Source organism: Morchella importuna (genome assembly GCF_003444635.1).
Source record: "Morchella importuna strain M04M26 chromosome Unknown Morimp01GS001, whole genome shotgun sequence".
NCBI lineage: Eukaryota > Fungi > Ascomycota > Pezizomycetes > Pezizales > Morchellaceae > Morchella > Morchella importuna.
Genome location: NW_025763398.1, coordinates 2,837,433 through 2,974,980, shown reverse-complemented (window position 1 = coordinate 2,974,980; position 137,548 = coordinate 2,837,433). Strand labels below are relative to the sequence as shown.

At 47.1% G+C, this 137,548-nt stretch overlaps 38 protein-coding genes across 38 annotated transcripts; 19 read left to right on the top strand and 19 right to left on the bottom strand.

Moving 5' to 3' along the window:
- Positions 1-743: 743 nt before the first annotated feature.
- On the bottom strand, positions 744-3,098 carry LAJ45_00758 (uncharacterized protein; the record flags this gene model as incomplete). Its single annotated transcript, XM_046110359.1, has 10 exons — positions 744-766; positions 842-1,107; positions 1,176-1,380; positions 1,441-1,598; positions 1,808-1,823; positions 1,890-2,162; positions 2,215-2,234; positions 2,448-2,527; positions 2,856-3,015; positions 3,079-3,098. The coding sequence occupies 10 exons, from the start codon at positions 3,096-3,098 to the stop codon at positions 744-746; spliced, it is 1,221 nt and encodes a 406-aa protein (XP_045977052.1).
- Positions 3,099-7,216: 4,118 nt separating this feature from the next.
- On the bottom strand, positions 7,217-10,982 carry LAJ45_00757 (uncharacterized protein; the record flags this gene model as incomplete). The annotated part of the gene is made up of 6 exons (XM_046110358.1): positions 7,217-8,896; positions 8,953-9,421; positions 9,477-9,683; positions 9,754-10,084; positions 10,161-10,252; positions 10,942-10,982. The coding sequence occupies 6 exons, from the start codon at positions 10,980-10,982 to the stop codon at positions 7,217-7,219; spliced, it is 2,820 nt and encodes a 939-aa protein (XP_045977051.1).
- Positions 10,983-17,331: 6,349 nt separating this feature from the next.
- Positions 17,332-18,681, bottom strand: LAJ45_00756 (uncharacterized protein; the record flags this gene model as incomplete). Its single annotated transcript, XM_046110357.1, has 3 exons — positions 17,332-17,893; positions 17,960-18,411; positions 18,478-18,681. The coding sequence occupies 3 exons, from the start codon at positions 18,679-18,681 to the stop codon at positions 17,332-17,334; spliced, it is 1,218 nt and encodes a 405-aa protein (XP_045977050.1).
- Positions 18,682-23,440: 4,759 nt separating this feature from the next.
- LAJ45_00755 (uncharacterized protein) lies at positions 23,441-25,752 on the bottom strand (the record flags this gene model as incomplete). The annotated part of the gene is made up of 3 exons (XM_046110356.1): positions 23,441-23,640; positions 23,704-25,284; positions 25,464-25,752. The coding sequence occupies 3 exons, from the start codon at positions 25,750-25,752 to the stop codon at positions 23,441-23,443; spliced, it is 2,070 nt and encodes a 689-aa protein (XP_045977049.1).
- A 3,854-nt stretch (positions 25,753-29,606) lies between these two features.
- LAJ45_00754 (uncharacterized protein) lies at positions 29,607-30,131 on the bottom strand (the record flags this gene model as incomplete). The annotated part of the gene is made up of 3 exons (XM_046110355.1): positions 29,607-29,728; positions 29,792-29,828; positions 29,949-30,131. 3 exons carry the CDS (start codon positions 30,129-30,131, stop codon positions 29,607-29,609), a joined length of 342 nt encoding a protein of 113 aa, XP_045977048.1.
- Positions 30,132-32,039: 1,908 nt separating this feature from the next.
- Positions 32,040-32,784, bottom strand: LAJ45_00753 (uncharacterized protein; the record flags this gene model as incomplete). Its single annotated transcript, XM_046110354.1, has 4 exons — positions 32,040-32,167; positions 32,236-32,297; positions 32,588-32,625; positions 32,686-32,784. The coding sequence occupies 4 exons, from the start codon at positions 32,782-32,784 to the stop codon at positions 32,040-32,042; spliced, it is 327 nt and encodes a 108-aa protein (XP_045977047.1).
- Positions 32,785-45,601: 12,817 nt separating this feature from the next.
- Positions 45,602-49,329, bottom strand: LAJ45_00752 (uncharacterized protein; the record flags this gene model as incomplete). Its single annotated transcript, XM_046110353.1, has 4 exons — positions 45,602-46,328; positions 46,401-48,127; positions 48,211-49,104; positions 49,177-49,329. The coding sequence occupies 4 exons, from the start codon at positions 49,327-49,329 to the stop codon at positions 45,602-45,604; spliced, it is 3,501 nt and encodes a 1,166-aa protein (XP_045977046.1).
- A 330-nt stretch (positions 49,330-49,659) lies between these two features.
- Positions 49,660-51,079, top strand: LAJ45_00751 (uncharacterized protein; the record flags this gene model as incomplete). The annotated part of the gene is made up of 4 exons (XM_046110352.1): positions 49,660-49,679; positions 49,781-49,995; positions 50,090-51,006; positions 51,077-51,079. 4 exons carry the CDS (start codon positions 49,660-49,662, stop codon positions 51,077-51,079), a joined length of 1,155 nt encoding a protein of 384 aa, XP_045977045.1.
- A 1,251-nt stretch (positions 51,080-52,330) lies between these two features.
- Positions 52,331-53,136, top strand: LAJ45_00750 (uncharacterized protein; the record flags this gene model as incomplete). Its single annotated transcript, XM_046110351.1, has 3 exons — positions 52,331-52,578; positions 52,657-52,963; positions 53,017-53,136. 3 exons carry the CDS (start codon positions 52,331-52,333, stop codon positions 53,134-53,136), a joined length of 675 nt encoding a protein of 224 aa, XP_045977044.1.
- Positions 53,137-54,291: 1,155 nt separating this feature from the next.
- Positions 54,292-55,303, top strand: LAJ45_00749 (uncharacterized protein; the record flags this gene model as incomplete). The annotated part of the gene is made up of 2 exons (XM_046110350.1): positions 54,292-54,471; positions 54,578-55,303. 2 exons carry the CDS (start codon positions 54,292-54,294, stop codon positions 55,301-55,303), a joined length of 906 nt encoding a protein of 301 aa, XP_045977043.1.
- Positions 55,304-57,213: 1,910 nt separating this feature from the next.
- Positions 57,214-58,660, bottom strand: LAJ45_00748 (uncharacterized protein; the record flags this gene model as incomplete). Its single annotated transcript, XM_046110349.1, has 2 exons — positions 57,214-57,816; positions 58,085-58,660. 2 exons carry the CDS (start codon positions 58,658-58,660, stop codon positions 57,214-57,216), a joined length of 1,179 nt encoding a protein of 392 aa, XP_045977042.1.
- A 35-nt stretch (positions 58,661-58,695) lies between these two features.
- On the top strand, positions 58,696-59,346 carry LAJ45_00747 (uncharacterized protein; the record flags this gene model as incomplete). Its single annotated transcript, XM_046110348.1, has 2 exons — positions 58,696-58,800; positions 58,972-59,346. 2 exons carry the CDS (start codon positions 58,696-58,698, stop codon positions 59,344-59,346), a joined length of 480 nt encoding a protein of 159 aa, XP_045977041.1.
- A 1,610-nt stretch (positions 59,347-60,956) lies between these two features.
- Positions 60,957-61,933, bottom strand: LAJ45_00746 (uncharacterized protein; the record flags this gene model as incomplete). The annotated part of the gene is made up of 5 exons (XM_046110347.1): positions 60,957-61,071; positions 61,124-61,169; positions 61,539-61,686; positions 61,765-61,820; positions 61,894-61,933. 5 exons carry the CDS (start codon positions 61,931-61,933, stop codon positions 60,957-60,959), a joined length of 405 nt encoding a protein of 134 aa, XP_045977040.1.
- A 165-nt stretch (positions 61,934-62,098) lies between these two features.
- Positions 62,099-63,082, bottom strand: LAJ45_00745 (uncharacterized protein; the record flags this gene model as incomplete). Its single annotated transcript, XM_046110346.1, has 6 exons — positions 62,099-62,172; positions 62,227-62,237; positions 62,310-62,414; positions 62,494-62,564; positions 62,894-62,899; positions 63,077-63,082. 6 exons carry the CDS (start codon positions 63,080-63,082, stop codon positions 62,099-62,101), a joined length of 273 nt encoding a protein of 90 aa, XP_045977039.1.
- A 25-nt stretch (positions 63,083-63,107) lies between these two features.
- LAJ45_00744 (uncharacterized protein) lies at positions 63,108-63,904 on the bottom strand (the record flags this gene model as incomplete). Its single annotated transcript, XM_046110345.1, has 3 exons — positions 63,108-63,304; positions 63,367-63,481; positions 63,743-63,904. The coding sequence occupies 3 exons, from the start codon at positions 63,902-63,904 to the stop codon at positions 63,108-63,110; spliced, it is 474 nt and encodes a 157-aa protein (XP_045977038.1).
- Positions 63,905-64,401: 497 nt separating this feature from the next.
- On the top strand, positions 64,402-65,716 carry LAJ45_00743 (uncharacterized protein; the record flags this gene model as incomplete). The annotated part of the gene is made up of 3 exons (XM_046110344.1): positions 64,402-64,815; positions 64,873-64,959; positions 65,021-65,716. 3 exons carry the CDS (start codon positions 64,402-64,404, stop codon positions 65,714-65,716), a joined length of 1,197 nt encoding a protein of 398 aa, XP_045977037.1.
- Positions 65,717-67,472: 1,756 nt separating this feature from the next.
- LAJ45_00742 (uncharacterized protein) lies at positions 67,473-68,113 on the top strand (the record flags this gene model as incomplete). Its single annotated transcript, XM_046110343.1, has 2 exons — positions 67,473-67,703; positions 67,844-68,113. 2 exons carry the CDS (start codon positions 67,473-67,475, stop codon positions 68,111-68,113), a joined length of 501 nt encoding a protein of 166 aa, XP_045977036.1.
- Positions 68,114-72,836: 4,723 nt separating this feature from the next.
- Positions 72,837-77,354, top strand: LAJ45_00741 (uncharacterized protein; the record flags this gene model as incomplete). The annotated part of the gene is made up of 3 exons (XM_046110342.1): positions 72,837-72,905; positions 72,960-73,151; positions 73,212-77,354. 3 exons carry the CDS (start codon positions 72,837-72,839, stop codon positions 77,352-77,354), a joined length of 4,404 nt encoding a protein of 1,467 aa, XP_045977035.1.
- Positions 77,355-78,568: 1,214 nt separating this feature from the next.
- On the top strand, positions 78,569-79,513 carry LAJ45_00740 (uncharacterized protein; the record flags this gene model as incomplete). Its single annotated transcript, XM_046110341.1, has 1 exon — positions 78,569-79,513. The coding sequence occupies one exon, from the start codon at positions 78,569-78,571 to the stop codon at positions 79,511-79,513; it is 945 nt and encodes a 314-aa protein (XP_045977034.1).
- Positions 79,514-80,183: 670 nt separating this feature from the next.
- Positions 80,184-80,725, bottom strand: LAJ45_00739 (uncharacterized protein; the record flags this gene model as incomplete). Its single annotated transcript, XM_046110340.1, has 3 exons — positions 80,184-80,198; positions 80,271-80,369; positions 80,558-80,725. 3 exons carry the CDS (start codon positions 80,723-80,725, stop codon positions 80,184-80,186), a joined length of 282 nt encoding a protein of 93 aa, XP_045977033.1.
- Positions 80,726-81,464: 739 nt separating this feature from the next.
- On the top strand, positions 81,465-82,553 carry LAJ45_00738 (uncharacterized protein; the record flags this gene model as incomplete). Its single annotated transcript, XM_046110339.1, has 3 exons — positions 81,465-81,837; positions 81,906-82,420; positions 82,506-82,553. 3 exons carry the CDS (start codon positions 81,465-81,467, stop codon positions 82,551-82,553), a joined length of 936 nt encoding a protein of 311 aa, XP_045977032.1.
- Positions 82,554-82,969: 416 nt separating this feature from the next.
- LAJ45_00737 (uncharacterized protein) lies at positions 82,970-85,105 on the bottom strand (the record flags this gene model as incomplete). The annotated part of the gene is made up of 3 exons (XM_046110338.1): positions 82,970-83,891; positions 83,980-84,601; positions 84,709-85,105. The coding sequence occupies 3 exons, from the start codon at positions 85,103-85,105 to the stop codon at positions 82,970-82,972; spliced, it is 1,941 nt and encodes a 646-aa protein (XP_045977031.1).
- A 534-nt stretch (positions 85,106-85,639) lies between these two features.
- Positions 85,640-87,853, top strand: LAJ45_00736 (uncharacterized protein; the record flags this gene model as incomplete). The annotated part of the gene is made up of 8 exons (XM_046110337.1): positions 85,640-85,764; positions 85,818-85,838; positions 85,951-85,999; positions 86,062-86,710; positions 86,797-86,882; positions 86,941-87,067; positions 87,152-87,482; positions 87,682-87,853. The coding sequence occupies 8 exons, from the start codon at positions 85,640-85,642 to the stop codon at positions 87,851-87,853; spliced, it is 1,560 nt and encodes a 519-aa protein (XP_045977030.1).
- A 926-nt stretch (positions 87,854-88,779) lies between these two features.
- LAJ45_00735 (uncharacterized protein) lies at positions 88,780-89,937 on the top strand (the record flags this gene model as incomplete). The annotated part of the gene is made up of 5 exons (XM_046110336.1): positions 89,076-89,182; positions 89,261-89,335; positions 89,620-89,643; positions 89,712-89,800; positions 89,858-89,937. 5 exons carry the CDS (start codon positions 89,076-89,078, stop codon positions 89,935-89,937), a joined length of 375 nt encoding a protein of 124 aa, XP_045977029.1.
- A 20-nt stretch (positions 89,938-89,957) lies between these two features.
- Positions 89,958-91,222, bottom strand: LAJ45_00734 (uncharacterized protein; the record flags this gene model as incomplete). The annotated part of the gene is made up of 4 exons (XM_046110335.1): positions 89,958-90,565; positions 90,651-90,750; positions 91,037-91,111; positions 91,199-91,222. 4 exons carry the CDS (start codon positions 91,220-91,222, stop codon positions 89,958-89,960), a joined length of 807 nt encoding a protein of 268 aa, XP_045977028.1.
- Positions 91,223-91,377: 155 nt separating this feature from the next.
- On the top strand, positions 91,378-92,182 carry LAJ45_00733 (uncharacterized protein; the record flags this gene model as incomplete). The annotated part of the gene is made up of 2 exons (XM_046110334.1): positions 91,378-91,468; positions 91,530-92,182. The coding sequence occupies 2 exons, from the start codon at positions 91,378-91,380 to the stop codon at positions 92,180-92,182; spliced, it is 744 nt and encodes a 247-aa protein (XP_045977027.1).
- Positions 92,183-93,183: 1,001 nt separating this feature from the next.
- On the top strand, positions 93,184-94,392 carry LAJ45_00732 (uncharacterized protein; the record flags this gene model as incomplete). The annotated part of the gene is made up of 6 exons (XM_046110333.1): positions 93,184-93,255; positions 93,317-93,371; positions 93,432-93,877; positions 93,932-94,066; positions 94,141-94,234; positions 94,295-94,392. The coding sequence occupies 6 exons, from the start codon at positions 93,184-93,186 to the stop codon at positions 94,390-94,392; spliced, it is 900 nt and encodes a 299-aa protein (XP_045977026.1).
- A 689-nt stretch (positions 94,393-95,081) lies between these two features.
- LAJ45_00731 (uncharacterized protein) lies at positions 95,082-97,907 on the bottom strand (the record flags this gene model as incomplete). The annotated part of the gene is made up of 2 exons (XM_046110332.1): positions 95,082-96,136; positions 96,191-97,907. The coding sequence occupies 2 exons, from the start codon at positions 97,905-97,907 to the stop codon at positions 95,082-95,084; spliced, it is 2,772 nt and encodes a 923-aa protein (XP_045977025.1).
- Positions 97,908-102,400: 4,493 nt separating this feature from the next.
- Positions 102,401-104,269, bottom strand: LAJ45_00730 (uncharacterized protein; the record flags this gene model as incomplete). The annotated part of the gene is made up of 5 exons (XM_046110331.1): positions 102,401-103,056; positions 103,105-103,207; positions 103,269-103,801; positions 103,863-103,990; positions 104,076-104,269. 5 exons carry the CDS (start codon positions 104,267-104,269, stop codon positions 102,401-102,403), a joined length of 1,614 nt encoding a protein of 537 aa, XP_045977024.1.
- Positions 104,270-105,586: 1,317 nt separating this feature from the next.
- Positions 105,587-107,448, top strand: LAJ45_00729 (uncharacterized protein; the record flags this gene model as incomplete). The annotated part of the gene is made up of 8 exons (XM_046110330.1): positions 105,587-105,650; positions 105,710-105,771; positions 105,829-105,930; positions 105,993-106,116; positions 106,195-106,212; positions 106,296-107,036; positions 107,106-107,265; positions 107,349-107,448. 8 exons carry the CDS (start codon positions 105,587-105,589, stop codon positions 107,446-107,448), a joined length of 1,371 nt encoding a protein of 456 aa, XP_045977023.1.
- A 199-nt stretch (positions 107,449-107,647) lies between these two features.
- Positions 107,648-108,431, top strand: LAJ45_00728 (uncharacterized protein; the record flags this gene model as incomplete). Its single annotated transcript, XM_046110329.1, has 6 exons — positions 107,648-107,670; positions 107,731-107,775; positions 107,856-107,966; positions 108,026-108,028; positions 108,282-108,284; positions 108,350-108,431. 6 exons carry the CDS (start codon positions 107,648-107,650, stop codon positions 108,429-108,431), a joined length of 267 nt encoding a protein of 88 aa, XP_045977022.1.
- A 409-nt stretch (positions 108,432-108,840) lies between these two features.
- LAJ45_00727 (uncharacterized protein) lies at positions 108,841-112,308 on the bottom strand (the record flags this gene model as incomplete). The annotated part of the gene is made up of 7 exons (XM_046110328.1): positions 108,841-108,870; positions 108,928-109,406; positions 109,470-109,653; positions 109,705-110,537; positions 110,609-112,094; positions 112,171-112,230; positions 112,297-112,308. 7 exons carry the CDS (start codon positions 112,306-112,308, stop codon positions 108,841-108,843), a joined length of 3,084 nt encoding a protein of 1,027 aa, XP_045977021.1.
- A 1,001-nt stretch (positions 112,309-113,309) lies between these two features.
- Positions 113,310-115,872, bottom strand: LAJ45_00726 (uncharacterized protein; the record flags this gene model as incomplete). The annotated part of the gene is made up of 8 exons (XM_046110327.1): positions 113,310-113,459; positions 113,536-113,639; positions 113,779-113,814; positions 113,862-114,636; positions 114,696-115,133; positions 115,194-115,254; positions 115,313-115,489; positions 115,658-115,872. 8 exons carry the CDS (start codon positions 115,870-115,872, stop codon positions 113,310-113,312), a joined length of 1,956 nt encoding a protein of 651 aa, XP_045977020.1.
- A 780-nt stretch (positions 115,873-116,652) lies between these two features.
- Positions 116,653-123,337, top strand: LAJ45_00725 (uncharacterized protein; the record flags this gene model as incomplete). Its single annotated transcript, XM_046110326.1, has 8 exons — positions 116,653-117,516; positions 117,595-119,722; positions 119,782-120,128; positions 120,194-120,813; positions 120,868-121,259; positions 121,316-121,606; positions 121,656-122,443; positions 122,498-123,337. The coding sequence occupies 8 exons, from the start codon at positions 116,653-116,655 to the stop codon at positions 123,335-123,337; spliced, it is 6,270 nt and encodes a 2,089-aa protein (XP_045977019.1).
- Positions 123,338-125,655: 2,318 nt separating this feature from the next.
- Positions 125,656-127,573, top strand: LAJ45_00724 (uncharacterized protein; the record flags this gene model as incomplete). Its single annotated transcript, XM_046110325.1, has 5 exons — positions 125,656-126,023; positions 126,083-126,437; positions 126,495-126,715; positions 126,778-127,311; positions 127,369-127,573. The coding sequence occupies 5 exons, from the start codon at positions 125,656-125,658 to the stop codon at positions 127,571-127,573; spliced, it is 1,683 nt and encodes a 560-aa protein (XP_045977018.1).
- An 834-nt stretch (positions 127,574-128,407) lies between these two features.
- LAJ45_00723 (uncharacterized protein) lies at positions 128,408-129,628 on the bottom strand (the record flags this gene model as incomplete). Its single annotated transcript, XM_046110324.1, has 5 exons — positions 128,408-128,899; positions 128,951-129,117; positions 129,182-129,358; positions 129,422-129,503; positions 129,575-129,628. The coding sequence occupies 5 exons, from the start codon at positions 129,626-129,628 to the stop codon at positions 128,408-128,410; spliced, it is 972 nt and encodes a 323-aa protein (XP_045977017.1).
- Positions 129,629-133,792: 4,164 nt separating this feature from the next.
- On the top strand, positions 133,793-135,118 carry LAJ45_00722 (uncharacterized protein; the record flags this gene model as incomplete). Its single annotated transcript, XM_046110323.1, has 6 exons — positions 133,793-133,809; positions 133,873-133,907; positions 133,997-134,536; positions 134,612-134,752; positions 134,808-134,979; positions 135,034-135,118. The coding sequence occupies 6 exons, from the start codon at positions 133,793-133,795 to the stop codon at positions 135,116-135,118; spliced, it is 990 nt and encodes a 329-aa protein (XP_045977016.1).
- Positions 135,119-135,933: 815 nt separating this feature from the next.
- On the top strand, positions 135,934-136,515 carry LAJ45_00721 (uncharacterized protein; the record flags this gene model as incomplete). The annotated part of the gene is made up of 3 exons (XM_046110322.1): positions 135,934-136,002; positions 136,087-136,300; positions 136,397-136,515. 3 exons carry the CDS (start codon positions 135,934-135,936, stop codon positions 136,513-136,515), a joined length of 402 nt encoding a protein of 133 aa, XP_045977015.1.
- Between the last annotated feature and the right edge of the window lie 1,033 nt (positions 136,516-137,548).

Here is a 137,548-nt window from a genome sequence, read left to right as displayed (position 1 = left end):
CATCTGGGTAAAAGGAAGGATTTAGAGACTCAAAAGCAGCCGAAATGCAAAAACCCGGGAAGCTGCGTAATCGTAATTCCATCAGGCTGGATTTGATATTACTCCTCTGTCGCACCAGATGATTACAGACCCAACATGTAGGTACATACATATTAAAGCTCCGAGTGGACGATGTTTGTAGATAGCAAGCTCGTATATTGAAAACAGCTCAGTACCCTCATGATAAACATGTGTATCACAGACTATGACCAGATTCCGAGTTAGTCTGAATGAGCTCTCCTCAACGTTCGCTCGGACAGCAGATTCGGATAAACACTAACATCAGACGAACGCCACATTCGGTATAATACCACCGAGACCCCACAAAATATCCCGGGTATGTACAGAGCTTAGCAAAAATTAGAGGTAACCGACCAGGGGCTGTAGATTGCCGACAAAAGCAGGGATGTGGATATATGCGGGGTGTGTGGGGAATGAGGGAAGGAAATAAATCTGGGGTAAGTCAGTAGCTAGTAGCTAGTAGTAGTAGGAGGCCTAGGTAGTAGCCATTCCACATTCGTTCATTCAACTACAACGCCATCCGTGTGTGTATATATATTTCAACCAGGAAGAAAAGGTAATCCGGGATATGGCAGTGATTATAAAGTACCCCACACATAGAAGCCATAAAATAAACAGGTACATACTCGCCATATTATGCCAAGTACTGCACATGTGGTCATGTGTGAAAACTCGTGGCGTATTCAGGTACTGCTTCTGATTCTTGCTGAAATAAATAAATCAGGCATCTCGGTATCAATAGGCCGGCAAAGTACTCTAGATTGAAATCCGGGGTCCTTACAGCTAGCAGCTACATGCGACGAAAAGGTGGGTATCGATTCAGAGTTAACGGCCATCTCCATCCATCCAAACGTCATTTTTCCGGGGTGGGGGGCATATGCTGTACGCGAATACAATGCAATTGCAATATAAACCCTAGAGGCTTGGAAAGATTGGTTTTTGATTGCTGTGAGTTTTTCCTTCCAGGGATTATGGATGTGGTTCTTTCTCCAGACCTTGCAATGCTGATGTTCGGAGTTATGGAGAAATCGCAGTATATAAATGATGCTGGAATTCCCCCCGCTGGTGTCAATTGCTACTTCTCTGTTTGTCCAGTAGAGAAAACAGGAACAGACCAGCCAATCCAATTGAGCATCTTTAAATATCTCAATCCAAATCGTACCGCAGAAACGTTAGTTCGTAGCTGTTCTATATCACGATCACGATGCATATCCTCAACCTCCTGCTCCTGCTCCCAGTAACACTGGCTGTCGCAACCGGCATCACAAAGCCCCCCAAGGGCTCTGTTGTAGTCGACATCAATAGCAGTTCCCCCAATGTCTTCAAATCCGTAAGCCTGCATACTCAAGGAATATGTTTCTCCACCCCACTAACACTCACATAGGTGCAAGACGCCGTCTGGGCCCTCCCGAATGACACCTCCTCGCAGACAATCTTCATTTACCCCGGAACCTACAAGGGGCAAGTGGTACTCTGGCGTCCAGGCCCAACCGTCTTCCAGGGCTACACCAAGAACATCAAGTCGCAGAAAGGCAACACTGTGTTGCTCACAAACTCGCTGGTAGCCTCAGTGGCCGGCTCGAACGCAAAGAGCGCTACCTTGCAGATCTATTCAAATGATACGACGGTGTACAACATCGATATCGAGAACTCGTATGGTACCGGCGGGGCAGAGGGGTCCCAGTCTCAGGCATTGGCGCTGTGCCAGGCGGGTGCTAGAAATGGATACTATTCGTCTGGCTTCTACTCCTTCCAAGTATGCCCTGAATCAAAATGTTAGCCGCAATCGAAGCAATAACTAAAGGTATCAACTAGGACACTGTCTATACCCAAAACGGCACCGCCTTCTTTGGCAACGTCTACATCAAGGGCGCCGTAGACTACATCTTCGGCATGCGCGGTCTCGCATACTTCCAAGACGCTATCCTGGCCTCCTCGCGCGCTGGCTATATCACAGCCCAAGGCCGTGAGAACTCTTCTTACTTTGGTGCCTACGTATTTGACAATGCCAAGCTCATCACCGTCGAGAATGCCACGGACAACAGCATGTTCCTCGGACGCCCATGGCGCAACCATTCCACTGTCGTGTTCAAGAACTCTGACTTTGGCAATGTTGTAGACCTGCGTGGATGGTCAATTTGGGGCTCCACCGACCCAAGGACTGATGCGGTGTACTATGCCGAGTATAATAATAAGGGTGCATCAGCGTGGAACTCGCAGAGAGCGAACTTCTCAAAGTTGATCGGTAAAGAGGAGGCGGAGAAGACTTGGAGCGTTGAGAACACGATAGGAAGCAAGAAGTGGGTTGACAAGAGATTTCTTTAGAGGGAGTTGTTTATATATATATATATAGTGCGGTAATGTGATATGTGTAAATATGTACTTACGGGTCACGTTGTATCACTCGGAGAATCCAAGCTAGAACAAATGCCGGGTTTCTATAATCAGTTAATAAAAACGTGCATGACTACAATGGCCATAAAAACACCAAGATAACTTTGATCTAGTTAATATTTCCGCTCCATTTTCTTCGTGAGCAACTTGGCGGTGTCCTCGTAGGTAAGACTCGAAGTGCTTAAGCCGGGTGCAACCTCTCTCAGACCCAAAACGAAGGTCTCCAACTGTCAACTCACTCTCTCCAGCCAGCGCGGCCCTCAGTGAATGCCCGCCCGGGTCCAAGGGGGGTGGGCAATGCCCGCAGAGACCGTACTCGCCAAGGGCGGGAGCGGAGGATGAGATCGGGCCGTTGTCATCAATTTATCGCGGCTCGAACAGAACACCAAGCGTCTACATACGTGCACAACCGCCATGTCCAGTCTGGGTGTCGTGTCGTGTCGTTTAAGAAGCCACCACTCAAGACACAATCCGCGCGTGTCGTCGTTAGCAAACATATGATCATATGAGCTATCACGGTTACCCATTCGCATAACCTCCTCCAGAAGACAATTACACTGCCTGTCATCCTAAGTCAGCATAACCCACTCGCTATCCACCAAGCCTTGGTCAAAGGCCCCAGACCTCCCCGATGGAGAAGCCATCCGTTCCGCCACCTCACTGAAGTCTTGACCGTTCTTCTGTAAGGTTACTCCACCCCGAACACCTCATCCGAAGATCCCAAGATGCTCTAGGCACCCTGCTCTCGCCACTCCACCTCCCTTCCTCCCCCGCAAAAGCTTACTCGCTTCTCTACACAGCACCTTAACCCCCACCGCCCGCCTGCCATCACGCGGCATTCTCCGGCCAAGGCACCAACCCCCCCTTCTGGGGCCCTGGTCTCGGTCTTCTCTTCTCGAATGCCCCGAACGGCCCGCTCGGGAAAAGCTGGAGGTCTATGGCAATAGCTGATGTGGGTAGAGTTGTAGAGTACATGTACCTTAGTAGAGTATCTCACTCACTATACCGAGCTCCCCTTTAATTTCAGGCCTCATCAAACTCTACAGTAGAGCGCATACGTGTAGGTACACACGTACTTCTGTGCCTTGCCATGCTTGCCATGAGAGTGCACTCTAATGTGCGTGCATGCATGCACATACCTACACTCAGTAAAGTAAGAGTACAACAAGCATTTTAATTTACCTATTCAGCTGAAATCCTCTGCTCGCTTACAGACCCATCACTTAATTCTCCCCCCAGGCCCCACCCTCAATATAACACCTGCAGGGGTAAAAAAGTGCAGCCAGGTGGGGGTTCATTAATCAAATTATCGAACCCATGCGACATGTGAAATGTCAAGCTTTGCAATAAAGTGAAGTGATGTGCTTGAGCCCCCCGACAACCCGTTGCCAAGTCTCGAGTGATAGACCGTGCGTGAGCGAGGCGTAGTACATGCAAGACAGGAGGAAGGTTTTCACGAGGCAGGAATGGGGAGATCGGGGGATGGCGATGGCGTAAACAGAGACGTCCTGTTGTGTCGGGGCGCTAGACGAAAAACTACAATTGTATCCGGCCCGTACTTACGCGCGGGCGGGATATTCCAGACCGGATTTGCTAATATCAGATATACGCGGTCGTGATGTGCAATACGCATTACTTCATTAATTGGTAATACGCACATCATATCATACATGTATGTATAAACCATTACCGTGCGCCGCAGGAGCTGGATCAACCAGTGGTGTAGCGTTCTTTTTCTTTTTTTCTTTTTTCTAGATTATGCCGTGGAATGCTATGCTCTAAGTTGGCTGGCCGTTATCGCGGCTTTGTCAAATTGCATCTCACCGTGAGATGTTGTATGACTGGTACGGTATTCATCTACGAATATTATAATAATTAGAGAGGTTTTGCAGACGGAGTGCGTACTACATATATCTACCGCGATGTGAATCATGGCATGCGCGCAGAATCCGAAATTTTGAAGCCTTTGCAAGATGGTTTAATTTGTACTCCCACTTTACTTTCTCGCACGAGCACGCACATTACGCCTGTATTTGGTGGTTTTTTCCAGTTATTTTGCTTTTTTACTTGGCCAGTACGTGCGCGAGCTTGTAGGTCCAGACTATATAAACTTCTTCGCTATATATGAAACATCGTGCAACTTTTGATACGTACAGATTTCATGTCTCGCATTACTTAAGTTTGGAGTCCGAACACCTGCTGTTGTTACGTACACTGCTTGTAAAATCTGTCTAATGGATGGTACTACTGACGTGTACTTACATATAAATAACCATATGTTTATCAAATTGAGTATATATCGGGACAATCACAATGCGAGTATGAAGCTCAGACATCCACGAAGTCCCCGTATCTCCCCACCGCAATGACATCCGGATCAAGACCCACCGGTCTACGTATATGACGATCAATCAACTGTATACTACTCATTTTAACAAGCTAACTCAATTGTATCCCTGCTTGTTTGTAAGCTAGCGCTCATATATGGCAGTACAATGGAGAGTTTAAGCTCACCTCTTTTTTTTTTGTTAAGAAAAAATACCAAGAAAAAAATACCAAGAAAATATGCAGCCAAGCGACTTGTAAAGGAAACGCCGAAGCTAGATCCTGTTGATCCTATAACCTCGCCGGCTTAAGTACGCATATCTTCTTCGTATTTTTTCTTGGTATTTTTTCTTAACAAAAAAAAAGAGGTGAGCTTAAACGCTCTAGTACGATAATGTATCCATCAATCTATCTGACTAGCTGGTATATGCGCAAGTCTACATATATTTTAGAAAATGTTAGAAGTCACAGTCACAAGGAGAGAGATCAGTAGAACCTTTAGGGCCCGTTTGGCTGCCTGTCGAAACGGAGTTATAGGAGACAGAGTTGTGTGGCAACCACATACTTGTAACTCCATTTCATTTTCTTCGAAGCTCCATTTTGTAAAAACAGTTTGTGTTCGGACAGCCAATTTTGTAACTCCGTTAGGGTGTTCAAGTAGTGATGATGGGCACAAGACAAAAAGTCTCGAGACTTTTTCGAAACTTACGAGTGATCGTCTATGATCTCATATTGGCTTTAAAATCTAGTTTTCCCCAAAAAACATTCCGTGTAAAAAAAGTGTCTTTGTGAGGTAAGGGCCCGTCTGGCTGCTTTGGCGTTTCAAAACTCCGAGCATAAACAGAGATTTTTCAAAACGGAGTTTAGGTTTGCCAAACAGCAGTAATGATGTTAGTTGTCAGCATGAATTTGGTGAAAAGTAGGATCTACTTTTCAGTTTCGGCCTTACAACAGCCAAAATTCCACTACAAAATGGCACCCCCGAACATAAAAGATTTCGTGAAAATGGAGTTATTCCAAAAAAATCCGTTCAACGCAAATTTTCCCACCAAAACTCCGTTCTAACCAAACGGGCCCTAAACTGGTGCGGAGGCTCGGCCGGGTGACCCTAACCCTAAGTCTCGAGACCTTGCACGATACATCCATAGCTTAAGCTTAAGTATTGCCAATTCCGAGGCCACCTCCTATAATCCACGAGAAAAGACGAAACGTACTCGTGCCCATCACTAAGGTGTTGGAACAGGTTTTTGAAAAGTAGGGGGTACCTTATGTGCTTTTCAGCTCCGTTTCGCTGTTGCAGCCATTGCAACTGCAACCCAAAAAATCAACGTTAACAACCAGGTGTTTGGCAGCCCAAAGATACCCAAACTCCGTTTTGAAAAGCTCTGTTTACTCTCGCCTAACGGAGCAGTTATTAAATGGAGTTTCAATATCTCCAGAACAGCCAAACGGACCCTTAGTAGTTAGTTAGAGAAAGTACATTACTATAGGACACTGGAGGCAGATGGGGTCGGAGGTTTGGATCTTGAGGTATATATATATATAGCCGGTAGGCCCCTAGGTGGTGGTGGTGGTGATTGAGAAAGCATGCAGTAATTATAAAAATACCTTTAGCAGGACACTAGGACTTGGGCGTTTAATTATCGCTATTATGAAGTTGGGGGTCTCTATCTAAGAGTACATGTAACTCCCCTCTTCCACAATGATAACCACGTCTCTCACATGCCACTAAGGCGAGCTTTAACGTTTTGTCTAGTACGCATGCGCAGCTAGCTAGGTATTGTGATAACACTCAACACACCTCACCACCACCACCGAGCGATATCCGATGATCCATCGAGCACAATCTCTCAACGACTCCCCCCATTGCAGCCAAGGCCAGCCTTAACTTCGAGCAAGTGTAGGTACAAATCACAGGACCGGCCAATGCAACACCAAGTCTCACTCGACGCCAGAAAGCTCTTCATCAGTCATTACTATTCACACCACCACCACCACAAACACCACCGCCACTATCAACCGCCGGACTAGCCACAGATAATACATAGAACAAGTGATGGTATCAAGCTATTGACAAACTATGATTATATACTAAGCATGAAAGAAAAAAATAACTCCTACAGGAGCCCGCCTCCCTTGTTTGCTGACGGTTACACCTCATCTCTCCCCCATCCTCCTCTCCTCTTCGCACGCTGCTATGTTTTTCCAGTGGTACGGATACGCAGCCTGCATAGCTTGTTGTTTTGTTTTTTGATAATGAGGTTGTTGGCTGGCAAGACAGCATTACTAACGCGCCAGGTACATTGATAAGGAAAAGATAAACGATAGAGTAGCTGGGTATTAAGGAAAAAGCAATAGACCCAAATTAGGAAGGTAAAAAAAAACAGACGCTTGATACAACGAGAAAAGGTGGGAAATAGAAACAGAACCAGCCCGATTAATAAACCGGTCCTGGGTGCCAGTCCGGTGGCATCTCGCCCTCGATCCATACGACCTTGCTCTTCTCATCAATAATCGCACCTTCGTCAGAGATATCGACAACACTTCCTGTGTGTGCCGCCTCCTGCCGTGAAACACCACCCTCGTCTCTGGGGATCCAAATGGCTTGTGGCCTTGCCACGATAGCTGGGTTCATGTATGCTTCCTGCTCCTCATTGGCGGTGTAAGAAGCCTCAGGGAAATCTTGAGGGATGAGCTTGCGCATTACAGCGTAGTTCTCGTATGTCTCGGGGTGAAAGAATTTGGCAATCATGCCACCGCTCGCAGCTGGCGCAACACCCTCAAGAGGAGGGTGAACAGTCTTCTTGACGTTGTCACCATCCGCCTTAGATGCAACCGGAGTCACATCCTCTTCTTCGACTCCGATATTATCGCCGTTCTCAATGGAAAGGAGAGACTCCTCCTCACGTTCGAGGTTCTTAGGGAGGAAGCGGAGGAGAGGCTCCATGGCTGATGAAAGAGACAACTGGAAGAGAATTGTGAAAATGAGGAAGGCTACCTGGAGGACTGCAGGACCGGGGGATTCGCTAACACCAAAGAGACCAATCAAACAAATCTGCGCAAGATAGACACCAGTAAGAGTCTGGTACAGCGCACGTGGATACACAAGGCCCTTGGTGTCAATATTGACATTGTACACAAAGAGCAAGTTGTACCTGTATGCGTAGTGTAGAAGACCAAGACCAACCACAGCGAACCCAAGGACGAGGGGCGCAATCATGGAATACGTGATGGCAATGACAGCGATATTGGTGTAAATTGGGAAAACAGTGCCCCACCCAAGACCCGACAGAGAAGACCAACGGTTCCATTGCTTGCGCGGGGTGCCGTCGAGGAGCATACCAAGAACCTTATACAAGACCAAACCAGCAATCTGGAGCAGAGCACCCGAAGATATGGCAAGACCCTGAAGAATCATGAATGAGATATAAAAGTTGGAAGCCTTGGGAAGATTAGAGGCAAGAAGGTCTGTGGCCGACATCGGGTTTTTGTAAATAGAACTAGCAGCAGAAGAGGCTCCGGATGTCAATGTGGTGACAAGGAAGACCTGGATGACCTGGAAAGCAAAGTACATGTTCTGCACTTTAAGCTCGATGAACGAGACTGAGGGCTCTCCAGAGATTTTTGCAAGGATTCTAAGAACGATGGGCAAGAGAGCCATCAATACGGCCAAGAGCACAACGGGGAGAAGACCAGTGATGAGACCCAAGACTGGCTTAGGAAGGTCGGTGAGCCAGGCCAGGAATGGGACTGTATCGGCCAAATAGGTAACGTTGGAAATAAGACCCACAAAGGCAACAGGGATGGACCAGAAGAGAACGAGGGCAGAGACCGCAGCGGTAACAGTGGCGCCCTTTACCAAGCGCTCCCACCAGAGAAGACGGAGGTTAGTCCAGATAACTTCTTCAGGGGTGATTCCGATGTAGCGGGGCGCCATGTGGAGGGGCTTGTTGTGTGCAAGGGTCTGGAGAGCGATCTGAGCAGCTGATTGAGAAGTAAACTCAATAAATGCAGAGTTCATCTTCTTGCCATCACCGTTCTTTTGTACTGCCTGTAATTCCTCAATTTTAGGGTTCAACTCGGCGAGACGGCCACGACACCAGTCAATGGTATCGACCTAAAGCACACGAGTAAGCAATTATATTTCAAGAATTAATTAGACTCCGGAATTACCTTCTCTCCGAACAAGGGTGTCAATCTGTGACTAGGCCTGTCCTTCCTGTCTAGCCATCTCGCAGCAATGCTACCGCTCTCGCCCTCAACTTCACCATCTTCCTGTGGAGAGTCGTGTCCAAGAGCGCCTCGTCGTCTAGCAGCATCTGCAAGCCGGATCAATTTGACTTCAGCTGCCTCAAGTTTGAGGATAGTCTTATCACGCTCCTCGACCAAATCCTCGAGCTCTTTGGTATCGGTGTTAATCCAGATACGTTTGACATTGTCAAAGACGCGCTTCAAAGCGGTCTCAGTAAGATACTTCTTGGGAATTGTGGTTATGAGTACAGTTCTAGCAGAGATACGGGTGGCGTATTGAGGCGAGAGCATGTACGCCTGGCGCAGAGTAGTATAGAAGACCAATTCACGGTAAACAGTGAATAGAACGAAACCGAAAAAGATGTATCCAACAAACACATGAGCGTAAAGACTGCGGTCCAATTAGCGGCTGCCTTCAACGCGAGGCTCAATTGATAAGCTCTTACCGATTGCGGATACTAGCGTCTTTAGTGTCAATATTGCTGAAAGACAAAATATCCAATCCGGTCTGTCCACCACCTCCAGTTCCGTTCAAGGGCAAAAGAATGGGAAATGTCAAACAACAACCGACAAAGCAAATTGTCTGTGCCTTTTTCAGATAACGTAGGAAGAAGTAACCATCAAGACCATTAGTACGGAGAACAGTTTCGTCCCTATAACGATCGTCAGCACATCAGATCAGATCTACGCGGGTACCCGCATTGATTCGCAAGTGCCACTGACTTAATCTTCCAAGCGCTCAGTATCCAGCCCAACAAACCGGCAAAGCCCTTGACATCCTCCACCTCATCGACGAAGCCATCGCCATCATCATCAGTAGTTTTGAGCCTTCTCCAAGGCTCTACAGTACTGATATAGGTCCTAGGCGCATAGATCCGCCTGTTGTAGCGACGTAAGACCGTAAAAATTGTCGTTAAGATAGCGAAAATTACTAAATTGACTACTAGAGTTGACAAGAAGGCTGCTGTGGACACACCACGCGCAGAGGCAATATTCTGGTCGTCACTTTCGTCGACCATCTTGACGATAGGGGTGTTTGTTTCTAAACACGAATCTGTGATGTCGGGTTGATCAGTGGGGGCAGGCCTTTGCGACTCGCAATGTGGGAAGAGGTCCCAAGATATACAGACCCTCAAAACTGAAACCAGGTACCGGTTGTAGGGTGATCAACACACAGGAGTGTCCGTTAACCTGTTTGATTCGATTTGGAAAAGTTGGATCTCTGGGCAGAAAAAGTAGACCCCTTGGGTGACGACAGGTTTTATTTACTTAGATTATTGTAGCTAGCAGGGGGGTTGTCTCTTTCGCTAGTAACCGAGAAGTCGGGTTGTGGTAACGAATCAGGCAAAAAAAAAAGGGTCACTCTGCAAGGGAGACTAAGTGGAAGATAGGCACAGCCCTGACTGGAAGAGATCCAGATGATGATGGATGATGCACAACAACGCGGCGATACAGCTGGATGTGACAACGAGACGCGTGGTGACGACTGGCAGGTAAAGCCAGGGTTCAAGGGCCTGGAGGGGTGAGGTGGAGGAGGAGGAGGAAGGAACAAGAGGAGGTTGGTTTGGTGGCGGGGTAGTAAATCAATGAACGAGTGAGCGAAAGGGTAAAGGAGTGGATGCTACACAGCCAGTGAGAGCGAAGTGCGCTTGAGATGAGTGAGTGTGGGTGAGGATGAAAAGGAAGAGAAAGAAGGAGATCACTGGATCCTATCAAAATACCAAGAACTAAGCAGTCACTCCATCCCAAGAACCTGGAATTTTTAACCCCCTTCTTTAGATTCCAACCAAGCAAGGCAAGGCAAGGAATTGATGAAGGGACAACTATGGAAGAGTGGAATCATATTGATCGTTTGGGGCGTTTGGTAATATACTTTACATGTATCTCCTTTCCACATCGACATGGCTCTACCCAAGCAAGTCTTTTGATGGCCGCTCTTCCGCATTGACCATCCCTGCGTTGGATCCACTGAAAATATATTCCGCATATCCAATGAGGAATTTCCAGAGTTATGGTGCTCTAACACCAATCTGGTCCAAGCAAGAGTTGGGGCCCTCAAGCGGTACGCAACTTTCTTGTCTATCCTTCCTTGTTGAAACTTAGGTTTGTGTGTACTCTAGTAACTAGAGTACTGTAGGTACATACTCCTCGCGAAAAGCAGAAAACGAGTGATATCACCAGGATATGATGTATGTATGTACATACTCGTATTTTCCTGACGTTTGTAAAAGGAACCGCTATTGCATACCATACAAATACGCGCCAAGTCCAAATTTTAGTATGGTATGCAATAGTGGTCCCTTTTACAAACGTTAGGAAAGTACGAGTACATGTATCTCTACGCCATTGCACAGGAGCCAATCTTCAAGTACGCAAAAAGCAAAAAGAAAACATTTATCTAAACGCCACCACCACTGGTCCTATCGAACTGCAGCCGTCTAAAAAAAAAAAGAGCAGTTCCAAAGTTGTTTGAAGGGGTTGCTGTCACAGCCTCAGTGGCGACTATGTACATCTTCGCAAAAAACGTATCTCCACAGCATCGTGCAGCTTATTAGAGATCTTCAAGATCCCTGCCTAACAAGGTCTAGAGGGTATGTTAAAGATCTTGTGCGACGGAGAGTTCCGTCCCTTAAACACAACACCCTTTTTCCTTGGTCGATCTTAGTTGGTCATAACTTCCTTAAGCGATCGCACCAGTCCTTAAAGCCACTACGAGTCTATATGGAGTTCGGGGCGCAGGTGACCAGTTAGTAGTTGGGTTGATCTGAAGCTTCTCTTCTCAGTGGTATTTGAAATTTTCTCGTCACGTTTTCCCTTTGCTAACTTCTAGCTGCAAGTCCAGCCGTGACAATATTTGGAATCGAGGGCATCTCAATCTAATTAGCGAGAGCGCGGGTGGAAACCTGCGCCCTACTGAGATTGAACTATTAAGCAGCTTTCTGAATTTGATTGCAGTACCTACTGCGCGGCAGGTGCCCGTGTTCAAGAGCATAGCAACCATCTCACTACCAACGACATCCACCACCACCAATACTAGTTAATAATATCGATGTTTGTAGCGGGGGTCGAGTGTCTAAGACCTCAGTGATGTGATCTGATACTCCAGACAGAAACAAAGAAGAATCTCAGCGCGTTTTGACCCCACTGGACCTGGGATGGCACTGAGGCCGCTTCACTGGTTGGAAATCTAGATGCATGTGCGTAGTCCTACACACAATGTTTACCTACAAGTAAACCAATGTTCCATCAAAGGCACGATAAGATATCAACGATGACAACAGACGTGCATTTCCCACGAGGATGAGTTGCACAAGGTGGCAAAGCTTCACCTTGATCGAATGCTTGTCCTGCCTTAACCTGCCTATCGGCTATCCCATATCATCCCTACATGCAATTAATATGCTTAAATTCACGTGGCTCTATCCGATGGCGAAATACACATTTATTAATAGGTAGATTCCATTCAGCTTTGGCTCTACCACCTCCAATAAATCTATCAAACTTCAATTCTACAGCGGCAGGAGTGAGTGCGTAGCCTCCTTTCACCGTTCCTTATACGCTCCATGTACCTACTCTATGTCCGCGCGGTTTTCAATTGCTCCGTCAACTATTGGAAGCGATATCTTAATCCAAATAATCCGCGGCAAACATTTCGGTACTTTGTTTAGACAATTTATGCGCTGGTGTAACATTAGAAATTTCACTTGAACGCCTTCACCGCCCGTCATTGAACTGTGCATTTATACGCCAGTAATATCGCGGGTTCCAATGTGATGGTTTCATGCGTACGTACAGTGCTTTATTGATACCATCATGCATCATCGCCTAGGATTCAAGAAGTCGGAACTCTTATTACTATCTTTTACGCTTAATTCCAGACAATGGATCGCGACACAGAAAATGGCTCAAAAGGACAACCATTGAGACCTCGCTAGAGTGGAATGAGTTGCAACAAGCATGTTGCTAACCGCGATATGGCTGCAGTCCGCCGCGCGAAGCGGGGTGCAGAAATGTCGACAGCTTTGAGCATCGGACTCTGAACCCTAATAGGTAGGCAAGGCTCCAATCATCACAGAGAAGCGAAAGGGCCGTCCCCTCCTCGGGAAAGAGATGCTTGGATCATACGATGTCACCTTAGGTCGAGTATTTCCAAGCCCTAAACAAGGCAGGTTCTCAAATCGAAGCTAGCACGTCAAGTTCCGAGATCGGGTGCCAGAAAATCTTGGTTTCGTATCCCTTCGGGTATGCAGACATCAACGGATTGTCCGGACGTCCGGCCGGTTGGATAGTTGCATGTGTAGAAGTGCACTTCCAGCTCAGTTATCCATATGTAATCTACAAACCTTATTATAACGATCACGCAAAGTGTAGGGCCTCTACAGTACCATAGGAAGCTCCCTCGCTTTTTTGCTAGCAATCCAGAAATAAGCAACCAGCAGTATGGTCGGGCGGCCTGACTGCTGTCACGACGTCACGCATCCATAGGCTGGCATATCCAAGCGTTATTCTGGGCTAACCTGGTACTGTTCTAATCTCCAGTAGTTCCGGTCCCCGCATGAGGTATCAAGAATAGTTGTATTGCGCAATTGCTGCCGTTCTGCCGGGTTTATCGATCTTGTATGTTTCTGTGACTGTCCCTTTTGTAGAGGGCTTTTGTAGGCGCGGCATGAGATACTAAATTTAAAGTCGAGCATGATCAGTTGTGTACAGTTAAATTCTAAGCGGTAATTTGCGGTACACTAATTGAGACGGATATAGGCCTTGGGGTTGCATAAAGTTTCGATTTATGTAGTATAGGATCTGATGCCGCCGGATCCCCCCCCCCGTGGCTCGGTAAAAGTTTTCGACGTATATGTGTGCCAGAGCCGAAACTTTGGTTATTGTGCGCAATGCGCTACCCAGCCTTATTGACGGATACCAGACAAAAATTAGAGCGGATAGGGTGATATTCGCAAAACAGTATTGAAGCTAGGATGAATTGACTTTTAAATCTAGCTCACCCGCTCTTTATATACTGAAATATGCTCTCATGCCGGCTCCTTGTGTTGGTGGGATTTAGGGCCTAGAGTCATTGTCATATGTTTTTTATTAATATTCATCCGGTTCTATTAATATTCATCAGGTTCTATTATCAACTTAAGGTCAATGATTATATCTCGATAATAGCCAACTAACCAATAGATGGTAAAATGTTTCTTATAAACAACTACAGGTACATATGTACTTAACGGCTGAGGAAATTATTTCCCCGTAAAAATAAAGAGTAAGGGGAGAAAAGGGGTACTGCATATAACGGCTTTTTCGGAAGGCCATAGGGGGAAAGAAAGTCAGTAATTCCCATCTTAACATTTAAGTATCCCATGAATCATCATCAAGACAATACAGGTCCTTTTTTTCGTGGGGACAAAATTCAGGATGGCTAGGTCTGTGTGTAGACAGCTATATGCATGGTGAAAGAAATATGGTAATTACCTAAATACAGTAGCTTTTGGTCACCATTGAAAGGTCAGCACCAACTAGTTTAAAAGATAAAATGATTCGACGGGTTAGGCATTTTGCTATTTCTCTAACCCCCAAGGCACATTTGTTTTAGTTGCTGGCCTCTCATTTATTCATTGAGTAGCAACACCCGAGCGGTTCATTCCGCTGCCAGCATTTACTTAATTTGATACGAACGCCATGTAGCCACAAGTATATAGCTATTAACGACGTTATTCCCACCATCAACTACTCCGTGACCATAAACCCCATTAACAATTTCCCAACTATGCAGCTAGTTATCTGCTAGATGAGCAACAGCCAGTAGTACTGCAGTCTGCATGGATCACGTCACAATGTTGACGATTGATTTGATTGATTATATATACTTCATTAAACAATGTGACGGCTAACGTTAGTTTTATTGAGTTGGTTACTTTTCCAGTCATACCATGATTCTTTAGATCATATATATGAATAAATAAAATTGTCTCGTTCAATAAACTAGGAAAAGGCTTAAATTAAACGAATTATCAATCAATCGGTTAATTAATCAATTAGAAAGGTTTGGTTCATGAATTATCACTCGATATTAATCACTCTTGCCGATTGATGATTGATTGATTGATTTATTAACGAAGAAACTTTAATGTCTACAAGGTAAGAAATTCTCACATTATACGAACTGTAATCAAATATTCCTAATCATCATGATCGGGTGATACGATCTTTAGTTGAAAGTTGTAGAGTATGTGCCTCGATATATCAGTTAAACCCGCTCCATGCTAACGTCGAATCTAAGTGACATTAGCCCCGGAGACAAAATCGGGACCTCGCCTTCTATATGTTTTGTGTGCCATCTTCTACGAACACATCTAAAAACTCCCTTTTTAGATGGTCGGACCGTACAGGCACTGTAGAATAGTTAGAATCCCGATTCTATATAGGGCTTCTGTCCTGTGAATTCCTGACCAATGGCCAATGATATTTGAGTACATATAAATATTAAATAGCTATGATTAAGCCTGTAAGACCTTTACCTGCGTTATTGTTTATATATATATTATTGTATAAGGTTGTTTCTTTGTAACTGGGTAATGCGTGATCTGACTAGTGAGCTCCTAGGCTTGAAAATTTTCTCTTTGGTGTTGCTGGAACTGACTTTTTTGATAATTGTTAGGAGAAATGGTGATTGGGTGCACGTGTTTTTAGTGAAAGGTTTCGCACAGTGTATACGTATACTTTAATTTCATCATTCTATTAGATAAAATTTGACTATCCTTTGGCATATGCATTAGAGGCTTATTTTCAGCATGTGTACTAGCCCAATGACGGACCCTCTCAGTTACGAAAATCAACGACTGGGAAATCTCATCGCGAAGCCTCCAGAATTCATTCCAAAGACATAGATGGCTGGCCAGGGCAGCCCATGCCATCGATAAACAAGTTTTTCTCTAAAATTATCCCTGTAGGATCAACAGAATATATTGTTCTTATGAGATCATGATATATGCGTACATGTACTTGCACACTCATGAAAACTCCGTAAATTAAAACGTTGTATATATCGAGGATCAAATGTTGATATTTGTAACTTGGATATGTGAAGATGGTTTAGAAGGTTAATCCTGGTACGTCATGTCAGTTAATGAGGTTAATGCTAAGATTACCGATGATATATATATATCGCATGGGCCCGGATCATGATCACAGGTAGAAAATCTTGAAACAACTTTTTCACAATACTTTTATTAGATTTAAGCAAGTCACGGTCTCAGACCAGCAAACACTTGCGCACCACACCCCCACTGAAAAGTAATTATAAGTCTAATATGATGCTCATAATTATAACACAAATATTGTTCTCCTTATTCTTATTTATTCTTAAGCATGATCATGATCATGACATATAGGTAGAGTTAATGTGTTGAAAACTCAACACATTCGCTGTTTTACTCATAGGTTTGAGGTAAAGGTCCGAGCCGTCAAGAATAGATCTAGATACTACATATCTATATTAACCCTGCGTGTAGATCTACTTTAATGGCAGATGCTATAATCCCCCTCCTTTTAGATCTAGACACCCTCTTTACCCTCTAAAATGCATATTCCTTTTACTATCATATCACCCTAGCTCATTCCATCAAATATAGGTTGCACCATGTACCAAGTCAAGTAGTACCATCCTTTTCAAAAGCGTTTACATATGCCAACAGGCCGAATACATGAAGACTATATGTGATCAATATCAGCCACAGTTAAGTTTCACCAAACACTAAGCTACTCCACGGACCCAAAGTCCTCGGTATAGAGATTGCAGTACACGGTTACGTCAGGTAAAAAAGCATATTGGACCTAAAGTCAATTATGATAAGGCATAGGAGTAAGATAAGTGTGTGTTTTGCCAGTACTCTACGGTACAAGCCAATCCAATTAATAGGCTCTTGTAATCACACAATAAAATCTTACGACGACCAGATTCCCACTTGACACAAGCCTTTTTCCTCAAAGTTGCTTAATGTATGATATATGTGATCTAGACTTATATTGCCGAAGATTTTGGATTTTGGGTGCACGTTCCCATGCATGCATGAGCGATAAGCGGGCCCCCACACTTGGTAGCGATCATTTATGATCAGGCTATAGGTACGTACGTGTCGGGATATTCTGTGCCTAATATTTATTGCTAATTAAAGAAAGTGTCCAACTCTGTGACAATCTACCTCTGCACCATGTCACAATTATTAAGTAATTATGAATTTAGCATTTACTACTCACCACTAGTATTGTGGCCCTCGGTCCAACAGAATTTTGAACCCCCCCCTAAATCCCGCATTTCTCGCGCACATAAGCCCCACTGTCCCCTACTAAATCACGTAGATACCCCATAAACTCTTCCACGGGAATCATATTAACCTCTCCCATCGCCGATGAGTGCATGACCTTCCCACCCCACAAAACTCTCACGTACCACTTCTTGTTGAGGCCGGCATCTAGAATCGAGCTCGAATAGAGCTCGAATATAACCTCGGACCCCATTCCGGGCCAGACCATCTCACTAATCTGTAATGCTCCCAATAGCAGCGATATAGAACCGTCATGACCTATGTTATGTCTATATTTAACCTTTGAGCCTTGGATGCCATCGACGTGCTGCTGCAGACGGGCCGAAAGCTCGTGGAGGTAGAGACCGTACTTGGTTCTTGCATATTCAAGCGATCGGGGGGTGTCGCGGAAGATGTAGGAGTATTCATATTGGGCGATACGAAAGACGCTATTTGCCATTTCACGGCTTATGCATTTGCTCGGGGAAGTGGCTGAGCATGGGAGAGGTTTTGAGTGGCAGAGACGGGAGGAAAGATTGTCGAAATAATGATCATACCAACTTGAAAGTGCATACATCAGTGAGTAGATAGCAGATAAGTATCTGATATGGGAAGGTAGAGCTTACGAGTGCCATTCACTATCAGTAGAATTAACACCCGATACTGCATCAAGCTCACCGAAAAGCCACTGACTCAGCTTTAAGTGTTCAGTCCAATTTGTATTACTTCCCTGATAACCACCACGGATACTCTCCGCGTAAGGACAAGAGTAACCAGGACGAAGAGAGTCTATGGTATCATATTGCTGAAGCACAGGAACTTTATCAGACGAGCCGAACATTCCCTTGATTAAAGCTCCCGCAACCTGTGATGTGATCACATTACTGGTCGCTCGAAAAACTGTTGTTTCATCATATTTTGCAGGAAGGAATTTGTGTATTTTATGATAGACGTCGTAGAGGTCCTTTCCGTGGGTATAGGAATCATCGAGACCGTCTTTAGTAATCTGTGGGAATTGGCATGAACCCTGGTAGCCCCGTTTTCGTAGAGGGTTTAAAGGGTCTTCGTAGTTATCCCACTAGTACGTAGCATTCCAGTCAGCAGGAAACCTTTCAGCTATCAAAACCGGCTAGCTATGACTCACATAAACCTTCGCGGCCTCAAATCCATCCATAGGCTCGCCATAATAAAACTGTCTTGTGTCTCCACAATTCCACTCAATATCTTCCACCGGAAATGTATTACTCTGGTACGGAGTTCTCTTGTGGTGCCTTTGAATGACCTCCACATACTCCAGTCTGTATTGGCTATCCGGGACCAGGTATTCCCTTGCCCGAACATGCGGCATGTTGCAATAATTATATACTCCATATTCTCCATCAGATGTATAAGAAGAGTTGTATATAAACCCGTTTGTACCATTGCCAGACACAGCGAAGGTCACGTTGTTTACTCGTGTTGAGTTGGGCGCAGACCAGTCGGAGCTGATAGAAGCTCCTTGCGATATAAACAGGGGTAGGAGGAGTACGTGCATCAGACCTAGGGACCGTGTGATTGTGAGCTGACCCAGTTGGAGTGAATTTCTGCTTGAGACGCGTTCGGTGTGGGCCATTGAAACGATGAAGTGGGATCACGTTAAAACGCAAGAACTTTTTTGTGACTGTATATTGTAAACAATTGAGGACGTGTCACGAGTCAAAGTCTTCTTAACATCTAATGCCTAGTGTCTATCTATGAATGGTTAGTTTCCTCCAAGTGGCTAAACGTGCGCACTTCCGGAGCTTATGATTGGTGGGGTGTCCATCGGGATCTAATAAGATGGTAACCCTGCCAATAAATTGTGAGACGTTCGCCGAAAAAAGATGGACCTCGCGGTGATCCATCATGCCCGGAGGTTGCCGATTTTATTATTATACTGTGAGACCGGTGGACCGAGAAATGCGTAATGATATTCCGAGTGATCTTCTATGACACATATTCAGGTAGACGGTAGCTCGTATGAATTGCAATGCTCGTAAAACAACTTTACATGGTAATTAACTGGGTTATAAATCACCTAAATCTACCTCTATCCCTTTGATTACTTGAACTACATACATGTGCAGTACACATAAGCTTATATTCTCTCTTCTTGGTCACTCTTCACACCGCTCGCAAAACTGCACTTCGCCACTACGAGTTCTAGACTATTTCCATTTATACTAGCGTCGAGTCTTATATATCTGATACCTGTCATTAGCACACGTGTCGGAAGCTTGGTCTCACGTGGAATCCCTAGCTAGTGAGAGCTTGTTTAGGATAGATGTACAGCCACTCAGCAAAAGTGTTCGTGATATAGTTTTAATGTCGGTGCACAGTGTGGCGCACCCGTAATACTGATGTTATTAAAGTTGAGATCCAAAACAACGAGAAATATATAATATAGTTCGTGACTATATATAAAAGGAGGATAGGTCATTGATCTTATTTTTCATTAACTTGGGCGCCATTGGTCACTGGGAAGGTCTTCTCTTGGGGGTTCTTGATGGCCCACCGCGGTTACATATGGGGAGGTGTCTCACTCTGAAATCGGAATCACGAACACTTTTGCAGAGTGGCTGTATGTAGCTCATCTTCCGGGTGGACTTCCCCTGAAACATATTCCCATTTGATCGACACTGAAGGTGTTCAATGTTCTAGAGTTTCCAGGTTCAATAACTACACAGGTTCCAATGCCAATGCAGCTATACGATGGCCTCCCTAAAGACCTACTACCCCAATAGGCTCGAGCTTCTACAGAGTTCAGCTCAAGCTGGAAACAAAACAACCTCGGGCCACCGGAGAAATGGTTCGGCATAATCGGCGCCACGGTTGAGTGAATCTCCTAGAGTATGTACGGTGCTTTTCTCTTTTCATACCCCTTTTTGTCCTTTGAAACCAGTGCGACATTTCGCCCTCATAAATCTGAGTGTAGTACAATTTCCAAGGTTTAATCATGTCAATAGGCTCCTGTTTAATCCGAGTCGAAGTCCGAGTACATACTATAGCCTCTGTGCGGCAGCATGGCATCAGCATGGCAGCATGGCAGCATGGCACTGGCAACGTCCCCACAACGGCCTTTGCCGTCAGCTCCCCACTCGAGTATCCGCGGGATTTCTTGGTTACGGGGAGTGCATGTCAATCTACTTAGAACCATGTTGATCCTAGTATACGTATACACCCAAACTATTACTATCCATTGGAGCTTTCACACATCTCCAGCTCCGGTACTAAGAAGTAAAGATCACCCCACAGTATATTCCCCACTTATGTAAGTCTCTCAATATATTTACCCTTTACATATAGCAATTCCTACTCCGTCAAGATTTGATTGGCTTCTTACCACTAGCTCTATGATACCCATTCGGATTACGATACAAGAACCGGCAAATAGAATCCCGGGAACAGGCATTTTTAACACAAATGGGGCCTCTGTTATAGTATAGAGTTGTATTAATATTCCTGAAAGATTAGCCTTCAATCTCGGCGTTCCAATGCAACGTACCGTTACCATAGACTTCGGAGAGGCCGAGAAATCGGTATGTAAGTACACAGGCTTATTGGCACTGATCTACATAATTGGGTTAACTGAAGAAGCAATAGGTGTCAAGTGCACCACTTAAATTACTACCAATTGTAGCATTTACTCGTTTCCCGGGATGAGAAACAAGAATGGGTCTCGGCGCACAGGCGCTAGGCAATAACATTATCCTGGCATAAAAACCGCCATTTTAAGAAGTCTTCACTATATGTACCAAAACGGTCATGTTCTTCAGTGCACCGATACCTGCATTTTCAGGTCCTTACCCTGAGGAATAAGTATGTATGTACAATTCAATAGCGTCCCAAAGTAATAAGCACCGGAATGGCGTGTGGGGGTGCGCACATACATGTGCACTTACTCTAGACATCAATTGGGGTGCACCATGATCATCAGAGGAAGAAAATATCAGGTTCGTACAGCCAGGAATCCTTTCTCGGGTAACCAGAACAGATCCGAGAAGCTTTGAAGCCTTCTTCAGGAAGGTACTTCTTCAAGGGATACCAACTTTCCAAATTGTCTGTATCGCGCAATTATTCCCACTCAAAGCGGTTATCCTTAACCGGTTCTCCTGTAAGCGAGTGATGATTGATGAGGCTCAAAAATAAAATAAAAATAAATCTTAGGGCATTTAAAGAGAGCTAGGTAGTGTGTATAACGGGATTCTTTCCTATAAGCGTTAACCCTTCCCATATTTACTGATTTCAAATCTAGAGACATTTAGCTAATCATATGTCGTGACCTTTAGCCTGAGAGAGGCAATTCCAAGATTTTTCAGTACGGTTGGATAGCTCGGACGGGTTAGTCCCATAGCTGAGTTGTCGGTTGAGACATTGGACGAATGTAATGACTTCACGATGTCGACGTCGTTTTGTAAGATCTTATAACATCTACTTTCTATCGGCATCCGTATACGAACGCGCCCCGGTCCGCTATCGGTATGAGAAACGGCGATACTATTAGTGCCGTAGTGACCCAGCATTCTTAAGAATGCCGAATTGAGCCGATTCTACTATCTGTGTGAATATCACGGTACGCAATTACCTCAGTCTCACGGCATCCTGCCAGATGCGGTAGCAAGCTCATTCGATTTTTTCGTATCTGTAGCTATAGCCCCCAAAATGCCCCTGAGCGGTTTCAGTGACATCCCCGGTTTTCTTTTCGATCCCGTCTGCAGTACATACATATCTAGGAATGTCAAATCTCTGTGGTCATGAACCCAGGTAGCGAAAAAGATCACCGACGAGATCGGTGTCGACAGTGCTACCAATGGGATTTTCAACCCGTGTTTCAATTCTTCCAGAGGATTACCGTTATCTATTAATGCGTGTCCATTCTTGTCACCTATCAAGATAGGCGTGGGGGAAGTGATATATGTATATGTATGGTACGATTGACCGTAATGTATAAACGTCTGAAAAGGATGATACAGAAACCAAAGCAGAAGATTGGAGGAAAGATGTTAGTGAAATCACATGTGTACGCAAACATGTCAGAGGTCTTGGTTGTGCGTGCTAGGTGGTACGTGGGTTGGACTTTAACATGGCTTGACGGTAAGGCAGAAATATAGGGCGAGCTTTGGCTCTGGTTATAAACAGCCGTGTCAAAATAACTCCCTGAAGCCCAGCCAGATACAAAGTGGCTGGGACTGCCTATTGGACCTACCTTCATTGCTCACCACGTCCAACGGCAACAAGGACTGGCTGGGATGGCCTATCCTAAGAATTTATTGGCCCCACTAGAGTTCCCTTCCATGGATCCAATTAGGTGAATATTCACATGTTTTCTTCATCACTGTTAATGCAATTGGGGCTTGGCTATTACCACTGCCATGCAAGCCCGGGCTGGGTTTGGTTCAAGATAAATGGATTCCGCAAATGATTTAAGCATGTCTGTATTATGCCAACAATTAAATCTTTTTTTTCTTTCGATATTCAGACCATGCATACTATAATTACACCTTTATGAACCTTGAAACGTAACCCAAGCCCCCCACAAAAAAAGGAAAGAAAAAACGATCCCCTATGCAAAAACGAAAGAAAGTAGGTCTTCAATGCTCATATCTTCACGCTTGACGAGCGTAGCGCGAATGAAACGAATGTACGAATAGGAAAAAAACGGTGGTATGAAGATGAGTGAGACAAAGTGCAGGTATAATAAAACAATCAAAAGAATTTAACAAAAAACGAGCCCGTAGTGCGCCAGATCATCATTCAATCCCCAATTTCAGTCAAAAAAAAAAAAAATGAAGCATAAAACAAAATTAAGAAGGAAAGAGGTATGTAAACGAGAGTATAAAACGAGGGTAAAAACAAAAGGAAGAAGCCATCCAGAACACGATCAACAAGAAGTGAAGTACTAAACACCAAAATAACAACAAGTACAATGGGATATGATAGAACAACCTTGAAACCTGGGACATAGTGGATTCGTATCTTTGGCTTCTCGTTTGGAGGCCTGGGCCTATATATAATGGAGGATTCTAGAATTATGGACAGTTGGGCTTTTCTGAGTTATAATCTACATCCTATTTTAAAGGATTTGAAGATCAATCTCTCATTTCCACATCTGCCGATGGGTCGGTCTCTGACTTTGCTGCTGCGTTGGGTGCTGTTTTGAGCTCGGGGGAATTGGGGTGAGATTCATGTCTCGGGTTCGGGTCGGTCTCCCGTTCTCCGAGCGGAGGTGGCGAAGCCGATGTCTCGTCGGTGACGCAGTGGGTAGAGGCTGGAGGTGTCATTTGTTTTTCTGGAAGAACGTTAGAACTGTGATCGGGGTGCCGTAGTGGCCCAAAAGGCTATTCTATCCTACCTCCGTCGGTCTTTGCAGCCGGGGCTGTGCCGTTTAAGAAAATACCAGATGACCATTGGTCTTGTCGTCTTTGCCTTTCTGCTCCCATCTCCTTCACGATGTCCAACAACTTTTGAACGCCTCCCTCGAGCTCCTTCCAACTGGCCTGAGCCAAACTCTCAGCAAGACGCTTGAGTTCTCCCTCATTTTCTGCGTCCTTAGAGAATTTTGATACGAGCCACGCATCCATCTCAGCCTTCATGGCGGGTTCCTGTCTGGTGGGAGTAGCGGACCGGCTACGACGTGCTTCCTGAGCACCCACCCTCTCACGCATTGCCTCTAATTTTGCGCTCAGTGCCTGTATTTCAGCAGCCATGGCATGATTGTCCTCCTGGAGCCTGCCGTTGTCGGCCTCAAGTTGATTCTTGATTGTCTGCAACTGGAGATTTCCACGAGAAATCTCTGAATTCCACGCCTTTAAGTCTTCGTACTCGGCTTGCAACCTATTGATTTCTGCCCTAAAACTAACTTCGACCTCTTGGAACCTACGAACCTCCATATCGTATTGTCTCATATGGATCGTCTTCTCGTTGTTGGTAATCTCCTGCTCCAAGGCCCTCATTTCGTCCTGAAGCTGGGCCTTGCGGTTGACCACGTCTGTGAGACGTGTCCTGAGCTGTTCTAGATTCATTTCATCCTCTCCCTGATGCCGCTGGATGGGATGACGGAATTCGGATGGTTCCGCTGGGGGCGGAATGTTGCCATTCATCGCAGAGATAATTTGTTGTGGAGGGGGAGGAGGGGGTGGGGGTGGTGGTGGAGGAGGAGGATGCTGTTGTGGTGGTGGTGCCGAGCCTTTGGTTAAGCTGTTGCTGCGCAGGACCCTTGGAGGCGGGTTGTTGGGTCTGGCTGGTGAGATTTGTGGCTGAGATTCCTTGCCGTTGCTACTGTTACTGTGCGAGCCTTGTGGTGCAACAACAGTGCTCGGATGCTCGGACTTCGCCGCGATCTTCCCCCCCTTGGCAGCGAAATTGGACGGCGGCGGATTTACGGGATTCCACATGGGTGTTTGCGGGTGTGCAGCGGCCTGTGGAAGTGGAGTAGACTCTTGCGGAATTGCCGGACGTATCCTAGTGGGATATACCGCCGGTTGGGAGTTTTGTGGCTTGTGCTCCATCTTGAGCTGTCCACCACCATCATGGTGATGCTGCTGCTGCTGCTGCTGCTGCTGCTGATGTTGCTGCTGCTGGTGAAGATGCTGCTGATGCTGCTGTTGTTGTTGCTGTTGTTGCTGCTGTTGCTGCTGTTGCTGGAGTACCATCCTGTCAGGAAACGGAGCAATTTCGGTAGGGATTTGCGGGGTCTCAGGTCGGGATTTCGGGGTGTGTCCTTCGCTCTCCGCATGTGGTCTGTTGGATATATCAACGGAAAACGTGGGCATTGACGATTGCGGCGGCCCGCCGGCAGATGATGCACTCGCGTTGGCGGAACCATACGAACGGCGCCCTCTCTTTGCCGGTGGGGGTCCTCCTCCGGGGCCTGTGTCTGGGGGGCTATCGGCGCCATTAGCATCAGCCGAATTTCGATTTCGTTTCAAGGCACCTATAACAAGAAAAGAAAAGAAAAAGTTAGCCCAGCCTATACCCCCCAAAAAGAAAATTGTCGCCGACTCGATTCTTGGGAATTTGGGGGAACATGATTATTACTCGCACACATACGAGAAATTGCAGTTATGTCAATTTCCTTGCCGAACTGTTTTTGAAACCAAGCGGCGAGCTCACGGTATGTTTTCTTCGGATTGGCCTCATAGTACGCCAAAAGTTTTTCGCTTTCCAACCCGATCCGCTCACGGTACTTGGATCGTTTCTTGATTACCATATATTCGAGATCGGACGGTTGGTCAGAGCGGCGGCGTCGAAGCTCGATTTCCTTCCCAAATTTGTTCTCAAACCATGTTAGATATTCCGACTTGTCCTTTCCAGGGTTGTCGCGCTGATATGCGTAGAATTCGTCCGTCTCTTGGGTGGTTGGGCCAAGAAAGACTTCCCGAGTATCGCGGTCGGCGGACATTGGCGTAGAATTCGTCGACCAATCCGTAGGAGGATGTATCCGGGGGGGTGTTGTCGACATGCCCGGCGAGCGGGTCGACGGAGGAAGTGATGACGGAATGGTGCTGACTTGCAAATTAAAATTATAACTTTTGTAGGGTAACGTGGTGAAGCTGAGAAAATTTTGGATATTAATTAAACAGCTTTTATATTTATATCCCTAATTGACAGAAACGTTGGATTGTCCACGCAAGACGAGTTATTGTTGAGCTTTGGATAACAATAGTATTAGGTGGCGGTATTAGAATAGTAGACTACTGTGGAATAGTAGGCGTTGGCGCGGCCGGAGTTAGTTATTTTCGGTACGTAGTTGTTAAGTAGTAGTTAGATGTGTTGCCTCTTGGTGTAGGCTTCCACTTGTGACGACAGTTGGTTGACGTTCACGGTAGATGGCAGAAGAACAAGAACAGAGGGGGAGGAGCGAAAGAAGTAGAGGAGGAGGGATGGGATGAGTTTGAAATAGTCGTGAGGGGGCTGTTGTAGTGGGAGGTGGTTGCAGATGAATGTTAATTAACTAGCAGTATTGGTAAGTGGCGGCGAACAGTAATGTACTCACTAGTACAAGAAGAGTAGTAAGGGAAAAATTGATGTTTGTCTCTGTTAAGTAAGTCAAATGTCGGTCAAGGTATCAAGGTATTCCTAGTTGCGTCGTGACACTCCCTCTTTTGTCTTTATCTGGCGGACTCCAGTGGTACCCAGGTAGAGCAGCGAGCAGCAACAGCAGTGTCGCAATCGAGCGGGCGATTGCAGCTGGGCGAGGCAGGGAGGGCTCTACTAAGTAGTAACTAACATGAGCCACCACATAAACACCGGAGATTAGTATATGATTAATCTAGCAGGAATGAGAGATATAATTGGAATTTGAGTAAAGTGACAGACAGGGGTGTGGGGGTAGCTACACACTGGACTGGCCGTTATGTGTTGCGAGAGAGAGAGAAAGAGAGAGATTGAGTGAGTGAGGCGATCCAAAGTGAGGAGTATCTCACTGGTACACTCACGTTCAAGCGACGGATGGATAGTTAGAAAGGGGTTCCCCTTCACTCTCTTCACCCTCCTCCGTACGTACCAGACACGGTGGCCGGGTATGTATGTATGTCCAACAGGAATAACAACACAAGAATAGGTATTTTACGACACAGGCCTAGACAAGTAAGGGCTCCACTCATGAGGAACAACGGAAGGGAAAGGTTTTAAGGGAAGGGTGCAATAAATGTTTGCTCCCTCGGCAGGAATGATCGTGAAGGATGATCATGACCATACCCTCACCATCAAAAATTATTTGATTACAACAATAACGGTTACAGGCCACATCCATAGATATGGTAATAATAACATTGGTAATAAAATGATTGTACTACATTAAATGATAGTAAAGTGGACCAACAGCAACAACAACACTACATCTAATTACTTACGAGATACCGTGCGGGAAAAAAATGGAGTCTCAGGAAGGAAGGATCAACTATTCTTTCTATCCTTCACTGGATATGTGCACATATTATGTGTGGTGTGTGTGTGTGATGTGTGTGTGTGTGTGTGTGGACTCGAAACTAATTCGGATAGATGGACTATGAGTAACTAAACTTACATGAAAAGGGATGGATGACGACTCGGACGAACGATTCAGAAGTAAACCACCACCACCGGGAATACGGATGAGGTGTAAAACGAGGTACATACAGACAGTAATCGACTATATACGGATAATATAAGGCAGGCAGCTGGAGAACGAATTACGAATTACAAAAGGAAAGAATGGGTAGAGTCGTCGGCCATCATGATAGACGACTGACATTGCTTAATATGACGAAGTACCCACTTACCTGCTCTACTTAGACTAACAAAAGCTAATTATTCTTTACCAGAAATCTGTACTAATCCCTGCTGTACTTGAAACCTCGTACAGTACAACCGATCAGAGCCGTATTCCCGGGTTGGGAACAGCGGATAGTGGGCCACCACGGTCATTCCGCCACCTTAGTTCTCCTCTATACCTACATACCAAGTCATTCATGTAGAGTTAAGGTACATACCTGGGTAGGTACCTAACACACATACCTGGACCGTACCGTAGACCCATAGACCCAAAGACACCCCCCCTCCCCCAACCAATCGACCAATCAACGCTAACAGTAGGCATTAGAGTTGATATTTGCCAGTTTTGGCTGGGAAGATGTCTCTTACACTACTGTACTAGTAGTGCCAACCCTCCAAATCAACCAATCAAATGCCTCAGGAAAAAGCCCCGCGTTCGATTATGGTCTGTGTTGCTCTTATATAGATCGTCGACCTCCCCACTGCTGCTGGGCACAAGCTAAATACTTCCCGGGTGCCTTGAACCGAGCTTGATGGCGCACACTTCACAGATATGTATCCACAGTCCGGATCTCTCTGAGCTTTGACCGTAGGGATTTTACCAAAATGCCAGAGACAAACAGGAAGAGGAGAGAGGGTAGAAAATGAAATAGAAGATAAAATGGACAAATCACGGCGTGCGTGTGACCGCTTTCGGTGGGGGGTAGGACAATATTGCTTTTTATGACAGAGCAAATCAAGCAACCGGAAACGCAAAGGGAGAAACCAGCTGGACAATCGCAAGCTTATCAATAATATCGTTCCCATTTCAAAGCTACATACTTTATGCCCTATCTCCCCTAGCCCCATCGTACCTACATACTCTATTGTGTGCCCAGGCACTTACTATTCTCGAAGGTGCTACAAATGGGTTATGTAGAAGAATTTTGTACCTTGATACATACAATTGGTGTACGTGTGCGTCGGCACCCGTTCTCGGCGGCCGGCCACATATATTGAAACATATCCCTTTATCTATTAATTACCGGACCGAAATTCGTTTCAACAGTGGGTATATAAAGCAGAGAAGTAACTCTTTGTTTGCAACATCTGCTCTTCAAATTGTATCAGCTGATTTAAATTTGTTATGATTAACGCAACCGCAAGTAGGAGAACGAATGAACTAAAGTAAAACATGTTTCGAGGGGGAAGATTCATCAGGATCTAGGCCTGGTCACAGACTGGATCATGGAGCATACGCACACAACCCAATTACAATTATATTACACACTTCCAAATTCATCACCTACCCACATAGAAAGAGAAGTATTTAATATTTTCGGCCTATTGTTTGTTGTAAGTACTACAATAATAGCAGCCAAGCGCTAAAGCACTCGTGTCTTGGCATTGAACACCAATACCGCCAAAACTCGAAAAATTGGCTATCTCTGTCCAGGGACTTTGATTGGTTGGATGGCATTGATTTCCCATACAAGTAATTCTGATCTAGTCAATTTGAGTTATGGCGGTACTCTGATTTAAGTGAGACTTGGCTTGCAATACCAGTACTGTACGTCGTAAGCCGTGCAAGTCAACCTATAAGAAAGCTTTAATGATAACCTCTGGGACCGGTGCCGCGCAAGCTGCTGAGAATGAGTAAAAAAAAATAAACAGTCTGGTTGAATTCTGTATACTTTACATATGACGAATACTGGCATCATTTGTTAAACTAGTGTGATATACTCGCCTACCAGCATAAGAACCAGAAAATGCGAGTGACAAAGTCAAGGATTATTTGTATGGAGTGGCAACGTTCTGCCATACAAATAATCCTTGACTTTGTCACTCGCATTTTCTGGTTCTTATGCTGGTAGACGAATATAAGCTGCAACAGTAGGTAAAACATGCAGCTCGTGAGAGGAATCTTCCAGGGAGTGTGGGTCGTCTACTTACAGAGAGGCTCAGGCGAGGGGGGGTAAATACATTTAACGTCCAGCACAATGATCAATTGCTCTACCTATGTTAGGCATCGCATCGCTTTGTCTTGAGGCATCCAGCAGCAACAGCGCGGCCATGGCCCTTATATCGGGCTTTACTTTTGTTCACTCGTTCGTTGAATTGACAAGGCGAGTTGGTAGCCCTAGCTAGTCATGGTCAGCTCTGCCTAAACTCGTCGTGGTACGTGTTGCGAGGCCTCCATTCGCTACCTAACTCGATTCTCATCAATTTACTGGCTGTTGATAGCTGTAATAAGTAAAGAGGAGTCACGTCAGATAAATAGTTACTTGTTTCCATTACACAGGCCAGACAACGCTAAGCCCTTTTCATACGTTATATCCTCGGGTACCACTCCACGTTGCTTACTGGCCATGGCTTGCAGAAGAATATCAGCAGCAGCATGTCCTGATCACCTTCCATCCTGCTATCTATTCTGCTACCTACAAGCCACGGGGAGCATGAAAAGGATGGCACCATCCACTTCCTCCTCCTCCCCTTCCCCTTGACCTCAGGCTGACCTCCTTCCTTGACCTCCTTCCCTGACTTCATCATTAGACTAACATCCTTGCTTTGATATTAACATGGCGTACTTGTGGTCTCGGGGTCCTAAAGTACATGTACTTACATGGTATGAATATTCCTCGAGATCTCCTCCCACGATCTTTCAACTCCTTCCTTTCCTTCCTACTAATACTCCCGGATAGGAACGGTTCACTCGTTACCCTTTGGGGACTACCGGCGCGCGATACAAAGACGAACCAGGGTCTAATTCCGTTGAGCTCAACTACCTAACCCACCTCATCCAGGGAACCAATGGCAACGAGACGCTAATCCCATTCTAGCCTACGATTATTGAAGGCGGAAAAAAAGGCAAATGATCGGCGATGTCCGTAGGCGCTTCAGGAAAGGATCGTCCCTAAAGTAGTTGTCTCACTTTCGAGTTGACTCGCCTTTTTGACCTGAGGCCACTGCTGAGGGCTGATATGCTGTCCGCCTGTCGCTGGCTCGATCGGTCGGTTACCTACTGCCACTGGTAAGAAAAAGGCGGATTTTTTTTTTTTTTACAGTAGAGAGTGTTTATTGAACCCCATGCCCACCAATTTCTTGGTACTGCAGAATCCAGAACACCCCCCCCCCCCCAGATGCGCCAGCCTAGTCTGTACCGCGATAGGAGCCATGTAATAACCATCGGTAATATAGGCAATGCTCTAGTACGCCTCCTCGGTGAGGTCAATCCTGGGCGTATTGGATCATACATATGATACCTATGATATTATGGGGCTGTCTGCTCAGCTTAGGCTTTGATTGCCTTAAGAACGAGGGAAAAGGCTCCTCCGGGCCAATGCAATGCCTGGGGCCAGGAGCTTAGCAAGTTGCCAACTATTACTATTACTACGCATATTGTCATCCAAGTATTTAACTCATGTTTGATCCTATGTACGTACATACTGCACGTCCAACATACCCAGCCTACGTACATAAAGTACCTACATGTACCCACACATACGTGGTGGTTATTATATGTACCAAGTATCTACATAATCAATCAATCGAATCCTTGTCTGCAATTGCCTATTGATCCAAACGAGTAAAGGCATAAATTTCTTAAGAAGTCTTTGCCCCGCCACTACTACATGTAGGTCATAGGTAAGATAAAATACATGTAGGCACTTACCTCGGGGAAACCTTACGGCAAAACCGCTCTTATACTGGCGTGTATAATTCGTACCGGCATGCACTAGCTAGCTCCTTATCCTGAGGTCACGGCTCTCAACCTCAGTTACAGTACCTACAACATGTATGCGCCCCAATACGCTCCCTCCGTTCCTCTTCGCCCATGCCAGTCAGGCCCCAGAGTCTGATCCCTCAACAATTAAATTCAATAAATCTCGCCTTCATGCCAGGTGAACAGATTTCATAGTGACCGCACAAGTCTGCGTTGCCAATACAGCCATCGTGTCAGCCCAACGGCAATTACCATCTTGGGTCCTGGAGAATACCGCAGCAAAACAGTTTGATCGTGAGATCTTTTGCAACTGAGCTAGAACAGATATGTGTCCCCCAATTGCCCATCACTTTCCCATATGATAGGCTGATCCAATCGGTCCTTTTTGCGCTTATAATATTAGTAATATCACGAATCATATCGAGTACAAATTATGGGGAGCTTGCAACCCCTTCTCCCCAATTGAAGCTTGCAAGCAATCCAAGGTCTGTGCCACAAAAAGAAGACAAAAGAGCTCCGGTTGAGTTATTAGCCAAGAAGCCTCTGGCTCGGATACAGACACGATATGACATACGGCTCTCCTTCTCGGTCGAAAGTTGAAAGTCTGCAGATCTGAAGAAAACTAAACCCGGCCGTAGAGGCCGTTTTTCATTGATCGGAGACCTAATCAATCTGGCTGGTCTGGAATTATAATGCGTCAATTTATTAGCTAGGCAGATAAAGCTGTCGATCTAATTCACCAGATCTGTACGAAACCAGACCATGGACTCCCTCAAGTTCGATCTCTCGTTTCTAAGCCCTTCTTCTAAATAAACCTCTTGTGGCACGTGGCCATGGCATGATCCTCGAGATAAATAAACTAGAGAAATGAATGAACGAACAGGTTTTGCAACACGTACATGAATGGGGAAAAATTCCAAAACCTACCGTATCCAACGCACCAAATCAGAGGGGTGAAGATGGAAGCGTTAGTTACATTTCCATAACATCTGATGATGATAATGATGAATTCAACCGAGACAACAGTGCAACACCCTCAACCCTTTACTCGGATAGGCCCTTGGTTTTTCGCGCCGCAGTTCCGACGGTGTGGGTTAGGCGGCGTTGTTAGTACTTAAGATACTAATGTATGAAGGCGGAGCTGGAGTTACAAAAGGATAAAGCCTGTGTACACATGAGATTACAATCATGGCATATTCAACAACGCCTGATATATATTGGCTTTACAGGGAGTTTTGTGCTCGAAGATTTGGAATAATAAAGTAACCTCCCACCATACTCAATTGGTGACAGGCCCCCCTCGTACTTCAAACCAGTCTGAGAATCTTTAGATACGATTGCCCTATCTACCTGTGCATTCTGGCATTAAGAACCAACCTTTACATTCTGCCTAATAGCGTCGGAGATTTTCCTAACTTCAACGTGTCGGTTTGATCTTCCTCGCTTGTGATGTAAAACTGCATGAACTTTATACATAGGGAATGCATTCAAGGAAAGGAAGGGATGGATCCGGAGGGTATCCCATGCTTTAAGTCATATTTTATCGACTTATGGAGAGGGAGATCATAAAAATATCGGGCGAAAAAAAACCATGGTCGTACCTATAGTAGGGCCATGCCTGATCCAGGCAAAAAGAGCTTGAACAGCCTTTTACTGGTAACGATTATTATTCGTCTCATGTAGCCACATGTGCATATTAATTGGTTGAACTGAACACCTCTGTTTTTAGGCTTCTTTTTGCCTTCTCCAAGTATCATACTTCAGTTGCAACCCATTGCATGACAACAAAGCTGCAGTATTCTTAACACCGGTATTGTGGTACCGTATGGAAAACACATATCTGGCAAAACCCGAGCTGTTGCGAAAGATAGATAAACAATTCAAACTTACCACATCTTTTGAGCCATATTAGGGCTTCCCACCGCCACCTAATGTTACAACCCATGATGGCATATAGTTATATTAGGCATGCCGGCCACTCTCCCCCACCTTTCTTGTTAATAAAATATAGCTAAAGTAAGCTACTGTTATAAGTTGATATTACTCAGGTTTTAGGCAATTATCCAAAGATCAGGGCACAGTCAGCCAGTAACAACCATTGAATTAGCGAGGCCGTCTACTTACATGTAAAGTGAGTGTCTTGCCGTCGCGGGACTCGGCCTTTCGGTCGGTTAGCCGGGGGGCAAATATTATAAACGCTCAAGGACAAAAGAGATCGAAAGCTGGTAGGTACATGGTGTTGGTTATCGTGGCTTCATCTTGACACCAACTGATCGTTTCATCCGACCCACCAACCCGGTGGGAGGTCACTACATAACATTTACAGGTCGATGTGCAATATAGCCTGCCATGAAAAGATTCAAGTGTAATTAACAAAATTTGCCTGCCGATTTAATTCTTCAATAACTTCCCTTTCTTCTCTCCCTTGTTTTAATATATTAACCCACGAGAAACATGGCTAAATATTATTTCCTCCCGGACCTACTAGGCAATATTTAGGTCAGGATCGACCAGACTTACGAAAGAAGGCATCCAGCAGCTGCAGCTGCAGTGTGCTGCTTGATCATCACCATATCTCAATCAAATGATGGATGGATGGATGGATTAGATAGATACTATGTAGTATCTGATATCAAAGGTCACAAGGCCCGTGACACGTATAACACGGAGCTTATTAGTCCCGGTAATGACAATAATTTTGGTACATAAGCCCTGATTCCTAGCAAGCTTGCACGGACCCATCAAGTACTTACGCCCGGTTTCATAGAAAATTTCGACCCCATCCTGGTACGATCAGTGACGATGATATATCGGGCCAGCGATATATCTATTATCGGTATAGCACGAATGATATACTTTGGGTATCTACATACATACAGCGCCTTGTCCCAATATCCTAGGCGTTCTTCATAGTAAAGTGGGCCTACTCATATCATGTACCACATCAATATCAAACCGAAGGACGGAAAAGCGGCGTGTAGCAACGTTCATGGGGGTATAAGTGTTGCTGTATAAACCTTCCGCATCGGGTACAATAACCAATTCGTACAATTATTAAGGTCCCCCGGCCAAATATAAGACATGTAGTAGGTGTACATACAAAGAAGCACCGATCATACCAGCTTACATACTTTTTTACTTATAAGTGCAAATTAAGCTCTATTCTCTGCCTATAAAAATTCTCATACACCCTCCTACTCATTCTACTTCATAATTTGATGTTCAAAGCTTTGTTTAGGAGCTGATTGAGAGCTCAGCTCATGACCTAGGGCTGTACATTATCAAAATCACGGCTTTCTAAGTGATTGACTGACTACGCCATAGCCCGGGTATTCGGACTCATAAGGAAAGCACTGGACACGACGGAGTAAGTCCAATCGGGATTGTTAATTAATGATCAATGATATCACTAGCGCGCTGCTGCAGCAGCTGCCTGCTTTGTATTCCACGTCTGCGAGATGATACGACACGACAGGTCTCGCTACCTGACTTGCAGTTGCACATGGTAAATAACAGTTAACCGCTTGCTGGCATGTGGCTTTGAACTTCGCTGCTCTATGGCACTATGCATGATGAAAAAAAAATTCTGTAGAGTAAATATTTAAGATAGAGAACTGTTTCCCATAGCCCACCCCTAGGTAGCCAGTATTCATGCAATCAGTACATGTATGTTTGGACCGCAGTGTGGGCTTGGCAACCCAAATATTTTGTCGGATTCAGCCATCACTAGGCGTTACATACGCTAGCGTTCTTCCTACCCTATCAGAACCTCATCAAGTTTTAAGAAAGCATCGCAGAGGCAGGTATGCTCCGCCTACATAGCCGGTTTACGATTACGTACTGTGATTTGCATGGCGTTTTTCTTTTGGGGCGACTGTGAAAGACATGACCCATAGCTAGGATGTTTTATCTCTCCTTTAACGTTTAGAATTCATTGGACGAGACGCCGAGTGGTGCTCTGGGCCGACAACGTGCTATTGGTTGAAAGTGTGAAAGGGCGCCCAGAACGAAGATGCCTATCATGATCTTGTTTGCCTTGCTTTTCTGTTCACGTTTTAATCCTTGTAACCCAAGGATGACATGTACTTGCACGCTGGTCTCATAACATACCGCGTCTATCGGTTCTCGGGCTGCGTTACGGGCTGTGTAGAGCTAGAGGTCGTTCGTTCAACATCTACTACCTAACTTCTTCCTACCTCAAGCATCATCATCATCAGTTAGTAGAACTTTGGGTTTTGTGCTGGACAATTCGCCGTCACTATGACTTGTCGTTATGCGTATCAGATTCTTCAGCTTGTCTGCACATGAGCTGCGCCTGTATGCTTCGCTCAGTATCGAAAGCCGGACCGTTACCCTTTTCGGATGCTTCGCAGGTTCTACTCGGGGTAGGTAAAAAGTACCGGACAATGTAGGTTTTTGGTTCACCAATGGGCGCGCGTGCTAGGCGTGAACTACTGCAAAAAAAGCCCAGAGACAAAACTTGCATTGTCCGGTACTTTTTGCCTGCCCCGAGTACATAGGGCTTGAGCCCCTTCAAGCTTAACCTGCAATACAAGTTGTCTCATATCGAAAACGCATTTGAAGGTGCCTCTCGATCGCACATCAGCACAGAAGAGACATCTATGTCTCGGCCTGGACAGATTCATACTTCCGGGGCCCGCAATGGGTTTTCTACCTCGAGGGTGGGTGGCAATCGAGTGAGAAAGTATGAGCGTCGGTACTCTACTACTCCTAGCTAGAGGGGGCTTCCGGATAACGGGCGTTGCGCCAAAGCAGCCACATTGCAACCAATGATTGATTGTCTTGGATGGAGTGCGCCTCTACTACTTCTTTCCCTGCAGCAGCTGACTGAGTACGTACCCAAATTCCGCGTTCTGTAGAGTGGCAATGATTGATTTAACGCCTGTGCAAAACAGGAGAACAGTAAACTGCCCAAGGGGGTCAATTAAAAAAGAAGTACGTAGAGGCCCGTTTTGTGGATCAATATAGAGTAATATTTTTACTTGTTAGTAGGAACCCAGACCCCAGTAAAACCATTGGGACGGACGGTAGTTCAGCTAGCTAACTTGATAGCTAGATCATTTGTCATTCTTCCGGTAGATCTCTTCAAATGCGAAAGGGTCGTTGACACTCCAGGTAGGCTGGCTGTTCCAGAAGCCCAGATAACCCTAACCCTTGAATAACCCAAAAGAGCCAAACGAGAAAATGGATTTGGACTTTGCTCTGTCGATCGCAAATTCAACCCTAGCAAGCGTGACATGGAGTACTCGGCAAGTACCCTCTAGTTGTCACAGTCCACATACGCACATGTACCAATTAGTTGTGGGCCCATAAATTGAGACATGGGAGTCAATCGCGATGAAGCAGGGGGTGAATGGTAGCCTTTTATGCCGTCTTAAATAAATTTCTGCGAGTTGTTTTTTCGGGCAATCGCTAACCCCCACTGAGTAAGAAAAACAACTGTCGATTATCACAATTTTTTGGGATCTGTAGCGTGGGGTAGCAACTGCGCTGCTGCACTGATACGATCTAGAACGATACGTATAAAGAGCTCCTAGCCAGCTAATGGATGATTGGGCATGCCCAAAAGCAAAGTCGGTAGTAGATATTGCTACCTATTATATAGGTACCTACTAATCTATGTATATGTGCCTTGTCTGTGATTCGGATAAGGTGATTCCTGCATTACTTAACGAGTCTTTATTTGATTACCAGCTCTTACAGGCCGGCTGACATGGAAGCCATGCACGTTACTTTACCGCGGCATGCACATAAGTTTCGACATTGGATATATATATATTTGAGTAATATATAATAGTATTCCCACCTATTTAGCCCAATGGCGACTTTGCCTTGTTCATTTCGCAACGTTAATACAATCTAATTTTTTTTGATTTGCAAACAACAAAGAAAAGAACATGCCGGTGGCGCCATGGGTGAAGTTTACTCGTCGTGTTTCAACAGGTCCAGTCAGAATCTGTATCAAAAAACCCATACGTACCCCCACACCCATGCCCTCTTCTATCATGTTCCTCATCTCTATTGACGTGACGGGATCATACCATTTTCGAATCCTCCGCTTGGCTAAGGCTTCTATTCCGTAGATACCCTAGGAAATGCCTCAGGTGAAACCTATTGGCAACTAGTAGAGCTTGGAACTTGTTACAGAAGGTAGATAGGTACGTATATACCATGCGTGCGTATCCTAGTTGGATGTTTCGAAACAACATAGCCCCACGCAGAATATATGTTTAATTGGGATGTTCCACATGTCACGTAATGTACGCAAATGCAGAGACATTTCGCACCACTTTTTTTCTTCAATTGATCGACAAACCGAGTAAGGTTCCCGGCTTCCTAACCAGACAATTCATTGACAAAATAAATCAATGGATGGTAAATACCGCACGATCCCACAGCCCAAGCTTTTTCAGCACATGGCAGGGCGGATATTAAAGAAGACGTACCGGCGGTACTAATGCAGATTACTCCTAAAAGTGCCCAGGGCTAGCAGGCAGGTCGGGGGCGTGGTGTTAAACTTTGGAGGAGGAGAGTCAAGCGGCATAGAGCAGGAAAACGAAAGGGAAAAAATCTCCGGCGGAAATAGAGTAAGAAGATTTTTCTCTCTTCTCTTTTCTCACCGACGTCAACCTCCTATCAGTCAGGTGTAGAGGATCGTCAGAAAAAGCAAACACATCATATGCATCTTGGCAGAGATACCCTGCTTGCGCATACCCGAAGGGGAACCGCTCGCGGCAAAAGACAGATAACTCTCTGTATTTCAGAGAAAAATCGATATGTGTGGCCGAGTAGGTACATACATAGGAGGGTGTAAGATCGACAAAAATCCAATATTAAGAAAAAATTTATCATTCAGTAAGATCTTTACATAACTCTAAAGAGCTTGTCGATCTTTGATCGATGGGATTTGGGTGCATGCCGAATAACTGGATTTAATAGGCTAACCACGGCATATGCAATACTGATAGCTCACATAAGCTTTCTCATGTAAGACTAGGGCCATCATGCAGGACTACCATTCGCTTATCATTTCCAATATTATATGGCATAATCGAGTGAGGGATTATGATCCGACTCCTAAAGCAGTGCTTGTAGTTCAGTGTACGCACAGGAAGATATATGGTGGTAGTCAGGGCTTGTACTGCTACAACACATCTTCAAATTCTAGAGGTTTCAGGAGTTTTGTAGATCGCAGGGTTAGGGTGCATTGTTGATTGGCGACCACATATAAATTGAATACCCCCCGGCTTTTCAATTGCACCTCCACCACTGGAATCTAGGAAAATTTGGGCTTGTACAGGCCTCACAAGCTTAAGCTCAAGTAATGATATTGGTGAATTGGCAATTTCAACGGGGAATTATGATTAGTCATGCAAATTAAAAGCTAGTCATGTATAGTAATGTAGAGTACATGTGTTGAGACATATGTACGATCCGCAAGCGCGCGAGCATCTCGGTCTATGAGCTATTCGAGATCGATTGGTAGATACGTGACGTAGAAGCCCTCGAATCTTCCGAGCACAATTGGGTGATCTGACAGCGGAGGTAGAGTACTCTATGTTAAGTCGGAACAGTGTGCTGTACTCTGGATCTAGGGACAACCCTTCTACCCACTAAGGCATGATCCACCTATATTTAAACCGATGATTACTACTTTCTTTGCAACGGATAATTGTGAGATATTTACCACAGCCAAAAGGGTTGCCACGGATTTATGCCCAGTAAAAACACCATCCAAGTCTCAAATATTTTGTTATGAAAAGGTTCCTTCGTCTATTATATCGATCAAGTTATTTTTTTTTCATTAAAGAAAAGACACCGCCTCAAGCGTAATCCTTGTCTGAAACACTTAAAACTCCAGGTTTGTTTTACTCTAAGCAGAGTACATAACTTGTCACCGAATGATATGATATTCCGAAAAGATTGACGGATTGACTGAAGAGAGACATGCGGGCGGCGGGCCCACACTGGTGAGAATCTCCATTTTTGGTTTAGTTGTATCAATGATAGTTGGTATGTTAAGCCGTACGCGTAACGGTCTAGATCTGGGTCTGTGTGAGCCACAGAATAAGTGGAAGTCACAAGGCGAGGAAATCATGATCTGCCGAGTGACCTCCAATGAAGTAGGAGGATGCAACATGGGTTCTTAGTATGTGACAATCTTCCGCAGATACAGAGCCGTTGGAGTCCTATTGGTAAGTATGATTTTGGTCCGGAATACTCCTCAATTATACAAAAGTCTTCCGGCCTTTGTCTCTTGCATGTCGGAGAGGATCCTTAGTTGATCACTGTAAGAATTTGTGATCTTTTGCAATAAGCTTTGATGGAATTATTATTGTCGGATCGTGCTGCATGCTCAGAATATCTCCCAAAAGCGGAAAACTTCCAGCAATTCAGGATTCGAGCCTAGCGTGTGGTTACTCTTGGGCTCGCTCCTACACCATCATTGATGTCTATTTCTCTATAGGACTAGGAATCACTGCATTGTATCTCCTGCTCCTGGAGAGATAGTTTTTCGGTTTATGTGGGTGGTGCATCCACGCTAGGAATCATCTAAGATAGGGGAAGACCGAGAAACCTAGAATACCCAGAAGACACTCCACTCGGAGGGTTTCGGGGACTTCTAGGCCTTCCAAAATCTCAACACCCTAAAACATGTGGCGATTTAAAACGGTACTGCCCCTCCAAACGAGAAATTATCCCGTCGGGGGAAGGGTTAAAGGATGAAGTCGAATATGTATCGTGTTTAGACTCACATAGACAAATTCCTGCACTGCAATGCTGTACATGTAACATATATTTGATTTGGCGAGGAATTTATGTCAATTTGACATACTAGGCAGTTGATCCCATGAGCATAAGTCTTGAAGTTCTTATTGGATGAATTGAAAGATGCCTAGCGGGCCCGGCGCTATAGAAGCATGTCAGGAGATGAGGGAGAGGTAGAATATGGAAGTTATGTGGTGGGTGGTACTGCCTTTGGTCAATTTTCTGACGCTGACATTGGCTATTCATCACGATTGGATATACCAACTCGACTCACCTAGCTTTTTGTTGTACCTCATGGCGCACAGTCGTCTCTCAATGAGCGGTCCGACCACCAACACCGATCACCGACCATTATCAACATCCCCGCTTGTAGAAACAGCTATCGCACGCCTCTCTAACAAGAAACGGTCCTTGGCCAACCAGCAATACTTCACTGCATTAGCCATGGATCTAGTATTCAAGGATTACTAAGGGCTGGCATGATCACGAATTCGAATATCAAAACATTCACACATATGTATCAAAGCCATCAGTGTAACGGTACTAGTACCCAGTTGCATCTCTTATGTGATTAGAGAATTGACAAAGAGTTATTACGTTCGAACGTTCTATCACCGTTGATAGACAGGTGGTGTTTCGGTTGCCGAATCGACCGGAGTAAATGGCCCAACTCGATATGTAATATCATAGCTTAGGGGGGCCCTCATAAGTTACATAGAATTGTGAATCCCTAGGTGCAGCAGAAAGAGACAGTATAGTTGATCCTTTTGGTATAAGAACCTGCATGCTGGCTGGGACATACGTACATGTAGGTGAATAATGTCTTGTAAAGCAGTTGACCTAAGCTAGTAGAACAAATTGCAAAGCTGGCTTTGTTGAGAGTCTCCACCCGCGATTTGATAGGTGAGCACTGGCCTCATGCTCACCTGCGCATGCGTATTCATTCGGTGGTAAAAATTTAAAGGGCCTAGCGGCCGCCCAAAGTGTAGAATATATACGCTTCGAGCTCAGTTCAAACTTGATCTTAAAGCATATTTGAACCATAATTAGTAAGGTTAATGTTAGGCTTCTAGTACTTGGACGAAGTCCATAGATCTTTCTAAAATTTTGTGGGCCAATTAAAGCTATCGAAATGAATCTGCTTCATGATCATACTCGATGTGGGCTTAAATATCACAACTACCAAAGATTTTGAATAGATCCAGTGCCGTTTCTGATTTACAAGCATGTATCGGTAGTTAGATAAGATTATGACAACATCTATACATCAAGAAGTCTAATGGACCGATCTTAAAGTTAGCCCGGCCAACTCGGGCAGTGTATGAGCTGAGCCGGCCTGCCAGCTAGGCTACTGAACTACTGTTGGTAATATTCTATCTTGGACTAAGCTAATCCATCCAAGCAGCTTCGAGCAAGGCAAGGTAAGTTAACATGGCTATTGTGCTGCATGATATTACTAAATGTTAATACATGTAGCTGCAATTGGCTCTTTGCTATGCATAAATATAAAGCATTCTGTATAGAATTTGATTTGTTGGGTTATATATTACATTAATATACGCGTACTTTCAGCCTTTCACTCCAGTCTTCCCTCGCACATTGGATTCCCTGACCAGACCCGCATCTAATATGTTACAAGCTTCAAACAGTACATATTACCTACACGTATGTACTTACGAACTCTTTATGCCTCGAGACGAAGCCCATCCTACTTCAAGACCAGGCGAGACCCGTCGGAGGTTAGCGACACCGAGGTGTGACACCCGGGATCACATGGGAAGGGGTTATATGCAGTTTTAGATGCTGCCTACTATTTTTAAAACGAGTTTAAGGTTATTCGATCGGTCATAAGATTTACTGGATGTATCGTACTCTGTATTTCGGCTGATGAGTGATTGAGCCGACGGTTTGGTTTAAAGTCTTGTAGGATTGGGCTTCTGGGATTAATTAATAACTGGGTCGGCCATGCACATTATTTATGTTATGCATGTGATTCTTCGATATGTTGTTTTCACCTCACTTCGTGTCAATCGAGACACTTGCTGTTTGTTACCCTAGGGGATATTTCGTTTCCCGAGATTAGGGGCAACGTCCTCATTTGTGATGACGCTCGTTTCAAATATTAAAATCAAGTCTTTAAGCAACCTTATTCGATGTTAGAAACGAGAGTGATAATACTAATTAAATGCTCAGGCACCCACCTATCTATATATATTTACAATATCTACGCGTTACCGTTCTTACTCCTCGTGATCAGCAGGTTTGGGAATACACAATGTGGATATGGCTGGGTGATACCGCATGGCAAACATTAATCATATTACCAGACGTTACACGCCAGCGAATAGCCCAGAAAGACGTAATAATGCCCTGTTATATAGTTATATTGAACTCGGGTAGTCTCGAGTGATTATTACTTATGTGTTCCCAGAGTGCTTGTACCAAACCATAAGTCTTGTGGTCTTGTGGTACCGGCCGGTTAATTAATGTATACCCTCGGGCCGGTTTAGATGAATACGAATTGGCATCCTATTGGGACGTGACTCTTTTCTTTATATCGTATGGGTAGCTGCCATGCAAGATTTGGCCTTGGCTTTCCTAACAGGGCCGCTTTAATGTTATTCGACTCAGGACCTAATCGCCTTACTGAAATAGCCCATAGAGCTTGTAACACCAATTGTGTAGCCGATGAATAGTTTGCACCAAATTTCACCAGCTACAACTCACCAGGTCACAGGTTAAGGGTTCGCACTGGGCGCGCTCGATCTGTTGACTTTCTAGAGAGCTTCTCGCTTCTCTTTGCCTATTCTGAAGTGGCTTGATGCAGGCGTTGACGGGTAAAAGAATGGCGCTTCAGGTAAGATCTTTATAATTGTAGTGGACAATAGTACCGTGCGGTCATTTAGTAATTTGAGCGGGCTTGTGGCCGATTGTAGGGATGAGAAAGACTATGGTTTCAAGGGGAGACTTTCCCTATTTCTCTCTCTTATTAGTTACGGTATTGATATCCCAAAAGATTCTCACTTAAAATGGTCATAACTGTCCAAAGCATAGAGTTCAGAATGCAGGGAAACTGGCCTCTTCTTACCGGAGAACTACTGTATGGGGATAAGTTAAACCGACCCCCACGACTAGTTAAACGCTATAGATATCTAGATTTGTAGTAGATATATATTAATTTCTCTTATTCGGAAGATTCTGGGCCTTTGCTCAGCACACGAGCGAAAACTTGATAAAGATCTATATCCCCTATAAAGGTAATCTCTCTATCCATTTGGCCGCCAGGACGACTCGCAACCCATCAACCTAACCTAATAAGGTGCTTTCCACTCCGAAAGGCTCGCAAATCCCTACCAAGAGCAGTATCATATCGATATAAATCCGTCACATAAATTACGGGTTAAGGTTTATTTAAACTCAATTTAGTTAGTTGAGGATTGATCCCTAAGCCCTGGGCACCTCATTATACCAAGTTCTTGCCGTAGTATCAAAAAGACAACGCGCCATTGTACAACAGTGCTGGAATCATTTCGGTGTGATATCATGGAATCAGAATGTAATGAGTAGTTTCTTTTGACTGAGCCTAAATACTGAGATAAGTGTTTGGTGCTTAATTTGAGTACGTACACTCTAAAGAAACTTATTAGCATGTAAGAATGAATTTTACATTCATAACCTTGAATATGGGGGGGGGATTCTGACAAGTTACTCAACACACTACATCCCACATCGAAGCTTCGACATCCTCATGAAGTACCCAATTTCCCAAAGATGCACCTTCGCATGGCAGAGGAAGTACCCAGACATGGTTAACATCCTCATTGTCATCACCCCAACCCAAGTCTCCTATTCGAGGTTGCAGCAGCTTCGCCATAAAGTGCGTATACGATGCTCCTATAAACCCGTCGGCGACCTCGCCTTGGAAATCCAGGAGCCAGGTCATGGAAAAAGAGTCGTTTAGCTTGTTCTTGCAGAGTCCGTCAAAAAGGGCTGTAACCTTGGTGTTTTCACAGACCACGTGGAGCGTATATTTTAAGTCTCGAAGACGAGGGATCTCTCCATCATCGGTGAGTCCCACAAGTAGCTTTAAAATGCAGTGGCGGTGGTGAGGTGAGTTATCACACAGCCCTGTAACGAGACGGCCTTCCCAAAGAGCGGCAAGGTATTTGAAGGTGCGTTGGGTTATCGATACCAGATTATTTGAGAAGAAAGGGCTCCAGTGAAATCTGAAACCAAGCGGAAGGGACAAGTAGGATATCCCCTTGCAATTGTCGACATGCATCTCAGTAAACGTGTTTTTAAAGTACCACTGCGCTGCACCCCCGTGAGTCATAAAGACAAACATGCAGCTGAGGTCCATGAACTCGACTACGAAGTTCGAGGGAGAATGGGGAAAAAGGACTGATTTGGGCATTTTTTGGATAAAGCAGGGGTGTTGAGAGTTGTTGTCGAGGTCGGACGCTGTTTCCTGTGATAGTTGCTCGTTATCCCAACGTTTCTGAGATGCAGGATCCGGGATCTCCTCCCCATTGGCTCGGACTGCAAATACACGCTTGGTTGCGGGGTCTGTTGGCGATGGACGAATGCGTAAATGCATGTAATATTCGTGAATGTAGTGGACGGATGACAGAGGTTGGTGGGTAAGGATGCCGGTGGGGATGGAGGTGGAAGATTTGACGAGCACGTAGTTAAAATGATGATTTTGGACCTGGTTGATGCTAGTTGTATCGCTCTCTATCTTGACAGATGGGACTTTGCATGCAATTACATGTAATGAATTTAAGATGGGACTTTGTGTCGAGTGATCGGATATGATCGTAATTACTACAGCGGATACTCTAGATTGCACAAGGATACATGTGATCATTATTCCATCATATTCAAGGACTTACACCCATTGGAATATTGCGAGAACCAGGCATCTTCTGAGACTACATTATACGTCTACACCCAACATCTTTGAGCACACTTAAAATTAACAGCAGGAACGAGTTTACACAACCTCGCTCGAATTATTATAGATTGGTTGGCTACATGTTTGATCAATTGCAGTTGATTGATTTCCGTACGTACACACATGTTTATATATTCACTCTCTACACCAAGCTGTAGTACACTTTTACCACAGTTTACATCTATTTCAAGATACTTACATGTGCCTACATACGGCGTGAAATTATAATGCCGCTATTTACGGGCAAATGATTTTCCAAGAAGCTGAATACAGATACGCATATACGGCCCTACATGTAACATTCTGAATAATAAGGCAAGTTGTTGACGCCTAATTTCTCCTCGTGAATATTTCGGATCAGCACACGATTGTTGACCATCATTTACAGGCATTCATTAATAGATGGAGGAGACCATAATAGCAGCCCGTGTTCTTAGAAATGAATACCCCTCTAGCTCTAGAGTCTATAGAGTTAAACAGACACAACATTTGGCAACATTCCACGGTATCCACCAACCGGCTCCGACTCCAGCCCCCCCCCCCCCCCCCCTACGCCTCCAAAACACCCTTCAAAATCCCCACCCCCCTCCTCAACTCCTTCACGCCCCCCAACCAATCCCCCTCCACCAGCACCCTCTCCACCACCTCCCCCTTCTCCCCCTTCCCCCCCCACACCTCCCCACCCGTAAAATGCCCATGCACATACAACACCTCCGCCACCATCTCCCTCACCCTCGGAAACGGATGCAACAGCATCCCCACCATCTTCACCAGCACCTTCCTCCGCAGCTCCGCCGACTCCGCCGCAATCAGTATCCCCGAGTACGCCCGCACCGCCGCAGCAAGCTTCAGTGGGTTTCCGGACTTGAACTGCAGCTTCTGCACCGTTGCGAAGAGGCGCGTGAGCGGCGCTGTTGTCTCGTCTGTGCCGCCGGGGCGGCCGAGGGGCGTCATTTCGAGGACAGCGGCGATGACTTCGAGTGTGGGGATGACGATGCGGTCGCTGGTGCTGTCGGGGGAGGAGAGGACTTGCAGTGTTGTGTCGACGATGGAGGAGACGTAGGAGGAGGGGGAGGAGGCGGAGACGGCGGTGAGGTGCGTGAGGAGGACGGAGCGGCTGGTCTTGAGCAGGCTGTCGGAGCCCGCGCCGGCGGCGGTGACGTAGCCTTTTAGGAACTCGACTTTGAGGCGCGGGTGCTGGAGGAGCGGGATCACGCCCTGGAAATACTCTTTTGAGGAGATGGAGTTTGCGGCGAGATCGGATGCGAGTTTTGGGCTGTGGGGTTGTTAGTTTTCAAAACACATCGAAGGAGGGCTTGTGAAGGAGGAGAAGGAGGAGGGGATTTACCGGTCAAGATATGACTCCAGCTCACTCTCCTCCCACGAGGCCGATATCTTCAACATCGCCTCACAAGCGCGCGCCCGCATCCTATCCAACCGCTCCGCACTCAGTCTCACCAGCCTCTTCAACACCTCCCACTCCTGCACCCCCTTCACATCACCCCTCCACCCCTCCCCTCCCCAATTCTCAAACACCGCCTTTATCCCCTCCGCCCTCGCCCACGAGCCCACATCCCCCCTCGAGTCAACCTCATAGTCATCCAGCGCCTTCAGCAGCACCCTTGCAACCGCCCCATTCTCCAGCCCCTCCCTGGCAATCACCCCGCAGCCCAGCGCCCTCACGCCCGCCACGCGCAGCTCAACCTCGCCGTCCCGCTCAGCGGCAGAGACAAGCGTCTCGACGATCTTGTCCTTCAGCGCTACGTCGGCGCTATACACGAAGCCTATGACCTCGCCGAGGGCGAGTACGTAGCCGCGCTTCTTCCCGCTGGAGGATGCGCGCCGGCACCATGTCTCGATGAGCGCCTGGCGGTTGCGCGGGGACAGGATGCCGAAGAGGGGCTTTGTGGCGGGGACGGCCTGGGCGAGGACGATGTCGTCGTTGCGGTCGAGAGAGGCCTCGATGATCGCGGTCCAGAGGCGCAGTGTCGGGGCGGGTATGTGTGGTGAGAACAGAGGGGAGCTGGAGGAGAGGGCGGAGACGAGGCGGGATGCGGCCTCGGAGGTGAGCTCGGGGCGGAGAATGGGGTTGACGAATTCTTTGCCGACGAGCTTCTCGAAGACGTTTTCGAGGAGCAGCTTTGATTCTGAGGGCGCAAAGAGGGACGACGAGGTGGAGGTGGGGGAAGGAAGGGTTGAGAGCCCGTCGAGAACTTCTGCGAGGGCCCAGGTGCCGCCGTGCCAGATCTCGACATCGGATTTGCCCTCGGCCCTGATTCGGTGCACCAGAGAGTTCAATACTTTCCTTGCCCTCACATTACGGGCCTCCTCATCGTCACCAGGTAGAGCTATTCTCACCACCCCTCTCAGGCCCAAACCAGACAGTTTCCGGCCCTCAAGGTCACTACTCCCCACGCCTCTCCACCCCTCCACAATCCCGCCCACAATCGCATCCCAGTACCCCACATCCAGCGCCGCAATCTCCTCCGCCACAGCGACCACACTCCTCCTCCGCAGGGCCACCGCATTATAGTCCACAACCTGCACCACCCGAATCCCCTCGATAATCGTATTCGGATGCCTCCCAATCAGCTCCTGCAGCGCCGCCGACGCCGCCCTCCTTATGTTCCCGAGCGGGTCCAGACACCCCGCCACCGCCAGCTCCGTCGCCAGCAGCTGCTGCACATTCCCACGCCCATCGATGTCGCCCACGGCCAGCAGCTCATCCGTCGTATACGACCGCGCCAAGCTCCACGCCGCGTAGCACGCCGCGTCGCGCACGTTCCCGCCGAGCGCGAACGTGGCGCGGCGCTGCTCAAAGTGCAGCGAGTCGATGATGCTGCGCACGACGCGCTCGAGCACGTCGGTGCTCCGTACGGCGCGCTGGCGCAGGAAGGTGGCGAGCGTGAGCGTTGCGCCGTGCCACTTCTCGGCCGTCACGGCGGAGAGGATCTTTTCTCGGTTTGCGCCGTGCGCGGGGTAGTAGAAGACGTCCTCCTCGTAGATGCCCATGACGGCCTCTAGGACCTCGCCAGCGAGGTCCGGGGGCAGCTTGCGCGAGATGACGGCGAGGGACTTTGACGCTCCGAAGCGGACGGCGGTGTCTTTGTCGCCGAGGTGGGATAGTAGCCGCTCGACTATGTCCTCCACGACGTTACCCCCTCCTCCCCGTCCTCCTCTCCCTCGGGCGCGAGTGACAGGATAGCCACCCAGCGGTAGATCTTCATCCCCAGTCTGCGGACATTGGCGGAATTCCACTCCTCGCCGTCGGCGGCCTCGAGCTTCTTTGCGAGCGTGAAGATCCTGGGCGCAAACTCGGAGACGACTCCGCGGCCCCCCTGCGCAAGGATGCCGGCGAGGACACGCAGGATCGCGGTCTTCATGAAGAGGGTGTTTGACGCGGTAGCCATGGTTGTAGCAGCGGTGGCGGTGGTGGTGCTTGGTTTGAAGGAATCAAGACACCAGGTGACGAGTGCGGGCAGAAGCCCGAGGGCGCGCATGTCCTTGCGCAGACATAGTCGGTCGAGCAGGAGCGATGCGGCGTCGCTCTCGCGGTTGCCCGGCGACGAGAGATGGGTGATTCCGAGCGCCAGCAGGCGGCGGGAGAGGGATGGGAGGGCTGGGAGATCGAGCTGCGCAGGGAGCGGCGGGGGGGTTATGGCGGGGTCGGAGATGGTGCTGAGGTCGAACGGGGTGAGAAGTAGATGGCTGAGCCAGAGTAGAAGCACGTAGCGGAGCTCCCACGAGCGGTCGGGGGTTTCGGTGGTGGCAAAGATGCACAGTGGCTCCAGCCAGCGGGGCTCGTTGGGGAGGAAGCGGGAGATGATCTTGGGCCCGCGGATCTTGCAGAGCGTGTACAGTAGTTTTGCGACGCCGTCGTGGAGGGGTAGCGGCGGGTTGAGGCTGGCCTTCTTCTCCTCCTCCGACTGCGATTCCGGGGAGACAGCGGCGGACGGTTTGGGCAGTTGGGCGAGGAAGACCTCGGTGAGCTGGGTGAGATAGGACTGCAGGTACGGGTCGAGCAGCTGTGGGGATTCTTGGAACGGTTCGATCTATGCATGCGATGGAGCGAGCAATCAGCAAAGATATTTGGGGCCAGTGTTCAAGTAGAGAGCTCTTCTCACAAGGCCAATCAAGCTGTCGACGGTGCTTCGTCTCTTCCGGGCGCCTTCGCCGTCCGCGGTCTGCAGCAGCTGGGGCAGACGCTCGCCGAACTGGCCCAGGAGATCCCCGGACACCTTCTGCAGCTTGACAGCCCGATCCTCTGGGGCGTCCATGCTCTGTTTTGTCCCTTGTGTGGTGTGAGTGTGAGTGAGAGTGTGAGTGAGAGTGTGAGTGAGTGTGCAGTTTGAATTCCTTTCTCTTCGTTCTCTTCCTCTCTCGCGCGCATGGCGGGGGGGGAGGGCTAGGGTTGTTGTGCTGAACTGAGCTGTGCTGTGCTGTGCCAAGCGTTCAGACATCGCCAATTTGCAACCCGTCCCAAAGAACAACCGACAGATTCGATTCCCCTCCCTCGCCGCCCAATTCGCAGGAAAGGAGTCGATATATTCCCCCCCCCCCCCCCCCCCGCCCGCGCAGCAGTGAACTAGCTAAAGACTTCCCCACCAATGATGAGCGATCTTGACTAGTAAATAGACAACCTCCTCCTCCTCCTCCTCCGCCGCACCCTTTACTGCTCAAGACCAGACAGACTGACACGCGCCCGCTACTTCCCTGCCCCCCTCCCAGTGCCATCTCACAGCTGCGAGCCTGCAAGCCCATCCCCGAACCCGCCGTCAGAGAGCTCTGCTACAAGGCCCGCGAGCTCCTCATCGAGGAATCAAATGTCCAGATCGTCGATGCACCCGTCACCATCTGTGGCGACATCCACGGCCAGTTCCACGACCTGATGGAACTCTTCCGTGTTGGCGGGGATGTGCCAGAGACAAACTACCTATTCATGGGTATGTCCCTCCCCCTCCCCCTCACTCCCTCCCTCCCTCCCCTCCCCCACCACCCCGCACACACCCCGTAATTGACCCCCCCCCCCCCAAACAGGCGACTTCGTCGACCGCGGCTTCTACTCGCTCGAATCCTTCCTCCTCCTCCTCTGCCTCAAGGTCCGCTACCCCGACCGCATAACCCTCATCCGCGGCAACCACGAGTCGCGCCAGATCACCACCGTCTACGGCTTCTACGACGAATGCCTGCGCAAGTACGGCTCGGCCAACGTGTGGCGCCACTGCTGCGAGGTCTTCGACTACCTCGCCCTCGGCGCCCTCGTCGTCGGCGCCGGCTCCTCAATCAGCGACACCGACGAGATCGAGGTCGAGGTCGTCGGCCAGTTCGGCGAAGTCATCAGCCGCATGAAACGCCCCGAACCCAGCACCACCGCCACCGCCATCGGCGGGCCCCCCGGATCCGGCGCGTCAGGAAGCGCAGCGGGAACAAAGGGCGTCAACAACGGCGCCGTGCTCTGCGTGCATGGCGGCCTCTCCCCGCTCGTCGACAGCGTCGACAAGATCCGCCTCCTCGACCGAAAGCAGGAGGTCCCGCACGAAGGCGCAATGTGCGACCTGCTGTGGAGCGACCCCGACGAGATCGACGGGTGGGGGCTCTCCCCGCGCGGCGCGGGATTCCTCTTCGGCGCGGATATCGTAAAGCACTTTAACCACATCAACAACCTGAGCCTTATCGCGCGCGCGCACCAGCTCGTCATGGAGGGCTTCAAGGAGATGTTTGACTCGTCCATTGTCACGGTGTGGTCGGCGCCGAACTACTGCTACCGCTGCGGGAACGTGGCGGCCATTTTGGAGCTGGGCGAGGAGAGGAGTGGTGCTGGGGTGCCGTGGAGTGCGACGGATCGCACGACGGTGGTGAGGCCCGGACCGGGGAGGAGGTATAGGGTGTTTGAGGCGGCGCCGCAGGATAGTAGGGGGATGCCGGCGAAGAAGCCGGTCGCGGATTACTTCTTGGTGATTAATTACCCCCCCCCCCCCTCTCTTTCTCTCGATTCGATCTACGATGCTGATGATGTGGTGGTAGTGAAATAATGGACGGACGGACGGATGCATGCATGCATGCATGGGGGCATTGAAAGATATCATGATCATTGGCGGAGCTAGCTATTTTTTCCTTTGTACCATATAGACTCCTCTCCCCTCCTCTATCTCTATGGGGAGGGGTTGGTCTCTGTTTTTTTTCCTCCTCTGTTTTTCTTTTGTGTTGCGTGTTTTCTTTTGTCACCGCTATTTGATAGTACTGTTATGAGCGTATGATATGATAGGCGTGAGGTTATCTTTTGTTTTTTTGCAAGAGTTGACGAAATCCATATGTGAAATTTGATCAATGAGAGAGAGAGAGAGAGGACCCAGTGTAGCTAACCGTACTAGTATACCGAACCAACTGTTCTGCCCATACACCACCACCCCCGCCTAGTAAACCAGAGTATATCACTGACAATAGAGACCGATGGTGCTTTCTTGGGTTCTTGGGTTCTTGGCGCGTCACGCGTGCGGCGAGTGATGGTGTGTGAAGGGGACATGGGCGAATGGCTGGGAAATGATATCTGTGATTCATGGTGATGTGATTTTTTATATGTACTTGATACGCAGCCGCAGCCGCAGCCTCCGGTGCGCGTTACCGAGTGAAAAACTCTAGCTGCAGCCGCTCTGAGAGGGTTATGCATGGCATGTTACAAGGTCATAATATTTATGACCGGCCATGACATCAACGCCCCAAACACTTAAGTTGTCGACATCATTGTTACTATTGGTAGCAGATAGAGCCCAATTGGAGTTTCAGTTGGTGGTTTTTATCCTACTAATGCTATTATTACCATTATTACTACTGGTTAGCTACCTAGGCTGTTTGTGGACTTGTTACTATTGCCTACTATTGTTTCTTTCCGGCGTTAGTTGGTTGGTTGGTTAGTTGACGATGGCAATGTTAGTACAGTTCAGCACGACTACAGTACTGTTTACCACTATTCACCACATGTTTTCCACAACGCGAAGTTTATGGGCGAAACAAAGCAAAGAAACCTACCGCCAGATCCCAGCCCTCGTTCGTATCACCAATGGAATGGGCCATGCAATTGACTCACATGCAGGCGCCAGATCCTGACTCACCGCATCCATACAAAAGCACCCCCCAAACCAAATCCCCAATTACAACCAACCCCACGATCCCCAGGCACAACTTCCCTCCACTCCACTCCACTCCACTCCACCCCACTCCACTCTACTATTCCCACTATTAAAAGGAAAATCCCCCCATACATACATAACCCCCACCGCAATGCCCCGCACCACCCGCTCCAAAAAACCAAAACACCGCACCTCCTCCCGCCCAAAACCCAAACCCACAGCTCCCACCGCCGACGCCGCGGCCGCTTCTTCCAGCGCCAGCGCCGACGACACGGGCCCAGTATTCTTCTGGAAGCCGCACGAAGTGCCTCACGGCATCTTCTCGCAATGGTACGAAGCGCCGTTCACCGCGCCCGATCCCTCGGGCAGTGGTACCGTGACATATAACACCGCTGAACAGTACTTGCCCCTCCCCCCCCCCCCCCCCCTCCTGCTCCCCCCTCTCCCGCCCGCACGCGTGCTAACTCCTGGGCGTAGATTCATGATGCACCAGAAAGCGCTCCTCTTCAACGACCCCGCCATCGCCGCCGAGATCCTAGAGACCACTAACCCGCGACTGCAGCGGTCGCTAGGGCGCGCGGTGAAGGGCTTCGACGAGGGCGTGTGGGTGGCAAACAGGAGCCGGATAGTCGAGGAGGTGAGCTACCACAAGTTCATAAAAGACCCAGCGGTGTTGTTGGGGACGGGGGAGAGGGAGCTGGTGGAGGCGAGTCCGAGGGATGCGGTGTGGGGGATTGGGAGGGGCGCGGTGAGGGGTGCGTTGGAGGATAGGGAGGGGAAGAGGGTAGGTGGGGGTTGAATCTTTTGGGGAAGGCGTTGATGAGGGCTAGGGAGAAGATTAGGGCTGAGAAGGAAGCGGCGACGGAGAAGGAGGCGGCAGTGGGCGAGAAGGGGAGGAGGAGGCGGAGGAGGCGGAGAAGACAGAGGTGGTGGGTGATGGTGAGTGAGAAGTTGTGAATGGGGTTTAGTGACTGGTGAGTGACGGGTGAGTGCCTGTGTTTGTTCCGTTTTGGTGGTTTAGACCGCCTGCGTGAGACATGTGACGTAGAGCACACAATGGATAGTAACGCATGTGACGTTGTGGCTTTGAGTAACGGAAGGTAAAAAGGCATCTGGCCCGCGTTCAGTAATTCACAATATTATCTAGCTTTGCAATTCAATTCGTAGAGCAGAATTGAAGATTTCGCACTTTGCTGCAGCAGAGCAGAGAACCCCTACTCCAGATCTCAAGCTCCAACATCCCCTCCCCAAGATCTCATTTGGAATTCTCTAGAAGGGGTGCCCGTGCCAGGATACTCGTTTACCACGGAAAGAACCAGAAAATGCAAGTGACGGAAACAGGGATAGTTTGTATGAGAGATCACCGCCACTCCATACAAATAATCCTTGCCCTGAGCAACTGGTTCTTTTCGTACGCCGTGCCCAGGACAGCAGCCGAAACTAACTAACGAGAGCTTGGGCAACGTCACTCGCCCCGCACTCTAGCCCAGGGTGCAGAGCTAGTGCCTGCCGCTACTAAGCTGCCGAGTAGCAGCAGTCCCTAGCTACAGAGCACTTCCCAGTTCCCAACTGCGCCTGAGCAAGGCACCCCACACCCACCACACCCACCACACACACCACTACACACACAAACCCAAGCTCTGATGTCTGCCAACACTCCCCCCCCCGACTGCGGGCATCAGACAATGCTCACGCAACCCTAACCCACACTCTCCGAATCCCTGCAAGCGGCGATCATGACGCCCCATGACGGCTACCTGCAGCAACAGTTCAAAGTTCCCTGATCATGAAAGAACCCTCTCCCCAAAGCAACTATGATCAATCACCAGCTAACACCACTCACTGTACTACAGGAATATGGGAAATCTTGAAATGCGGTCGACGTAATCAGCGAATGGCCCTTTTCGTTTAAGAACTGGGGTGTTCTCGGTTTGGAGGAAACCCCATTCATCCAGATAGATATCTTTGTTCTGACCGGACGGACTCTCTTTGTTAACTTGCGTTTGACAGCGCTGGGGAAAATACCAATATTTATATACCAATCCACTGCCACCGCCATTACCACCATCACCACCGATTGAATAATATAGCCCAACCGCAAAAACCGCAAAAATGGGTCCCCGCCTCCTCAAAACGCTGTCAATGCTTCTGCGTGTATTGCAGCTCATCTTAGCCCTCTTCATCGTCGGCGTCGCTAGCTTCAACGTCTACCAGTTCTCACACAACCGTCTTGGCCTCACCAACGGCCGCTCTGGCCAGCTTCCACACGCCCTATATGCCGTTGAAGTCATTGTACGTCACTCGTTTCCATTCCCCTCCTCCGCCTATCAAAAAAATATCCCATCTCCCCTAAAATAAAAAGGCTTATAACCAAAAAAAAACTAACAAGTAAACACAGTCCTGCGTTGGCGCCCTCTTCGCCCTCTTCACACTCCTCACCACCTGCTTCGGTCACAAAAAACTCTTCGTCCTCATCACCGCCTTCGACCTCTTGCTCATGGGCGGCTTCATCGCAATAAGTATCCTTCTTCGCGGCTCCGCCCACCAGTCTTGTCGATCCGTTACCTGGAATCCGCTTGTATCAAAGGGGACTAACAACCTCCCTGCCGCTTTCTTCAGCTCCTCTTCCTTCTCGACCTCCACAACAACAACAGGTAGGACGAGGGCACCACCCCGCCTCATCTGTAACCTATTAAAAGCCTCATTCGCCTTCGCAATTGCTCTGGCCGTTCTCTTTGCACTGACAATGGTGCTATCGTACTTGGCGCTTCGTGCATACCAAAAGCAGCGCGCGTTCGGGCCAAGGGGTGGGTATGGCAAGGGTGCCAGGGAGAGTGAGGAAACGGCAATGACGGGGACGACGGCGGGATATGATGCTCCGGGGTTTAGGGGGGAGCCAACAGCCGGGTATGATGCGCCGGGATTTAGGGGGGAACCAACGACGGTTGCAGGCGGTAGGGCGCCGGTTGCAGGTGGTAGGGCGCCGGTTAGTGAGTTGGGCCCAGGGATGGGAGCGGGCACTGGCGTAGGGAATGGGAGGTTTGATCCAAATTTGCCCAGAGCGGTGGCGGGGAGAGAGGGTATGGCGAGAGGGGGTATGGGAACCAGAACTTTTAGGGAGTGAGGGGGTTTAATGAAGTATCCTTTTATTTTTATTTCGTAGTATATATTTGAGCGTTGGTTGAGTAGTGTATAGTAGCTACTGTGTAACGATTAAGAATTAAAATAAATGTGTAGTCAAATCTACTAGTAATAAGTTCTTCAGAGTTTCGGGTTTCTTATCAAGCTCCTAGAATTACTGCACACAAACACTGGGAGGTTTGATATTTACCTGCACTGTCTTCAGAAGAGCGCCCATCTATTGGCACATCCTGAAGATTATTAAAGATCATCGTCACCACGCAGATTCTGTACGCGTTGTGTTCCAATGGTTGTGACATGGATGAGGAGGAAGAGGATAATGAATTAACAGGACTGCAAAGGTTTCTAGCTTTATACATGATCAAGGACAGGTTGCTATGCCACCTATTTCTTGCCATAAGGATACAGTTATAGTATACGCAACTGACAGACACGTATGCCGCTCAGCAGTGTGCGGCCAGCATCACCATATATCACTCGACATATATAACCAGTCGGGTATTGAGATTTAGCGCTTATTGATTGATTGATTTAATCACCAATTATACGCAGCTTCCAGTTATAACAATTACAAATGCTGGGACTCCGATCAACGTCGAACTCTGGGAAAACTATTACCTGACAGCCAATAAGGTGTATGCTTGTATTGTTCTCATAACAATCACGCCAGTTTCTTATGGGTCATGCCATAGTCGGAAGAAAGGCGCACAGATCTATCAAATAATCGATCAGTCAATCAATATGAGTATATATACGGCTTTTCACTTCATGTCCCGTCACTCGCACATAACTAGCGAGCGCCCATGATGCGTGAGTAAGTGTATATCTGATACCGCCCTAGTAAGTATGTTGCTGTATCCCATATCCTGCATCCCGTAGTATCCCGTAGACCGCCAGCCATACATAATCTAACTCAATACAGAGGGCCACTGCACCTTCGACGTCTCTGGGCCCCCGCAGCAGTTCGGCAGAAATAGAGTTTACAGGGGTCTTCACACGTGGAATGGGAACTACGTTTTGTCCAGTTGCCGGGTCGTCGTGCTCGCGCTAGGGGATTTGATAGGGTGGATGGGTCTCCATCTTGCACAATGATCATTGACCCCATACATATACATATCCCCCGCAAATCGGAGAAAAAAACAGTGGCTCAATCTTGCTCGTTCACCCACTAGTTATCCATGTTCCTTGTATCGGGAGTTTTTTCTTTCTTGTTTTTTCTTTTTGGGGCCCAGCGGACCGGGCCGGGCGGAGTCGGCCGCTCGCTTTTTTTTTTTTCTTAGTTGGGGAATTGCTTTTCCTTAACACTTGTTTGACAGCTGCAGGGCTCTCTCTCGCGCTCGTTCGGTAAATGGGTCCAATGGAGGGCCTGGAGAGGGGCACCACTTAGGTAACTAAACGACCCCTGGCTGGCTGCGATTTGATGTGTTTGGCTTCGATGATGCGGTTTGAACCATGCTGTTGAACTAGATTGGTTAGAAAGTTGATTTCTTATTGTTTTATTTTTGTCGGCCGGCGAACCTGCTGAATAGTAGGCTCGCTGGTCATGCCTCTCTCCTCCTCCTCCTCCTCCTCCTCCCCCTCTTCCTTTTTTCCCCTCACCAGCTGCGTACGCGGTAATATCTATGCACATATACACATAACCCATACACTCGTATGTACTAAGTACTACTAGCAGCAGCAGCTCCTTCCCCTCGGCCCCCCGCGGTTGGAAACAATGAAAGTGATTATATACACGGGGAGGAACAAATGAGAATAATAGTGGTATAATGCTTGAAAACAAAACAAAAGCAAAATAGCAAAAATGATGATGCAGGACAAAAAGGGATGGGGAAACAAAAGCATATTCAAACAACGATGGCAAAAGCAAAACTCGACGGCTGGATCAATATATAGTCAGATTCGGTCTAGTACTCCAAAGAGTACGGAGTTGTCGACATGGCACTGACCACCCTGCATTATGCCAGATGGACAGATCTCATCGATCAAACTAGCAGCGTTCTCGCCTGGCAGGCCGGGATGCAATTGGTGGATGAATGACTGTGCAAGGTGACACGGAGTGGTAGATGCGATAGATGCTGCTTGATAGGAGGAAGAGCAAGATGTAGAAGGCAGTGCGGTGGCATATAAAGTGCGCTGTGGAGGGCAACAAGTAGGCATGGAAGATGGGATCATTCTTAGTGGGGCGCACTGGGGTTGTGAAGTAGGGAAGAATGAGTTTTGAGGTTGGGGGCAGCAGGAAGAATTGTTAGTGAGGGTAGGAGCGGTGGGGGTCATTTCGTATGAGTTGTAGGATGGTGGGGAGGGTGACGAAATTGTCGGAGAAGCCATATACGACTGTGATTGCGTGGAAGAGATGTAATTGTAGAAATCGTTTAGTTGAGGAGCGGATGTTGGGATTGGATACTTTGAAACGGAGGCGGTTGTTGGTGTAGACGTAGGCGTGGGGTAATTGGAGGGCGCATGTTGGTGTGGCGGCTGTGAAGGCGGGGGAGAAAGCTATATTGGGGGAGAGACGTTAATTTTCATATATAAAAATCAAATCGAATGACACACGATATATATAAATAAAAAAAAGGCAGGGCTCCTCCAACTTCAACTCCACACACCTCCTCATCTCGCCACCACTCCTACCCGTACTACCACTTACCACTACTACGACCTTTACTCCTCACAATGTACGATGAGAGCGCGTAGGTAGGTAGGAGTGCAGCGTATGGATATTCAGGCTTTGATCAGTCAAGAAAAGAAAAGAAAAAAAGCATACTTTTGATGTTGCAACAACTAGCGCAGGGGCTCCTCCATTTACGGCTCCTCGTCCTCCTCCCCGTTCCGCACCTCTCGTAGCAACCATTCCGGTGGAGTTGCGTCGCTCGTTTGCAGTTCTTTGCTGCCCCTCACAAGATCTAAAGGGCTTGCATTGCATGGCGGCCCCTCCTGTTGTTGGCTCACCACCGCAAGGTCGTTTCCCTAGCACCTTTAAAACCTCGTCTACAGCCGACTCTCTTTCTCCTTCATCTGGTCCCTCTCCCCCTTCTTTCAATGTTTTATTGATTTCAGCATCAGTCACTCCACGCCTGTTCAGCATAGCTCGCAGCAGTTTGTTTTCTCGAACAACTTTCTTTGCTGCGACCTGAATCTCGACATTTGCCTCTATTCCAGTCCTCTGACATGCCTGGAAACGCGCTTCTAGGGATACCAGGTACTCCTTCTTCCTGGCTCTGCTACGCCGCTGGTTTTCCCGTAGACGCGATGCATTGACGACGGCACTACCTCCGGAACCGGTAGCAGAGGAGGACGTCGACGACGTTGGCGAGAGAGCAACAACCGAGTTTAGAGTCATGATAGAGTTCAAATTGTACTGCTAGGCAAACAGTGATGGTACGAGGATTCCCTTTGATGATGGTAGGTTTGGGACTCTTTAGTCTTTGCAAGTTATTTTATCCATGCGGTCGTCCTTCGAGTAGCCAAGTTAGTTACACGGTTAGTCATCCACCCCCACATAAAAAAAGCAAAGCCGTGTAGTTTTGAGCGTTTTCCTGGAACAGGAATGAGACGATTGACCATTCGTCTCTGTTTTCTTGTTCCAGTTCCCCCGGAACCAAGACACCCTACACACCTTCACTGCTGACTATTTGTTGAATCTCTGCGTAGATAAACTTTTGTGCGCAGGAAATACTACATATCAGTATCGAAGATACTTTCATCCTGCAGAAACACCCTCGCAAAACAGCCACGAGAAAAGCTTCTGAAATGGCTACAAACGAGGTCACTAAAGACAAGCAATTCACTCATCTACCTAGACCCGATGTTGGGTTGTGCCACATGCCGCGTGCGCACCGGGAGCATTCCCAGGTATCAGCATTTTACTCTACAGAGCTTAGTGATGGATTGCCGAGTAACACACCTCAACCCATGATGCATCTATCACAGATCCCCACAATAGGCAATTGCCATACTGCGGCGTGTTCAAACCCTTGCAACGTCTTCTTTTTTTTTTTTGGCATCCCAATCTGGATGGAAGCCTGAGTTTTAAATCTTCACCCATCTTAGCCCGGCAGGCGTTGTGTGCAGCTGAGTGTGGGGGTACACAGCACACGAGAAGTAGTGATGGTGAAAGATGAGCTAGAGAGCTCGCTACCGTAATATTACCCTCCGCCATATAATTTAAACGTGCCTTGTACCTATGCTACAGCATGGTCAATGACACATGTACTGACTTGAACGAAAAATTGAGCATCAAAACTGTCTGTTCTACACAAGAACGAAGAAGAGAAATATGAAAAGAAGCACTACTCACCCCCTCCAACACGTGTTGACGTTATGTGACCAGCCGGCGCTGACTCCGCACCTTGGAAACTGATCGGGCACTGTATTCATAGTCACTTGTGGTTTGATGGCTTTTTCCTACCAGTGATTCCATTAGTTTATGTTCCACAAGAAAAAATTCCAATATGAGATCCCGCAATAATCCGAGCGTTTTTTTTTTAATGAACAACTTTCAAACGATGAGTGATCTGTAACTCGTCGAGATGCAAACAGTGAAAAAAAATTCATATGCATTCTCACTACAACCAGATCTTGAGTTTTTAATGAACCAGTAGACAACAGAACGAGATCCTCCCATACATACCCGCTGGGATTCGGGAACCAAGGGAGTGGGGTATGTACGTCTGTCTGTTTAGAACAAGTTTTTTGAATTTCAAAAAGTTCAGTCAAAAGTTTTGTGTCACGCGCATCATTGGGGTGTTATAATTGGGTCATCTTTAGTTAGTAGCTGCATGGTATGTACAACTTATAACTGATCGAGAAGATTTTTTTAAGTTGGGTCTAGGGTTACGTGGCTAGGCAGGAAAGAAAAGGGGCGAGAACCACGTTCGTGCAAGCTACAAACCTCTTTAAAATTGCAAGAGTCTCCAAAGTACACTGGGCATTTCTCCATGAAAATTTAAGGAGGGACACGTGACGTAAATAGCGATTCACAACTAATCACTCGGCTCAAAATCCAAATGAAATTTGCACAAGAACCAACGACTTCAGGGCACATGTTCAGATAACGGATCTAGACTCGTGGAATTCACAAAACGAGCTGGTAAAAGATAAAAATACCACAATACGTGGCCGTGGGGGAGTTAATTTAAACACTGAGAAGCTGATCAGATGTATATCATGTAGGTAGGAAGAAATTTGATTTTGTTGTCGGTTTATACGAACTGTATATCTTATCCCGGATTTCACCGAAGAAAAATGCGCCACTAAAATTGGTTACCTTATCGCTCGAGGACCATGTTGGAGGGAGCGGTGTGAAAATTTTCGGTCAATCCTTGCCCAATGAGTCGGAACTATTAGTGGTGATATTCTTTTGCGGAGAAGGATGGGTGGAATATTGTGCTGCGGTGTCGCACACGCGGTAGCTATAGGCACGCACCCGGGGGGGAATGGGGTGGAGGAGCGGTGGCGGAGTTGGGGTCAGGCCCGCTGGCAACATTAACCGCATGATCTGAAACTCGCCTTTGCGGGGGAAATAAGAGGTGCCCATGGCCACGGGGACGGTTTGATATGCCGTAGAGATCTATATCTTCGGGTGAGCTCCCGCATCACACAAGTAAGAGCGGCCCCGGTCTCCGTCCGCAAATGCTTCACCATATCTTCCCCACGTGTGGAATTTCTCCAAGATAGTGGATAGAGGAAGAGTTTTCTATTTCTACTGTTCGCCGATAGTACTTTCTATAACCAAGGGTTGAATATTGTGTTCTATAGTTAATTAAACCAACTAGCTGAGATGTGGCCGATTATAGCTACGAACCTATCTAATGTTTTCTTCGATCGCTGTTTCCTTTTAATCGAAGATTCTGCAACGCAGATTTTCGAACCCGTTTACTGGTTCCCTAAAGAAAAAGAAAAGTCTTATCCAGGCGTCACCCCGCACAACAACGTCTAGTATACCCGATTAATCCCTTCTTGAATATTGATGGATTTGCCTTAATGTCTCTCTCAACAGATTCCCTCGCAAAGTCATTCCAAAAATATTTTTTCTCCTAATGGCAAAGGTTCCCCTGGCCGGGCGTGATCCCGTAATCCCATGGTATCTTCCTTTCCTTCTCCTTCTCCTCCCTCTCGGCCAAAGTATGCAGTCCCCCTCTATCACCAGCTCTCAGCTTTTGGATGAGTCGGTGGGAATATCTTCGTCCTAATCTCCCAGATTGCGTTATTCCAATTACCACCAATCCTTTGTCGGCCATGTGAGGTTTCTAGGGCATCAAAGTGCAGGTTTGATTGCTGAGCTGCATTTGTGCTTGTGACTTTGCGATTTGATGTTTTCGAAATGTGGAGCGCACCCTGGCCCATTTCTCGTATTCCGTGCGGTTCCTATTAAACCCCTCGGTAAGTTAAATCAACCTCTGCAGTTTTTTCGATGACTAAGCGGAAATTCGCCCCCTTTCTCACAATCCGCATCCATCGAATATCACTCGACGACATTTCGGCCCGGTTGACTAGCGTTTCTGCTTTCCGAAGCCGGGTTTGCTGATTAGCGCCTTCGACCACTAAAATCTTATGTTTATGGTTGTCATGTACTTTCGTTGATGACCACTCTTCTCCAACCCCTAAATCCCATAACCCTCGATGAATCTTATAGTAGGATTGGCCCTCCAACCTCGTTCTTGCTAAGAATGTTTTGATCTCTTTTGTTTCTTTCTCTTCCCACTCTTTTTGACAATTCGGCATCTGAACCCACTCCGCCCGGACTTGAGGGTTCCCCGCAGTCATAAGCCGCTTTTCTTCATGGCAATGGGAATAAATGCTCGACAGTTCCTATGATTAGAATGATCGCAGAAGAGGTCGGGGGCATCTGATCTACTTAGACTTAGTAGCCTTCGAGGAGAGTGAATCATATATTCATGTACCTACCCGTTTGTGAACTTAATGAAAGGTGTTCTTTAGCATGATATAAGGATTGTTCGTGTATCTAATAACTTTATGTCCGCAGGAACCTGCTATCTAATGGCGCTTTAGTCTTGCATATCGAACGAATTTGCCAAAGGCCCGTGAATGTCGAAATCATATCTAGCTTTCTTATCGAGTCTAAAACCAGATCTCTAAGGTTGGGTCTCCTAGTGTTAGTATATCAGGGTAAATCATTTAACCTTTCGCTGCGGAATGAGAATATAACCTCACATTATAGTGACAATGAATATCCCTCGAAGAAAAACGTACAGATTGTCTGCATGGCCGGCATTCCTCGGAGGCTAGCGCCTCTAACAATTTTGCAAACAAGCCCCATGCTAGATGTTTAACCGGAGGACTTCATTATCGGCGTCCAACACTTTGAGTAATAATTGGAATTCATTAATGTAGTGATTCCGGCGTGAACAACAGGGGAATCAAGCTTATTGGCGAAGAAAAGAGAAATTAAAAAGGTCGGTAGTTTAAAAACAAGGATTTTCGAGCTATAAAGATACTGATAATGAACATAGAATTATCGTATAATTAGAAATTTGGCGAATGATCCATTAGATTTCAATATCCATATGGCTAGAATTGAATCGGCAGGTGTTTTTGATCTACCAAAAGGTACAAAGAACTTGAGCCAGTGATGGTCAGTGCCCCTCGTTCTAAAAAAAAAAAGAGAAAAAAGAAAAAAAGGACAGAATATCTTGAAGTAAATCCAACTGCTAATTCTACATCATGATTCTTAGGAACAATGTGCATATTTTCCATCATATCAACTCGAATAGTATTCCTGGCAGAGATCACTTACTTCCATCGGTAATTCCGGGCTGGGGTCCAAGTTACTGTTTGGTTTTTTCTTCCTTCTCCCAAATATCGGCGGTATATCCATTCATCAACCCCAACATCCTTCCACCTGTCTTGACCCATCCTTTTATACCGCCCTGTAACGCATAACTTTTCAATTTGTCATTCCCCTGACCCATAATATAGTCCTGCATCCAAGCCGCAGCTCTGGATCCGCGTCCCTGGGAGGATCCTGTAATTACTATATCAGATACTATCTCCCTTTGTATTTTGCCCCCGAGGATATCTATTTACCGCAGTAAAAGACAATGGCTTGCACCCCCGCTGCAGTTAAAAGGTTGTATAATGCAGGAATAGAATGGTACATGGTTTGAGCTGGTAGGTTTATGGAGTCTCTGATCGTTCCTCCCTTTTGAATCACAAACGTGAGTAGATGTTTGAGCACAGCTGATGATAGGTGCGAGAAGGAGTGGACAAGGAAAAGATATATTCATTGAGGGGAAAAACAAGATTGCTGTTCAACAACCCCCCGATAGTCATTTTCAGACTCTCGATTGTAAGGAAAGTACAAGATTGAATAGACCTAATGTGGTGAAAGAAAAAAAGGAAAAGGTATGGTAACGAATAGAACGGTTATTCATATGGTCAAGTTATAAAGCAGACAACTTACCTCATGGTCCATACGCCTCAGGTCTACCAGGACGAAATCTCGTCCCGGGACCTTCTCACTAGATTCCATCCATTCCAGAACCGTCTCCTGCGGTAGAAACACGGCGGTAGAAACGGGCTTTGGGTAAGAAGCATGCCAAGGCTTTTGTTCAGGCACGGACATGAAGGTATCAGATGTCTCTAGAAATCAATAAAAAAGTTGGTATGTGCGTGGTCTAACGTTTGGTTAAATAGTTAAGTAGACCTGGATTTAAGTAAGATGAAATAGACTCGAATAATATAACAGCTACTCACCTGTCACCAATGAGTCGCCACTGGTTGAGTACGTTAGATGTTGTTGAAGAGCGAAGGAGCTCCAGAATTCCAGAAAAAACGTGCTCATTCGACTGGCAAGGGTTGTCTAGCCAATCGGCGTTTAAGTTTGGAATGTCACTGGTATGTCGCTGCCGACCAATCACAGCTTAGAAGCGTGTCACCCTGCTCGGCAGTTGCCGCCTTAAGAGGACCGCTGTGGGTAAGGTATAAAAAATATCATTGCAATTCAACAGCATTTTTTTTTGGTTTAATTCGTTAATTGCATAATTCAACAGCATTAGCATCGTGTCTTTTCCAAAAACACAGAGGCAAGCTGAGAATACAAGCAAGTTGCAGTCGGAAAAAATGTCAACAATCAATCCCTCCTCGAAGAACGAATTGGAATCCGGTCTTACCTCTCCTAGCCCTTCCACTAAAGAGAAAAAGATCGCAGCAGCACAATCCGATGAAGCCAGAACTTCTCTCTCTTCATTCAAGCAGCTAGGATTTCTCGACAGATTTCTGGCCATATGGATTTTTCTTGCGATGGCTCTCGGAATAATCCTGGGCTACTTCGTACCCGAGACTGGACCGGCACTGCAGAAGGGCGAATTCGCTGAAGTATCTATTCCAATAGCTATTGGACTGTTAGTCATGATGTATCCAATCTTGTGCAAGGTTCGGTATGAGACGCTACATCGGTTGTTGAGGTTGAGGGCGCTGTGGATTCAGGTTGTGTTCAGCATTTTCGTCAACTGGGTTGTTGCACCACTACTTATGGTAAGCTCCCAAGCGATGTGGTATCTGAATTGAGAAATAATTAAGTTCGTACGATAGGTTGCTTTGTCCTGGGCATTCTTGCCGGACCGCAGTGAGCTTCGTGAGGGTCTGATAATAGTTGGTATCGCGCGGTGCATCGCCATGGTTAGTCCAGATACGAAAACCCCCCCAACTTCAATTATTCGAATATTGATTATCTATTCAGGTACTTATTTGGACTGAACTCGCCTCGGGTGACTCGGATTATTGTGCCATGCTTGTGGCTATAAATTCGTTCCTCCAAATCATCCTATTCGCCCCGATGGCAGTATTCTACATCAATGTTGTCTCAAGATCCAAATCCTCCATCGAAATCTCATACTCCACAGTGGCTGTATCCGTCGCGGTCTTTCTTGGAATACCTCTAGGTGCTGCTATCATCACCCGCTTGGCTCTCTTGAAGCTCATCTTCAAGGGAGATGTTGATAAATACAACCGTAATTTCATCCGCTGGATCTCACCGTGGTCTTTGATTGGCCTTCTCTTTACTATCTTGATCCTCTTTGCCTCTCAATCTCGCAATATCGTCTCGAAGATTACCTCCGTCCTCCGTGTCTCTGCACCTTTAATTGTATACTTCGTTATCATCTTCAGTGCTACACTTGCTGCATGCAGATACTTTGGAAATGGAAAATTTGCGGGTGGAAAATTAGGCCATTGGGGATATGGTATTACAGTAACGCAGGCTCTCACAGCGGCGAGCAACAACTTCGAGCTAGCGATCGCAGTTGCGGTAGCTTGTTATGGGGCTGGGTCTGAGCAAGCTTTAGCTGCGACAGTTGGGCCTTTGATTGAGGTGCCAGTATTGTTGGGGTTGGTCGAACTTGTCAAGTTCTTGAAAAGCAGGTGGAACTGGAAATAGATAGACCTTGCTTTAAATTTTTTTTTGTGGGGCGGGGTAGCACTAAATGTTTATTTTATAATATGAGAAAAGTCTGTTAACGAAGACTAGAATTTATCAAATAATAGATATATACCATTTCGTTCCGGTTCGCAGCAACAATCGAGCGATTTGGTTTTTGTTACACGAGTGACCTGTTGTGAATCGTGAATCGTGAGTTGCCAAGAGCCATTATATTTTCTTTTTACAGCCTCGCGCTCAGGTAAGGACCAATCTGGATAAAGGCCTGGGGCATGAGTAGAGTGCAGCGTATCTGATTGGTTGTCGACGTCGGTGCCTATTGGTCACTACACTTACTGTAAACTGCTCGCTGCTTGTAGGATGGGCACGAGACTACATGTAGACTCTAGCTCTGAAGGTACATATCAATCACAGCTCGCTTTGTTACTGTGGATTCGTGGGTTTCATACTAAATGTATGTAGGTACATGATGTATGTACTCGTATTTCTCTGACGTTTGTGGACGCGACTGATATTGCAATAATGGCCCAGTTCAAAAACGTCAGAGAAATACTAGTAGAGCAATTGCACAAAGGGACGATTTGTATGACGCGTTAATTTGTTCGTTTGATGACAAACAGGTGCGTATCAACTTACATGATAGCTACAACTAGTACATGTACTTTCATGACACTAGGCTGGATAAGGTTCCACGATTATACCGCGAATTTCAAGGCGTTGAAACACATTTTTCATATGTAGGTAATAGAGGTACATGTTTGTAAAACAATTGCCTAGTAAAGCAATCAAGATTGCCTGAATTTCAGCTTTTGTGTATGCGTGACGGCTGTGGCCTGAAGTGCTTGTAGGTACAATTGCGTAAGTAAACGTATGTACATGTATATGTAGTTATATTTTGGCGGCTGGTCATACATGACTCAGTTACACGCGCCGAGTCATCGGCCATGATGGAATTTTGTGATAGTTTTCATACGTATTCCAATAAAGAAAATCAACGGCATAGCCAATTTAGAGATGACGAATATATATAAGAACAGGCAGTTGTTATAATATACGCGATAAATGGCTTTTCTATGACGTGCGTGCATACGTGATGTATGCGTATACTCAGTACATACAAGTACGTACATGTATTTATATGTGAATATATATGCTAGCCACATGTAGTAAATCATATATACATGTACTAAATGTACTCTCTTTAAGGAGCCGTACTTTGGTAGCTACAGCTATGTGTACAATAGATGTCGAAGATGTCGCGGCGAAGACATGATAACAGCATGACGTTGAAGGAAACTAGTAGAGTATTTAAGGAGGTTCCCTCCGAGCCTCCTAGTAGAATCATCAATGATACATCTCTTCCAATTACCTCCTGCACTTTTGTCAATTTACCTCATCGAACTCGTCGTATTTGAACCCGAGTGATCTATCATGACGCGGCATATCGACTATACGTGTTAGAATATCATGATTAAGGAAATTATAGAAAATGAAGCGGCCGGAGCTTATGTGTTCGCTAATTACTATATGTAACGACGTACTTGTTTGGGCAATTTACTTTCGGCCCCTTACATCAAGGCTCGGTAAGGTGATGTACGTTTGTGCAAACACCCGCCACTTTCTATGCGTTGCTTTATCTTGGTCACTACCTATATATTTCTGCGCAAGATTCTTCTCTCCTGCCCTTCATTATCTGCTTCCTCGATCCAACATTCAACACAATCTTTCTTCAATATCTTTGGGAAATTACTCAATCATGTTTTTCTCTTTCAGGACCATTTCCCTCGTACTCATCCTCTTCATCGTGGCTGTTATCAGCCAGGGCGCAGATGATGTATCCTACACAAGTGATGCGGCTTTTCAACGTGGAATCCTGGACTTCCATAACAGGCGTCGGGCAGAACATAGGGCCGGTAATCTTGCCTGGAACCCCGAGCTAGCTGGCCAAGCTGACAGATATGCCAAGCGTTGCCGTTGGGGCCACTCTGTGAGTAACCTTTCATCAATTAATAGCTTGGTGTCTATCTCTCATTCACAAGCCCCGAGGGTGGGGTGGGGTGGGGGTGGGGGTGGGGGTGTTTCCAGTGAATACAGATATCCAGACTAACAATTTCTCTGGTAACCTAGGGGGGTGCATATGGGGAAAACCTGGCCGGTGGTTTTGTGACATTAGAAAAGGCCCTAACTGCCTGGTCCGACGAGCGGAAGCTTTACAAAAGCTTAGCGGATTATGATAAACCAGAACCCCCTCCAAACTCTGGCCATTTCACGCAAATGGTCTGGGTGGCTACCACCACGGTTGGATGCGGTCGAGCCAAGTGTAGAGACCTTATCACACCAGGGCAGGATTCATGGTATTTTAAATTCCCCTTATTTGAGGTCTACAGGGAACTTTAGGAGATAGAATCAACTAACAAGAGTTTTTCTGCTTGTAGGTATGTTGTGTGCGCATATCTCGCACGTGGTAACTATCGGGGGCAATATCCTCAGAACGTCCTTAAACCAGTCAGACGTTAGAACCGTTAGAGAAGCGTTTGTAGAGGCTTATAGATTTTAATAGGTAAATTCTACCCCTTGTGCGCTGATCCGCAAGATTCTGACAAGAAGTATCTAGCTATAGCTCGGTACTCTCACTATCATGTTGGTCGACAACATATCTAAGGGTTATAAATATCGCTTTGTTTTACAATAAATTTCATAAGCAGGTCTATAGATTTTCAAATAAATGGACCCACGGTTCCCTCCAGCTGTTTTGGTGTGATCAACTGAAATTTGCTATGTGCATAATCCGAGAAATGTTAATCCAATGCGACAAATGCGAGTGAAGTGAGTCGAAAATTTGATCATGAGAGTATCGTTTATAGTAAATTTGGCTCTGTCTACTATTAGTTCGTTCGTTTCTCTGTAGATAGGAGAATAGGGGTAATGGGTTGAAGAAAGAAGGAGAAAGAAATCTAGATGGAGAGAAAAAGAAAGAAAAAGGAATTGAGAGGGATAAATCAAGTACATGTATCTATGACGTCCTGTGTATTGTCCTATAAATGGTATATCCAAATCCTCTCGCAAACGCTAGCTAGGACTTGAAGTCGAAGTTTTGTCTATGCACATAGACCGGATTGGGGATTGAGGGAGCTAACTTACCAAAGTAAGCTAGAGTTGCCCAAGTGCTACGTAGACATGTGGAATATTTATAACGAAATGATTGCTTGCTGAATTCTCTGAAGACATTTGTTTCATTACAAAAGCTTGCTTACGATTGAGCTATCCTCTAAGAATGTAGTATCGCCGGGGGATTACAGAGATGGTGTATTTTTGAGCACAGGTAACTACATGTATATACATACGTACAGCGCCATAAACATACTTTTAAGAAAAAGTCTTTCTTTCGAAGCTATAGCTAGAATATTAATACGATATCAAGATACCCGTATGATCCGAATTATCCTCTCTATAGGGCCCAGACACATTGACGTATAACGGCTATCCAGGCCCGTTGTCTCTCCCGGGTGAACACCCATTTTCAAAGAAGTCAGGTTCCCGTTGTCTCTGTTTACATATACGGACGGGAAGTTGAAATAGGTAAGGCACCGAATACACGCATCCTTAATACACGTTTTGAGCACAGGTTCTGTTAGTTCCGGCCTCGTATTAACCACACGTACTCCTCTATGTCTGTAAGCCCTTTTGATTTCCAGACCCGTAAATACATGTAGATACTTGGTGTGTACTTACACAATCTCCAGCTCCGAGACACACTCACGCCTGATCCTTCTGAAATCATCGTCATTGAACAGGTTATGAATAGTTGTAAGTTAGCACGGGCATCTTTCCGCCAACCATGTATTTCAAGACCCGAAGTTCCGGGGTCTATGAATCGACCATTAGCTACGCTACTGGCAGTGACAGTAGTACTACCTGCCACCCTTGTATGCGAATAATTATGAATGCAACCCCAATAAATATTCTTAACAAAAGCAAATATTAATATACGGTTACTAGATTCGGCTCGCTACACAGGTGGGTAGAGTACTACACTCCCTAATGTTATGCCCCTTTCTCTGTCCCTTTTCATTTGCGCCGATCTTCCATCGCGCAAAGTTTCCCGTAATGTTAACATGGACACATCGGGTACCTTTACGTCCCAGCCTTGGGTAGTTGTATCGATAACCAGCTGAAATCTTTGTCGGTTGTCCCTTTGAGCGGGGATCAATGATGAGTGAACTTGGCATCCTGGATAACCTAACCCTTTGTGCTCACTGCTGAGCTGTCAATCATATCTCCTTAATATATTAATCTCTTAAGCTCTTGCAGAAGAATCACGTTATATACTTTAACATATTGCTATGTCTACTTACGTGACATTGACCTCTTCGCTTATTCGTTCGGTGTCGGCATTTCTGCTTCCCTTCAACCTCTCGGGGCCTCGGTGGTTTCTTGGGGTCCGAAACTGCCTTCTAGGGCGCGGTGCTCCGCCCCATGCCCGGGTAGTGGATTTTTGCATGATCTACCAATCCATCGGAAATCTCCGCCGCTTGTAGTGTAGTGGGCCCCATGAGTGCTTTTCTTACCCTTTTGAAGTCTGGAGAGAACTTCATCGCAAGCTGTTTATCGGTAGTTGCTGAAGAATGTCCAGAGTTCTTGCTGAGAACCCCACTAGCTGCCATGTGCCTTCAAGATCTGCATAAGGTCTATCCTTGAACTGTTTTTATTAGAAAGTCATGTGGGACTGGAATATCCAACAAGCAAACAATTGTGCCATATATCTATTTATTTTTATAATAACCTTTTTTGTTTGACCCATGTTCTACCTTTGTAATTGTAGTGGTTCGTTTTTGGTAAGAATCATCATTCCCAATCCGTCAAACCTTGCAACAGGCTCGACCTAGTTGGTAGCCGTTTCTAGCAATCACCGTCCATTTTAGTACCAATCCTGGAGGCATCCTGCGATTTGTGAACATTTGGAAGTGATAATGTAAGCTTAATTGGTACGGACCGCGCGGCAAGCCTCAGAACCATGAAAGTACATGTCCCCGCCTAGGATAATCCTTTGTACGGATCTGGAAATACTTGGATGTCCCTGAACCCCTGCCAAGATGTGAGGGGATGCATACTGTAGTAGACCCATGGTAAAATGTTTTCAAAAGCATTGAAACGAGTTGTATTTAGAATCTGTAGTGATGTAAAATGGAGGTAGATCGAGTATCATCATCATGATCTACAGATGCAAATAAAGCTTGTCCGATATCATATTCTAGACTCCTGCTGTTGAGGGGCTCTGCAAGTCTCAGGTTAACCCTGTGATCATACGCTTTTGATGGATCTTCCAAGTATACTATAGTTGGCCTTGTCTAGGTCTAGTTATCGATCACGAAGAAAATATCATTGAATTCATGAACTCACCTTCTATAAAGTATTCCCATTATAAAAGGTGTAGATATAAACCCATGTAACCCCAATTACCTATTGTAAAAGCATGTAGGGCTAGGGCCGAGGACAGTAAAAAATAACCCCCCATCGACATAGCATTCGGGGTGAAGTTGCTCACAAACTACCTTTCTTGAATAGACCCACAAGCAAGATGAATTCTAGACAATAGTAGTATATTTTAGTAGTCTGAAAGCTGTGATAATCCCGTCTTGTCCTGGAATTTAGTGGGTTGTTTTGCGTATAAATTCAGGTGCGCGGTTATTTTTGTAACAAGTGTCTAAGAACTCTGGCTACAAATCAGTACTGAAGCCTTGGCATTTTCGCTCACAGGTGTGGAATCAGTTCAAGCTCCTACCCGTATCCAGCTTCCGGCCATGCTCCATTCCCTCCGGGTATATACCAACACTACAGCGTTTTGTTCGAAACTAAGTTTAACAGGGTCCCCAAGGAGTCCGCTTCGGGGGTCTAATCTCTTCTGCAGCCTTTCTACATCGAGTAAATACCTGTCAAGTCACTTGCTTGATTCCTCAAACCTGGGGTTAATATTCGCAAGCCTCGACCACGGCTGATTATATGAAGAAACCGTGCGCAGGAGTACGGGAGTAGTCAATTAAAGAAGGTGTATAAGTGCATTATCGTACTACCTGTTAGGTTTGTATAGAGAGGTTTCTATGGTGTGATGTAAGCTCAAATGAATTCGTAAGCTCAAGGGAAGGAAATCAAACAACCGGCCAAACATCTGTACTCCACGATCTCGCCTCGGCACTCACTTCGAGATCTACATGTGGCGTGTCTAGCAATGTTTACCACTCTTGTGCCTCACCTATCATGACGATACTCCGCCAGCTTCCTTCTGGGGGGTGGCTCTTTGTAGGCTCTGTAGGTGAATTGATTGGACGAGGGTGTCGCACGATGGCTCAATCAGGCGCAATCTATAACAACCAAGACCCCTAGTGTGCTAAAAAGGAGCAAGGCGCTAAGGCAAAATCGTGTGGCGTCACAACCTTTTGTAGTTTTAGCCGAAGCCCGTTAGGCAGGTAGGAAGCTAGCAGGGCCGCAGCCCGCAGGCAGGCGATGAGGGATGGTGGATGTGGATGGCCATCCTCCGTCGCTTATGGGATTCTGGAGGGTCGATAGCCTATTCCTGATTCCACGCTAATGCAAGGTACCAAAACGTTGCCCAGTACTGGGCCCTGGCGCTGGTAGACAGGGGTGGTTAACGCCTCCTGAAACGATACGCACTGACTATCCCGCTGCACGATTAGAACTTTCTCTACTTGTGAGCGAGTGGGGAGTGGAACCTGCCAAGGGAGGGGGATATGGAGAGGAAATGCTCCGTTGGCTCGGGACCTTCGGAAGATGCTAGGAATAGCCTGCGGCCTTCTACTCCTGCCCATGGAATACATGTGAATCACTATTCAGAGGATTTACTACAAAAGATGGCTGCCCCCCCTCATGTATGCCCTTCAGTTGTTTCAACATCACCACACACGCATTTGCTTCAGGCAGTGCCATTCGTTTTTTTTTTTATTCCTCTTTCTACTTTTCTGTATTCCCTTTTTGTCCCTCTTTAGTACTGCTAGCAGTATAATCACTCACTATCACTCACTATCACTTACTTGATATATATACAATACATATTACCGCTCTTTTGGTATCCTTTCACATTTATCTTTAAAACTATTATATCAAGATGCGTACAGGAAGCGCATTTTCTCTACTCGGGCTTTCAGCTCTTGTTCTGCAAGGTGTAGCAGCAAAAGTATGGTAAACTCCTTGACGCAAGCAGTGGTTATAGCCTAACAATCAATTATAGGGTTGGCGTGATCAAGAAGAGTACTCTTGCCCCTCAAACATCAAGAACGATTGTACAACACAGGAGAGCGAGGGCTTTGATTGGAGTGATTTGGACCTAGGATCATTCGACTCTTACAACGATTACAAGTTTTCGGGTTGGAGTTGTGCCAATAAGCTTGGGAAGAGAAATCTTGAGGGACGAACATTCAATGTAAGACGATCATTGCCAAGGATAATGGTAGTGATATCAGTACTAATATTCTCTATTTAGAGCAAATGCATTGAGGCAGACTTGAGCAACAGCGATTTCAGCAATGAGATTAGCTGTGACAAGGCCTTCTCTATTGGTGAGCTCGACATCTCTGTTGACGTTGAGACCGATGTCGAATTCCATTATGGAATGGAGGATGGCTCTACTTGCAAGCAGACCAAGAGATGTGGAACTGAAGGCACTACTGTCACCAACGATCAATGTGGTGGAGCAAAGACTGTCAAGGTCAAGCTTCCAAAGAACAACAAGAACACGTCATGCAAGCTCGGAGTCCATAAAGTCAAGTTCGAGTGCGGTACAACTACTACTAGCGTCCCGGTCCCTACTACTACGATTCCTACTGTTATCAGCTCTACCTCTTCAGTTAAGGTTACTACCACTTCTGCCAGCGAGACATGCACTATCCCCAGCAATTGCTCGGGTGATTCTTGTACTATGCCCGCTGGATGCACTGGAACCACTCCAACTGGCGGTGTCGGTGTCACTTCGGTCACTTCTTCTGTTGGAACCACTACTACTCCCGCCTCAGAAACTTGCACTGTTCCCAGTGACTGCTCCGGCGAGACCTGTACTATGCCCGCTGATTGTACTTCCGGTACCGTAAAGCCAACAGCCACCACCTCTTCTGTCGAGGGTACTACCACCGCTCCATCAGAGACTTGCACCGTCCCCAGCGATTGCGAAGGCGCGTCTTGCACCATGCCCGCAGACTGCACTGGTACCAACCCAACTGGCGGAGTCGGCATTACTTCAATCACTTCCACTGCTGAGACTGCTACCACCACTGGGCCTTCAGAGACCTGCACCATTCCCTCAGACTGCTCTGGCGAGACCTGCACAATGCCCGCGGACTGCACCTCTGGCACCGTCAAGCCCACAGATAGCACCCCTCCCGCTGTCCCCACTACCACCCCTGCCGCTGAGACTTGCACGGTGCCCAGCGATTGCGAAGGCGCGTCTTGCACCATGCCCGCAGACTGCACTGGTACCAGCCCAACTGGTGGTGTTGGTATTACTTCAATCACTTCCACTGCTGAGACTGCTACCACCACTGGACCTTCAGAGACTTGCACTATTCCCCCAGATTGCTCTGGTGAGACCTGCACTATGCCTGCCGATTGCACTGGTATCAACCCAACCGGTGGTGTTGATGTTACCTCAGTCACTTCCACTGCTGAGACTGCCACTATCACTGGGCCTTCGGAGACCTGCACTATTCCATACGACTGCTCTGGTGACTCTTGCACTATGCCCGCAGACTGCACCGGCACCGGCCCCACTGGAGGAGTCGGCATCACTTCAATCACTTCTACTGCCGTGACTGCCACCACCACTGGGCCTTCAGAGACCTGCACCATTCCCTCAGACTGCTCTGGCGAGACCTGCACAATGCCCGTAGACTGCACCTCTGGCACCGTCAAGCCCACAGATAGCACCCCTCCCGCTGTCCCTACCACTACCCCTGCCGCTGAGACTTGTACCGTGCCTAGCGATTGCGAAGGCGCATCCTGCACCATGCCCGCTGATTGCACCGGTACCGGCCCCACTGGCGGAGTCGGCATTACTTCAATCACTTCCACTGCTGAGACTGCCACCACCACTGGACCTTCAGAGACTTGCACTATTCCCCCAGATTGCTCTGGTGAGACCTGCACTATGCCCGCTGATTGCACCGGCACCAACCCCACTGGCGGAGTCGGCATTACTTCAATCACTTCCACTGCTGAGACTGCCACCACCACCGGACCTTCAGAGACTTGCACCGTCCCCGCGGACTGCTCTGGCGAGACATGCACCATGCCCGCAGGATGCACTGGCATTACTCCAACTGGCGGCGTTGGTATCACTTCAACCACGTCTACCGCGCCTGGAACTGCTGTGACCACCGCTCCCTCGGAGACCTGCACTGTTCCCAGTGACTGCTCTGGCGAGACCTGCACTATGCCCGCTGATTGCACATCTGGCACCGTCAAGCCGACTGACAGCACCCCTCCTGCTGGCCCCAGTACTACTGCTCCTGCCTCAGAGACCTGCACCGTCCCTAGCGATTGCGAAGGCGCATCTTGCACTATGCCCGCTGATTGCACCGGTACCGGCCCCACTGGCGGTGTTGGTATTACTTCTCTTACATCCACTGCTGGAACTGCCATCACCACTAGCCCTTCAGAGACCTGCACCGTCCCAAGTGATTGCACTGGAGAAAGCTGCACCATGCCTCCTGGCTGCCCCCAGACCACCTCCGTCCCCGCTATCGGTGTTTCTACCACTGGTGAGGTCAAGCCTACTGATACCACTTCTTCCCCGGCTGGAACCACCACTGCCCCGGCCTCAGAGACCTGCACAGTTCCTTCAGATTGCTCTGGAGAGACTTGCACCATGCCTGCTGACTGCACTGGTATCAACCCCACTGGCGGCGTCGATGTTACTTCTCTCACCTCCACTGCCCAAACTGCCACTACAACGGGTCCTTCGGAGACTTGCACTGTTCCTTCAGACTGCTCTGGCGATTCTTGCACCATGCCTCCTGGCTGCCCGGCGACTGCCACTGTCCCAGCTACCGGTGTCTCTACCAGCGGCGAGGTCAAGCCAACTGACAGCACCCCTCCTGCTGGCCCCACTACTACTGCTCCTGCCTCAGAGACTTGCACCGTTCCCTCAGACTGCTCTGGCGAGACCTGCACCATGCCCGCTGATTGCACCGGTACCGGCCCAACTGGCGGCGTTGGTATTACTTCTCTCACATCCACTGCTGGAACTGCCGTCACCACTAGCCCCTCAGAGACCTGCACCGTCCCAAGTGATTGCACTGGAGAGAGCTGCACCATGCCTCCTGGCTGCCCCACGACTACTTCCGTCCCTGCCATCGGTGTTTCCACCACTGGTGAGGTCAAGCCCACTGATACTACTCCTGCCGCTGGAACAACCGCTGTCCCTGCAACCTGCACAATCCCCAGCGACTGCACTGGCGCAACATGCACCATGCCCGCCGGCTGCCCGCCAACCGCCACCGCCTCAGTCCCAGCTTCCGAGACCTGCACCGTGCCCGCTGACTGCTCTGGCGACGCCTGCACCATGCCCGCCGGCTGCCCTGCCACCACCACCGGCGTCACTGGAACCACCCCAGTTACTGGCGATGTCACTGCAACCTCCACCGGCACCACCCGCGGCCTCAACGGCAGCACTGGCATCACCTCCGTCGCCGGCAGCTCCACCATCAAGGCCACCGAGTCCATCCCGCCCTCTTCCAGCACCGCCGGCGTCCCAGCGGTCACCATGCCCGCCACCGAGTGCCCCGACCTCCTCCCCAGATGTCTCAAGACCTGGATCTTCATCACTAGCTGCACCGACACCGCTGACCCATCATGCTACTGCCCCCATGAGGAATTCGTCAACAAGGTCGTCGGCTGTCTCGATGCGTGGTCTTCGGACGACGACGAGGTCACCAGCGCAGTCGAGTACTTCCTCGGTCTTTGTGCTCCGTACGTCGACGAGAACCCGGCCATTGTCACTGCTATCCCGTCGACTATCACGCTGCCGACCCCGTCGCCGGATGTCCCGAATGTCACTATCATCCAGACCATCACCACTGTTGTCCCCTGCGAGCCGACTACTGTCACTACTGGCTCTGCGTCTGGCACCGTGGTCACGGTGATCACGTCTACGGCCACACAGACACTCACGATCCCGCAGGTTACGTTGGTTGTCACTGCCACTGACGCTACGCTTGTCTACCCAACCTCCGACGTCGCCGCTACCTCTGCGCCGCCGGCCACAGCCACTACGATCCCTACTGGCGTCCCTGCAGTCACTACGCCGGTTTCTACAACGCTGAAGGCTATTGAGACGTCTCTTCCCTCGTCCGAGGCGGGTGCTTCTCCCTCTTCGGAGCTGGGCACGTCTACGACCATCAAGGCTATCGGAACCACTCCTGCGTTGACCAGCGCCCCGGGATTGACTACCGCCCCGGCCGCTCCTACGACGTTGGTGACCTACCCGGTTGGCTCCGGCGCTAATGCGACTGGCACTGCGGTCCCCGTGACTACTAGTGGTGTGCCGCTCTTTACTGGTGCGGCGTCGGGTATTGTGCCTGGTACTATTGTTGCCGTTGTTGGAGCCCTCGCTGTGGTGCTTCTGCAGTTGTAGATTGGGTGGTTAGTTTTTTTTTATTGAGTGGTTTTTTTGTTTTATATTTTATTTTTTATTCTTTTAGCGTCTGGTTGGGGATATGATAATTGGGGGGGGGGGGGAGGGGTGGTTGAGTTTTTTTTTTCTTCTTTTTCTTTTTGGTTAATGGATACATGGACGATCTTATTTTTGGGGGAGGAGGAGGGGGAGGGAGGAAAAATGTCTGTCTGTAGACCCTATCAATTTTATGTTTGCGCAGAGGGGGGGGGCACGTACGTTGCCTCCATGTGCGCGATGGTTAGTTTTAATTTTTTGTATGGATCTTGCGAAATATTACTCGAACTTGATTCCTCAAACAAAAAAAAAAAAAAAAAAAAAAAAAAAACATTATTCGTTCGTTCGTGACAATCCTCTACTAGAATGCATTCATTGTTCAGTAATCATCACCACGATATAGAGTACCTACTAAATCGCAATCAACCAAAGGACCTGCAGTACCACCAGCAGCATCCAATAAAGTTTCTCGGTAAAAACTTTCTTTCAGATAGGGTGGAATAGAGTAGGTATTCCGCCCCCCCCCCCCCCCGCCTCCGTCTGCAGATAGAGTGCCCAGGCATGCAGGGGTCTCTGGTCGACGGCACCGGGTGAATTTGCGTTCCACGTTTCAAGTTCCGCCGCAGCCAACCCCCGTCGACGGCCTCTTCTGAAGCCCGCGTTCAGCTGGTGATGCTGCTGCTGCTGTTGGGGGCGGGGTCTATCTACGCAGGGGGCAGGGGAGAGGGGAGGACGGTTGGATTGCCACCCTTGCTTGGTGCTGGTGGAGTGTTCTAGAGGCCGGCTGCTGTGATATCAGGAGGCACAGTAGATCCTGCAAAGACGGATGAAAAATGGCGGGGGCGATTGGAGATGTGAGTTTTTGCGTCCTCGGAGGTGTTTCTTTGACGGGACAGAGAAGTGCATGCAGTTGAAACTTGACGGTTGAGGCGTTCTTGCCAAGAAAACGTGGATGGTCCAGCGCCGAGGCCGGGAGCTAGAGCGCTCTCGGGATCCCGACGGCTGGTTCCGGCGTGTGTCAGCGAGTGAGTGGTGATGTCATGCCCCAACGTCGACATCAAAACTCACTCGGCTTAACTTCACAGGATATCACTGAGATAAAACCTCTCATTGGCCCTACACATCTGCTTCATTAATTACAACAGAATTATCACCAGAATTATCACAAAACTTCCACAATGAAGCGTATGCAATCCGCCCCCTGGAAACCCCTCTTCCAAACCCACGTCTCCAAGATCACCCCGCCCACCTTCACCCTCGCCACCCTCTCCACCAGCCCTCCCACGTCCACCACAAACCCGGGCTTCCCACACTCCTCCTCCTCTTCCACCTCCAGCAATGCCCCCTCCACCACGCCCACCTTCACCCCCCGCTGCCGTACCATGATCTTCCGCGGCTTCCTCGCCTCCCTTCCCCCCAACCACCACAACCCCCTCGCCAACCACAACCCACGCGCCTACACTTCCGACGCCCTCACCTTCACCACCGACTCGCGCATGACCAAGACGGGCGAGATCCTGCCCCCACACGCCTCCGGCGGCAACGCAGAGGTACTCACCGCCGGCGGCGGCTACGTCGAGGCCCTCTTCTGGATCGCCGGCGACACCACCACCGGCGAGGATATCCAGAACCAGTGGCGCGTGCGCGGGAAGTGCTATCTGCTCGCCGAAGCGGACGCCGACGAGGCGCGCGAGGTCACGGATGTGCTGAAGCAGAGTCTCGTGCCGACGGGGGAGGGGGATGAGGGGAGTTGGTCGTGGAAGAAGGAGGTGCAGGCGCATTTTGGGAATATGACGCCGGCGCTGAGGGGGTCGTTTGCGAATCCGCCGCCGGCGACTTTGTTGGGCGTGCCGTTGGGGGAGTGGGCGGTTGGGAAATCGGGGGGTGCGGGGGAGCTGGTGAAAGGAAAGAAGATTCAGAATGAGAATGTGATGGACGAGGAGGGGCATGCGGCGAGGGCGAGGGCGAATATGAGGGTGGGGGTCATTGTGCCAGAGGTGGTGGAGAGGCTGGATTTGGCGGAGGATGAGGGGAGGGCGAGAAGATGGGTGTATTCGAAGGTGGGCGGCGAGGATGGGGAGGGTGTGGTTGCGGGGTGGAAGGTGGAAGAGACTTGGCCGTAGGTTCTGTGGGTCTGTAGTTAGATATTAGCAAGACCAGTAGATGGCTTAAAAATTCCATAGCTATTAGTACCACATACTCATAAGTCCAATATTCAGGCTTCAGAAAATAAGAAACAAAGATTTATCCCCGTTCACAAATATGGTCAATTCAATCATTGGCCCAGGCGTAATGCTTGACCAACCAATCATTGACCCATATGTTCTATTAATCTCCCGCGAGACTGTCAAGCGTTTCCCGGCTCTCTGTGGTCGAGGCCTCGCCATCTGTGTTGACCCGTCCTAGATCTAGATATGCAGATGAAGTGTGAGGATGGTGGTTGGGTTTAGTCCATGCCGCAGCTTAGCTTTATAGGTCCTCGAAACAAACACATATGCTTAACCGGCTACAAGCACATCGCCGTGTCTGAACACCTATTCACTACCAGCACATGTGGGGTTGTACCCAAGTGAGATTTCAGACATCGGCACATAGCTAGCATATTAATATAATTTACGCAGTGTTCAATTGGTTTTATGTATGAACAGAAAAAAGGACTACAATGACCACTTTGCGGTATACTCGGTGTGCGATGCCACGTACTGCAGAATGACAGATTATACTCACAAGGTTCGAGACGGTGGGTGGGAGGCTATATATAGCTGAGAAGGTGGAAGGCATCTCTTGCCAGAGCTATTCACGTACTTCCTATGCTCACAACTATAAGCCACCCAATACTCAATACGTTCGACGTCGAAAGCGACAATTGTGTAGGCTCACTTCGATTGCGTGGCACCATGGCTCTGATGCCTTATCAATAATCCAACACCCCCCTCCCCAACGCGCCCAGCTCATAACGCCGGGCCCTGGGTAAATATTCTACATCGAAAACCAAACTCAACTCCCAAATGCCAAACCACCTCCACGTCCACGTCCAACGCCCCTCATCCAAACCTGACGCCCCCCCCCCCCAAACCCAGTTTCAACTCCCCCGATCCAAACCCAACCCAACCCCACCTCGCACACTACGGTATCAGCAGCGTCTGCCCCCTATCAATGGTCCTTACATCGTCCTTGATCCTCGCCGCCCCATGCTCCACACGGTTAACATGGTTCCGGGCCCTCGTGGGACCGTGGAGGAGGTGGTCGACGGACACAAGCGTGAACGAGAGGATGAAGGTGGTGGCGAACACGGCGGCCGTGGAGAAGGAGCGGGGGTGCATTATTGCTGGCATGGCGGACTGGTCTGGGGGGGTTAATCTTTATAAGTATGAGCTCAGGCAGTCCCTCTTTAAACAATCGCTGTGGGTGTGGGGATGGCACAAGAGTGGATTGTGACTGCAGTGCAGGTAGAAAGCTCTCTGAACATGAACAGGGCAAAGGTGTGTAGTCGGCAGTTGTCACAAGCTCCATCTACAGCTCTGGGAAGCACAGTGGGGGGTCCCAGAGGTTCTCCACCCTAAGCGCTAACAGCCGTAGTAGGAGTGACGTCGACAGTGGTCTCCACTCACCGGCCATCACTCGGCCGCGTGTCGCCCCTGCCAGTATGCTCCGCTCTGCCCATGCCCTGTGCAGGTACGCAGACAGACAGACAGACAGACAGATGTGCGACACCCAACATCTGCTGGTTGCCTGTGGTGTTCCTGCGGCTCAAATAAGCTTTGCGGCTCTCTCTCCTCGCTGGCTCCGCGGGCCGTGGCACACGCAAACCCAGCTGCTGGACACTAGAGCGACACTGGCTATTTTCTTTATTCTTGTGTCTGTCTCTTCTTCCTCCCCTTCCCTCTCATCGTCCCCATCTCCATCTTCTTCATCATCTCTCCATCTCCATCTCTTCCATCTCTTCCATCTCTTCCATCTCTCGTTCATCTCCTTTGTTCCTCTCCGCCCCTTGCTTCCATCTATCAGGATAGATAGATAGATAGATAGTCAGAGCTCACAGCTAAGTCCCCCCACCGCCCCACCACCACCACAATGTGGCACATCCGCCCCGGCGAGTCCCCCCTCGTCACCGGCACCCACACCCACATCCGCCGCCGCTCCTCCAACACCCTCCCCCAGCACCCCCCCGCCCCCGCCCCGCCCCCGCCCCCGCCCCCAAAGCCTCCCAAGCACGCACCCGCCGCCAATCCACCTCCAGCACCACCACCTCCACCTCCACCACCAACCCCGCCCCGCACCGCCTCGACCCCAGCACCGTCTACCTCACCCCACGCATCCTCCCCCGTCGCATCCTCTCGCTCAACGAGCCAGGCAGACCGCACGGTGGCCGTCCGCTCCCCACTTCAAACTCAAACCCAAACTTTAGGAGTGCAGCGGAGAAGAACATCCCGCAAGGACCGCAGAGGTACGGCGGTGTCAATCTGCCGTCTGTACCAGAGTTCGCACACGGAGGTGTCAACGGGGTCGGGGCAGGAGGCAAAACGGTCTCAAACTCATACTCGCTGCCCGCGAACCTGACGTCCAGCTACCACACCAGCGCCAGCAGCGCCAGCAAGCGCCCCAACTCGCGCCCACAATACCACCACCCCACCAGCAGCGGCATCAGCAGCGGTAGCAACCCGCGCCTGCGCAGCAGCGGCTACATCCCCAACGTCCGGGTCTCTGCGCCGCAGAACCTCGACGGCGACCTTGGTAGCAGCCCGCTTGAGGATCGCGAGACACAATCGTCCAGAATAGTGCGTAGGAGCTTCAGCAGTACCAGTTATAGATTCCTGACGGCACTAGAGCGTCCCGCTGACTATGACCCCGTCGGGGCGCGAAAGGTGTACAACTACATGCCGAGCGGGTACTGGGCCGGCCGCATCAGCTCCATCATGGACCGGCTGGCGGCGGAGTTTCCCGATGTGGCGCTGGCGGACAGGGTCAAGATGGCGTTTGGGGACTTGTTGGTCATGGCGTGTGGGCCCGGTGCGGAGCAGTCGTTGATGGTGTGTATTTTCTCTCTCTCTTTTTTTTTTTTGTTCTCTTTTTGGGTTTTGTTGTGTGATGTGCTGATTGTGGGTGGGGTGGTAGGAGTTTAAGAAGGCGTTTGAGAGGAAGATGAAGGATGGGAAGATCTGAGGAGCTGTTTTGTCTGTCTGGGACGCCGGCTGCCCTAATGATTAAAACGAATGATATCCACAGGAGGGGGGGGAAAGAAAGAGAGCAACAGGGAAAACAAGATGAGAAGAAACATATTTTTTTTTTACCTCTCACTCATCTGTATAATAAGCTCGGTAAAGGTTGCTGGCATGTAAATAGCTACATGAAGAAGAAAAAAAAAATACTAATACACCCTTCTAACGCCGCTGTCCCATATCCTATAACCTAGAAACCAAAATATAAACACATATAAACACAATATAAACCCCACATATAAAAAAAAGTTAACCACATACTACTTTCTATCCCCTACCCTCTATCCACCCACTCCCTCATAAACACCTCATCCTCAATCCCGCCCCCCCTCTGCCTCTCGGGCACCGCACACCCCTCCCTCACCGCCTCAGGCACCTCCACCCCTCCACCTCCCCGCCCGCCACATAAAACTGCATAACCATCCCCGCCTCCGCATGCCACACAATATGGCAATGCATCGCCCACACACCCACATTATCCATCCGCACCCTCACAAGCACCCACCCATACGCCTCCACCGTCACCGTATCCCTCACCAACGGGTTCCTCACCTCCAGCCCCTCCCCACTGCCATACCCGCCCATGTCGTAATACCCCTTCCCCTGGCCCAGCACCCAGAACCGGTGCCCGTGCAGATGGAACGGATGGTTCCCGTCGTCAAAGTTGTCGATTAGGACATCCACCACTGTTCCCGCTGCCACACGAACAACGAGTTGACGCCCCACGTCGAACGCACCCATCGCGCCCGTGTCGGTCGTTTCGTTCGCCGCGAACGAGGCGTTGTGACTGCGCAGCCCGTCGACGATGGACACGAGTGTCGGCGTCTGCGCCGGCCGCCACGACGAGGCGTTGAAATACCCGCGGGCCAGCGCATACGCGCCGATCTCGAAGTTGCTCCTGAGGCGGATCAGTGTTTCCGCCGCGGGCGGCGGGTGGATGGCGGGCGAGGGGGTGAGGAGGGTTGTGTTGAGGTCTTTACACTCCAAATCCTGCGACGCGGAGCGCGGGGTTGTGGTTGGTAGGAGGTGGGGGTTGTGCGGCGCAAGGGGCGGCGGCGAGGGTGTGTAGTGGAGGATCGCGCGGACTTCGGGGTCGAGGGTTGGTGGGATTGTGGCGAAGCAGTGGGGGAGCATGCGGGCGCGGAGCCAGAAGGTTGGTTGGGAGGAGGTGGAGGGGGAGGTGGCGCGCAGGAGGACGGTGTAGCGTTGGGCGATGTTGATGCGGAGGCGGTGGAGGGGCGTGGGGGTTAGGGGGGTGCCGTCGGCTTCGATTAGCGTCATTCTGCGGGAAGAGTAGTGTGTTAGTGATCATTGACCCAGTAGTAGTTGTAATGACGATCATTGACCCCATGGAGAACAGAAATACTCACTCGTGATCATCAATCTCGATATCAAACTCCGCCAACGCGCCCACATTCACAAACCTAACCCTATGCACACCTCCCATCTCCACGCCCACATACTGCATCCCGCCGCCCCAGCTCTCATTACACACCCTCCCCTGCGCCACGCTCGCACAGTCCACCCGGCCCCTCCCATTAATCAGCGCGCCATCGGGCACGGGCTCCGCATTCTCATTATCGGGCGCCAAATACCCCTTCAGCATTGCCGCCGACACATCATGATAATAGTCCTGCACCATGAGGACACGGTCGCTGCTGACCCTCTGCTCGTCGGGGGCGTGGATGATGAGCGGGCCAAACACGCCGTCGATGCGCGTGGTGGAGAAGTGTGCGTGGTACCAGTATGTGCCTGATGTCTGGGTGACGGTGAAGACGTAGGTGAACGAGGATCCGGGCGGGATGGGGCAGGAGGTGATCCCCACCGTGCCGTCCATCCAGGGAGTGCCGCGCTGGTGCTGGCCGTGCCAGTGTAGCGAGGTGCTGTTGGGGGAGTGGTTGTGCAGCGTGATGTGGAGTGTGTCGTTGGTGTTTGCGCGGATGAGGGGGCCGGGGAATTGGGAGTTGAGGAGGAGGAGGGTGCGGAGGACGCCTGCGCGGGGGTGTTAGCTAGTTTCTGATGTGAGGGACGAGTGATGGCGGGTGATGGGGTAGTGCACTGAGTGCGATGCGGTGATGATGAGACGCGGGGACACTTACCATCCGGACTCCCAACCGCCTCCGTCAGCGTCAAGTTATAGTACCTCGTCGTCGGCGGCGCATTCACGTCCCACTCCGGGTCGAGCACATAGTCGTCGGGGTCTCTCCCCATCGCGCCCACCGTCGGTGCCGTCGGTGCAGCTGGCGGAACCTCGTCTGCATCAATACCCAGCAGCGTTGGCGTTGGCGTTGGCGTTGGTAGTATCGCCTCGCGGAACGCGGGGACCAGCGGCGAGAAGCTCGAGTAGAGGAAGAGCAGCAGCGGCAGCAGGCTGAGTGCGCCGAGGGTGTAGAGCGTTTTGCGGGCGGTTAGGCGGCGCGGGGTGGTAGTACTAGTGGTGCTGTTGGATTCGAGGAGGGGCTCGATGTCGGCGGCGGTGGGGGTGGTGGACAGCATTGTGGGTTGTGTGTGGGTGGGAGTGGTGTTCACTCTACATCCACGGGCAGCTGCAGAAGAGGAGGCTCAACTGGAGGGAGTATGTACCTTCTCTAGATCTAGAGTAGAGAGATTAGATGCGTGGGGGGGGAGCGAGCAAGAGTGAGTGGGGGGTGGAAGTGTAAGTAGAAAGAGAACCGCAGAGAAGGGCAGACACTTCACAGGGAAACCATCGGAAATGCAGGTTTGCCATACATGCAGTTAGCTAACGCACACCGCGCGGGCTGTGCTGCCGGGGGAAGGAAGAAGTTGGGTGCTTTTCTTAGACCAGACACGCTAAGTAAGCGAGCACCGCACAGCACCGCATGTACATACTAGGGAGGGATACTTGAGAGTGGGCCCTCTACTCTAGATACTCTACATAAGTGGTGGTAAATTGCACTCCCCTCCCCCGTGAGTGAGAGTTGTAAATACCTCTTGGTGAACCACTCAGCGCGAGTGGAATACCTAGAGCTAGAGTAGAGTACCTAGGGCTACACACATACAGGATCTGGGATGCTGTCGTCGCCACCACCACTAGATTTCTGTGCCGTCGTCATCTGTCTCATGCACAAAAACCTGGCTTGTGCGGAGCTATCATGCTCTAGAATAGATAGAGTAAACACATGGCTGATGGAAAGGTAGGCAGATACTCTACTCTACTCTAGAGGTGCACTGTTTACACCCATGGCAGGTACACTCTCCGTAGAATAGAGTAGGTGGGTGGGCAGGTATTGCGCCTCCAGATCTTGACCGGTGCTCGCCCGTCGCCGGACATACCTAGAGTTATATGGAATGCAGAGCCAAAGTAGAGTAGAGTAGAGTAGAGCCGGAGAGCAATATATCTACCACCCAAAATCCCCCCCAAAATCCCACGTACCCTTCGTCGCCCGTTCTCCAAACCCTCCTTCAGCATCTCCAGTCAGTAGTACATACAGTACCTACTCCTACTGCAAACACCACACTCACCAAACCCCCTCCCCCACTACCACCACAATGCACGCCCACCTCCTCCCCTCCTCTCCCTCCTCCCCCTCCTCCCCCACGCCCTCGCCGCCGCCACCGACACCCGCTCCCCCACCTCCTCCGTCCCCGGCAAGGCCTTCTCCCGCTTCGTCACCATCTGGCTCGAAAACACCGACTACGCCAAAGCCGACGGCGACCCCTCACTCACCTGGCTCTCCTCGCGCGGGATCAAGCTCTCCAACTACTTCGCCGTCACGCACCCCTCCGAGCCCAACTACGTCGCCGCCGTCGGCGGCGACTACTTCGGCATCAACAACGACGACGCCAACACACTTCCCGCGAACGTATCATGCATCGCCGACCTGCTCGACGACAAGGGCATCTCGTGGGGCAGCTACCAGGAGGACATGCCGTACTCGGGCTTCACGGGCGCCGAGTACCGCAACCAGGTGACCAAGGCGAATGCCTATGTGCGGAAGCACAATCCGCTGGTGATGTTTGAGAGCGTGGCGGGGGACCCAGAGAGGCTGGCGTTGATCAAGAATTTGACGTGGTTTGGGAAGGATTTGGAGGCCAAGACGCTGCCGCAGTGGATGTTTATCACGCCGAATATGACGTCTGGTGAGTGTGTTTGGATCATTGGTCTCTTGTTTTTTTTGGTTGTTGTTGCTTTTTTGGGGGACTAATTGGGGGGGGGTAATGATTAGATGGACATGATTCTTCGGTTACGGTTGCTGGGTCGTGGACCCGTGCCTTTTTGGAACCGCTGCTGGACAATGAGTACTTCATGAATGTAAGAACCACAGCCCCCCCAATCAACTCTATGGTTTTACAGCTAACAATAATTTCAGGATACGCTTATTCTCGTCACCTTCGACGAGAACCACAGCTACACCACACAAAACCGCGTACTCGGAATCCTCCTCGGAGGTGCCGTACCGGCAAACTTGGTCGGCACCACCGATTCAAACTACTATGGTACCACACCCCCCCCCCCCCCCCCGCGTCTATCTTTCCCACCTTCCCATCCCGGAATCCTGCTAACTGGGTGAAAACAATCAGACCACTACAGCGAGATCGCAACCGTCGAGGCAAACTGGGGCCTCAGCACGCTCGGCCGCTTCGATGTCGGCGCCAACGTCTTTGCCTTTGTCGCAAACGCCACCTCCGACACTATCCGCGCCCCGGCGAACCTAGACAGCATCTACCTGAACGAGTCCTACCCGGGCATCTTCAACGACAAGAAGTGGGGCCCGCAGCCAGCCCCAAACACCGAGCTGGAGCAGAACGGGCGAAAGGTGCTGCAGGCGATTAAGGACGAGTGGGAGGATGACCAGGACCAAACGTACTACACGGGCTCTCTGGAGGTGCCGAGTAGTGCGAACCCGCCAACGTATGGATAAGTCCTTTTTTATTTTTTTATTATTTCTTTTAATCTTGAGGAGGTGGGGGAGTTGCCCGGAGTAGTCTCCCAAGTAGTATGGTCCCCCAAGAATGGGACCAGGGGGTGGAAGACAGAAAGAAAAAAAAAGAATATGTAACCCATAAGTATATCGTAAGAGCAGATTGGTTAACATATCAAAATCGTAAAGATTGACTAGTTCAAACGTGACCTCCTCGAACTCCAGCAGCTCAACATCAACAAACGCACCGACCTCCACCACCTCAAGCGGAGCAAACTCAGCAGGGAAAATGGCAGTCAGCGGAGTGCTATGTGGGCTTGTGGGGACGGTGTGGATGGTCGCCGTTCAGGCAGGGTTGTAACGGTCATACCGTTCGTGATCGTGAATGAGGAAACTATCCTCCGAGAAGAATTTCTTCAACGGTCGTACCAGCACTGTATTGCGGCGGCGGCGGTGCTATTTTACCCGGAGGTTCTTATTGGCCCGGGGGGTATTAATAAGATTGGCAGGAGGTGTAAGCTACATATATTGTAAATATACATATATAAGGCGTTTCCGTGATACCCGGTGGGTAGGGATGAGTAACGGTTATGAATGATATTATGTATCGGGCGCTTGGAGTTGGTTGCTTTCATGTGTTTATGATAATAGACTTTTCCTTTTTCTGAATTTGAGTTTTTGATGCCACCTACATAGAGCACTATCAATCCTGGTTCCCTGCTGCGCATCAGATGCGGAATTTCAAATCGTGCTTTTGTGGTTGGCCGGTGTTCTTATGTCGGTTTGGAGATGGGATTCTGTACATACTAGGTAAAAGACCATACCGTTAATGGGATATCGTGCGGACCCACATGGGAATCCACTTTATTGATATGGGACATCTTGAAATTGTGACTGTGCAGAGTTACGGTCCCGCAATGCTATCGATATGATATCTTGATAACTCGATAGATATCTTAGAAACCTTCCTATCTTGGACGGATTACGTATTCATATAAGGACAATCCAACAGGTAATACGATGGATGGTTCTATTATGGAGGAGGGTGAAAGCCTATCTCTTTATACATAAAGGCGACACGTCTAGTTAGACTAGGCTGTAGACACCGTTACTAGGACCACATTACAGTTCAGGGTGATATCAACCCTATCATAGCGAATGAGATATGTGTAGAAGATGTTGGCCGACGTTATGATTTATCGCTGCCCTAGCTTGCGATTGGAGCAAACCGAACGAAGTCTGAATGGGACACATGCACGACGCGTTATACGTTTTGGACCAGTCCCGATGATCTGTGCATTCCGACATGCGTTTTATGTGAAGAAAAGTATCTCCGAGTGCTCTACCGTTGTGGTTGATGCTTTTAGAACCCTCAATCACAAATAATCACTCGCTGTCCTTTAGTCTCAAAAAGGCGGCACAGCTCTTGGCTCCCCCCATAGGGCGGTTTTACTGTCGACGCATGTCTCTGTCTTAAACCCAACCCCAGACTTGACACCTGTAGCTTCGCAGATGTTTATATTCAAACCTAAGTTCATGAAATGCTCATCCGTGTTTTTTTTCTCTTTCCATGTTCATATTTGATGCGGACTATTCCAGGCGAGCTTAGACAGGATCGAAGTCCTCGGAAAGCTTTTCATTCTAAAGCGAGAAGCGTCACTACAGGAGGAAATCGACGAAAATCCCAGACGTATGTTGTTCGAGCTTGCTGTCCAGACAACTGTACCGCAATGTGGCTTCCAGAATCTCGGCTGATCTAGGTAGGCAGTCAGAACTTGAGCTCGATCAAAGTCTCGCTACAGCTAGTGGATTTCATTCTCTTCCCTTATCTTTATAGCTACATGTGCGCCTCTCGGACCAGAAATAAGCAGTAACACAATTACACACCAAAATGTATCTCTAGACTTAATATCGGTTTACTAAGAGGCTTAACTACGAAAAGAAAGGCCCGGAAAAATATTTGGGTGACACGAGATCGTATCAGTGCAGATGGATCCATGGAGAGATCTCGTTGGAAGGTTGTCGTACAGACACCGAAACCGAAAGAAGTAAATCAAAAACACTGCATAAAACGGGGCAGTAGCACAATCCTCCTACCGAAGATTATTTTGAGCTGGACTTGGCTAGTATTGCATCCGGAATTGACCAGACGTAATGAGACTGTTTGACTGCTTTTGTACTTTGAATTCTCTAATGCTTATCTTTTTTACTCGTGGTAGCTTCTTACACCTCAAGCCCGGATCAGCAGGAGGCAGGATTGAACGCATCATAGCCTTGGCCCAAACAAACCAAATAATCATTGATGCCGGTATATTTGTTTCTCTGGTATATGTATTAAGAGCATCATTACTCATGAGCTATGTAGCTTGGTACAACCTCAACTACGCCCGAAAAACACAATCAATAAACATGACTGAGGAAATTCATAAATCATTGACCCTTTGATAATGTACCCCTCATTTAGTTTACCTCCCGCTCCCACGCTCCTCGGCCAGAAGTGACCCATCATCCATATTCTCCTCTACCTCCTCCTCCACGGCAGCACCCTCATGGGGCACCAGCGTCTCCCCAACGTGCCGAAAATGTCTATCTGAATACATCAAGCTAAACACCTCCTCCAGCCCAGTCCCAGCCACATACTTCTCCTCAGCGACAACATCCACCTTCGTAACCTTCCCCACCCACAGCTGGTGGTCCTCAATCTGTATAGTTCTATGCGTCTCGCACTGCAGGCGGAACATGACATCATCCTCTCTCCCCAGCAGCGGCGAGCCAAAAGTGGCATTCGCCAGCGTAATCTGGCTCTGGGTGAACGAAAACGGGGAGATCTTTGTGGAGTTTGTCGCGCCCAGCTGCGCAAACTTGCTGGCGAGGAACGCGGATCGCGGCGAGGGCCGCAGGATGTGGACGGCGAAGGACCCGGCTTTGGTCATTGTGCTGGCTGCCGAGGAGGGCGTCTTGATGTTGAAGGAGACTAGCGGGTGTGGGTTGAGAGAGAAGCAGTTGAAGGATGAGAGGGTTATGCCGCGCCATGTCTGTGGGGAGCTTGAGGTTGCGGATGTCACTATCACAACTTTGATAAAGGAAAGAAAAAAAGTATTAACGATCAATCTAATTAGACACTTTGAGTAAGGGAAAGAGATAAAAGGGAAGAACACCTGGGTGTGGTATTTTCCGCATTATATTCCGAAGCGCTGAAGAAGTCTCATTAGAAGCTTGGGGTGGTGTTCCGGAGGTGTACAAGCGGGTATTCCGCAGCTGTGATAGTGGGGTACATATCGCTACCTTTGGCGCGCGAGAGCACACAAAAGACACCACCGGGCCCTGGGGGAGCCCCCGCTGGAGTAAAATACGAGGAGAGAGTGCTGAGTTCATTGGGGTTGTGGGCGGACTTATCGAGGCATTCGTGGTGGTCGTTGGGGGTTCAAGGTAATGTGACGTAAAGTATACTTGAGCGAAGTGAGGAAAAAAAGTTGTGTGAAACAACGAGACCCCCGACAACCTCCCTCTCGCCCACACAGCTTATCTACCACTCATTACATACGCCACGGCACAGAAGCGGGGGCGGAAAGACATAAAACTTGGGCGCTGGAACAGTTTGGAGATATCCGGAGCGAATCTATTGGAGGAATGTCAGTGCGCGCTTCCAGTCGGTTACTGCGTCAATCAAGACGATTCGGTGCTGGTGGTGGGGTCGTCGGATTACCGTCAGTAGGAATAAGAGCCGCATCAACAACAGCTCCTTCTTCTCCTCCTTCTTCTTCTTCTTCGGCTGAAGGTATCGCGGAATCGCCGGCAGGTACTTCGGGCGCCGTGAAGGAAAATGTATACAACCCACGTCCGCCGCCGGTATCGCCTCTTATGGACGAAAATAAATACATGCCAATGTCACGGCGCCTTCCGCCAAAACCCCAGCGACCGAGGGGAACCGAAATCTTGTCTCCCAGGGAAGAAGCATTGAAGGTTAACCCGTACGGTATGGGTTTCCTGCCTATCTTCCCTTGTGGAAATACTAAAATGCTTTGTGTAATCGATAGCAAAAATACTAGCAACAGAAGTCCGCAACGAAGTCGATTTCCACCGAAGACTACCATCATGGTTCCTCATCCGCTTCGCAATACTCAAGCACCCAGAAACAGATGAGATGTATCTTGTTCCAGACAGAATCAAAGAGGAGGCGCAGAGGCAGACTTTCACGGCTGGGAGATGGGCCATCAATAATATGCGGCTATTCAATCTGCTTGAGGAAAGGAAGAACTGGCGAAAGCTCGTCGGCCATGATATTGACGGCCGTAAGATGGTCTGGAGGAAGAACATGGCAGATCACGTACTGAAGATTACCCGGGAGAGGGTTCGTCTGGAAATGAATAAGTTACAGCGGCGGGAAATTGTAGAGATTCCATGGGAATTTGAGGGCGAGGGCGAGGTTGGTTGTGTCTTGGATTGGAGCAAGGATGACTGGAGCAAAGAGGAAGCTTATCAAGACAAGGAATGTTTGACGATGGTACAGGGAAAATCCGTTCCTTTGCATCATATGCAGACACTCCTGGGGGATGAGATAGCTTCGGAGATTCAAGTGAAGTTAAGGATTCCATATGGAGTCACTAGGAGTGGGATATTACTTCACGAGAGATCAATGAAGGCACAGATGTGGTTGATGAAGATAAGAGCCTATTTGGGCACTTATTGAAATCTAATATCCTTTTATCCTATAAGGTTTCAATACTATCTCCCCGTTATTTCAAGCCAGTACTCTAAACATAGCCACACATTTATACCCTAATACCCTTTTTTGGGAATTTGCTCTTAATTAAATAATGATCATGTACTATCACTCGATGTGACTACTCTTCTTTAGTCGCTTTATCTTGGTCCGTAGAATCTTACAAATACATGTAAGTCAGCTGGTAGACGGGGAAGCGGTCGCAATGTTGCAATATAAGTAGCATTTGTTAATGGTAATTAACGTTGGAGAAATTGAATCATAAGGGATCACTCTTCTTTCTCGATCACCAAGGATCATGCAGCGATCTTAATCATAATCACACAGCCACATACATGTACATAGCATGATCATTCCATATATATGGAATATACTTACATATAGTCAGCGTTGTACAAATACATTATTATCTTTAGCACAGCAGTGGTTACACTCCTCGATGTTAAAGATAACAGATCGGTAGTTGAGTCGACACGTATCCTGGATAAACGTATTATCGACGACCCACGTGAAGACCCTCTGGGCCAGCACCACCATCGTCGTCAACCTCCTACTTTCTCAATTGATAAGGGCCTCATGCTATTCTAAAACAACAACCTAGCTTGCTAAGGGAAATCTGTAAGTTCTACTCTACCTCTACTAGGTATCGTATGTACCCTACACGCCAAGAGTGATACCCAGCTGTTGTTTCACATGGTCTGCATCCCACATACCGGACTCCTAACGCACTTTTCGGCAGGCCGCATTTATTAAAGTGGAAAGAACACCAAGCGATCACCAACACGTAAGACAGTCTGCGGAATCTGACATTGTAGTACCGGACGCAAATAGGAAGTAGTTAGCCGGAGTTCAGCTCTAAAACAAATCATTGCAGCGCACGTGAACATTCACCTGAAGACAACAACAACCCACATTTCCTCTTCACACTTCTCAGCTTTCTATCAGCTTCACAACTACTATAGTAAATAATGGCAGACAATACCGAAGAATCGACCAAACATTTCAGAGACGGTACCGACGTTTATACAAAGCTCTGGAAGGTTAGCTACATCGAAAATTACTATCTTTCCTAGTCTTCTGCTGATAACCAAATCTACATAGACCACTTCCGAGCCAGTTGCCCATATCTTCTTTCTTCATGGATTTTCCGATCACTGTAATATTGACTATCACAATATTCTATCATAATTGCAATTCTAACTGTTACCTATTCTAGGCAATGCGTATTATACATTCCCGTCATTTATGGCCTCCCGTGGAATTGAGCTATTCTCGTTCGACCAGCGCGGCTGGGGACGTACTTCTCCCTTGAACAGCCAATATGGTCATTCCGGTGGAACGTCACAAATACTAGCCGACATTGACGACCTACTCTCCAGCCGACTAGCAGAGCGCCCGAATATTCCTTGTTTCCTGGTTGGCCACTCGATGGGTGGTGGTATTGCATTAACTTACGCACTCCAAGGTAGCCACAAAGATAAACTCGCAGGAACTATTGTGTGGAGTCCTATGCTTGAGCTTGCAGATAAGCCGCTGGCGCTTGCGGTCTACGCTGGCAAGTTTGGGGCTAGAATTATGCCAAATAAGCAGATGGTGCAGAAGTTGCCAGCGGAATACATGAGTAGAGACAAGAGCGTTTGTGATGATTTTGCCAATGATCCGGTTCATCCCCCCTTCTCCTAGAATGCTTGCGCAACTGCTGACGAAATCCCCTAGCTGTGCCACGATACCGGTACCTTAATTGGTATCTCAGATATGTTAACTCGTGGAGAGAATCTTATGAAAGCCAATTTCAGCGCCGGCTTTACACCCGATAAACCTATCCTAGTCTTGCATGGTTCTGGTGACAAGGTAACCACATACATAACTATCTACATATGTACTTATAAAATATTCCCCTTATAACTGACCACAATTTCTGCTAGGTTACAAGTCACGATGCTTCCAAGAAGTTTACCGAAGACTTGTTGAAAATCAAGGATAAAACATTCTCCTCATACGATGGATGGTATCATAAAAGTTAGTTTCCGTTTTCGCCCGTTTGTCTGTTTCTGAATTATTGATCTGATTTTGCTATAGTGCATGCGGAACCAGGCGAGGATAGGATAACATTCGCGACGAATGTTTCGGACTGGATTCTCGCTAGAGCCACTCCTGGGGCAACATCGAAATTGTAATAAATACACGTGTGTGGGGGGGAAATTCCGATATGCGGGCTTTTCATTAGTATTGTTTGTTTGTTTATATATGTGTTAAGCACATATTATTATGGTGATTGACAAGTTGCCGATATATCTAAACACTGGAATCCTACAATTCTACTTGTTACTGGACAGGTTTTTCCAATAGGTTTTTAATTTAACTGGCCGGTTCTCAATGCTAGCGCATAATTGGACCCAAAGGTTGGGAGACGAACATCTCGGGGTGACAACATACATGTAATCTTAATCGGACTCGTGAGTGATCTAATCGGTGGAAAAAGTGTACGAGTGAGAGCCTATGATTTACCAAGACACAGCTTTTGACTTGGTGAACAAAGATAATGAAACCTAACTCTGCAAAACTGATAATTCAATCGACTCCAGATATCACGCGTCCCACAACCCCTACTATAACCAATCGCCCGAAAACACCAAAAACATGAAATTCAGCAAAATGCTATATATACTACATGTAGTACAAAATGACATGCTAATCTCAACTCAGAAAGAAAACACCTCCTGTCGCACTCTCTGGTCCTCTGCAAATCACAATGACCGTGAATAGTACCAATATCCGGACAAAGCCCAGACACAGCACATCATAAAGCGTACATAAAACTCAAAACACGTGGATTCGTTCCAAAAAAATGTACCGAATCGTATAATCAGCTTCTCCTCTCTGGAATAAACACTCCCATCAACCCAGGAGGTGGAAAGCTAGTTGCAATTTGTCCCAAAGACCCGTGTCCGCTATTGTTTCCAATATCGTAGTGAGGGTTTTGTAGAGACTCGGAACGCTCAAGCTCTGACATATTTGTGATGACGCTACCATCGGAAAAGATGGACATGGAGCGTTCGCGGTTATTCGGAGTAGAGATGGGGGCGTGTTGATTCTGCAAGACCAATCCAGGGGGGGTGGCTACATGCATAGAGCCGTGGTTGCTGTGGATACCATCGGGAGTGGACGGAGGGAGCTGAGATTGTTGCTGTTGGAGAAGTGCAGCCTCGGATGCACGATAGGCCGCCCAGTTTTCCTGAGACTTGAGGTGATGCTCGTGCATTTTGACTTCCATGCGGTAGATTGCCTCAGTAAACTCTTTTTCCAGCGAGGTGCGGTGAGCCTGGAGAGCCTCCCTTCCCAATTGCCTCTTTTCTCTGGCCTCGGCTTCCTGGGAAATCTCTTGACCGGCTTTCTCGAGGTCGGCACGCAGCTTGGTGAGTTTTGCGCTCAACCTCTCCTTTTTGGTCGCAAGAGATGCTGCTTCAGATTCTACAGCCTGGGCTTGACGATCCGCTGCAGCTTTGGCTTCGCTGGCTTGGTTCTGTGCTGTGAGGAGTCGATTACGCTCTTCGCGCCAAAGCTTCTTCTTCTCCTTCCACTCGGCCTTCATAGTCTCGGGTACATTCCCCAACTCTGCCAACTCCCGCAACATTTTCTCATTTTCTTCCTCGGCACGCTTGATAGCTTCTTTCAAGGCTAAATTCCTACGGAAAGCACGTTCCTCTCCTCGATCATTCCCAAGAAGGGATCGGTGCTTTTCGATTTCTTTGCGGATATCACTCAATGTACCTTTGTGGGTTTTCTTAACGACCTTAAGTCGGTTCTTTTGTTCGAGTAAACAAGAATTTGCTTGTGCAAGGGTATTGAGAAGGGTGGTGATTGGAGATAGAGGGCGTGATGGCTGTTGTTGAGTGTTGGCAGGAGCAGCGGCAGAAGAGGCTAAAACTAAGTCAGAACCAAGTTCAATCAATATCTGATTATCAATGTACATACCCTGAGCGGCGGGAATTGTGCAGGCGCTTGTCTTGTAGACCACCTGCAATCCCTTCCTCACAAATTCGAAATCGTACTCAGTTGCACCGGTGAGCCCGGTAATATCAATAGTCCATTCGTCTTCGGTAACTCCCATGACCTCTCCATTTTCTCCGTCGATATCTCCAGATCCGGTAGCTTTGTAGATATCGGTCTGTGGCCACACAATGCCATTTACTCGGACAAATAATGGGAATGTTCCATCTTTACCACTACCGTCAGTGCCATTGGTCACAACACCGTTCATACCATACATCTCCTCCCCACCACTCTTCGCTCCAAAAAAGCTTGCAGAAAAGCCAATATCAGTTGACCCAATCTTTGTTATCCATATCCTCACATCTTCTCCGTTGGATAACGCTGAATCGTTGGTGGCTCCGGTTTCGATTGGGTTCGAAATCGATGCTTCCGACGATATTTGAGATTGCTCTACTTCTTTTGCAATATGGACTATGGCACTGGCCATAGTCGCCCATAGTGGTTGATTGTCTCGGATATGTTGTATTTGGTTTTTCTTTTTTCGCCTGCCACCGGATGTCCCAGCAGTACTGCTTTCGCGCTCGAGGGGCTGTGATAATGCCCCGGCAGCAGCCTCTGGATCTTTGTCTTTTTGTTTTCCTAGCGGGAGTGGTTCTTTTGAATTTGTAAGATTTGGTGACGATGCATCTGTCGTGTCTGGTCTCCCGATCAACCATCTCCTGGTCGCCCTCATAACACCCTGCGCAACAATATGGATCGCAATAGCGCTACGAATCCATCCCGCAGAAGATCCTATCCTACCTACAAGTTCCGAAGAAGGGCCTCCCAAAAACGATTCCGAGTGCGGCTGTATACCATCCCACGCATCCGACAATTTGAACCTTCCTTGGACCACCTTGACTCCACCCATCACTCCAGCACAGACAACAGCGTTTCTGAGAGTTCCCCCACTTTGGGTTGCATGCCCGGCACCCATTGAGATGGCAATGACTGCCTGGGCAAAGTCTATCAGGAAGACACGCGCAGATGGCCAAAGAAACATTGAAAGAAGGGCCACAAGGATATCTGCAAAAATAATTGTGAGAAGTGAAGGTGCACCATTTGATCCTTGTAGCAGTAGATTTGTGAGTGACGGTAGAGACGAGGTGGTCGAGGCGCTTAGTAAAGTTGTTGATGGTGGCACGAAGGTTAGTGATGCGAAAAGAAAGTGAATGATCGTGAGGACAGTAGATGGCAGTTGCAAGAAGATGATCAGAAGAGTGATAGTGTCCAATAGGGGAAAGGACGAAAGTACAGTCGAAGGAACCCCGCTAGTCATGACTGTTGTCTTTCCGGAAGGGTTGATATCGATTTGACGGTGTTCGGCCGTACCAGCACCATTCACGCTATTCTGGAAACCCTCACTCAGATCGCTCTCGAGACCGTCTGAATACCTCCTCCCAGGCGCCTTCCCGTCCCATCCGTTCGCATACCCGTTTGTGACTCCCCCATTCGCAGTTGCAGGCTGAAATTGACTGGCTGCAGCCGCAACTTGTTGACTTGGTGAGGGATTCGGAGAAGCCGTAGTGGACACAACAGAGCCGTTGCTCGTGGAGCCTGAGCGAGAGGGACGCTTTACAGGCGGAACAAGACCATTACTGTGGTGATGGTGCAGGCCCTGGCGTTTGGAAGACGAGGCGCCCGCTGAACTTCGTGGCATCGGCAGCTGGTTTATTCTTTGGATGACCCAGACCAGCTCCGAGCCTGTGTCAACCAAAATGACACAAGGCGAGAAAGGCTATTGGGTTAAACAACGACGCGATAAATTGATATGGTGTAGTGAGGACGGTGAGTAGAGTGTAACAAGAGAAAGAGAGATGGAGGAGCGGGGAAGTGAGAGGATAATGGGGAGTAAGAGTGGCGTGTGGGGGTTTGTGGTGAATGATTGAGGAGGGAAAGGAAATGTTTGTAAGGGGGAGAGTCAGCGTAGGTGTACTCTCTCTACTTTGGTACTGTACTCAAAGAAGGCTGGCAGCACCGTTTGAAATGCGGCCACAAACCTAGGATTAGAGTAGAGTCAGTCCCTACTACCTACGGGGTGAAGGCGGATCCTGTCTAATGGTGGTCAGGGATTTGAAGCCAATAAAAGAGCTAGGTTTTGGACGCCAAGGGCAAATTACTGCAAACAGAACCATCAGATAGGATCCGCCGTCAGTAGGTGAGCGACTGTACTTAGGTATTCTTTATGCATGACCCCGATTGTCTGAAACAAACCACATCCACCAGGGGCCATCCAGTATCGACATGTATCTACTGGGTGCTGACAAGGCAGGAATAACATGCCCCAGGTTTTGCATGCAGGATATCTTACGCTACGTGGAGTACCATTTGGCACTTACCGGTGTTTTGTTTTGGAACCTCACCCCCATAAACTCCCTACTCGTGATCATAAAAACGTTTATAGACTAGCATAAGCCATATATCTTAGTGAGTATTTTACAAATATCAGTAATAGGCATCACAATGCAGAATGCGTTTACTTCGCGGGCTTACTTTACTCCAAAGTACAGTATGCGTGTCTGTCTGTCTGTATTCTTCTGCCTGTGAGACTTGAATCTAAATCTCCGAATGCCTGATCCATCGATCTATCCTTCTTCGTTCCCTTTGGTATTAGGGTAGTCCGGTATCGTATCCGCGATACATTACGCCTTGGTACTGGAACAATGTTCACTTATGCTCATACACTTCGGAGAAATTTTTAAATTTGGAGGCTTATACTAACGTCTCTCCCCCCTGCCAGTGCACAACTACATGTACATACACACAACAGATCATAGTACTCTAGAATAATCCCAAAAAGCACACCGGTGAATACGCCTCACAATTAAGCATCTCTCTGCGTGAGCACGATTAATCATCTCAATCCGCTCAGGTATGAGTGGGGCGTTCATCCATAATCTCACTTTAACCTGGTGAGAACCAAATTGCAAACCTCATTAACAAAAGAGAGAAAGGGAAAATTTCTTCAAGTTTATCCTTTCCGCTCACGAGACCAGCCGAGAACTTTGAGGACCTGTTAACAACTTTACACCCCTCCTCTGCTCCTTCATGCCCCATCGGGGTACCGGACGGTGTCCTCGGTCGATTATAGCCATATGCAGGTAGCCCGGTCGGGCTTAAATCTCCACACAAGGACAGATCCCGGTGCAAAGCCCTTCTCTCTCTCTCTCTCTCTTTTTTTTCCCTTCCCTAAAGGTATGACAAGCAAACCCAAACCCTAGACAAAAAGGCAAACACCTTCCCTCTTCCCCGCGCCTCCCCGTGCATGAAAGATTGCCGATATTTGGTTCCATGTGAGGGGACACAAATGACATGATGCCTTAATGAATAACCAATTTGTCCCCTCTTTTGGTGGGGCGAAAGCTTTTAGTTTTGCCGGACTCCACAGATGCCAAAGGGGGAAAAAAATCAACAAAGAAAAAAAGTCTTCTGGATGTATTAACGCGGAAAGTCCACGCTTTAGAGATGCAAAAAAAGTCCGCGATACCCCCTGTAAAACACAAGAATACCAAGCATTTCGTCGATCCACTGGAAATTCAATTCTTGCACACCCTTACAATCGTCGATTCCTGCCCCTCTCCTGGCTCTCCACTTCCAACGTTACCCCTCTATGTCATGATGGAGTAAATTTTTCTTTTCTCACCAAGAGCCCCGCCCGGGTTTCTTTCCTTTTCATTTTACTCCACGTAAATCTGATTTCAAGCGATTGGATCGGCTAACTCCCGGTGACGATGCAGAAGCGTGCAGTGGTGCCACGTATGAATAATGAGCTTGTTTCTAGCAAAAGGAAATAATAAATCTCTGTCAGGAATGTTCCAGTTGCTGAGGCTTCAAACAGAGGAGATGAAGCTCTACTGGTTGCAATTTCACCAAACGGCAAGCCGCAATACACGAGCACCGTTATCGGATAAACGCCCCACCCGAGGTCCGGCTCCTTTACGAGCAGAGAAACCCTTACCCTGGGAATCTTAAAGTCGGGTAGACGACTTGTGCAACATCTGAGCACTGCAGGAGATCTTCCCGCTGCATCGCGAGCCTAGGTCTGAGAGCGTAAGTTACGATAGTGTAACCCATCTACTTTTTAGTTCTTTACAATACCGGCATTGAGACCGGCAGCTAGAGTACCGCAGAAACTCGCCAACTTGATTATCTCCGTGCAGGGATTTCTTCATTGATGATTGGCTGAAAGGCAGAGATCAGCTTCAGATATTTCCTCTACAAGTTAGTTTTTAGTCAGATCCGCTAGCAAAGTTCGTGAGTTTTTGCGGTACTCTAAATGAACTCTACCAGCAAACTTTGATAAGGATTAGAATTTTATACCGGGCGGGCCCTATTCACTACAATCAAGTGGGGTTTTGTGCTGAGCAAGAATATAGCGATGTTACAAGTTGTGCTTTTCAAGTGTTGCTCGGGCATGATCCCTTTTCTGATTAACCCGGTGCCAGTCAATAAGGTCCTTGAAGTCCAGTGGATCTAGAACGTCGAGGTTTGGGGGTTACAATCGTGGTAGATCCTCAAGGGCTTATATAAATGTCAACAAACAATATTCGCTATGTATCCCTGAGTAGAGTTGGAGTGCATTGCCCAGGATATCCTTTCCACAACCGTTGGCCAGATTTAGTATAGATAGATTACCTATCATTGATTCTGGATACTGTGATCGCACGTACGTTTGCCTCCAAGAGTAAATGCGTCAGGCTTCGTCTTGGCCATAAGAGGATCCGCGACGAAACGCTGAAGTTTCGGGTTGAAGACCTATTACAGTTGGTCTTTACCCCGATCTTCGATTCTTACTTCCTAGATCCTGTGGGCCGACGTCTACGCAGCCTAAGATAAATGTTTATCCTCATGGATCAATTGGGCTAGCTAGTCCTTGCTATGCGCATGTTTGTGTGTCTATTACACCGTTATGCAAGACCACCAATTAACAAAATAGTAATGGAAGAATTACAGGCTGAAATCCCTTTCGGTATACAGTATGTAGAGACATACGTAGGTGACGGATCAAGGTGGAACCCGGACATTGGCAGGGCCGTACTCGTACCCGTACCCGTACCCGTACCACAGTGGTGGCATGTGGGGGGGCCTACCTAAGGATATATGAAATCCATAGCCACCAGAGGATAAGAGGATTTGACCCTTGACATGGCCTTATGACTCTAATTTAGCTCGCCTCATGAAGGGTAACACGGCTTACTTCATACACGATCACTCGGCAAACAAACTCCTAGCGTGATTATACTAAGAGGGAATCCTCTTTCGGGGGGTGCAGGGGAGCTGTTTCTACTCTAGCTAGTTTTCTATCCGCCGAAAGCCAACCGCTGCCACGCCGTCCAGACGAACGACAATTGAGAACGGTATCATCAAACCTAGTTAACCCTGCACTGTAGAGTATGTCTTCTCTCCCCTCTAGTGTGTCGTCCTTGAGATTTAATAAATTTGTAGTGGTAGGTAATGCCACGCAAACATATGCGCAAGTAGGCTTTTTACAGCGTGAGTCTACGTGCTACGGATGTACGTACATGTGGTTATACTTTGAGGTTGCCACCCCCCCCCAAAAAAAAAATCCACTGGTACCCCGGAGGTGCTGTTCCAATTACCTTTCAAATGTCAAGAATTTTATCAAACCGGCATCGTATTACGAGTACTAGTTCCACTATTGAATCTCCATTAAACATCAAACAGGACAATAAAATGCACAAACATTATAACCAGATGGGATTAAATAATCGCTAAATGAATACCGAACTGTAGAATAGATATAAATACAACTCCTCTTTTGCCGCAGTTTTTTTTTTGCTTGCTAAAGAAGTAATACTCAGTACTGAAACTCAAGTTGTAAGTGAATGATGGAATAGAGGATAAAAGGAAAAGTAAAGGTTGAGAAGAAGAAATCCTGAGAAACATCCACGCCGAAAAGGAAATTTTAAATATAAAACCCTCCTGGACGCCCGCCCCGTCCTAATTTCCACAAGAACAAAAAAAAAAAAGAAAAAGAAGGAAAAAGAAGGAAAGCCTTCATCACCAAGATGTAAGGAAACAATACTGTCAACATCAGACGCTAACTCTCTTTGCACATAACTCCTACAAAAAAACAAAAAAAACAAAAAAAACAAAAAAAACAAGATACATCTAATCTGGCTCCATTTTGGTTTATCGTATTTGCTGGAATGGATCCAACGCTATACTCATACGGCCCTCATTCTTGTTTTTTGCAAAGCAGTTCCAGAATCGCAATGTCTCGTCGCCGGCACCGGTAACAATGACTTGTCCATCGGGTGACATCGCTAGGTATAACACTCTGTAGGTATGCCCCGTGAGGCTGACAACTTGTGTCATGCTAGGATATTTCCAGACAACAATTTGATTTTCGGAGTATCCGTGCGTGCTGACAATCTCATTTGAGTTTTTACTCCACGCAAGGTTGCAAACTTGGCTTCCGGTATCGATTTCACTTATAGGCTGTCCCGTTAAGGTGTTCCAGAATTTTATTCTTCGGTCCGCTGTACCCCCACCTGATGCTAACGTGCCGTGCTGATGGGGTGACCATGCAATCGCTTTTACTGCTGCTGTATGCTCTGTAAACTTGTATAGCGGTTGCTCACTAAGTTTGTCCCACACGAAAAGTTTGTTGTCGTTCCCCCCTGATGCTAGTTGTCCGTCTTCACAATTCCATTTTAACCCACAAACTTCCTGCTTGTGGCCTACAAGTTTTGCGATATGTTGATCAGGCGCACGGACATCGCGATGATATATTGTTCGGTCACGTGAACCGGATGTCAAGATATGATCATTCCAGGCAAGAGCACCTAACAAGTTAGTACAGAGTTCATATGAGGCATGTTTAGAAGACTTACCAACTCGAGCTGTGTGTCCTGTCATTACTCGTAACCGGCGGCACTCCTTCGCATCCCATATCTGGACATATCCTTTATTTGTCCCTATTGCAACATGTGATCCCTGAATAAATTGTGTTAGCCTAGTCATGAGATGGGTTAGTGGGGGAATATCAATCCCGTACTCTTTGTATCCAAGAAACGCTCGTGACTTTATCATCTGTCCCCAAATCGCATAGTTTTGTTACCATTCCTGAGGCCGAATTCCACATGTAAACACAACTGCCCAGACCTACACCCAGAATATTTGTGCTCCCCCAATCCACTAGATTTAGATAAAAATCATCTGCCAGTTCGGGCGCATCAAGTACCTTATATGGTACTTTACTTACAGCCCTTGGTTGTTTTCTGGGTGATAGAAGCATTCGCTGACTGTCGAACCTAACAGGGGATAGGGAGTATATTTCAGATCTAGTATCAACGTTGGGTCCATGTCGGGTTTGAGGAGTCCGTGTCTTTGGTGACATATAAGTAAAAAGGTTCTTTGAAGGCGTGGCGGGGGTGTTGGTCGAGCTGTTGGTCGCAGGAGGTGTTGGTGCGCGGGCAGAATCGCGGGCAGAGTTACGAGTTGTTAGTGATGATGGTGAGCCCTGGGGAATCTCATTGTGGAAAAGCTCAGAACGGAGGAGCGTTGAAAAAGTCCGGTTGGCTTCTTCGGCTGTCGATAAGAACATACATTAGTACCACCACCCGATAGCAAGGCATATAGGTAAGCATACTCTTTTGAAAATGGAGCTCGCCATGTGGTGTTCTTTTCTTTGGTTTCGAAGGGGTTGAAGGCGAACCATCGGCATGCAGCAAGCTGTAGCTAGCTTGCAAATCCACCCCTTCGCGATTCGGTATAAACCTGGAAGACTTCAATCAACTTCAATCCCTCATAACTAGCCTTCCTAGGCGACCCAAATAATTCCCATGAACAACAGGCCACGCACCTATCACCGTAAACTATCCGCTGCCTCTTCCTACTTGGTGATGGAGCCGGGACCGGGGATGCGACGGCGTCACTCAGGGCTGCCCTCAGCGCATCAGCATCAGGGCCATTAGAGAGCCTTGGAGCTGGCGATTCAGTAGGAGATTTAGGCTTTGCTGCGTGTCGAACCCGATTCTCGAATTCCGACCCTCGCATTGTGGTGGGGGTGAGGAAAGAGAAGCAGAGAGCTAGCGGGGGCTACTGCAAGCTAGCTCGCTGAGGGGCAGTGGCGATGGGTTATATAGCCCAGAAGCTTGTTAATCTAAGGTATAACAAGCTGGATGACTATTAGTGATAGGTTGTGGATTGGATATAGCGTTGATGTTGTGGGTGAGGGGTGATGGATGACAGGTGATGGGAAGCGATGGGGGGGCTCGGGTGTTGTAACTTGTGGGTTGAGCGATGATGAGTGAGGTCGCGGTTGCGAAAAGTAAACAAAAACGCAGGACGTCCCAACCGGGAAATCGGCCGCCCCTGTTTGGTAAGTGCTGCGTTGTGCACCCGGCGTTGTCCGGGGAACGCTACAAAAGGCGACTGGAGGGAGAGGTACATTGTTGTTTCAGCGTATCTTTGATACTGCACTACACGACAATGTATGTATTACGTATATATACTGACAGTTGTAATAACTTTTACGAAAGAATCAATAAGAGACTTGGTTTTTGGTTTCTAGATTCATGATTCTTATGATCAGGGCTTACTACATGTATGTTAATGTTGCCGCCGCTCTAACAAAACCGTTTGTTGTCATTTTAATTTCCTCATGAACGAATCCAAGAGATAAATGCGCTGGAAAAAAAACTACAAACCATTTTCTTGATTTAATATCTTCTCATTATATTCCTCTCTCGTGATTAATGTTTATTTGTTTGTTTATGAGCAGCTCTTTACAATTTTTGATGCTCAAGTCGAGAAAGCCTAGATGCAGTTCTCTAAGTGCTGAGGAATTCAATACCAAAACACACCTACTATTTTCTGGATCAATGGCGAACCCGAGTCAATGGCGAATGACTAGCGGGGGTAGTAAATCGTGCAAATGCTGTCTCACCCGCAGGGTCCTCACTCGCGTATTTTTATTTTCATGTAAAACGGCTAGAATCTTTCCTTATCTGGTATTTATTCTGTCTACTACTATTTATTTTCTTTACCCAGCATTGTTATCTCTTTATCAAAGAGTTACTCTAGATATCCCTGGACCATACTCGCGTCAGGGAAAAAGAACCAGAACATGCAAGTGAGAAAGCAGGGATTATTTGTATGGAGTGGCGCTGAGCTGACATACAAACTAGGCACTTGCATGTTCTGGTTCTTTATCCTAGACGTGAGTACATATAGGCATTAGATGAACCAGCTCCGATTAGATTGACGCTCGGTCCAATGTCTTGGCTCCCGCATGCTTGACATTTACACCAACCCCACCTTATCTTCCCCGCACATTCCATATCATCGTGAACATTCAGAATACCAGTAACCATGACTTCTAGCTCCCGAAAATACGCTCTCGAATTTCTGTCGTATGTCAATGCATCACCAACACGTGAGAAGCTCCAAAAACTTCATTTTTTGAACATTTTGACTTATCAACAAATAAATTAGCTTTCCATGCTGTTGAGTCCTCAAAACAGCTTTTGAAAAAGGCTGGATTTATCGAAATTAAGGTTTGAAATAGCTTGGCAAGGAATCTATATGCAAAAGAAGCTAACTATTTGTTGTAGGAGCGTGAGCCTTGGGCTCAGTGTGTTGAGAATGGTGGTCGTTACTTTGTGACTCGAAATGGCTCCTCTATAATAGCTTTTGGGGTGGGAAAAAAGTGGAAAGTATGCGAATCTCTATCTTAATTGGTTATTTTTGATAGATTTGACTTTCTTGGGATGGATAGCCAGGTAATGGAATGGCGTTGCTTGGAGCTCACACAGATTCACCGGCCCTGCGTATCAAGCCAGTCTCCAAGAAGTTTGCAGAGAACGGATCTTTCTTGCAGGTGGGAGTTGAAACATATGGAGGTAGGCTTATATTAAATCCCATCAAAAATCTTATTATTTTTGGAGAAGGGTAGTTTCCACTAACTAGTTTTCATATAGGTGGACTATGGCATACATGTGAGCCAGCATTAGCCCATATTTCGACTTATTACGCCCAGTCATGCAAAATTAGATAGTCTTTCAGTCCTAATATTTACCAGGGTTTGATCGCGATTTGTCCATTGCTGGGCGCGCAATGGTCCGCCATTCGAATGGTAGCATCGTCTCGAAGTTGATCAAAATCGATCAGCCTATCCTGCGGATCCCTACCCTTGCTATCCATCTGGACCGCCAGGAGACCTTTACGTTCAACAAAGAGACGCAGTTGTTCCCAATTGCCGGCCTTGCTGCTGCCGAGCTTAACAAGACGGCGGCCGACAATTCTTCGGCCGAGAAATCGGGGTCTGATGGCGACTTCAAGCCTTTGGCATTGATGACAGACCGTCACCATCCTATGATCATCGATCGTATTGCAAAGGCGGCGGGTGTTAACGCAGAGGATGTCCTTGACTTTGAGATGATTCTTTATGATACTCAGGAGTCTGTTCTCGGCGGAATCAATGATGAACTGATCTTTTCTCAAAGGCTCGATAACCTCACTATGTCCTTTTGCGCAACTGTCGGTTTGATCGAATCCATCGGAGATGAGAAAGCTCTTGAGGAAGAATCAGGCATTAGATTGATTAGTCTGTTCGACCACGAAGAGATCGGCTCACAAACGGCACAAGGCGCTGATTCTAACTTCCTCCCTGCTATCATACGCCGTCTGTCGTCCGATGCCGCGACAGCTTTCGAGGAGACATTGATCAAGTCAATGCTCTGGTCATGTGATATGGCACATTCTGTGCATCCGAATTACCCCGCGAAATACGAATCTTCCCACCGTCCAGAAATGAACAAAGGTCCTGTCATCAAAGTCAATGCTAATGCGCGCTATGCCACAAACTCACCGGGTATCGTGTTGACAACAGAGGTGGCAAAGATGGCAGGTGTACCGCTACAATTGTTCGTAGTTAGGAATGACAGCTCTTGCGGATCAACCATTGGTCCAATGTTGAGTGCTGCACTTGGTGCAAGAACTGTGGACATGGGTAATTGCCAGTTGAGCATGCACTCTATCCGTGAAACCGGGTACATACACACACAAACCCCTTATAAGCCCGACTGTAGAAAAAACAAGAATAAGAGCTAACAAGATATTACTAATATCATAGAGGAGCTCACGATGTTGAACATGCTGTCAAGCTGTTCAAAACTTACTTCAATAACTTCTCTCAACTGGAGCCGAAGATCCTGGTTGATTCTACCACATAAGCTCACTGCATTCTCTGGGTCCAAACTAGAAGCAGATAATTATGGGCCTATTGAAAAAATCGTAAGCACACTGGTTGAGAGACAATATAGTAGGTGCTTTTGTTGAAGAAATAAATTGGCTATTCTCAATTTAGTTGCCTTTCACAATCCATAGATTTTTAAACTGTGGCCAGGAGACTTAGTAAAATAAACATCAGATATGAGAGTTCCATCCCCTTACCGGTACATATTATGCCTTTGGGTAATACGTTGGGTAGACGTAGCCACTGAAGTATTAAATAGATTCATGATCTATCACTCGCTTACTTCAACTGGAATGAATCTGAGGTTTTTTTTTTTATTATTTATGCTAGATTGATTAATTGTGTGAGTTATTTATGTTAGATCAGGATATAGTGGTGTACCAGCCAACTCTACGCATATTCAGGCATTGTACTCAGGAAACCTTCGCGAGAATTGGTAGGCCTGGAATGCGGCGAATACCAATGGGGGTATATAGGGGGGATTGGGGACACGGAGTTCGAACCCATGACCTTACAATTATATGTACAATGCATCTGAGATATACCATGGAAAGCAAGTACGGTTTCTTTTTCTTCCCACTTGGGTTACAAGGTCGTCTTGAGATTACCTATTGATCTTGTCCCAGGAAAGTATGTAAGTTGATTTCAAAGCCACACCTATCTGTTTGTTTAATTCATTGACAATTGCGATGACTTTTATCTCTTGTTGAGGTATTGGTGTGAGGGCCAGGTGAGAAGCTTATGTAAGTTACGCCTTGTAATGGTTGTTTGTGAGCGTTAAGCACTCTTCAAAGAAACGACGGTGTGCAGTAAGTATGTACATGTACTACATACTTAAGCTTAAGTAAGTTGAGTGTATCTCTATTAACTAAGGATAGCTTCATTATGAGTGTTGATATTTGGCAACGACAACTTCAAAAAAGAAGTGGAAATTTGGCTGTGGGGGAGGAACAAAAATGATAAAAAGTCGTATATACATCGAAAATATAGAAAGAAAGAAAGCAAGTACCCCGTACTTAAAAAGAAAAGAAAAAAAGAAGCCGTCTCTATTCTAACAAATTGCTATTCAATATCGCCACCTTATATATCAAGAGTCTTAACTGCTGATATTTACTTTCTCTCGGAGAAAGAGAACAAATAAAAATAAACCGACAAAGGGGGAATACCGCCAAATACACCAACTTTTGTTTTCTCTTTCGCGCCTGTGGAAAGGAAATGATATGAATGGAACGAATAAGACACTATCTGTATAGAAGCGCTCTTGGGGCCAACCAAATTTGGGCGTGCGAAGAAAAGATAAGGGGATATTAGAAACAAAAAAGACCAGGGTAAATATTTCACAGAGAAATGAATTTTCTTTTGGCAGAGACTAGCCGCCACTAACTTGCACCGCAAAATTCTGGCACAACCCAATTATTAGTAACACATCCGAGTAGCAAAGATCGAGATAACAAACCTGATAATAGCTTCTAAAATTCTTTTGGTCAAATTGCACCAACGCAGTCAAATATTCGTCCGCCAAGGCGAAGCCAAACGAAGGGAAATAGATGGTCCTAAGATAATGGACATAATTTTCTCCTAATTTGTAATAGAGCATCTTCTGGAGCCCAGCGATCTCGCCCAGCACCATTTTAGCTTGCGCGTCCTTTGGGTTGAACCCGGTTGTTGAAGGCACTTGGAAGCATAGTAACGAGAAGTTTTCGATCATGACTGACTCAAAGCCTTCGAGAGGTCTCTCTGGTGGGTTATTAGCAACACTATTCGGCTGCTGCTGCTGCTGCTGCTGCTGCTGCGGTTTTCCAGCAGTTGATGGTCCATAAACGGCTGACATTTTGGACATAAGCAAGAAGGCGACCTTTGCAGTTGCAGGATCTGATATATCCTTGGCAAAGTGTTCTATGACATTAAGACTTTGATTGAAAATTTCCTGGTTGGCTGTTCCCCAAGACCTGTTAGAGTAAAGGCGACGAGTGATAAATCATGATTTCGGCGACTTACATTGAGTTATGAGTACATGTCCAAGATCGTTGTTGAGAATGCACATTAAAAATCCAAGGTATTCTTTTTTCAACTCCGTCAATTCTAGGGCGTCGTCCGTTCCGGTGGTTTCTTCGCCCAAGGCAGAAAATATCCTACCAAGGAGCGGTGTCATCAAGGAATCAAGGATATTGAATATATCCGTCTGGTGCTTTGTGTCAGCAATTATTCTCATTTGTAGCGAAATAACGCATACCTTGAATCCATGCACCACCTGCTCCAACAGCCTCAAGAATGTCACCATCTCCTCCTTTGTTGAGTTTTCTGCTAATAACCCTTCAATCCACCTTGGCAACATTGGCAAGATCTTCTGACCCAGAACACCCACCATTCTTGAAAAAGAATGTCTAGCTGCCTCCCTGACATTAGGAAACCTATTAAGAGCTTCCAATGACACCAATATGGCCTCTGCGGCATTCTTAAACTCATCGGAAACAGGTCCGCCAGGAGGGGTGGTTGCAGATGTGTTAGGTGCCCAATCGGAGAAACCTCTTGCCAATGTACCAAGGGCCATGATATCGTGGTGAATTTGTAGTACCGCTCGTGGATCTCCACCCTTTGCCACACCAAGAATCTTCTCCATGTCTATAAATATGGGATTCATGATTGTTTGAGCAAGCATGACCTGCTTCTGTTCAGGAATCGATTTTATGGAAGACAGACATCCAACTGCGTCAAAAAGGTACAATTGTGACTCAAATGCCGAGTCTTCTCCTTGGTTTTCATCCGAAGACATGTCATCATCTCCATTATCACTGGGTAGCTCTGCATTTATCACAAGAAGATCACTGATCGCTTGAATAATCGTCTCCGAAACTTCACCTATGTGTTGTCGGAGAGATTTGACAAAACGCTGGAAAAGATACCAAGAACGTTTTCGCACCCGGGGATGATTGTCGTGGACCCCTTTGACGAAATCTTCAAGAGCTTGCGCAATGAGGTTGGTATTGGATTCAAAGAAAGGGGAATACCGGTTGATGATTTCCATATACCTTAGCTTAACAGCTGGATGGGATGAGCTAGCAATATCTGGGTGAAAGTACACTTGTTAGCTTTACATATTTCCGAGCATACAGGGGACCTTTGGAGCCAGTTCATACTAGAATTCATCATTTTAAACATCATGCCAATCAGAGTTTCGGCAGCAACTCCATTTGGTTGTCCTTTGATATACAGCCCGCCATTCCTCATTGCAAGTTCTCCAAATATGAACATCTCATACAGTGCAGTTTCTACTTCTCGCCAATCAATCGCACTATGTCCCCCTTGTGCTACCCTTTCAAAGGTATTACCCACAAGCGTCGACAAAGATTGGATGTAAAGACTTTCATCAATACTGGCAACAGTATCTTGAAGAGTCTTCAGTTTCTTCCGGAGCTCTTGGAACTCAGCCTCATCCGTTCGCTCATCCCCATCCCCCCAATTTGTGTCCACATCATATTTCATCTTCATCACAATTGAGCTGAGGATTGGTGGTAGCATTTGAGCATGAGATTGGGAAATTGAATTGGATGTCTTTTTCTCTTTTCGTAGCAGAGTAAGGAGATCGAACATGAATTGAAATACTGCTGTTGATACTTCGTCGTACTCGTCGGAAAAGAATCGGAGGAGGAACGGAACGAAAGCCTGCAAATATTCTTCTGCACGTTGTTTTGAATGGGGATCCATGCCATCAGTATCCAGGATCCTGATTAGATCCATTCCAATACCGTTTACCAACTTTGCCACGTTCTCCGCAAGGTCATAATCATAATCATCTTGCCCTTGAGCCTGCAGAGCAGAAGAAGCCACCAAAGACCCAACAATTTCTCCCAGCTTCAAAAATGCGATCAATTCAAGCTTATCCGGACCTTTCATCTTCTTACCCACAATCTCAGCCAGTGTCTCGATAGCTCCATTCCTAGGCTTTCCTTCGGCTGACAAGAAGTAGAAAAGTAAACCTAACAAGACGTCGTTGACGACCAAAGAGATATCGATCCAGCTGACCCATCGACCGATTACCCTCAAGCATAGCAGAACTACATCCTCATTTGCTCCTCTCCATTGCCCCAAGATTTCCTGCCAAGAAGCCACTAGCTTCTTCACATCTCGCTCACGAGCAGCATCTTTTATTGCGCTATTTCTTTGCATTTCTTCCGCCGACCGCGGGATGAGAACGTCGGCAACCTCTTCATGCACGCTAGCCGTCATTCGCAGAAAAAACATGACACCCTGATAGTTATCATGCTGACCGCTGGATGTCGAAGTTAAAGCTAGTATATCGTCGAAGAAGGTTGGCCATGACGTTGTGTACATTGCGACGAAAAGATAAGTCATAGTCTGAGTGAGTTTGTTTTGCATCATGCCCGAATCAGAAATGTTTGAGCTTGATAGGTATGTCCGCCTCATATACTCCACGAGTGCATTCTTGATGTATGTGAGGGATTGATCCTGTGGAGTTTGGTAACGCTGTTGGATTGCTGTGTTTAAAACATCCAGGCAGAACATGCGCACGATTTCGTTGGCTCTCTGATCCCTGACAAAAAGGGGTAAACAAATCTGCCATCCTTCTGGAGAAACCTTGACGTTCTGCAGAAATTCCATAGCCTATAGATCCACACGTCAGCAATCGCCAAAACGATCGGTAAAAGTAAGACTCTTTGAATCCCAATTTCCAAAATACCTGTCCTTTGAGCTCCTGACTGGTAGTAGGGCTGGACGCAATATCCACCGCGCTTTCAACCTATTGCGAGTAAGAAGTAAGCACAACCAGTTCCTCGTCGTGATGGTGCGAGAAAAAAAATCGTACTTGTGTATCCATGTTTGCCTAGAACACCTCTACTAGAATATAAGGAAGTGGTGCTCGAAGAATTGAGCAATTAAGTCGATAGAGGCTTATGGTTGCGCTATGGAAGCAGATTGTGATCCTCAGTGGAGCCGAATGCGGTCTTTCTATCCTTGGCTGGAGATATCTGATATTTGAGATGGTTTAGTGAGATAAGAGTCACAGATTTCAGATACTAGTGGGTCCTTTTTATTTCCTGGGCCCTTGGTCAGTTAATTTTGTTCTGGAAGTAGGGAAAAGTCTCCCCACGTAGGATAGAGAGTTGTTCTAGAAAGACAAGGAGGAGGATTGAGGCGGGGCAGATGAGTGACCAGACTAGTGACTAGTGAGCACTGTACCTTCAAAGCCGGCGACAGTTCAGAGGAGAGGCAGGTTTAATATGAAGCGCTCAGTAATCTTCGAAAGATAATTTGGGAGGTACCGATCACGAAAATGAGGTCCTTACTTGAGTGTTGTAAGAAAAGAAAACATGAAAGGTATCGTGTCTGCTGGCCTTTAGGAAAAATTGTGGTGGGGCACTGGCCCGATCGCAATGGGTACAAGCTTTCGCCTCGCCAAGACATTGAACTGAACTTAAGTATATCTAGGATGAAGTCACCGCTTAATCCTCGAAATGGCCACAGAGCACGTGATGCTAGATGTCATAAAAGCTTCATACAAATTCAATTTCAATACAAATATGTGATACTTATGTTAAGATAATGGAACAGTACGGTCCATAATGGACGTTATAAACGTAACATGCATTACTCGTTAAACTTGGGATCTAGGCGCGGAGAATCCAAGGCAGTATAAATTCTTCAGTATTTGTATCAAAACATTATTTCGCGTACTTCTGGTATCATTCTGGCCTTCTAGGAAATTTATAAATCCGTCACTCATCGCTCGTAGAACATTAAACCCTCTAAGGATGGAGGGAAAGATTCTTGCCCAAAAAAGAAAAAGGAAAAGAGTAGTCTTGTCCTTTCAAAACTGAACTATTTTGTGACGGCATCTGCAATATTCAATCCACCCATAGTCACACCAGTATTTGGACTTTCAGCTGCCGTGTTTAGTTTCTCTTGTTGAAGACGGATGAAGGCCAATTTCTGAAATTTATTGAGCGAATTGAAGAAATGACGTCCAGCCTATTTATGATATACATGTCCCGTTAGGATCGTCGTAAATTTACAGAAGTTGTTTATGGGGGGTTGATAAACTTACCATGTGTGTACTTATTCTCTCCAGCAACTCCACAACTGCAAACCGTACTTTCTGCAGCGGATGGAAGAGACCAACTGCGATTGGAAATAATCCTCCTTGATTTTCTGGAAGCACACAAAGAAGCTGGTTAATCTCTTCGTATTCTACGACATAGTCTCTGATTGTCGTATAAATCTTGGCAGAGTCGTCGATTGACAACCTCAAATATCTTAGGCGGTCAATTTGGTGGTGTAGGTCAACAACCTTGATTGGTTTTGCCATGTAGAATTGCAGAACATCCTGCTCAAAGTCAGCTTGTGTCCGAAAGAGAAAGCTTGGCGGTATACTTTCCTGACAATATGAATGGTATGTCCTACTACCTCTCCATCCCTCTATCCTAGCCATGTTCGCCGCTAGATCCCTCATCTTAGTTTGTTCATCTGGCCAAACATATCCATGACCACGGATAACATGGTTTTCTTCATGTCCTATCCACAGGGCACTAGATCCATAAATTAACTCTTCGAATGCTGCGGCCATTCTTGTGAATCGCACAATCCAATCTCGCCATTTGGCCCGTAGTGCCTTTTCGCCGAATTTGGAAGAAATGCAGTTCAAGACGTCATCCATGAACGCATTATCTCCAGTATCGACGTGGCCACTGATGTTCGCAAACCCGCCAAAACTGGCACCGTCACCTGGAGGACATGGCTTGATTTCAGGGGAGATCTTTATTCTACCAGTATCAATATTGCACAGGATATCCCACCAGCCGTGATGATTTCCAAAAGTAGGATTGGTGACACCAGCTATGAACCCTGGAACTAAAAGTAGTTCGTCAACTTTAGACAAATCTGTATATGGGAACGCATGCCGCGTAAACCCACGCAATACACCGCCCGATGCCAGTGAACACGCAGCCAGCACATGGTCTGCGACCTCGCCAGAAGGTCTTAGATGACTGAGAAATATTATTCTTTTCTGTGTAAGAAGCCCGTTGACCAATACAATAATTGGATGTGTATATGGGCCATTTGTAGTGAGGTGGGGGTGGAGGGCAAATGGTTGGGGATTTGCGGAGTGATGCTGAGAGAAAGTCGATATCAAGTGTATCAATGAGAACTAAATTCAAGTTACCGTTGGTAACAATCCTAAGTAGTTGTTATGGGGGAATGGCCTACATCTCCAACAGTTTCGGGCATTATTGCAACAGGAACCTTGATAGGTATAGGTATACCGGAATAAACAACCTTGGTTTCAAACTCGTGGCTGTCTCTGTTAATTGTGATCCTCCCATTTACAAGTTTATTCCTTCCTGGTGCTAGATCAATATATGTCGTCGCCCTCGTTTCTGGATCTTCGTCCCCAGTTGTCAGCATTCCTAGAGAAGAGGGGGACCTCATTTGCTGTTGTGCGGCATTTGGATATATATGGGCCATCTCTTCAAATTTTTCAGTGAACATTTCTTTCTGTTCACTAGAAGAGAGAATTTGGCGTTCGAAAATAGAAAAATCCGGCATGGCTGAAAGATCCATTGCATTCACAGCTGTGAAAATCTCTGCGAGTGTATCTACAGTAGGTGTTTTGAAGTATTCCTCAAGTGCAAGGAGTAGGATAGGCTGTTTAATATTCGGTATTAAGATATATATGCCTTACAATAGGAGTTTATAATTACATACCTTATAGATATGAAGGAATGAATGCCTGGTGCATATGGCCATGGCCTTTACTTTTGCGCCTCTGCGGTAGAGTGAGTTTTCCACCCTATATATCCTTGATGAAATTCGAGAGTATGTACCTTTTTTCTCTTTTATCATGCTTTGTATTGACTAAATTGAGTACATATATTAAAGGCGCATGGCCCGAGGCGTCTACTTCGACTGATTCCCGTTCTGCGTCTTTGTGCAAAAAGAATATAGTCCAATCTTGAATGCGGACATGAGCTTGGTCCGGTAGCATAAGTTCGGCGAGCATACTACAAGCCTCCTGAATTAGCGACATCTTTTGTTTTGTTGTCGACATAGAATGAAGAATATATTTTAGTTTTTTAGTTTCTTAGTTTTATTCCATTTGGTAATTAAGGATCTCAGTATATTTAATGTATATATAAACAATTGAGTTATGAAATGGGTTTGATACTCACTGTTCGTCGCCACTGATAGCATTTGGGTACTGATGTTCCATTGTGGGTCCTTTATCAATGGAGAACTCGGCAACTAGGATATACTCGACGTGCAGCTGATTATTCCGCGAACTTCGACTACTCCTAGCACTGGCTCGTTCAGTTCGGACAGTGCTGCTGATACTACCCGACGGGCTTCGTCTGGAAGCCTCATCATTAGGCGTACTCAAGCTCATGATGGGTGGAATTAGAGATTGTAAAGGAATAAATACTGGAGAGGTAGAAGCGAAGTAAATGGCCTGGAAGTAAAGGTAGAAAGGGGCTGGAAATAAGTATGAGAACGATATCTAATTTAGGTCGTGGCTATAGATGTGATTGGGGGAGCTGATGAATGTTAACTGGCCTCCCCTTTGTCGGAGAAGTGGTAAGTGGCAGTTGATACAGGAGTTTTGTGTTGCACGATGTCGCGCGAAGCAGTTGCAGTTGCCCCTCTGTTTCTACCTCTCTCTGGCTTAGCCGATTCCAAGTTGTTCCTGGCAGACCCGCAAGAGGGCAGGTAGCTACCTATAGCTATTTATTTACTGGATATTGTATCTACTCTACCTTACCCACTCTAGGTAGATACATACATTATGTAGGTGAAGCGTGCCTTACTGATCTCCACGGTTTGCATGATAGATATGCTGCAACCAACCTTCCGACTCCCCCGGGTGTTGAATAGGCCCTGACATCCCTACCTAGGGGCGCTACCTTAAAAGCTCAGATCAGCGCCACCTTACCAGTCAACGAAGCATTCCCTAAGCCATTATTGTGGCGTTTGTTCCCTTAGTAACCCACCTCGAAAAGCCCCCAGTCTATTTACTCGTGTGGAATCTTCGTAAATTCACTCCACAACCCTCCATCAACTTCCCGTCAAATCTTTGGGCCTTATAATTGCATGTTGATACCCCTTTCTTTCAATACCACCTGCAGATCGTCAGACAAAACCTTTGCTTTCCACAAGGAATAGGATTTAAATGCCTCCAAAATCTGCATGCACAAGTCCGTACGACGGAATTAAGCAGCAACTGACTGTTGATGCCTGCTCAAGCTCGACTATAAAGCTTTTAACGGAATCATTCACTACTACCGAGCCAAACGTCACATCGGCTACTGTGAAAATATCCTCGCGATCAAAGAATGCGAAATTAACCTCGCAGAAGGTAGTAACAGAGACCGTCACTGTATCGGTTTTGCCGGCATCAAGGATAGTAGAGAAACAAAAGCTTGCGATTGAGGTAATAAATATCTGCCTCAAAGCTCTCACCGATGCGGCGAAAAAAGATGCGCCGCCTCCTTCCGCTCTTGAAATCTCTGCGCCAGCTCGGAAAACAGGAAAACTAGTTTCTACAAATAGCAAACCATTGCAGTCGCGATCCGCAAGTCGTAATGGTACGAGGTCCGATTCAATTGCGAACTTGGCGTCATGCTGCGCTCTCTCAATATCATATCTTAACTCGATCCAACATACCTCTAATCTCCCAGAGATGCCCCCACTACAAGTCGAGACCGCCCAGAACAGCCTTCTGTTAAAATTGATACAGCTCGGAATGTTTGAGATGGCATTAAAAGAGGCTCGGAGTCTGAAGCGAAAATTGACTGAACATATGCAAAACGGATCTGCGGAGGAGAAACAAACTAATAAGGTTCAAACAGTAGCAGCAAAGTCTAAGCACTCCGGGAAAGAAGGTGGGGCTATAAAAGCTGAGAAGGAATCGTTTAGTAAGATGCTTGAGTTTAAGGATGTGATTGCGTCAGTACCTGCTTTTCCATTGGTTATTTCATGCCAACTGGGAATGCTGCGATGTCTTGCAGGATTGAAGAGACCAGAGTTGATTGAGGTTCGTGCTTTTCTGTTTCGCCGAAAACCAAGAAAATACACTAATATAAGAAACCATACTAATCTAATATCTTCCCAGGCCATCATTCCTTCACTATCTTCTCAATACAATCCCTTATCGTTGATAAAGGTTTATTCAAAATCATCCCCGTCTAAAGCGTTGACCCATTTGAATGTTCTTATTCATACTCTCCTATCTATAACTCCTTCAACGGCGGTGTCTTCTGATAGCGATGCCACAAATATCAAACTATTCTGTAGTCCTAGAGCAGCACTGGGACTACAAACACTAGCGACTCAGTGTGGTGTCTTGAGAAAATATCTCCAGTCTAATAGCACGGATATAATTGAGAAGGACACCGCCGAACAATGGGAAAGTTGGCGCAAATACTTAACCGCGTTCGTCCGACGTTCACATGAACAACGGACTAGGCCCGACCGTTATAATTTTATACAACAAACATCAAACATAGTCCGTCAAATACTTCATGGGAGTAATTCATCAAAATCCCTGCCATTAGAGGTGATTAAAACTCTCGCCACCGTCTCGTTCGACGCTGGCTTGCTAAAAGAATCTATGAATTGCACGGAGGAATTACTTATGGAATTGGAGGCCATGAATAACGAGTCAGATGCAGCGCTAAAAGTCATCAGTAATGTCCGATTAGCAACTATCGAATTGAAACTATCAACAATTGGAAAAGATGGAGAGCTTATCCTAGATAATAAAATTGTCGAGGGGCTCAAAGAACGGATTGAGATTGCGGTTGAAGGGCTTGCATCGATTAGAAATGGTAGAAAGGCGGACCTGGAAATTTTGTTGAACGAGGTAGCCCTGCTGAGAAGGGGCGGGGTCAGTTTACTGGCTTCTCTTCTGAAAGACGAAACAGACAGCGAGGAAGGAGTGGAAGAGACATTGGATGATAAAGAGACAAGGTGGACTTTAAGAATTTTATGTGATTCAATCGCTCGAGGGGTTATCCGATTTTGCGGTAAATATTTGACGATGGTGATTTCGGACGAGGAACGAGCAAAAGCAACCAAAATTGTCACATCTACAATTGATACAGCTATCTCAACATCTTGGCGAGGATTTATCATTAGTTCCCCAGATGCGTGGGAAGCTGTCGAGGATTTAGTCAAAGAGTCTTTGACGATAATCAGATCACTACCAGAAAATGATATTGACCACGCTATGTTTTACGAAAAGTTTTCCACGACATATTGGCAGATCCATCTACTCTATCGAAAAGCAGGGATGGATAAGCCAAGCATCCTGGCCTTAAGGAGAAGTCTCATGATACTAGAACGAAGGCCCTCGGGGGAACTCGTCCAAACTAACGCAGCTTTAAAATGGGAGCGATTGGGCAGTCTTTTCCTTCTAGCAGGCGATTATAGGAGGGCTGAGGATGCGCTATTGAGCGCCGTAAACGTGTTTTTCGAAACCGGAACTCTGGAAGAGATTGGACAGAGTGCCATGAAAGGCGATTTGCCTGGAAATGCGTTCGATTTGCCTACTAAGGAGGCAACAGTCGATAGAGTTTTGGCAGGCCTTGTCAAATGTGCAAACAAGAAAAAGGACGGCGTGGCTTCTTCGCTACGGTTTGATTACGCAGGAATATCAAAAACGGCACGAGGTGCGATGCTTGAATGGTCGATGAGGCTGGCAATTGGAACCACGGGAAGTGATGGTACAGTCGCCCAAATATTAGGCGAGAGGTTACTAGACCTGTATTCCTTTGAGGAAATGCCTTTACGAAGAGCTAGAGTTATTTCGAAACTCTTAGAGCTCGCAGTCGATCATGCAGACCTAATCAACAAAGAGGAGGCTAAAAGTCTGGGCGAGGAGACATTTGAATGGGCCGAGGGTCCAGCTGCAGTAACTTCGACGGAGGACAAACACCTATTGAGATACAAAGATGATATAATAGCAGGTTGTCTAGTCAGTTTATCTTTTTTAAGATGGCAAGATGGCGAAGTCGAGCCGGAACTAGTAAAAAATGCATTGGAGCTATGGAATAGATTAGTGAATGAATGCATCACTTGGGACGCAGTGGTAGAAAAAGTGGAAGATATAAATCAAGTAATGAAAAAGCTGGAAATGGTGGCCGAATTTTTCGAGATGAAGGGTGAAGTTGAACTCAAGATTTGTGCTTTGAAGGTCCTGGTATCCTTTAGGGGAATAGAAGATAAAGCGAACTATGATTGTAAGTCAAATTCTCTTCAAAAACATCTGCTTCAGGTAATGTTAATAACCCTTCTTCAGCCCTTGTCCAGTTACAAAGCCTTCTTGGGATCCAGTACCTTCGACTTGGATACTCCGGAAGGGCAGGAATAGCTTTAGCAAAAGCCCAAGCCTTAATTAGTAAAGCTCCAAGTGGATTATCCTCAACGACAGTACTGCAATGTCACTTAGCATACACAGAATACTTTGTGAACATTGGAAATCTTGAAAAGGCTGAAGAATATTTTCTTTCGGCTAGTTCTCTGGTTAATGAAGACAAAGAACTTATGAGCGCGAAAATCTCGGGGGCCAAGATTGCGAAGAGGGTCAAGATCAACAGGATTATTGCGGACGCTGCATATGCAATGAGTCTATTGACATTCGAAAAGGCGAGTGATATACCATGATGGATATCGATATATTTTGCCATGAGCTAATTCTTGGAGTGTTATAGGGAAATCCTAATGATGCATTGACGCATGCTAGAAGATGTGTTAGACTTAATCAACGTGCCTGGGCCGGTTTAGAGGCTCTCAGCAAACCAGCTACCCCAAAATCTGACTCTCTTATCCAAGGGATGGCAGCGCTTACAACTAGCTCTTCAGCACCTAAGGTCCACTCAACTACATTAGCAGCATTCAATACGCCTCTTCTCTGGCCACTTGTCTCGGCTCTTCACTCTAGTCTTCTTCAGGCGTCCAACATATACCGTCATCAGGGGATGGTTCGTGAGGCCGAGTTTTACCTTCAGCAAGCCCTCAAGACCGTTGAAGCAGTAAATGCAACATCTAGGATGGCCAAGACAATGACCTTGTATGGAGATTTGAAAGTGAGGGCAGGCCTAACAGAGGAGGGAACAGAGATGCTAGATCAAGCAAGGGAATTGATTACCAACAGCCACGATTTTGTTGAAATCGAAGTTGCGGCCGGAAACCTGGAGAGAATCAGAGGGGATTGGCAGGAGGAGAGTGAGGCTTATGAACGTGCTGAGAAACACTTAGAAGAATTAATGGCCGTCGATAGGATTGAAAATTTAGGAAGCCATAGACCAGACTCACAAATGGTGGTCGAAAAGTAAGAAAAGTATCTCCAAACTAACTTTGAGGGACATATATTAACGATTAGCAGAATGTCTAAAATGGTTCTAGACGGAGAAAACAAGCAAAACACTAGGGCGAAAGCACCCGCCAAACGCAGAGGAAGGGTACCAACAACAAAGTCAAAGGCTGCAAAAGACGAAATTGAGAAAGCTTCCACCTCTGTTAGCTTAACGTCTACAGTTATTGGCGAATGTTCCACACTTCTTAAGCAGAAAGGGAACGTTTTGAGACTTAAGGCCCATAATTTTTCTATGCAACAAAAGTGCGAAAAAGCCGAGGCTTTACTCAAGGAAGCAGCAAAGCTTCCTATTGGGCACCAAGAAGCCGTCGTCCATGGCTTGACTGAAGCAAGACATCTCTTCCAAGAAGCTTTGATCCTGATGAGCTCTGATCCAATTTTCGGGGTTCTTCAAGACTCAAGTATTTCCATCTATACCTATCATTGAGACATTTATCACTGACACATATATTATTAGCTATTTCTTTGCCCAATATTGCCTTACATAAGTCAGAGATTTTGGATCCAACTACTAAATCAACCCGTAAACCTGCCAAAGAGCGCAAAGCTGTGACAGAGTTTATGGAGCTTCTCGAGAAGGCTAGGGATGCAGTCTATAACGTGCATACCAGGGCCATTAAGTGTGGATCTTCAACAATGACACACAGTGTAGCTTCCCTCCTAAGTGAAATCATTGTGTTGATTCATGCAGTGAGCAGTGTAAAGGGCAAAGGGCCAGAGCATCCATTCTTTGCGAGTTATTCTCTTGGTAAGTTTGGACTCAATTATGTGAAGAAAAACTCGCTTACTTCTGTCAGAATTACATAAAGGACTCTCGATTCAAAGGGAGAAGGCAGCTATTGAGGCCGAAAAGATTTCAAACAGCATTCCTGAAGACTTGAGTTGGCCAATAAACGGACCTCACGGTGGGACTGTGGCAGCGGAGCTTAACTCGTTTGATTTTTCAAGTTTTCAACGGGATTATGTTGATATTATCCCAAACAGATGGGCAGCGGTTTCGATTTCTTTGAATGAGAGGCGCGATGAGCTTTACGTCTCACGTTTCCAGGCCGGAGAAAGCCAATTCATGATACGTTTACCACTCACTCGCGGGAATTCACGGGATGATTCCGAGGCCGTATTTGAGTACGGCGAATGCCGACAGGAACTCGACGAGATCATCGAAGGAGCCAATACCAGTGCTCACAATGCCAAAGAAATGACGAGTAAGGGTGCTAGGAAGGAATGGTGGGAGGAAAGGGAAGCCCTCGATTCTCGCCTCGGTGATCTTTTGGAAAACATTGAACACGTCTGGTTTTGTGGTTTTAAAGGTATATTTTGCCAGTATGCGCGTCATTCTGGACTTCTAGCAAGGTTTAAAGCGACCTTCGAAAAGGTACTTGCAAAGTATCTACCTTCAAGAAAGCGAAAGAAATCTGGGAAGGTAAACATCGATCATCGTGTGCTTGAGTTGTTCATTGGACTTGGGCCATCGGAAGGCCAAGAGACTTTCAATGAGATGCTTGTAGACCTGATCTTTTATGTGGTAGATATCTTACAGTTCCACGGAGAGGGGAATGCTTATGATGAGCTCGACACTGATGAGGTAAGTCACGAGAAATTGTTTTTCAAAAACTAGAGTTTGCTGACTCGTGACTAGATGGTTGTAGAGCTTACAGATGCTCTGGATTCATACCATCAAAAGGCTTCTTTCCACATAAATGATGCCGAACGCGGAATTGATCATACGATTTTGATCCTGGACAAATCGGTACATATGTTCCCCTGGGAATCACTTCCTTGTCTTCGTGGTCATTCGGTTTCGCGACTCCCATCTCTGGCTGCCCTTCGCGAGCGAATTCTAAAGATGCAAGAAAAATCACCATCGCAGACCCTTCCTGGCTTTTATGTAGACAGAGATAAGGGCTCCTATATTCTTAATCCTAGTTCGGATTTGGTCTCTACTCAAAACATGTTTGAAGACGGCTTTAAAAATTTGGATGGTTGGGAAGGAATAATCAACAAAGAGCCTTCTGAGGAGCAATTCCGGAATTATTTGGAGACCCGTGATCTCCTTATTTACTCCGGACACGGAAGTGGTGCACATTATATTCGTGGAAAGACCGTCAAAAAGCTAGAACAGTGTGCAGTTTCTATGCTTCTGGGGTGTAGCAGTGGGGCAATGAAGGATTCCGGCGAATTTGAGCCATACGGAATGTCTTTGAACTACCTGTTGGGGGGGTGTCCAACCTTACTAGCGACCTTGTGGGACGTAACGGACAAAGATATCGATCGATTTTCAAAGGATGTTTTTGATAGGTGGGGACTGTTCAACAAAGCGGACAAGTCTTCAAGGAAAGCTAAAGGGAGGGTCACCTCTCCATTTGCTAGTGTATCACTTGTGGAGGCAGTTGCCAAAGGAAGAGATTGTTGTAGTTTGAAGTATCTTAACGGTGCGGCACCAGTGGTTTATGGTATTCCGGCGTACTTGTCTATTTAGCTTTTTGTTTTTCCTTTACACAATATCAGGCCCGGAGTAGCGTCAGGGAAATTATAGGTGTTTGGGTGCTTGAATTTAGGTTTTTGTTTACTGTATGATACCAAGAATTTTTTAGATAGTATTGTCATGATTATGAAGTTGATGGTATTTCATTAATCAGTCCCCTAGACAGGTAGCCATCTATAGCTAACCGCCATAACCTACGAAGAAGATTTCTTAGAGCTGTTTAGGGGCAAATTCAAATATTTGTAGCGTCTGCGGTTATCCTACAATCTAAATAGTAAATAGTAAGAAATATTATGATCGCGACTGTAAGTACAGCCACTCTGCAAAAGTGCTCGTGATTCCGATTTCGGAGTGAGACATTTCTCCATATATATGTAAGTACCGCGGCGGACCACCAAGAACCCCCAAGAGAAGACCTTCCCAGTGACCAATGGCGCCCAAATTAATGAAGAATAAGGTCAATGACCTATCTTCTTTTTATATATAGTCACTAACTATATTATATATTTTTCGTTGTTTTGAATCTCAACTTTAATAACATCAGTACTACGAGTACGCCACACTACGCACTAACATTAAAACTATATCACGAACACTTTTACTGAGTAGCTATACATATATATTGACTATCAAGCTCGATTGATGTTTTCTAGGATCTACTTGTAGGGTGAGTGCACATATTATAGTGATCAAAGATTTGTACTCATGTATAAAAAGCCAATATGGTACCAAGCCCCATAGGTCATAGATTCCCTTGGCATCAACGCCCAAATGGCAAGATTTCCTTTTTGCTCGTGTACCTTTTCGATCTATTAATAGGCAATACCTAAATATCTACTCTATATGCGTCTTGAATCTTGCATGCGGGAGTTCAGCTAGGTACTGTGTTGAGTGGTGGGAGGGCAACTAAGTCTAATCAAAGGCTCGGCATCAGTTTTCTAGCTATAGAAAATCGTCAAGCCTCGCCATCCTCTCAGTCTCGCCCAACCCCGGCCCGCTCTACCAAATTAAGTTCCGAAACATGGGTGAGCACTGGGGGGGGATAGTTTATAAAGGTAAGCCCTTGGAAAATATATATAGGTTTTCAATACAAGTGAGATATACCGTAGAAAAAACTTGACTAAATATGGATTTATGCTACAACTAAGGTAACAAATTGAACCACCATATCATATGGATTCCCAAATCATAGGTGACAGTGAATTCCGAACTAGCGCACGATAAGTGATCATCAGGGTTTAGGGCTTTCTACAAGCCCTTAAGCTTTCACGCGATAGACCTCCGCTAAAGAGCCGCCCGGTCTAGTGCAAAGATAGTTACAGGATATATTTGTGGTGCCGGAACGGAGAAATGAGAGGTAACGGAACTATAATTATAAGACTAGTCGGATCATAAATGATCACTCGGTCAGCTCTGAATCACAAAGAATCACTCATTGTTCAGTACTATCTTCTAATACTTCCGCAGGGTGGGTATATGTATGAGGCTTAGGCCCATAGTCGCTCATTAGACTCATTGGGATTCTAATCATACAATCCACCTCAAAATCCTTGATCACTCGAATATGGTGAGCATATGTTGAGTACTTTGCCATGCCCAATTAATCATAAGCTAAGCGTAGCAGCGACGCGTACAAATTACAAGACTATGGAACTAAAAGATACGATGGTTAATATAAGCCATTATTCTCGTTTCTTTATCATTCTTGGCATAATTACATATTATGTATATTATTTTAGCTGCACAGGCTACTAGTTGATCCCTTGACGGTCATCCACTATTCCTAGCCTTGTTATTTTAGAGCAATATCCGATATTATTTCATTTGTTTGAATAAAAGATGGAAGAGTCCCTTGAGAACATTGCACAAATCACCTAAGGCGACGGGATATTCTCATTCTAGGTTGAATATAGGGGTAGGATTAGAGTCGATGTACTCGAATTTGAAACAGAGGGGTCGCCTTTTGAATTCGTATATTGAGATTACATATATACATAATATGCATTCAGCGATATCCAGTCCAGTGCATAGAGTCTGACTCGGTACTCCATGGAGTTTGGTTCGGTTAGCTTACTGGCGAGTGAGCTCTGGCGGTCTCGCTTTAATCGCGTCTAGCCGAGGCTCCTGGCAGATAACTATGGCTTGTGAGACCACCCCTCACGTCACTGGCTGGCCCATGCTCAAACTGTTGCAACAACCCTCGACCTGACCTTACCCCGGATTTCGCGATCGGACTCCGACTCTGCTCCATCTTCTCTCAACTCCAGCATATCTACGACATCATAATCGCCAGCATCTGTTGAATATACCCGATGACTTCGCCTGCCTCAGGTTCAGGGGCCCCTGTGCCGGATCTAAAATCTAAGCAGATCTCTAACCCGAAACCTGGCGCCAATCCCCCATCACATGCTCGCCGACTACTTATTCTCTCCCTGCGATACGCGATTTCACCAAAAGAATATGCTATTATTCGACGTCGCATACTTATTAAAGGGCCCTCCTCGATAGCTATTAGAACCCCTTCAAAAAGCCAGTTCGATACTGTTTGCAATCAGGCCGAAGATTTCATCCCAGCCTCCACACGCGCTGGATTACGAGTATTTCTAGCTAGTAGTCTTGTATTAAAATTGTGGGATGTACTATCTGAGAAGTTTTCAAAACGCAAAGGGGGGAAAGAATTGTAGGTTACCTACTCACTCGTTAAGATCGCATGTGATAGTTAACGGTTATGACAATAAGGACAACTGTGATCCATACCACGTTCTTCAAGAACCCAAATTTCCTACTGTCGCTGTCGCTCTCGACACTTGTGGTATTTCATAGACTGCTTTATCGTTTTCTATACCAACTGCGCTCGAACCTACTTCTACCAAATGCCCAAGCTCGGCGGTTTCGACAGAGACACCCCAAAGTATCTGGAGTATTCACTTCGCCGCTTTCACCCTCTATAGGATCTTCACTTGCAGGATTAGCACTACTGTTAAATCCAGCTTCCGATCGGCGAGTTACGATAGCGGTTTATGCTTTTGTGAAGGCTTTGGAGTACTCCTACAACAAACTGGAGGATGATGGATGGTTTCCTGAGCGGCCTTGGGTACGTGTTCCTTCGAAATGGTCCATTTGGATTTGGTTGTTGATCTATAAGTTGCAGTGGTTCGGCTCGTGGCTTCTTTTCCCAATAACATCCGGGCAGCTATTGTATACTTTCGTATTCGATAGAGATTGCTTCCCGTCGGAATACGGCGGGTTCATTCTCGACCACTCTAAAGAGTATATCCAATCAAAACCGGCAGGATATTCTTCCACGGTAAAGTGGCCGGGAGCCTACGATATTATAGACAGTATTAGCAAAATTGCGAAATTAGGTTACCCGTACGTTACCTTTCAGGTTCTTAATCCATTGGTTCAATAACTGACAGTTTTACATCCAACAGGCCATTTAACTCGCCAATCTTGTACCCTAATTCAAACATACTCCCTAAAACACTCCAATCAATTTCTCCCATAGTGGACCCCGCTCACCCCATAATAAATTCCCTCCTATGCGCCGTTCTTCACCCACACGAACCCAGTTGCCTCAAAACATACCTAAACTTCTGGGCCTCAGAATTTACACACGTAGCAAAATTCATGAGTATATGCTACGGCGTCTCATGGGTCCCGAAGTATAGCCTCTTCTTTAAAGACCCCGTAGGTGCGCTTATGAGGCTCACCCGGTCGACACTGCTCACGAGCACGTTCATCACCGGAGCAATAGGAACATCCTGGGCCACATGCTGTCTGTTCCAAAAAACACTACCAAGAGGGCTATTGCCAAAGGGCCGTTTCTGGCTAAGTGGTTTTCTTGGAGGACTATGGGCGTTTGTAGATTCGAGGGGCGGGAGAGGGAACTTTTTGTATAGCTTGCGATTAGGTATTATTAGTGCTTGGAAAGTACTTGTGAAAAGGGGACTCGTTAAGGGACTCAAGTATGTTTCTCCTTTGGCCTTATGCGTGGGTGTACAAATTTCTAACGTGTGATATAGGAATGGGGATGTATATCTTTTCATCTGCTCTCTGGCCATAATCAACTCCCTCTTCGATATGGAAGCGCATTCTGTTACTGGTAGCGCTGCGCGTAGAGTATTGAGTTCTGTCAGGGGGTTGGGGCTGAAGGACCCTGTTAATGAGAAAAAGGTGGTTGAGGCAGAGACACCGGTATCAGTAAAGGCCGTAACGAAAATGGTTTAGAATGATAAATATCTGTTAGTATTAGTACATTATCATTGATTTATGGCGTTGAGGATATCGATGGCTTCTGTACTTAGGAGAGAGTATTTTATATCTGGACATGCTGTTTGAGATTCCTTATATGCGAATACACAGTAAGATACAAGTACCAGTGATGGTTTTCACCTTGAATTAGCTAAGCGAAATAAACATCATATTTATGGTTCAAGTACATATATATATCTTCACAAAACGTTTCTCATCGGTTGTATAAATGGTACATGTATCGCGTAAAGATATTTCTTCTGGATATGATGGATTGGAAATGGGTGAAATTTCGGGAAGGAGGGGAATTTTATTGAAGGGGGTACATGCAGGTACATACTAAGTAGTTAGTGTATTTGCCAAGCCTGGTATTATGTTTCGTAGACTTAAAAATACGTGGGGAGGGGGGGGCACCAAGGTTACTGCGTTCTTAATCCTTCTTTTCTACCCCATAAGTACATGTATCATGTCATGTTTACCTACATGTATCTACATGTAGCCCCACATGCTTTATGCGACACTGCCATACGGAACAATGCTTTCCCAAATTGACAAGCTGCAAGGATGAGGCTAGCTTCCGAGTGATAATTCATGAACCATATCCCGGGTCATATTACAATACTACACAACATACCAAACGGAATTGAGAAACTAGAGTAGAACACATATATAAATTCTTTTTTATCGCCAACTATCTCCAACTATAATCACTACATTTCCAAAAAAGCAGATATCCCCTAGATAACCGCACATGCCATCCACCACCCCACTCCAATTTTTTCACCGGGCTATTCCCAGATCCACATACAATTAACCAAAGGTAATGGTGGTACCAGCGTTAGCAATGACGTATGCCTTCAAAGTGGAAGTTCCGCCAGGGCTGAGACTGTACGGCATGGTGAATGAACCTGTAGCAACGGCCTCGTTAGTTCCGCCACCAAAGTCGTTTCCGACGGCGTAGGCGTAACCGCTATCAGTGGAGTACAGTGGGCTATCGACATCCTCAAAGACGTTGTATCTGACAAGGAGCTTCGCACCCTGGCGAGTATTGATACCGTCGTTGCAGTTGACGAAGTAGTTGTTGACGATATCACCGGTTCCGAAGCGGAAAGAGGGGGTACGCGAGTTAAGGTTGCTCCAGTAGTTGTGCTTGTAGGTAACAGTCAAGTGGCCAGAGTCCTCAGCAGAATTGGAGTCGGAGTGTCCAACGAGAGAAGCCTTCCAGTGGTCGTGGAAGTAGCAGTATGAGACAGTGATGTAGTCACAGCCGTGGGTAATGTCAAGGAGACCATCGTAGTAGTCCTACTTCAGTCAGTCAAAACTTCACTTGTAGGCTGAGAAGGCTAATCTCACTTTGTCATGGTCCATATCAGAGAACAGCTCGCAGTGGTCAACCCAGACGTTGTTGGAGTCTTGGATACCAATGGCATCACCGGTATCGGCAAGAACCTTGGAAATCTTCAAGTTCCTGATAATGACATTTGTCTGTCCGTTGACACGAAGACCAATACCGACCAAAGCTATTTGTTATATCAGTATACCGGACAATCCCTATTTGTTTATTTCTATTGAAGATAAGCTTACATGCGGCGGAAGACTTTCCAAGAATACTCTTGTTGGAGCCAACGTTGACAACAGCATTACCGGTGATGGTTCCAGTGATGTGAATAATAGCTGCTGCAGTCCCGGAAGCAGCTGCTTGAAGAGCAGACAGAGTAGAAACAGTGGTAACCGATGAAGCAGCAGCTCCTCCAGTAGTGCCTACACCATTGCCAGATGTCAGAGAAACCACGAAACAAATGGGATAAAGCTAGAGCTACATACCTCCATTCAAAGTGGCGTATCCAGCGTTGGCAGCCTCAGTAGAGGAAGCGCGCTTGACAAGAGCGTGAGGGCCTGGAGCTGCCTATATTCATGGTTTTAAATTATGAATATCAACTCGAATCTAAATTCTCGAATATTTGAGTATATACGCACCATTGACAGCTGAGCAAGGGCCGTGAGGGCCAAGCCGAGGATAGAGAACTTCATAATTGCGAATATCAGAAATGGCCAAAGGATGTTTTGAAGACTGAGATGAACCTGTTGGATGGAGAAGAAAATGAGCCATTACTGGGCGACATTGCCTTCTTTATATAGCCATTTCACAACCTCTATTCACGGGATATGCAACTCTCCAAAACTATTGCCTGGAGCCGTAAAGTGCATACCTCCTAGCTACCCCCATCATACACGGAGCTTTAATTCTTGTTTACCGAGAGGTTGCACATATGAAAGCTATTCAGTTGGCCAGAGGAAATATGGCCGAGAGAAATGTAAATAGCTGAATCAGGCAGCGATCGTCGTAGCTTCCCTGACGGAAATCATTAAGCGACCGGTCTATCACCCCCAACTCCAATCTCAAAAGGTTTATTTCGCTTGCTCGTATGGTATTTTCCGAACGCGTATAGTAGTATGGAATCGTGGGTATCGGTTCCGAATTTACACCGAGGCCGCGCATCAATATAATCAGCATGGATATCATAGACTAGGTAATCCTTCGTTCCAACAACAGGCTCTGGAGAAAACTCCGTGCCTTAATAACATACATTTGAAAATGGGGCCCTTTACTGAATATGGGCTCATGTGTCGTTGTTGTTACAAACTCACTCAGACAAGTCAACGAGGGTGTTTAACGGTACGAACATTGGCGGTACGAACATTGGCGGTATGAACGCCCGCTAAGTTCTCTGGGGAAAACTGTGGGGGCTATGTCCTTACCCCTGGAACTTACAGCGGTTTGGTCGCCTATAACAGCTGGAATAATTACCTGAACCCGGTTAAAGGCCTGTTATGCAGACAGAATACACCGGTTATATATATGGTGGCTATTGAAATAACCCTGGATTACATGTGATTGGCTTACAAAAGCAGAGAGATATGGTATATATTCGTGGAGCAGAGTACCTACATAGTTACTACATGTCGACCTGTGATTAATTATCTAACCATGTACTGTATTGTGTTGTGAATGTGCAGTTTTGTGGTTCTGTCTGATGTCGGAGACCGAGTGATCTCTCGTGATCTCAGCCCAGGTGCGGGGAAGCCAACATACTCCTGGAAACCTTCCCGACAGGTCCGCTCGACCCATATTTCATCCATTTAAGCATCTGCTCCGACATCGACAAATTCAAAAATGAAATGAACTTTAGGCGTGCCCCCACATATCCATTCCATCCAACGGTTAGTATCATTCCCCACACCCGTCTTCCGGATTAATTTGCGCAAGTTGAAACGGCCATTGATGCATAAACCTAAAAATTTAAGTTTGTGTACGCACCCAAAGAAAGAAGTGCTTGACATATAACGTGGTCGGCGTTATATTCGCCGAGTCCTAGGGGTATATTTCAGGGGATTCCAATTGGCCCATCTCGACTTCAACTGACAGCTTCATGCAGGCACTGCAGGCACTGCCTATAGTTCATCTAAAGTGTACATTCAGCTCTGAGGGGAGGTTCTTGTGTTGCATAATGTGCCCTCGGCGTTAGAATTCCGAAATGGTTTCGTTGTCTCGTGCTTCCACGGTCTAATACTTTATCTGTCTACTCTCCAGAAACCGAGACCGTGCTTTCGCATATATGTCCGAGCTCTCCTTCTGGTAATTGCAATCAATAAACCGTACCGTCAATTCCGAACCACACACATATTCTCCGACTACACGACTCGAAATTCGACATGGATGTAGCGTCAATTATAGTACCGTATATATGTCTGGGAGCCGGACGATGATTATGGAGAGGTTGAGAAGGTTGCTAATTAAGATGGAACTGTAATCATACGCAATCCCTTGGTATGCCGCTATATCTAGTAACAGCTGTTCGTTAACAGAACCCTTATACTAATAAAGCTACCAACTTTCCTTTATATCATATCTCAATTCTGTGGTTTGCGTACGAATTAAGTTTGCTTGATCAATTCATATAGTAATAACCGGCTATCCTTACAATAACCCAACGAGCTAATAGCTCATGCTATCCTCTGGGATTGATTAGAGGGTAGTAAACTACATGTAGTTCCCTACAAACTCTTTACGCCCGGTCTCAATATAGTGTCGATGGCTATTGTGTATACGTAGCTTAGGCGGAAATGCTATATACACGTATGACTGACGGGAAAACTAAAGAGAAAACTAGATGGAATGCACATGTACGTGGTCTGGAACATATATGCGCTGTCAAGTACATATACTTTCCTGACGCGAACACAGTACTGAATGGGAAGATTTTTGTGATTAGTTGGCTTTATGTCGACATTCTTCACCGTACCAAGAACATTTTTATATTGGTATTCACCGGCAAAGACTCCGTCCGTTTGATGAGCTAAATAAAATTCGCAATTCTTCGGCATCTCTTCGAGATATTCCACTCATCGTTTGAACTTTAACATGCCACAGCTTCTTGTGGCCAGCTCACAGAAAAAGTGCTTATATCAGTCCTATTCTTGTGGGTGGATCAGTGATGTGCCCTCTTGGTGAACAAAATAGACGATGACTCCACAGTTGCAGTACCTACAGCTTCGGAATAATACCGCATCATTCGGAGAGGTAATGACCCGAAGCTTAGAAGAAGCTTTGGTCCGTTAGAGTGCATTTCTTATGCGTGGTTTTTGTAAACCTGCTCAATACTCGTGATAATGCTCGTGATAATGCCCGTGATAATGCTCGAAACCAATGGAATTTGATAAAGTCGGCCGATATCTCGAGTATATATGAGACATAAAACAACGAAGATATGTCTATATAAATGGAGTGATTGTTCTTTCGACTTCATGTCATGTTGTTGCCACTGCAGAAAAACATGAAAGCCTACGTATGTGCATGTACACTTAATACCGGCACCCCCTCTCATCTGGCGTAACAGGCACTCGGATTCGGAGTTTGATTGGTTTCTGTAGATTGCAAGCGAGCCGCTAGGGTAACGTCGCGTGGGGACTCAGGGAACTCTAGCTCCACATCCCGAGCAAAAATCATCAAAAGCTTGAGGAGACATGGAGTCGAAATAGGCCACTTAATCTATCATATCATATTGAAGCCAAGCCATTATCCATAATATTTATATTTATATTACCAAGGTTATGAAATTGTATATATTACTCGGCCAAGATCCGCTCAGTTGGCCGATAATTAACACTCCTTTACTCCTGAGCCAAGGCTACCGAATGGTTTTAGTGAAATCTCTTACTTGGCCATTGGATATTAAAGATTCCCGGGGATATCAAGAGCCGAACAAATCCCTTATATATTGTTGTACAAGGCTCTGGCATTAAGTGAGTGAACGGATCCTTACCGGTCAACACCCCATTTAGTTCGCTCACTTAATGCCAGAGCCTTGTATGTTGAATTCGGGCATTGTTATCACGGACTATGGAGCCTCCAGGGTGCGTACGTCACCCAACCCCCGGTGGAAGTAGCTACCGATGGATGCAGAGCATTTCCTCAAGTGTCTTAATGTTCTTCCAGTTTCCCCGGCCGTGCGAGCCGCCTTATAATGATAATAATTCTACTACCATCCTACCAGGTGGACAATATTCTCGAGTCTCATACAAGGCTTCTAGAAGGCAAGGCATTCCAATCAAGTACCTCAAACAACCTAGTAGTTATCTTATCTCCAGGTCGTGCTTTAATTAGCCGGTAAACTCGAATCCCCAGCCAAACACTTCATTCGGATTCGCCCTACGCAGAAAGATTAGCCGACTTGAAGATCTCACAGATCAAATCCACCAGTAACGGCACGATCCGAAGTGATAAGCGATTTACGCATCTCTATGTAGGTACAGCAGTCGGATTGCAAAGGCAGGTCATCCTATCTGTCTTCAGGACAATCAAGCTTTATGCCGATGATCACATATAGCCATTGGGATGCTACGACGCTGGAAAGCGTTGGTTGTGAGGACTTTTGTGAGTAGTGAAGTCAGTGCTTGGCTTACTAAAGACGCAATGATTCGAGAGCTCTAGTCGGGTTGAGATTCAGGGCAGGGTTGAAAGAGGTCCCTGGCCGATCTTTAAAAACATCGGATGGATTTCAAGATAAGGTATGATGACTCAATATTATAGATCTAGATTAGATAATAAGACAAATATGCCCCACACTGCCCCTCTTCATTCTGCTTTTTCGTTCTCTCCGACAACAATTCTCCTCTCAAAATTACACCGAAATAATGGATCTCGTTAACCAGTGAGTATAGAACTCAATTAGACCTTTTCTACAAGTAATTTGTGTTGACTCGCGTCCTTACAGCTTAAACGACCGTCTCCTTTTTGCGGTACCCAAAAGTTCGTTGCGTCTCCTCCAGATTGCTGCCTGAGTCATTGACCTATCTGCCACCTATATGCTAACAGAATTTTCTTCAATTGAAAAATAGAGGGCCGTCTCCATCAAAGCTGCCTGGATCTCCTCCACGGATCCGATATCCAATTCCACCGCCACTCAAGATTAGACCTAGCACTATGCCTCAACCTTCCTATAGCTCTGGTCTTCCTCCCAGCAGCCGACATTCCCCGTTTCGTTGGTGAGGGAAGAGTCGACTTGGGTATTACCGGTCGCGACCAAGTTGTCGAATCCCAGGTTGACGTTGAGGAGATTCTGGACCTCGGATTCGGTTCTTGCAAGCTCCAGGTCCAAGTTCCGGAGATGGGCGATTACACTGACCCGAGCCAATTGATCGGAAAGAACATTGTCACTAGCTTCACTGGTCTCTCTAGCGCTTACTTTGCAAAGCTTGAGAAGGAGCAATCTGACGCCAAAATTACAAATGGAAACACTGTGCTGGCCCCTGGAGAGATCTCACGCCCGACCAGTGCTATGGGCATGGCGGGATTGAGAACCAAGATCAAATATGTAGGTGGCAGTGTCGAGGCTGCTTGCGCTTTGGGTGTGGCGGACGGAATCGTTGATCTCGTTGGTATGTGTCGTGTCATCTGTTATTTCCATGACAAATTAGCTAGGTTTATTTGCTTATGAAACCCCCCCCACACAGAATCTGGTGAGACGATGAGAGCGGCAGGGCTCAAGCCGATTGCGACGGTTTTGGAGACTACGGCGATTCTTATCAAATCTAAGCACCCGTCGAACCCGCAGCTCATCAAGACGATTGAGTCCAGGATACGCGGTGTCATTAGTAAGTCCCTCGCCCCACAATTTCCACCAAACCAGGTATTAATTTCATGATAAAGCCGCCAAAAAATACGTGCTCTGCACATACAACGTTCCCCGGAGTAAGCTTGAGTTAGTCAAGACTATTACTCCTGGTAAACGCGCTCCCAGTGTGATAATGTTGGAAGAGGAAGGATGGGTTGCGGTGTCGGTCATGGTGGAGAAGCGTAAGATCGCTAATATCATGGACAGGTATGTTTAGACCCCTCCTCACTAGAAGCAGCCGCTAATATCTTTCTCTCGCAGCCTTGAGGAATTGGGCGCCACAGACATCTTGGTGACAAATATTGCCAACTCAAGATCTGCGCCCGACCCACCAGCTTCGGCTTAAATGTGTCCTTTTTTTTTTGATGAGATAGATATCCCAGGATTTTCTCTCTCCTATTTCTTTTTTCCAAGTTAATTTATTTTGTTTATAAAAGCAAAGCTCGATGCTGAAATAAAACCTGCTGTTACGTTATTATTAACCGATATTATTGTTCTTATTCGTTGCCGTCATTGTTAAAAGAAGAAAAAAAACTGGTGCGGGGGGAGGAGACTTTGCAGTCAATCCCCTCCTGTGATTCTGACATCCGCATCAGAAACAAGCATTTTAATCTCGGCTGAACCTTATATGGTCAAGATAAGGATATCGACCCATCAGTCTTTTTCCTCTCCCCCAGTGTTTCTAGTATTTCCCTCTTATTCCCACCCATTTCCCACAGTCTTCACCGTCATTTAGAAATTTTTATGTATGACATCGATTCACATCGTTTCTCGTTGTTTCTGTCGCAAGCGGGGTCTTTTTCAGCCGGCAGTTGAGCGGGGCTTTTTCTCTCATATGGCCATGGCCAAAAAAAGCAAAGTGAAACAGTTCATAAACTCTCACTCGAGGCATGCCGCATGCACGTCATCGTAGATTTCTGAAGCACGCGGTTGCGACAACTTCCACTTATTCCAACGCTTTCAACCGATCTCCGTGCCTTTTCTCGTTTTCACCCACACACTAAGGTAACACTCCTCTTTGATTTGCCTGTTTTTCCAGTTTCCATATGACTGGTTCGCGAACACAAAGCCTTAGGCCTTGGCAAAAGCTGAGAAAAGAACCCCGCCGACTCTCCGGTCCCCCGCCCCCGCCTCAATTTGGTTTTACCATCAATCCATCTCATGGCAAACTCCAAAGACCAAATCCTCAGGCGTCTAGGAATCTCCGAAGGCGCGTATTCCCAGATACGAGTCAGTATCTCTCTCTCTCTATTCTTCTCTGCTTCTCGTAGCAAACCTACCTGTTTTCTCGGATCTCGCTGACGGCTTCAGTAGGAGTTTCTACGGAAAAACGTTGATTGGACTGCTTTCGCCGGTGGTTACGAGGGCTTCACGGCCCTCCCGGAGGAGAATCTGGCAAACCTGAAGCAGAAGCTGGTCAGGCGGTTCCCCGCGCTCGACGGAAAGGACGACGAGATTGTCTGGATCATCAAGAGACGATATCGGAATCACCAAACCATAAAGAAGCGGAAAGAGAAGCGAGCTAGCCGTCTGGCTTTCCTAAGCTTAACCTTTGGGTCCTTCTTTTTATGAAGGGCATTCCGAATATGGAGCTGACCTTGTCTATGCTTTTCTCTGCTTCTAGGACTCATCGGAGAACGCAAGACCGACGAAATCCGCATCGTTGACGAAGCACGAACTCGCGATAGTCATATCGACAAACGGCGCGTGGCTAGCATCAACTATCTGCTAAATCCGTCATGATACTCGCTTTTGGCTAGTCGAGGATCGTGGAGGAAGGATTTGGACTTCTGGGGGAACAAAAAACAAAAAAAATACAATAAGTTGAGACACATAGAGAGAGTTCTAATACCCATAAGCTGTTTACGGCTAGTGAATGTACCATCCCGGTTGCTTGTTACAAAGTAAAGGCGTTTGGTTCTATTATTCTCGAGATATTTCTGTCATCAAGAGAAATTCTATATATCTGGGGGCAGGCATAGCCAACGCATTTTCTTGTATTGAGATATCATGACTCTCAGCATCGGGATGAGAGCCTAGAGTTTAGTTCCGCAGAATTGACGGATCACTTCGTTTCCTAGAGTCATTACATATGTGGGGTAAATTTTCTTTTTAACACTTTTGAGAAGACTGGGAGTCTTCCGAATCAAACAATAGACAAACTCGGTTAGAAAGGCTTTTTAGGCCCACCTGTGCTTTAAACCTGTGCTTCAATTGAGTTACCTCGTGATCAATCGAACCCTGGAATAATTCAACAGCATTCAGTTGCCGGATCTTCAGCCCCTCTTTTTTGTTGCAGATCGGAAAATTCTCTTCTTTTCGCCCATATCAGGAGTATTGCCAAGTAAATCGGCAAAACAAAAAATTAAATGGCGAGGCAGGGACAGAAACTGTGAAACAGTTGAAATGAGGTGAGAAGGTCGAGAAAGTAAACACGGCTTTCGCGCGCATGTTCTTCCCGGCCGCCTTGTTGCATCCCGACACCGGCTCTAGAATCCTTCTTTCCGAGCCATTCATCGCTACTTGCAGCCAAAACCTTCGGTCATTACCGCCCTTTAACTTCGAGTTTTAACCTTGAGTTCCTAGGTAGTAGGAATCGCACCCGCCAAGATACATGTAGGCTACCTACTGCATTGCTGCAGCTGCTGCAAGTGTCATGCCCGTTTGTCCACCCTGACGGAGGCACCCTGTCGGCCAACTAATCTGCTGTAAAATGACATACCTATGAGAGGAGCGATGTGTTTATTGGACTAATGGCACTCATATGTACGCTTCT